This window comes from Ruditapes philippinarum, unplaced genomic scaffold (assembly GCF_026571515.1).
Source record: "Ruditapes philippinarum isolate M1 unplaced genomic scaffold, ASM2657151v2 ctg694_1_1_1_1, whole genome shotgun sequence".
Classification (NCBI taxonomy): Eukaryota; Metazoa; Mollusca; class Bivalvia; order Venerida; family Veneridae; genus Ruditapes; species Ruditapes philippinarum.
In genome coordinates, this window is record NW_026854267.1 from 59,764 (window position 1) to 203,942 (window position 144,179).

Consider the following 144,179-nt stretch of genomic DNA (forward strand, 5'->3'; position numbering starts at 1 on the left):
GCCAAAGTCGAGGTTAGTGGAATTTCGGATGCAACGTCATTTCCTCCGACGTAGATAACAATGTTGAGTAATTCCCTCATATCCAAGTTTTTCAACATGTACATATGTACGTAATTTAAATCTCTGATGTCAGTCTGTTGTTTTGGAATTTCATTTACACATTAAAAGAAATACTTTTCATTCATTCATTCATACATTCATTCATTCATTCATTCATTCATTCATTCATTCATTCATTCATTCATTCATTCATTCATTCATTCATTCATTTATTCGTTCATTTATTATTCAATTCAATTCATTCTTTCTTTCTTTCTTTCTTTCTTTCTTTCTTATTTTCTTTCTATCTGTCTTTCTTTCTTTCTGTCTTTCTTTCATTCATTCAATCCTTCCTTCCTTCCTTCCTTCCTTCATTCATTCATTCATTCATTCATTCATTCATTCATTCATTCATTGACCTGCCTGCCTGCCAACCATATATGTTTTTAGAATCACAACAGCTAACATGTTTTTGTTTTTGTTTTTTTTTTAAAAACATTTTTCGGAAATGCCATCTATAATGTCACATATTTATTCACGCGTTCTATATAATCTGGGTGACGGATCTTCTTCACCCATATATAATACAGTATTACAGGTTAATATTGTTTACTTCATGTCCCCTTTAAATGACCCTTTAAAAAAGATTTAAATTTTTTAAAAGCACCCCAAAATTTTGAATCCGGGAAATTGATAAAAATTAGGGAAAAAAAACCTTTCATTTCAAAAATAAAAAGGGCCCCCCCGTTAGCCCGAAAAAAAAATATACATGGGTATTAAAATTTTTTATTTTTTTTTTTAAAAAATATCCTGTTTAAATCCTCTCCTTGTCCGTTACTTTCATATCCGGATAATAAAGGGTTATACGTTTTAAAGTACAAATAAATTTTTTTGTAAACAAGGAATTTCCCGAGCATTCATTTATTTTTTTTTAAAGAAGAAAAATGTTTAAAAAACATATCTGAGGATAGAAGAAAGGGAACATTTATAAACTTTTTCTCAAACCGCTAGATTGTCCTATATGTTACGCATTGACCACATAGGTAGAACGAGAAACTTTATACGGGTAGGAATTTAAAAATAAAAATAACTAAAAAAGATAAGTTACTAAAAGAACAATTCCGGATGCATAACATGTATTAATATTTATTTAAAAATTACGGTTATTATTAAGATTTAAGTTCTTAATATTTTTTGCAAGTTTTACACTAATAAATATCAAATAATACAACAGGAACTGTGTGAGACGAATATTTCGTTTGGAGATCTTATATGGTATCAATATTAAAGAATATATATATAATTATTTCACACCTTATCAAATTAATCAATGACTTTTCAACGTTTAAATGTTCAAAACATTTAATACATATCATTTAGGATAAAATTTTATCAATTTAGCCTTTTTTCATTTCCAGAGTCCAAATAAGTCCATTTTTAATATCGTATCATTATAGCCTCGATTTCTCTTTCAGAATCCAAAATATCTATATAAATGACATATCTAACTCCAGTATAAAAAATCATATGAAATCCTTACTGTACTTAAAGTATCATAGTTCTAATAAATTGTCAAAATGATTGTGTGAAATAAAAAAATGTCATTATACATTGTCGAGAACAACACTGATTCTATTATATATCTATCTTTGAATACTTCCAACCCTTCTCGCGAGTGTTATAGGCAGGAAATGAGTGAGCGTCAGGTAATTTGTAAAAACGAAAGAAAAGTAGGTCCAGACATTGTAAACATGTCGGGAAAGGTGACATACTGGAAAAGTATTCTAGTTTTTGGTTAAAATGTTAAAATAGTGAAAGAAAAGAAAAAATCAAAAGATAGAATAGTTAAAAACCCCGGAAGCAATACTAATAATGCAGTCCTACTACTGCCCGCTTGAACTGACCTAAGTCTGGCAGGTTGGCAATGTTGCCAAGGAGTTTTTTTCATAGTACAATGCTATGGGGAAAGAATTCAAGAGTGTCGGAAGAAACCTGTATTTGATGTAGGGGTAATGGGTGCATATTTATGTGAAGCTTGAACATATGGTGAGGATTATGGTGACTAGATTATGGATAAGCATACTGTCTGAGATATTCAATGTTCAAGGGAACGCTATTGGACTAGTAAACAGCTGCAACCCCTATATCAGACTCGGCTGTATTTATAAATTTATTCTGTCAATATTATATCTGCTATGGATCAATAAATGTGAATATAACTATGAACTTATTTCTTTTACCATTCAAGTAGATGTAAGGTCTAAAGTATCTTCATAATTTGTACTTTTATCAATAGAAGCGTACATATAAAATTACTTTACATTTACCTCGGCCGCATCTTGTTACCTAGCTTAATTAAGACTAAGTGCAATAACTGGTTAACTCCTATTAATGATAATAATGACCAAAAGTCACCCATTATACTTCAGTGGGGCATATACAATAACTTAATTTTTAAATTATTCAGTATACAATGCGTCAGTCTATATTGATCTCTTTTTTCGCCATATCATAACATCATATTTATTTTGCCTAACTATTCTCAAAGTATTCAGTTAGATTAAAGTTTTTTCAATTATTCCCGCCCCATAGTTTCATTATATTTCATTGCTGTTTTATAATATACATTTAAATATATACAAAAAAACATATAATATATAAAAAGAAAATTACAAAAGCAAGAACAATTTACTGTTACATGTAATGGTCATAGCATAAAGGGTACTAATTTAGTCAAGTATCTTGGTCTTTATATCAATAGTGATTTATCTGGGGAAACTATTGTTAATAACGTTATTTTTAAAGTGAATGCCAAGCTCAAGTTTTTATATAGGCAGAGCAGACTTTTAGATACTAAAACAAAACAGCTTTTATGTTCAGCCCTGATTCAGTGTCATTTTGACTACTCTTGTTCCTCTTGGTATGAAGGTTTATCAAAACATTTAAAAAAGAAAGTTACAAATTACTCAGAATAAGGTATTAAGATTTGTCCAAAACTTACCGCCCAGAACTTCTGTAACAGTGTATGAGTTTGAAAAATTAAATTGGTTAAATGTAGAAAACAGAGTCAAACAGTTAAGACTAAATCATATGTATAAGATTTTTTACAAAAAGAGTCCATCATACCTTAGAGCCGACTTTAGATGTTGTGCTGATGCAAGATTTTACAATACTAGATCAAGCAATTTTAATTTTATTGTCCCCAGTGTAATTCTGTGATGAAACAGACCTTTTATTATAATGGAATTAAAGACTGGAATGATCTGCCAGAATATATAAAATCCATTAATAATTTTGTGCAATACAAAAAATCTGTTAAAAAGTACCTACTAGAAAGCTATAAAAGTCTTTCAGAAGATATATATGTGTACAACTAATGTGTTAGGCATTGTGATCAAATATTTCTGTGATAGTAATACTAGGCTTATTTTAAAAAGGGCATACTTTTATAAATATATTTCCTTTTTCAACCTAAATTTTGACCAAAGTTAGTTAGTTTATATTTTTATTTTTTTTATCTTGTTTGTTTTTTAGGGGGGAAAGGGTTAAAATTATGTTAGTTTTTTTTTTTTTTTTTTTTAGTTCTATGGACACCATTGGAAATAAGTTTTTAGCTTAATGGGCTATCCATAGGTGCCGTGCATAGTACATCTAATTATTTTTTTATGATAAAAGTGTGCTCTTTTATGCTATTTTATGATCTCATTTTATATATAGAGAGTTATATGTTTTTTCTTAACTGTATGATTTTATTATTGTATCATGTGCCATGTTTCTAAATGTATAAATAAAATAAAAAAAAAATAAAATAATAAAATGGGTAAAACTAGTATAGTTCTTTACAGTACTGTAACTATAGTACGCCTACACATTATTGATTTCGCATCATTTACTGCATTTCGCATTATTTTGCATCAGTTCGCGACATTGGAGATTTTTCGCGCATGCGCAATGTTAAATATTTATGTTGGACGAATTAGTAGCCATTAGCATTTTCGTCATGAAGATATGTCAGTAGTGGAAATTATATTATTATCAATCTCAATTGCAGCACTTGGAGGATGGTTACTGACATGGTTTATACACACTGTAGCTTTAATTTATGGGTGAGTTTTTCATTGACATATTTTTGAATGTCCGAAAGAGAACTGTAAAATTCCCGGCGAAAAAATAAGACTCTTGTTAAAATGTGGGCGGGGTACATGTCAATGTGTTTGTATCTCGTATTTATAAAGAAATAAAAATTAAACATACTTTAGACATTGAATCTTCTTGAATGGTGAAAAGTATACCGAATTGCATAAATATATTTGTAATTATTGATCTGTATATCAATAAAGGTTATGACAGATTTATCAATAATCAAAATTTTTGACATTTCATGTTCACATTCCATTATCATTTGTTCATCACAGTCTTCGACTTAACCCACTCGACCGACGACCGAGTCGAGTAAATTTGCGGGTGGTCGAGTGAAAATTTCAAGCTGGTAGCCCGTCTGGTCGAGGGCTTTTTTCATATCCAAATTAAGAAAATGTTGGAAATATGCATAGCTCCATATAGCATAGTCCAATAGATTAGACGTTACAGGCTTGTTATAGTTTTATGTTGGTCAAGCCTGACGTCTAATAGTTATTGGTCAAAAACGCGTAGCATTTTGAAAAATTAAAAAAATGTCTATTGACTTGCCTTTCAAGCTTTATTCAAAAGCTTATCTTCTGTTCTTTCAATTGCATGGTCTATCAGTAACAAAAAGTTTCCAACAATGTACTTATTAATTAAAAATAAAATATAAATATCAATCTATTTCGCTCATCGGCCATACTGGTTAAGGAAAGCGTTTTACAGATTGATTCCAATTTTTTGAACGGAAAAATATTTTCGAACACACTGACGGTGCATGGGCAATTAATTCGTTGAAAAAATATTCCGTTAGAAACTTCTGGAGTCATTTAAACGCTTGCATTTGAATTAGCCAATCAGATTTCGCGCACTGTATGGCGGCCATTTGTATATCTGCTGTACATGGAGTTTAATTAAATGAGAGGATTTAATCATGACTTTTCGGGTGTGACAGTTCAATTATTTTGTTGAACGGTATTTAATTTTTAGTTTTGTTCATAAATAGTTCAAAATTTATGTAAATACACGCTGTTTTAATTGTTAAAATGCATTAGATCTAAATCGATGTCTAATGTCAATTTTTTTGCTACACGATTTTGCAAAGATCTGTTAAGACCTAACGTAACATGGAAAATGAAAAATGTAAAATATCAGATTAATGAATGATAAATATGAAATAGGTTACGTATAGGTCTTATAATTAGGACTACATATAGCAATGTTTTGGCTTTATGAAAATACAATGTATTTCTGCTGAATTGGATGGGAAACTAAAAGTACTATTGTCAACACTGCTGTAAGTTGAAAACGAAAGTAGCAGGAAGTGACATCGAGTAAAAAGGGAAGGTAACTCTTGGGAGTTTCTGAAATGAAATTATTGATAAAGTTAAATTTGGTGTTATCATCGTAGGACTGAACCTAATATTCAATTTGTTTAGACATATATTATAATGTTTTTGCTACAAAATAAAGAAAAATGTCGTACTTGCCACTTTAGTTATTGGAAAACATATTTCTCCCTTCCCATCTGCAGTTTTGTACTCAATATTTTCGTACCAAGGTTACAGTTACGGACAATTTCCTCAAAGACTAATTCTTTGTGTATAAAAGTTTTAATTTAATTCTAATTTCAATTATAAATATTCAAAACCAAAGAACGGCACTAAAATGTAGTCTCACTCTGTAGAAATAGAGTATGAATAAAGCCTCATGCTGACCATGTAGCTGATTGTAAAAGAATGTGACTCATTCAAACAACAACATGTCAGCAAAAAAAATGAGTCTTGTCATAAATTTGCTGAGTAACCTAAACAAACCCTTGTCTAGGGAAGCCTGCCTTAACAGAGCAAGTTTTGTATTGTTTCACATTGAATCAATATTTTATTATATAAGTCAGTCTGATTTATGTAAAGAAAGGAACTTTTTAGAAGGCAATGAAATTTGATAACAAAACAATGCAAATTCTTTTTATAAATTTTACCCCAGAATTTTCATTTTACTCTAGATTTTGATGGGTAAACCACCTTGGCCCTAAAAATTATTTGCAGCTTTATTGAACTTAAAACGCTTATGAAATATTATTGATTGTTAGACATGTATTTAATAGGCGTCATCTCATGCTTCACAATATGTCTTTTCTCTTGTATTTTGAAGGCACTAAGCCAAAAGGGAACACACCAAAAAAAGTAAAAGTAATACGAAAAAGAATATAAATATGTTGTCAATGCATGTATCAGCCGACATGGTTACAGTAAACGAGGAGAAGAGTAGTTTCAGTTTTTAAACAATTTTTTTCAGTGTCTGTAGACAATGCCACGGAAATATCAAAATATCTTCTTTTCATATATGTAGTTTAAACTCTTCTTATTTAAATAATGAAAGGAAGAAAAGTTGATTAGTTGATATTTTAATAATGTTAAATGGTATATAAAACATATAGAAAGTGTTATTTTTGTACAAAAAATACCATTTTGGTTCGGGCTAGTTAAAATGTGTTCGGGCTAGTGAAATTTGTAAGCTGCTAGCCCGACTGGGCTAGTGCTGATAAAAAATTAAGTTGAAGACTGTCATCAGGTATGAGTTGTCATGTATATAGATCAACAAATGAACTGGCAATTTACATGTCTTCAACTGTAATTGTACAATTAAGTGTATCATTGTAATATGAAATTAGGCAAAGCCTATGAACGGGGAAGTCGTTAAAAAATCCTTTCATTCTTTCCGTTGTAAAGGTGTCATTCGGTATTACATGCACCGCTTCCGTTTTCACTCGGAACACTCGACAATTATTATTAATCCGAAAAGTTGAGATTTGTTCCGTTATCGGAATACCCCGCCTATTATCATTGAGTAACATTGTAAATGGCGACGCCTGACTAGAACTGACAGTCACACTGAAAATTTCTTTGATAGGTATAGAATTCTATATATTTTTTAATTGTTTTTTATTTGATTTTGTTTTAAATATACACATGTAGTCTATAGCCGGGCAAGCCAAAGCCCGGACCCGCTTCGCGGGCCCGGTCTTTGACTTCCCCGCAATATGTATCAATTTTTTGTTATGTATTTATAAATAGTGTTACCTTAAAATTATAACACTGGCTAAGGGGTTGTCCCTACTCAGAGATAGATAAATCAAATAATAAAATAGTATACTAATAATAGAGTTTGAGTAAGTATTGTGTGTACAATTGTAAAGGTGTCATTCATCAATTCCTCCTTAGAAGCATCTATGATATTTTAATTTTGGCATGAAAGGATTAAGTTTAAATCTTACTTTTATGTTGTTGGTGATTAAACCAAACTATTTTATGTCATTTACTGCCACTAGTTTTATGCACTGTCAATCTTTATTAGCATCGACAGTATTTCTCACCATGGGTAGTGCAAAAGATAACAGTGGGATTGAGCTGAGTGGATTTTTTTATAGCGGGGAATGAGGATATGTTTGCATCTGTCTGGCATTTGTATGTCGGCAAAAATGTTGTGCAATGAGAGAAAATTAAATTAACAGATAAAATCATGAGGGCTTACATGTTCAATCATTGCACACATTGCTAGACTGTTCAAAGGATAGGGAGACCTATTGTACTCACCCGGGCATTGGCATTGCTGTCACACATTAAATTGTGTTAAAATTGATATCTATAAAAGTATTTAAGGGAATTGGTTGAAACTACACACATTTCTTGGAGAGCATGATATGATGTTATCTCCCAAGGCCCATAACTCTCAAGCTAACATAGATTTTAACAGAATTGTTCAGAGAATGGTCAAGCATGCTGTCTTACTGACAGCTGTTATCAACTTATAAAGTTTCAGTGATTCAGGGTGCCATGTTGAAAAATTGCTTAATGCAGCATGACCTAATTAAAATACTGGTAATTTAAAAAAAACATTTCAAAGCTGGTTGCTATGTGAGAATATCTAATGACCTAATGCAAAATTACCAAATCATATTATATGTGTACATTGTATGTTATACTAGTGATAATATTAATATATAAGCTTTTTTGCATGCATTAACATCTGCAGAAGCTCTCAGGCTTAAATAAAATTTTGATCTCTTGTCGAAAAAGCCCAGGCTTTAAATGTGCTCTCATGCGAAAGTAATTGCAGGGAAAAGGTGTATTAACTTTCTTCTTAAAAATGACATACTGATCTATTTATAAATGCACAGAAAAAGCAACATACATTGCGCACAAGTATAAGAAATCCTTTACCCAATTAGGTGTGAATTAGACACTTCTTGTAGTTATTTTGTCAACTTCAATGATGACCTCTTCTCAGTATTTTATACAAAATATCGTTATATACTTGTACTGGTATATATTATAGACTATAGTTTCTCGTATAATTTAACTATAATCTTCGAATATATTAGTGTAGTACTTTTTAAATACATTTGTAGTCAAAGAAATCGTTTATATTAAGTTTATTTAATGTTTGTTACACACACACACACACCATTACAATTTAAATGCAAGCTTTGAATTGGAACGTTTATAATTGACTGCATTGATTGCCATGTTGACATAAGGTATTACCGGTATGTATTATCAATGTATAATTAAATCTGTCAACCATTTATCATATTAAGATAGAGTGGTAAAAATGGTCTAAAAAATGTTTGTACATTGAACTAATTTTATTATATTATGTTTACTATAAAAACTAATTTCCTCACAGTTACCTCTCTAAGGTGATCATTACTGATACATTATATGGTCTGCTTACTATAAGGATTAGTTATTTTTTGTAGTCTTTACTGAGTGCTGCAAGTGCTCTTGTTTTGTCAATGTTAAAGGTCAACACCATATACACAATTAAGTTCTCCTGCTCTTAACTCAACAGAGAGAGCTTTAGATTTAGTAATCTAGACGTTACTGGTCATCTGACAAGTGCAAATTGCTCCTTAACATTTGATCTTGAACATGGAATCTACATGTAATGGTCATTTGTTTCTCACTGCTGATACAGTGTGGGAATAGTAGTTGGTTACTTGTCGAGAAATTCAAGAAAAAGGTTTTGTAAATTTTAGTTATCCAAGAGCACATATAAGCTAGATCAACCCCCAAGATATGAGCAAAATGTTAATGTGATTGGCATAAAAACAGAAGAAGAAAAAATAAACAGAGCATAGTTAATACTAGCTCAGTTGATTTCTTTTTGAGAAGTTGGTGATTTCTATAGTACTTTAACAAGTTACCCAAATATTCTAGGAATTCTTGATACTTAAACTTAGCTGTCTGCTGTATGTGACTGAAATTATATTGCAGACTAACATAGGACCTAAATAAACATGTACATTATAATCATGTAATCATCATCATGTGTTATATTTTTGTGTATTTCAGAATACGGAAACTCCACAAGCCATCTCCACAAATTTCCCCGGAAGACCTCCAGGGTGTTTCCATCATCAAACCCCTTGTTGGAGTTGACTCTAATCTTTATTATAATTTAGAAACTTTCTTCAATATCAAATATCCAGCGGTAAGTAGTGGAGTACTGTATTTCATACATTTTCAATGAAATTTTAACACATCTTTCCTGGTTGATAATTACAGTGTAGATGGGTTTTTTTTGTGCACTCAACAGGATGAACATTTCTCCTTGAAGTCCTGTTTAAACTTGTTAATATTCATGATTGATACAAATTGAGATAAAGTGAAATATTTATCGGTCTAATTCGTTGAGATACGAGGTCATATAGAGAGTAAGCGAGGCTTATCAATGTATTAATTTGCAATATGTATTCCTAAGCTTATTGTGCACGGTTTATATTCCAGTGTTTTTCCATTGATATTAAAACAATTTATTAAACATAGTTTCGATTAAAAACTTTCTTTAGTGTTTAACAAGGTCACCCCGTCACTGCCACATTTTTCTGTATCTGTTACAACTGTATAGGGGTTGAAATAAAGGTTATCTATTAAAATGACAAAAAATCATTAAATGGGGAATTTTAAGTCTTACTTGCACAAGTTGCACATGATAAAAGAAGATCACATCTTACGATTCAGAAGTTCTGTTGTAACTTGTATAAATAATTTTTTTAAAAGTCTTCAATAACATAGTATTTATTGATAAAAGGAAAATTCCAACTTGTTGATCTTTACAAAAATTTCATTGTCATAACATTACAATATTATAGTCATAAATATGTTAAGTCTTAATTCTGTATTTAACAATATTTATCTCGAATATGTGCAAACAGTCGTTATTTTGGGTCTTGAATCTATCAATTATTTGGCTTTAATGAACTAGGGATGTTGACTTGTTAGGTCATCTTTGTCAATTCTTGGTCTTTAACCCATTACTTCATATACACGCCTTTTAACGCCTTTTTCACCCCCCCCCTTTTTGTTGTCTCAAATGATGAAAAAATGCCTTATTTAGGCCCCAAACACTTGTTTTTGTTTGAGAAATGTTGTTAAAAAAAGTGACCTCTTTTTCGGCGCGGCCCCCCAACCAAAAGATACATCAGGGGGTTGCCAGAAGGGGGATGTGCCCCCTTCTGTTTGGGGGGTTTGAAGGGGGGCGGAGTCCCCCTCATCGCCAAGAAAATTTTGGACTTGTGAGAGGCTGTAAATGACCCCAGATTGATCATAAGGTAACGTGTAACCAACACTGAAAAGCATTTGACTCTATCTCAATCCATTGAGAAGTTGCAGCACTTTGAAATCAATTTTGATGGAAAAAATCAACGCAAAATAGTGATTTTTGGCAATTTTGAGATGTCCCCTCGTTGCCATGGTAACAGAAAATTTAAGCCTGAGCATGTTGTTGCAAGGGCAATGGTCCAGTCAACATTTGTGCCAAGTTTGATTAGTGTTGAAGCAGTTTTAATAGTATTATAGCAATTTGAACTTGTAACGGGAGACTTTTCAATGAAAACAGCCATTTTTCACAAAATGCTCATGAAGCAATGGGTTAAGATTATTGTATTGGATAAAGCCGAGTTTTTAAGGCCAATCTTATCATTTAATATATGTGTAAACTATACTTTTGGCACATTTATGATTGCAATGAAATAAATTTCTGACTTAATCATTTCCCTATTTAAAAAAGGCTGTCACAGTATTTTGTATTTGGAATCGTCGACAATAATCCTGACCTGTATAGGGACCGGTTATGTCAGGTGATAGTTGCTGTAAATTAAGGTCTTTTCATGATTTCAAACTTCTTGATGATTATTAATAACAAAGCTTTTGCACATTTTACATTCTTCAGTTTGGGATATTAAGTCATTAAGTGCATGTTAGTTACAATTATAGTGCCAATAAGGAAGATAAATTTGGTGGTGATGGTTTCATGTTAATCAGATATGAAAATTGCTTCAATTTAAGTGGAAGCCTCAGATACAAATCATGAAAATAAAGAAGGATGTTTTAAAGATAAATACACTATCAATACCATATCCGCTTTATTGAGGTTCCCATATTTCTCTAATTGTTGGGTATTGAATGGAAGAAAAGGGATGAAATTACAGCTTTTATTGTAAAGTGTAAAACCGATTAAATAAATAACATAAGGGTTGTTTATTTCACAGGAAGGGGGAGTTCAAAAGAGGCCTCTTAAATTTTGGTAAAAATAACTTGTGTGTAAATAATTTTTCAAAAGGAAAAGAAATGGAGTCTTTGGGTAAAACTGTATGCTTTTAATTAGGGGAAATGCCCTTTATTGGCTTCAGTTTTAGCTAGAAACAAATAGTCCTAGAAAGATATAGTCCAGAACATGTGTATCTTAATATAAGTGTAAGTTTTGAAACAATGTTTTTCTAAAAATAAGAATGTTATTAATGTAGTTTTTTAACCACTTTTATCACGCTAAGGGTTTGACCCTTTCTGGTAAAATTAGGTTAATAAAGAAGAAAAAAGCAACAGTCACTTTGAGAAAAACTGTTTAAAGATAAATCATCATTATTCATATGTCTTGTTAACATGTTAACTGAGTGTTGAGAGTCCTTGACTATAATGTTAATTATATTTAATTTATTCAACTTGTTTAATAAAGTAATGAAAAACATATTTTTTGTGGCATAGAATAAATCAAAATTAGGTAAAAGTTAACACTTACTAAGCTAAATAATGTACATGTATCTAATTCTTAAATGGACTTGTCCATCTTTTAATCTGGACAAAACTTTTCATTATTTTTATAGGGAAATATTTCAAAATATGAAACCAGCTGATCTTTATCTACAAGTTGAAGAATTAAATTTGAAAGCTTGTCATGTTCATAAGAAAGATAAAAGAAAAATGTTTTACTTATTAGCATAGTCACATAGATTGTAATGAAGTGATGGTTTCTGAATTTTAGGTCCAATCTACACAATTACCGCAGCGGTGGCAAAATCAATTGTCTGTATTGCCAAGGTTGTTCCACAGCCTGTATGGACAAGTGGACATTTTCAAAAATTTACTTTATAAATATCATACAGACAAATTATAAAGAAAAAATGCTTTAGTTTAAAACTGACTAATAAGTTTAAATCAGATTTTGCAGGCCCTGATTATTAGTAGTACTAAGCTATCGCAATATATTGATACAAATGAAAATGGTTGTAAATACATATATCAATGGCTTATATGAAAGTGTCAGCCCTTAATTATCAGACAGCTGAAAAATATGAAGACACCTTTATAGACTCAGTCTGACAGCATAATTGAAAGTACATTGGTCATAAAATATGATAAACATTAGGAAAACATGTAAATGTGCACTTTGATAGGTGGTAATGTGTCAAACATTGTACTTCATTTGTCATAAATGAAATGTTTGAGCAGTTATTGACTTGTATTGCATTGTTGGTAAAAAACATCACTATCTACAAAACATAAATTTTGATTATAATTTAGGAAGTTTTGCTATGTATTGTTTTGAGGAGGGGGGATTTAGAAATACATGTAGGTGTTTAGTGTGAAATGAGTCATATATAAATTGGTATATTGTCCAATAAGGAAGAGTCGAACAAGATAAAAATAGTCATGTACAATATATGTACATTTGTACATGGTGTTATCACTGTACAGCTTGAGTTTCTGATATTATTCAGTCAAGTCAGTGTTTAAACCATACCTTGCTGTTACCATAACTGATAAGCCTTTTTCACCAGTGTAAACATTAGAGCTAGGCCAGTCTGTACAGTCTGACCAGGATCTATACTGTTGATAGTTCAATTTTTGTATTTTAATATGTTGAAATCCCATAAACTTTGCAAGAACTGTTCAAAAGTTTTTAAAGCAGCTCAAAGTGTTAAAAGAGATACAGTCATGTTCCTCATGTTAGTGAGATTAAAGCTTTTATTGTGTTTTTTTGTTTATAGAAACAACCATATTTATTCATATTAATATTAATTAACAAATAGGCAATTTATTGAGCATAGTTAAATACATAAAAATCATGATTTTTATAATCGAAAAAGCATCTTAATTCTAAATTTTTAAAAAGTCCTTTGCAACAAGTTTGATGGTATGAAATTGAATAGTTTTGAATAAGTGTTTGACATTCAGGCTTCTATGTAGAGACCTCATTTCATTTAAAACATGTCAGTGTGTGTTCTTGTATTTTCTTATTTAAGAATATGAAGAAAAACCAGAGTAATGCTTAAGAAAAACCGATCTACATTAAATCTATGTGAAATAAATGGTAATATTGCAAATAAACAGCCAATTAATATTAGTGTTACTAATAGACCAGTGTAACAATCACCAACATACTTAAAATAATATTAGAGTATTTATAATTTTGTACGAATAATTTTGTATGAATGATTTTGTATAAATTCGCAATAAAATAGATTGTAAATATTTTCAATATTAAGAATTAATCTGTTTAAATCGGCCATTGTGTGCTCGATTTAACTTCAAAAGGATTAGCGACTAAACAAGTACCTGTTTATTCTGTGTTTACCTTAAAGCCCTAAAAGCCTTTGATACAAACATGTACATGTTTAAATGAGCCGCGTCATGACAAAACCAACATAATGGGTTTGCGACCAGCATGGATCCAGACCAGCCTGCGCATCCGCGCAGTCTGATCAGGATCCATGCTGTTCGCTATCGTTTCACTACTTGTTATAGGGTTTTAAGCGAACAGCGTGGATCCTGATCAGACTGCGCGGATGCGCAGGCTGGTCTGAATCCATGCTGGTCGCAAACCCATTATGTTGGTTTTGTCATGACGCGGCTCAAATGTTAGAACTTTGAAAGGGAGTAGATATTCTAAATGAAAACTTTTGGTTATTAGTTATTACAAGTACTGGTACTGAGTATTGATGTATGATTTGTAGGAAATTTGAAGGGTCCGGAAGATACATGTAAATAATGGTTTAAAACTGATTTGATTGTGCATATCCAAACCCTTATCCTGCTCAATTTGTGTAATAGATTTGTCTTAAATATTTTAAAACAGTCAATTTAGATTTTAAAGGATTTTATTATTATAAATTTATTAAATGAAAAAATGGGCTACGAACACTATAGTGTTTGGTCTTATTGCCACCAGTATAGAACTCAAGCTGGCCAGCTTATCGATGCAGTCTGACCAGGTACTGCATGTTGCATTGGTATGCAAGTTTTGTTTTTTTGGGGTTCAAATCCATTATTAAACTTTGACTGAATAACTGTTCCAAATTCAGAGCAAGATTTATTGATTTCACAAATTCAGCAAATTCATAAGTTAAAAAGTTTTAAGTTTAATATAAATTATGTCATGGTTGATAGAACAATTGTATATTAAAATTTTTTTTTTTAGAAAAGTTATTGTACCTACACAAATACATATTCATTAATAATTATTGTCTACATATTTTTTACACTTTAATTTAAACATTCAAGATAAAAATCCATGTTAAAATGTAATACCTATTTTTATCAGGAATACATGTAAAGAACATGTTTAATATTTGATAAGGCACCTATTTTAAAATGTTTATATATAAATACATAGCAGATTTCCTCCCCGCCCTTCAATTGACAAATGACTTTGTCTATATGATTATTGCACTAAGTAAAGTAACCAAAGTATTTCAAGACTGTTAACACACAAATGTCATTACCCTTTTTTGCCTGGAACTGAAAGTATTTGTTAAGACTTTGCCTTCTTTTTGATCTGACCAGGCTATAATACTGTTGGCTTTTCATTTAATATCCCTAAAATTGATAATGGACTGTCCAAAAAATAGAAGCTGGATATTTTCATTTTTTTTAAAAGAAAACCCGAATGTTACAACTTAAATCATAATTTTGGACAGGACTAAAACATTTACTATTAACTTTTGGAGAGTGTAGCTTTAATGTCTGAGACAGAATATCTTTGATTAAGACTTAAAAGAAACAAAAGTTTGCCGAGGATCGTTTGAATAAATATGATAAAAGTGTTAAGTTGTTAGAACATGAAGTATTTGTGCTATTTTTATTTTAACGATGTATGACAAGTGATACTTTAGCGTAGTCAGTCAACAGGATTATTGACTTGCTACGTAAAGATAGCCCCCTTGAACTATGGTTTTTACGTTGGTTTTAAAATTTTGATATAACATCAGCCCATCAAACTGATACTTTATCTATCGTGGATGACTCATTAATGAAGTCATTATAAACAAAACAGTTTGGTCAATGACCAATTGGCTCATTGATAAAATATGAATAAAAGTGATTATGGAGAAAGGTCTTTTAACATGACAATCAGATAATATTATGTAATTAATAAAGTTTACTGTACATGTTGATGGCCAGTTGATGAATGTGATCATTTTACAATATTAACCATATATTGCCACAAATATGTCTAGCATAATTTGTAAATACTTAGACTCATTTAAAAACCATATTGATTGTTTTCTAATACAGTTAAGCCATTGCAAAGCAATTACAATATAATTTGGAGACAAAGATTTTGGGTGTTGTATAAATTTATGTAAACTTATGGGAAAAATTGTTGCTGTTGTTATATAAAGTGGTTGTTAAATTTATGCCGAGGTTGCACTAAACTTAAACAAGTTTGTTGTTTCCCATAAATATCGTGTTTCAAGTACATGTAAAGAGGTTGAGAGATACATGTAGGTGGCTGGTCACCAGGTGACCGGGTCACCATTTATAAACTAAAACCACTAAAAACTTGAATTTCAAGAATAATTTTTTTTTGCATTATCTTTACAAACATGTCATTCTAAAAAATGTATCTAATCTAATCTAATTTGTTCATTGTTGATTGTATTTTCAGTATGAATTGTTATTTTCGGTGCACGATGAACAAGATCCTGCCATTATGATTGTACAGAAACTTATAGAGAGATACCCTAAAGTAGACGCTAAACTTTTTATAGGTAAGCTTAAAGTATTCCTTGTTAATAATACCAAGTTTGTATTTGAGTGGCAAAGATCACTGGCCTCCAATGATAAATCACATTACCCCTTTGCCCAGTTCCCTTTGCCCAATTTTTTCTTGCCTATTAGACTGGTGTTTCCGTTAGATTTACCCATGCCGAGAATTTTCCCTCAGGATGGATATATCTATACAAACAGCAACGTAAGACATAAATCATTAATCCAATGGCTTGAAGGGTGTTGAAATTTTTCATGGTTGGAAAGTATCTTGTTAGCTCATTTGAAGGTCCAGGTTCTACCATTTCTGCATCAATGAAGCTGGAATGTCATCCTATGATATTTAAAAAAATAACAAAAGTTATTGTAACTTGAGCAAATCAACCAAAACAATAACAAGCAATAAAAAATAGATCAATATTATTATATTACTATTAGAATTGATGTATATTAGATCAGTAGTTTACAGTATGAACTGTTTTTAAGACATTATTTCTCAAGTGAAGTATTTATAACAGCTCTTAGGTCGCAATGATCTCGTCAAAAAAGTGCCTGCAAGTACATTCTAGACACACATCATTAAGTGACACAAGTATAACTGTAATCAAATACAGTGATACTGAGGTCCATCCCTGATGTCAGATAAACACAAATAAATAAAACATGATTAATTATGTTGTTTTTTTCCCCACTATGTAACGTAATAAGATTTGATGAACTATCTGATAGTTTCTACATTAATTTTTATGTTTTGAGGCTTCCATAAATATTAAAGCAAACTTCATAAATGTTTAAGGTGACAACGGAGTCAATTATCACTGAAAAAACCTAAAATGAGATTTTTTGCTTAGTAGATTTATCAACCATTTCTGAACACATTCATGATTTAATTTTGGAAGCAGTTAGTCCAAAAATGTGTTTTTAAACGTTTTTAAGCGGTACCTGTACCATTTTTATCTGCTATTCGCGTAACCTGTCAATTATCGATAACGCTCCGCCCCCTGTTGAGGCATCAATGAGGGAAATCGGTAGTTCCATATATCCGTGAATTACCGGTCCATACTGGTCCATACTACTCGTAATTCATGTATCGTACAAATACCGTACATCTTTTATGAATATCGTCTACCTTTTATTTAGCATTTTTTATAAAATAAGAAATTGTCGGCCAATGTACGTAACATAATGTATAAAACATAAACAATTAAGCATAGCGGAACATCGCACGACCACGGGGTTGTTTAAAAATATGGTTGCTAAAATATCCATAATGTGTGAAAATAATTTGTCTGTCCCGTTAATCTGATAGATATTACATTGAGTTTATGGACTTTTGAACGGATTCAATGGCTTGCTTTACATTCAACCTCGTTTTCTAACAATGTCAAGTAAAACAACAGACAACTTTTTTATGTGAACGCCTATATGACTGGCGGTACGGTGTCCCTGACAAATTTCTAAACCATTTTAGATTGTTTAAGGATGATTATTTCTCTATGAATCAATAAAAAAAATATTGATATATATTATCAGTGTATGCTTTGAATGAATTGTTCGCCAGTAAATCGAACACAGTACTAATAAACCTGGGACAAAGTATGGAATTATTGTATACCCAAGTAGAAACTGGATCTCTATGCCGTGCGTAAATGATTTTCATGATAATAGATGTCAAGAAGATCAGATCATAATTATCGAGTGATACCTTTTATTTCTATTAAAATATGTCAAGCATTTATATCAATTTGGAGGAAATAATATACAATATCCCGTTCTAATTTGTACAGCTATCATGGACTTTAAAAGACCGTCAGAAGCTAAGTTTTTTGTTATTTTAATTTATATTTTAACGGAAATTCATACACGAATACACAGACAGAGTGACACTGGTATAATATAATAATAATGCTGATGATAATAATAATAATAATCTTCAAACGTGAAACAATTAAATACCCCGCTAACGGTGTGCAAATACGTTCCATTTTCCCCCCACCGAGTGCCTCAAATTTTACCGAAAGTCACGTGACATGTGAGACCGATACCAGACGAAAAGTAAATCACGTTAAGATTTGAAGAAATTTCTGTTATAACCTGATATTAATCAGCAAATTTTTGATTGGTCAGATGACACTGGGTCATAAAATGTTGTTAGAGTATGTTACCGCAACTTGTGACCCTCTCTGGTACGATATTTGTGTATTATGCAATTATTTAGCGTGAAACGTAGGGGTCCGAGAGAGAACAGCCGATTTATGACACTTCGTTTGATGCGGGTCGGACTAACTTTGAATCGGCATAACGTTTTTAATAATCAAGCAATTAACATGCGGTTTAAAGCACATGAAAGGGAATTTATTTACGGAGGGAACCGTGTCAGGGATTTTTGTTTGCTCAATCAGCGACTTAATTATCTTTAATTACGTAATATGTATGGTGAAAAAAGTCGTATAAAATGTTTGACGTTACGTAATATTTTTTTGAGAAAAGATAGAAAAAATTTGAGACACGGTTCCCCAGATATTATAAGTATGTTTATTTTCCAAAGGTTTGATGACAAAAAAATAAAAAATGACTTTGATATGACGATTTAAAATTTTAGGATTTTTATTAAAAATCAATAATTTACAAAGGCATTTTTTTCAAATATGTTATTTTTTATGATGATCAACGACATTTAATGCACAAAGATTAAATAAATAATAATTATTACTAAAATAAGTTGGTTTAAATGACATTTATGTGAGTACCACGGAAAGTGTCTGTTGTCACCTTAAGCAAACTTGGTTACTAATTTCAATTTGGGCAATACTGCATGATTTTAAAGAATTTTCCTGGCAGGAAGCTGTCTTTAGATGGTATGTTCTGTGCTAGACAAGGGGGAAAATGTCCTGAAGCTCAAGATAATAGTTCTGCTTTAGACTTGATATCATAAAAATAAATTCTTCTTTTACTGAATACCTTGGCTGGTCTTCACAGACGGGTTTGACAGTAAAGTGGGTTTGACATCAAGATCTTTACAATTTCTAAAGACTGAGCTATGATTAAATGTTTTAATGTCCGCTTGATCCAAAGTTCTCTAGTTTAATTAAGAGGCAAGCATCAATAGGTTGCTCCCCTTTGTAATATACATGTAAAAGTTGTTAACCTAAGGTACGATGTAATATGTTTGAATAAAGATAATGTGTTCGATAGACATGCTTTTGTGTTAAGATGAAATGAACCTATATGTATCTATAAGCTATGTCAATGTTGATTGCTTTTAGATAAGAACTGACTTTTATCTTACACAGTTTGTAATTATGACTGGTATACATGTAATTAAGCATGATATTATAAATTTCATTTTAGTTTTAAATAATATTGAATTAGATTGCACAGATATCCTTTGTTAAGGTTTTTTTCTGTATTTAAAGTGTCAATCTGCTAATTTTAAACGTTCACTGTTATGTTATTTAATTTGCAAATTTGAAAACATCCGCTGCAGAATGGTCATGATCTATTGGTTTTGAATAACTGTAGTTAAAGTCACGGTATCTAGGTTGTTACAGTAATTATAATTTTAAATGCGATTTAATCACAATATCATGCCAGTTCAGCATGCATGCATACATTAGGACAGTCTGACCTGATTATATTTATTTGCTCGAGTTTATTCTTTTGATATTAAAATCGTTGTAAATTAATTTAACACAGGTTTTAAGTTCAATACAGGGCAAGCCAGTGTTACCCAAATTTAGTAACACAATTTTAGCAGTATGTCAGGGTTACAAGAAACTTAGGGTTATGCTGGGGGTCACAGTGTTATGTACTTGTCTGACAGTTGTAAAACCAGGGACACCCCCACCCACACTCAGGCCCCTCATACAAGGGCAGACCAGCCCTACAAATTAAACAATAGACCTAATGAAAAGGAAATTGATATTTATTATATAAGTAAAATCTAAAACTGGAAGAGTTTGTCAAGACTATCATAATGGTAATAAGCTCAATTCAACACAGCTATTTCTCTATAGATTAGAGATAAGAACTATAAGTAATTTGACAATGTTTGGACTTCGATAGTTACCATAGGTTAAAGAGAAATACTATATATGTTATTGATAATGGAATGTTGAAAGTACTCTAATTGAGCCGTGTCACGACAAAACCAACATAGTTTGTTTGCGACCAGCATGGATCCAGACCAGCCTGCGCATCCGCGCAGTCTGATCAGTATCCATGCTGTACGTTTACCAACTCTATTACAAGTAGAGAAACTGATAGCGAACAGCATGGATCCTGATCAGACTGCGCAGATGTGCAGGCTGGTCTGGATCCATGCTGGTCGCAAACGCACAAATAGTTTTGTCATGACACAGCTCAAATGTATATCACACTTGTACGTCAGCATAAGTTATCTACAGTGAACACCCACATCAGTTTTTACTGATGTACATGTATACCAAACATGTTTCTTTATACAACTTTTTTTTCCTGTGCCTTTTTGGTATCAGATGTACATAAAATATTTGATAATATCCAAAGTTATACTTCATGCCAAGCACTTAGGTCTTAGGTTTTATGAATATATTAGTCATATTAATTTTGAAAGAAATTTTTCTGTTGTGTACAAATTCACTTAATTAGGTGATGTGAAAAATGAATTTTCACCTAAATAACCTATACTCCACATAACTATTTGTCACATTTCAAGCTCAGGATTATAAGTCCCTAATCTGCCAAGGTTTTGTGAAACCACAAGAGGATTACTCTTCTTTTATTGTCCAATGTTTGGGCTTAAGACACAATATCAGTAGGGCTAGAGTGCTTTACTTTTAAAGAATTAAGAAGGATTTAAGTGTCCTGTCCACAAGGTCGTCTCTATATTTACATTGTAAATATTCATTCTGTGATTATTAGAAAATTTAAAGTGTTTTTTCTGTTTCACAAGTACTTAAAAAAAGTGTAATTCATTTAAGCATGTAATAGAATACCATATTTCCCCTTAAGATATTATACCGCCTCCGTGGTCGAGGGGTTAGTCGATGACTTCTAATCCAGTTACCTCTCTGGCGTGGGTTCGATCCCCGGGAGATGCTTTGGTAGTTTAGCGCGGAGGAAGGTAGTCTAGTACTGGTGTAACTCTCCAGGAACGATGGTAATGAAACTACACCCTTATATGACTGAAATACTGTTGGGAAAAGGTGTAAAATGAAACAAACAAACAAACCTTAAGATATCTTAATTTCTAGTGAACTTTTCTTCCTAATCTTTGATTGTGATAAAAGCTTGATGCTTATAATAAAAGTTTTTTGAACCATTCTAAGGTGCACTTCCTGGAACTGACCACAAATTTGACAACGAAATGTGTGGAAAGATCTGTCTGATACCTCACTCCGGAATGAATTCCAGAAAATTTGTCAGTTTTTATATCGGGAATTTGAGTTTGAGTGGGATTTTCCATTTAAAGATTTGCTATTAGGAATGGGTGTGTTAATCTTACATGTGGTGACACTGGGATGAGGGTTTTGGTAGAGGTCACAGTAGGCTCAAACCCATGACCTCTGGATTGAGAGGCAGACACCTGAATCACTAAAAAAAAACTATGTTCCCTTGGAACATTATTATTACATACATTTCAATATGCACTATCATCTACTTTGACTAGGGTCAATCTTTTTTCCAGGACTGAAATATTTTTTCAATAAAACTGTTCCACTTCTGTTCAATATTTAGGCAGGATTAAATTTAAGAAGATTTGCACAACATGAATAAACTGATACAAAGATGAATTTATGATAATTATAGTCCAATATACATGTACTCAGGATTTAACCCTTTACCTACTGGAATCAAAATGGATTGGCAATTACCAACAGTATAGAACCGGGCCAGCCGGCACATCCATGCAGTCTAAAGACTAAATAACTGTTGGTAGCTAAATTTATGTGCCGTGATATAAAATTTCCTTAAGCTTTATATCATAATTCCAAATTCAAAGCTGGACAAATACATTACACCAAAGGCTTAAAATATACAAAAAGTGTGCCAGTGTAAACTTCATTATAATGATATGAATACTCTTTTGTGATGAAGTTAAAGAAAGTCTTGTTAGAATACTCTTTTGGGATGAAGTTAAATAAAGTCTTGTTAGAATACTCATTTGGGATGAAGTTAGAATTTTAAAGTCCTGTTAGAATACTCTTCTGTGATGAAGTTAAAAAAGTCTTGTTATAAAGTCTTGTAAGAATACTCTCCTGTATTAAAGTTTAATAAAGTCTTGTTTCAATATTATGTATGATAATCCCAAATGTCTATAGATTTTTCTTAAGTATGTAAGTACTTGACTTGTTACAAAGAACTTCACTATGAAAAAGAAGGCATTTTGAAACAAAAAATTTACTCTGATGAAACAAACTCAAATGTCTATTAAAGGTAACCATTTCCAGAAAATTAATTTGTTGTAAAATTTTTTTTAAACAAAATGTTTAACAAAAAGTTGTCTGTTGTTTACTAATTACTTAATTTCCTGGTTTAGACGTCCCCAAAGTAGGACAAATCTGTTGTTTGTAAACAACTGAAGGCCGTGATGGCACAAATAATTGACTGTATTTGTCAGTAGTTTAAATGATGCATTAACATGGTTTCTCCTGTGTTGTGTATGTTTTCACAATATTTTTTGGCCATTTGTCAATACAGATACGAAAAAGTATTCTATGTGTCAGTTGTTTTTACTGTTAGTAATACTCACTGATAACAAAATGTTAATCACATCTATGTACATGTATCAGTTTTTGAAATAGTGCAAAAAATTGTGAAGGTCAAGGGGGAGGGGGACTTTTTGACTGAGATTTAAAAAAAAAATTAAAAGTTATTTCTTAACCAGACTTCCAAAAAAAAGTCTGGTTATTTGATTAGTTTATACAAATTTATTTTAGTTCGATTGTGTTGGACACTTGTTTTTGCAGGTTAGCAAATTGATTGGGGTTGGCAAAAGTTCATATGCACATATGTTTGAGTTTTTGTGATTTGATCAGTTTTAGAAGAATTATGGCCCTTTGTTGTTGGTGGTGTTGATGGTGTTGTTTTTCGCTTTTTTCTTTCAATTACACAATACTGGCCTAAAATCTGTTTATGTGATAATTTCCTGTCACTTATTTTCTATACTTTCTTCTTTTTATTTTAGTATTAAGGGGAGTGGTGGCCTAGTGGTTAAGGTGTCTGCCTCTCAACCCAGGGATCATGAGTTCAAGCCCTTCTTGGGTCAGAACCATGTTTCTTCATAGGACACTTGAGTGTTGATTGGTCCCAGGAAGCAGACTCAAAAGTGATATAATTTGCAACAACTTTTTTTGCTATTGAGCTTAAATAAATATGTTAAATTATTGATAATTAAGTATTTCTTATAATTGTAATTTCAGGAATGAAATATGTGGGACCAAATGGGAAAGTAAATAATATGATGAAACCTTTTGAAGCTTGCAAATATGACCTTGTAAATATATCAGACAGTTCAATAAAAGGTAAGTCTACCCTGGCTAGATTTATGTTAGTTTTCCCAACAAAACTTGGATTGCTATAATTATTACATGCATGTTTTGCAGTTGTCGGGTTACAGTCTGAAAATTGGCGACTGGACACTGTACTGTTTAATGTGATGTTGTTGATTTCTTACAAGTAACATGCTCCTTTTGGATAGTTGTTAAATTAAGCCTGTTAAGCTATATATTTCAGAACAGAGATAAAAAGTTCCACTTGTCCACTAGTAATTTAAGAGAACTTAATGCAGGACAAGTAGAAAAATTTTCACTGCACATTGGTTTTAGAAGCTATTCGTCCTGCAGGATGAGACTCTGAAAATATTTTTTGATTCCTGCAAAAGGTTGTCTATAATAATTGATTATTGACCAATAATTGATTATTGATAACTACTGATTATTGATTGGATAAAATATAGAAACTGTATTACATATAAAAAGACTTACCTACCTGACTTTAATAATCAACTGAATATTACCGATAAATTCCCATGGACATTTTATTGAAATTCACATGGGAAACATGGGTTATTGATTAATCATGCAAAGATAAATATAAAATTGAAAACAATTATGGCAGGTTGTAAAGATATTTTGACTTTTACTCTCATAAACTAAACATTTATACTTGGATGGGCATAATGTCTTTTTATGCCCCCACAGAGTGGGAGCATATAGCGTTGCACTTGTCCGTCCGAGTGTCCGTACGTCTGTCCGTCCGTCCGACTGTCCGTACGTCCCGAAATCTTGTGAACGCAACTCCTCTTAAACCAGATGGCAGATTTTGCTTAAACTTCCAGGGATGAACAACCTTATTGTGTAGATGGTAGTAAAGGAAGGAATTTTCGCTGCGACCAAATTTAACAGAATTATGGCTCTTTGTTGATTTTTTCACTATATACTATGTAGAAATTTTGTGAATGCAACTCCTCTTAAACCAGATGGCAGATTTTGCTTAAACTTCCAGGGATGAACAACCTTAATGTGTAGATGGCAGTAAAGGAAGGAATTTTTGCTGCAACCAAATTTAACAGAATTATGGCCCTTTGTTGATTTTTTCATTATATACTATGTAGAAATTATGTGAAAGCAACTCCTCTTAAACCGGATGGCAGATTTTACTTAAACTTCCAGGGATTAACAACCTTAATGTGTAGATGGTAGTAAAGGAAGGAATTTTTGCTGCGACCAAATTTAACAGAATTATGGCCCTTTGTTGATTTTTAGTTTTCAATTTGTGGCACATGTAGTCCAAAAAATATTTGACCTAGAGTCATAAGATTGACAGAACAGTGGCGTGTGGGGGCATCAGTGTCCTATGGACACATTTCTAGTTAACCTATGTATTTCAAAGGCGGTCATAACTTGTTATACAGTACAGACAGTGTAAAAATTGCTTTGGATAGCTCTGTCAGCTGTGAACTGTATATTTAATGACTTAATGAAAGTTAATTGCTTTCACTTTTACTGAATTGAAATCTCAAAATCATACTATTTTAATTGATCATAACCAAACTAGGAAGAAAATTATTTTAAGTGCAGAAATTTATTGAAAGCTTGGAAATTCTTACTTGATTGGTCTATTAATGAGTTTAGAAAGCAGAATGCATAAACTATATTTAAGTAGCTGAATTCCCTATTACTGGTCAAGTTATTTTGGTCCTTTCTTCAAAAGATTTTTAATGACACTATGATTGTATTCTTACTATGTTTAAGTAGTGTGTAGGGTTTTAAGCGTATTTCTTCTCTGTTTACTCAAAGGATGCTTATTTTATTTTACATTTTAAAAGAGACTGTATAGCAATTATTGGTATATAATTTCGGCATTATAATTATATCTTTCAAAATAATCTTCAACATTATTTTGTCACAACCGGAATCATGTTACCTGTTAACAAACTACAGTCAAACTTGTGTTAAAGATCACCTCTGACTAAGTATCAGACCATTTTTCAACAATTTTTCATTGATTTAAGAGTAACACTCCAAATAAAGACCTCTTGTCTAAAATGACCACTCTCCTTTAGGTGGCCTTTGTTAAGAGGTTTGACTTTATTATGTAATTCAGTTGAATGGAGCATTATAGTAAAATAGGGGATTGTTATGATAGTTTAATATAATGTCATTATCTCCTAAATACAAGGAAGTAGTTCTTTAATTATATTTGAATAAAAGATCTTATTTCTAAATAAAAACGTTACTAATGGTAACAGTAAGTTTTTATATCTGAAATAAGAAGTTTTTCCGTCAAAGAATTATAAAGAAAAAAGAATCAAATTCCTAGAATTAAGTTTGTTGTAAAAATCGATAAGATGCTGCAAATTTTCAAACAGCTTCAGTTTTTATTAAATAAAAAATACCAAAGATATGATGTAATAATGTTACTGGTTAAAACTGAGATAACCAAAAGCTTCCCAAAACTTGTATAATGAAATTGCTCTGCTTTGTACAGAATTGAAAAAGTTGATTGTAAAAGAGTCTGTGTTAAAAGAACATCAGTGAGGCAATATAGAAAGTGCTTGCCAGTAATAATTGATAAGATATTTGTTTAGAGCCAGTTTGCAATGATAATAAATTTTATTCTATAAATATATTTATAATGTCCATGAAGTCATGTGATATAGGCGTTCAGGACAGACATTTTCACACTGAACAAAGCTGTTTTATATGTCTGTTATTAATTTTACTTATCTTGCTTGAAACATCCATTAGAGATTTAGAGATTTTGACATCAAAAATACAAAATCGAGCGTCCTAGGTTTTAAGGTTTATTGGTTTATTAAATTTTGATGCTAATTTTAACACTTTTTTTTGGCCATATCTCACTGGTTGATCCACTTTATCAGCTTTCTTGGATAACTAACCAGAAATTACCGATTTCTCTAGGCAGGAAACTTACTTCTAATCTTATATAATGATTTCTAAATCTGCTATGAGAGACAAATCACCATGTGTCTTAATATCTAAGATCAATTATTGTCACAGAGAAATTACACCTCAACCATTAGGATCGCACCGGTGACCCCTGGCATTAGTAATCCAACGCTCTCTATATTGAGCTAAGTGTGCAGATTCCAAGAATATGATTGGCTGATTAGAATATATGGATACGCACTGAGGCTATTGTCACATTAGTTCTTAATTATTTATGGATGTTTTCAATAAGTTGAATAAAATGCTGTACTTGATTGATGTCTTAGTACATTATATTCTTGTACAAAATTGTAAATGAATGGCAATCCTCAATAGCTTCAACCTTAATGCTAGTCCCTATGGGAGAGGAACATAATTTCATGGTTATTGGAAGTGAAAGTAGATATACCTTTGACAGCAAGCAAACAAGAAAAATAATGAATTACCTTATGTACATGATTGTAGAACATGTTATATACAGATCAAAGCTATCATTCTAACAGAATATAAAATTTGTTTATAACCAATTCATTTTAAAATGATTACTATTGATAGACCCAGGACAAATTTAATGTTTCCTCTTGTGTAAACTATAATATAGAATAAATAGAATCCTTGAAAGTGCACCATACACAATGAATATTACTTTGCTTTCTTTTGAAAGTTACCATATGACCATAACCGCCCTGGTGTAAATGAAACTCATTTTTGGGGGGGGGGGGGGGGCTAATGTTTTCTTAGGTTACTCAATATTCCTGAACATTTATTTTATGCCATACTTTTTCTCTATTTTTAGCTTCACCAGAAGTTCTAATGGACATGGTGGGTCACATGACTGCTGATACAGGGCTTGTTTTACAGATGCCTTTTTGTTGCGATCGTAAAGGATTTGCCGCAATATATGAAAAGGTATGTATGTGTAATATGATTTAAAGACATTTGGTACATGTAAACAACAAAAGAATGGCGTTTTATCTGTGCAAAAAATTCAATTTGAAATATGAGTAAATTTTGTACTTTTGTTTTTAAGCAATTTAACCATTGCTGGTCTGATTAAATGAAAATCTGTTTTCATCATTTAATTCTATTTGGGTTCATACTTGATTCATGATGGGGTGTTGGGGGAGGGAAATCCCATTCTTTTGTTGCGATTATTCCCAACCTATTTTTTATGTGTGCATGATATTCCATACACATGTATTTACGGTTTTACCATTTTCCCCCAGTTGAAACGTTAAAGGGACTCCACTGAGTTATTTAAACATGTCGGTTCTGAAATAATTTTTTTGAGATTGATATTCAATTTGATATAGATGGGTCTGTACCAATAACTTTTGTGCAAAAGTCAGATCATTTGCTGACTGCATTTTCCAGAATGATTATTTTGATTGTGAAAAAACAAAACAAACAAAACAACTGGAAATTGAAAAGCATTTCTTTGCTTTTTACTCAATCTGTGTAAGAATGTCACAAAAGAAAATTTTCAATTTATTTCTTTAGATATTTTCTTCTTTTTTTCTTTACCATATCTTTCTGTTTTAAGTGGGACTGTGCCCCACCTGAATTATGTATGAAATTCAAATTTTATGTTTTAGGCCTTTGGACTTCAGTGGAGTTCTTTAAAGTTCAAGATATACACAGGGTTGTCATATTTGTATGTAACCTCAAGTACCATAAACACATGTTTGCCTTGATTCAGAGTTAAAAACTACATTTCATTACATAATCAATTTTAATTAAGCATGTCTTGCATGCTAAGCAAGAAACTGTTCCCTACAATATAGGTCCTTACGATTATTTTGTTAAATGAAAAAGTTTTTTTCCGCAGGGGAAAGTATCACACCAAACTGTGCTTTGCCAATTGTGCAAAAGCTGTCAATATTCATGCATGCTGATTAAGTTTATGAAAGTAAAGTGATACTTGAAATCTGACAAAAGAATCATTATCACTTTGATTTGCATCTTCTTTTCATTACTAAATTAAAGGATAAATTGCATATAGTACTGCCCGTCGTCTTTTACATTAGACTTTATGATCAAGTTGTAGAAATTTAAATTAGCAAAAATAGTATGTTCAGTTCAAGATTGCCATATTTGCATTCTATGATAAGTGCAATATGTAAAACTATGTTTCAATATGAATTAGTATGAACTAAGCAGAGATTGAAAATTTCACTTGTCCGCTCGTAATTACAAGTAGAATTTAAGAGAACTTGATGCAGGGAGAGTAGAAAAATGTTGCCTGCACATCAGGTTTAGTAGCTACTTGCTCTGCAGGACTAGTGACTCTGAAAATATTTTGATGCCTGACTAAGAACTATGTAAATATTTCATTAATAACTATTTTAAGATAATTTGACGCACATTCAAATAATCAGTCCAGTGACGCACATAATTTATAACTATATATAATTTCTATGTTCATGTGCATGAATTGTTGAATTGTTAAATAATAAAACTCTTTCGAGATATGTTTTAGTTAATTTGAAGCACATTCATATTTTCCGTCCAGTGACGCACATTATGTATAACCATTTATAATCATATGCATGACATGGTGAATTGTTGAACTATTGAACTATATCAAGATTTTTTCCCTGATAATTTGACGCACATTTCATCCCGCCAGTGACGCACACTGTACATTACTTACAAATATATATGAATGTTTATATTTTGTTTGGTTTTCAGAGTTTAAGAGCATATAGTAAGGATTAGCTGCACTAACGTTTCGTTTTTAATCCATCTGACTTGAAAGGTTTATTGACCACTCTTTTCATTTATGTATTTTATGAAATATATATACATTATATTTACTTGTAGTTGAACTGTTAGTCATAACAAATATCATATTAATAAGTAGAAGAAATCTTATCAGTCTATTTACTCTTTGACTATTTCTGTATTAACTCGAACATAAGCCTCTATTTTCGTACTTATTGACTGGCCCTTAAATTGATACTGCGTCTTAAAATTAAGTACTTTTGTAAAACATATGTTAACTTGAATAGATTTTTTGAAAAGGTCAGGGAATTCATAGAATTTGCACAGCAATAGCTAATGTTTTAGTAGGTTATAATTCGCACATTAAAATACCAGATTTTTAGCACTTTTTTCATAGTTTGTTTCTCAGCAAAATGATCTTAGAAAAGTTTAGCTTAATTTTCTGTAGCTGTGTCATGCACTTTCATGTGTCTGTTAATATTTGATAAAGAAATAGCAAAGGAAATATCTAACATTTTATAGTATAAAGTTTAAAGTAAGACAATGTTAACACCTGTTTAAATAATGTACATGTGACATTGATATGCACTGATGTTCAAAATTAGAGATAACACTTGACATTGACTAACATATGATAATTTTTCTGTGTGGTCAAAAACTTTTCATTTCAAATTTTTATCTTCAGCATGCATATACTTTGCCTGTGAAAGTCTTACATAGCACAAAACAACAACAAAAACAACACCATAAATGTTTACTTGGGTAGTAATCTTAACAAAAGTCATCTGAACAACTCACATATTTAATGGTTTTTAAAAAATATTTTTAGACTTTATATACAGTATAAAAAGTGAATACTCTGGACATTTAAGGCAAAGTTTTGTGTGCTGAAATTTTGAAGTATATATTGCTGTATTCAAATGCATATACTACATTGTAGAGTTATTTAGTCATAATTTTTAATATTTTGTATTTACAGGTTTTTCAATAATATGAACTTTTTATTATATGACTGGTGAGATTTTTACAGCATTGGCATTTTATTTTTTTTTTACAATTTCAGTCTTGAGAGGGTATATTTCATTCAAAAGTTGGATTTTTAAATTGCAAATTAGGACAAAAACCTTAAATAGAATTTAGTGAGGATGTGTCGTCTTAAACAGACTTCAATCAAACAAACTGAAATTGAATTTGTTACAGTTTGCTTTCCATACTTTGAACTGAAAATTTAGAATAAAATTATGGAATTTGACGTTTTATTTTGAGGTGATAGGATGTGTTTGTAGTAGGGGTATTATATTGTGTGAGACATTTGCATTTTCTGGTACTAACAGAGTGTTCTTTTAACATAATAGTGTAGTTGACATATTGTTTTCTCTCTGAGTGTTATAGTTATCATATTCCTTTAAAAGTTTTGTGTAAACAAAATATACTAAAATGATTCTGAATAATTGTGATAAAAGTTCTTGGAATTATATATGAAATAATGTATTAAAATTTATATTTATGTGGTCCCTTTGAATTTCACCTTTGACATTAAATTGGGTCATGTAAGGAAGATATCCAGCTGGCTGACGGAAGGTCAGTTGTTCTACTCCATTGCCTGATTCTGAAAATATAAGTACGTAGGAAGAGCGCCTTACGTCTTCTTTTTTAAGTGTTACATTTTTACTTGTTCTCAGAGATCATTTTACTAGTCCTTGGGATCATTGATTCTAATACATTAATGTGTTTAAATTTGATTACTGTTTAAATCAGTGCTAGAGGGGAGCGAGATGTGTTGCACTCACAAAGAGACCCAAATGAACCGAATATGCAATTTTCACTTGTAAACTTTGTTTTTATTGCTAACAAGGGATCCCCCATTTTACAGAATGTTTTATCCCCACCTTATAGACAGATTTATAGCTGCAATGTGAGTTTCTTTAGTCCTGGTCCATGTTATAGATGTTAAGTTTTGACAATTATTATGATACTGTGAATTAATTCGGTATTTTTTTTCCCCCTTCTGCCAGGTGTTTTTCGGTACAATGCAAGCGCGTAACATGCTGACAGCGATAGCTTTAGGTATAAACTGTTCCACCGGAATGTCTTCCATGATCCGGAAAGAAATTGTAGAACGGGCGGGAGGACTTCAACATTTTGCTCAATATCTTGCCGAGGATTTCTTTTTAGCTCATCAAACGGTCCAACAGTAAGTACAACGTCAAGGTCACAACACATCATACCAATCAGTGACATCAATGATAACCAAAAAAATAATTTGTACGCTAAAATTAATCTCATGTTACTTTATTTGCTAGGATTTGCTAACAGTTAAACATGTCAACAAATATACATGTATTAATGACTGCATATACGATATTAATGAAATGGTCAAAATAAATACTTATGTCAAAGGCTATGATATACTGATATGCTTCCACCAAGATGCCTGTTTGTACCTGACATAAATTATGGAAATGTGGTCGTACAAATTGAGTAGTCACCATGAGCTTTAACAGTTTTGATGTAATGTAAAACTTGAGATTATGTAAATGTACCGTCCAAGGTGGTCAGCTGCAGCTTAGCCCCTAACCTGCTGAATTTGTGTAATCAGTTAGCAGTGCTTTGAATTTATTACAGTCTGTTCAAAGTTTAAGGGGTTTCAATATGAAAATATGACAAAGTTCAGCTACCAATAATATAAAGCCAGGTCAGACTGCAGATATGATCATGCTGACCTGGTTTTACACTGGTGGAAAAGGGTAAGAGGTGTAAATGATTGTATTAGCTATGTTTCATGGTCATATCTGTGACAGTACATGAAAAGTTTGTGCAAGTCATTGCAGCGGTCAACTTCTGATTGGTTTGATTAATTTGTGGATAATTGATCATTTGCATCACAGTTTATCTTACTGTAAAGTCAGAATTTTTTTTGAGATATTAAATTTTGCTTATTTTTCTTATAGAAGATTTTAACGAAAAGCAAATGATCACTAAATATCTGAATATCCATATATCATATAAATTTTATAGAACTCAAAAGTAAATATTCACAGGGATTTAACATTGCTAAATACTCTGAAATGTTGATTATGCAAAATTTTGGCTTTGCAAGAATACCTTGATTTTATTGTACACCATTGTATTTGTGCTTTTGAATTTCAATAAACCTAATAAGTTGTGATTTATTTTTTCAGAGGATTTAAGGTGAAATTAAGTAACATGCTAGCCATGCAGAATTCCGGTGCGTACAGTGTTGATCATTTCCATCAAAGATTGACACGGTGGGGAAGGCTGCGCGTAGCAACTGTACCAACTCTTCTTGTTTTAGAGCCTCTTTCTGAATGTATTTTACAAGGTTTGTAGAATTTGGAATTGAATCTTAGAATGTTTAACAAGGAGAATTACTTATATGAGCCGTGTCATGACAAAACCAACATAGTGCGTTTGCGACCAGCATGGATCCAGACCAGCCTGCGCAGTCTGATCAGGATCCATGCTGTTTGCTATCAGTTTCTCTACTTGTAATAGGGTTGGTAAGCGAACAGCATGGATCCTGATCAGACTGCGAGGATGCGCAGGTTGGTCTGGATCCATGCTGGTCGCAAACCCATTTAATTTGGTTTTGTTGTGGCATGGCCCATATTATGAAATTATGCCACCAGTGTTAAACTTTGCTTGCCAATATGGTAATGTTTTCAGTGGCGAGGGTAAACAAACCTAAATACACAGTATATAGAACTTAAACATTCTGCTTACTTCTGTGCAGTCTAATCCGGCTAAGTTTTCTTATTTTAATGCCGACATTCCTGAGCATAACAATAGGCTGATCCATATTCAAAGCAGGGCAAATTCATTATTTAAATTGACGGGTGTCCGGATTGGAAAACTTGCTCATATTTTTTTAGATACTGGTAGTCATTGATATCAAATGTGAAGAAGCTAGCTTCTTCAAGCTTGTTTCTGGAAGATTGCTGGTTCTACTTGAGTGCTTCTTTTCTGTGACTTGATTGTAAAGGTCAGTGACCGAGGAAGTTATCAAAAAGTTGCAATTTTATCTACGGATGGTAAGTGGTTCTACCTCGGCTCCCTTGTACCTGAAAAAACAAACAGAATCACCCGTATATTCTTCCAATGCTATTATGCTAGAAATGATGAAGAAACTTTTAACATGTTAGTTTTGTATTTAGTTGAAGATCAAATGCATATATTTGATTGGACATCAAATATTTTTAAGGTGTTGGTTTTAATCAGGTGGTATTGCAGTAAAAAAGATGAGTTATTGTTACCGTAATTTGCTGTCACCCAAATTCATTTAATTTTTGTTTTATTTTCAGGTCTTCTTATATCATGGTGTGTAGAGTATTTATTCGGTTTATCATCAATGGCATTTTTCTTGATGCACGTGCTGGTGTGGTTTCTAGTAGACTATACGTTACTTAACATCTGTCAGAATGGTCCGCTGCCATTCAGCAAGTTCGAGTTCCTGTGTGCATGGTTATTTAGAGAGTGCACGTCATCGTATCTCTCCTTGAAAGGTCATTTCTCGTCGGCGATTGTTTGGCGGCACCGGAAATATCGGTTACGTTGGGGTGGCACAATTGAAGAGATTTGAATATCTTAAATATCTGTGATTTTTTCTTTCGTACATAAAAAAATGAGAACGCCAGTCTCCGCAAAACATTACCGATTATTACAGGACCAAATTTTGTTTATAGGGAGTGGATATGTGTGAAAAAGAACTAGATTTTTAGATGGAAGGAGTAGTATTCAAGAACATGATATTTTTGTTAAATGGTTTAAATCTTTTTGAGATCAATGAATAGTTTTCAAAGTATGTAGTAGTGGCTTCATTATATAAAAAAAGGCCCTATTTGGAACGTTAAAACAAGGTGCTATTTCATTGAAGAATTAAACTTGACAATGTCTCAATCTTAAATAGTACTTACATTTGTTAATCATGGATATGATTAGAACAATGAAGATTAATCTCGCGTTTGAAATATTTAGCTTTTTCTAGCTTACCTTTTTGACCTTTATATTTGCATACCTGTATATAACAGCATATATATAGATTATGCTAATTCAAAAGTCTTTACATAGAGTTTGTCACTCATTTTATAATTGTAGCACTGTAAGATTTTCTAGATCTAACAAATCTATAGAACAGATACATTCAACTTCAAATTTACTTTATAAGTGAATACTTTTGAAGGGTTTGTCTGGACAGTATGGCCTGTAAATAGTAAATCAGAAAAGAAAATTCAAACTTTTCGCAAGGCTTGTCGATCAGCCATGTTTTGATCGGAGACTGGTTCATGAGTAAATGATTGAATGAAATTTGCATGTGTATGTAGACTTAAAAGTTAAGCAAAAGGAATGATGCTTGATTAATAAGACTGGCAGATACACTCAAGCAAAAGGACATTAACAAATTAGGCAGAAAATAAAATGTATGATTTTTGGTTAAGTTACATACTTGGTAATCAAACTTTTTTTTCTTCCGACATAAATTGTAGATGAATCAAATTGTTTGTTTTTTTGGTCGAGTTACATACTGGATAATTAAACTTTTGTTGTTTTTTTGCTATGAAATTTAGATTAATCAATCAAACTGTTTGTTTTTTTGTCCTTCGATACAAAATTAAGAATAAATTGTTTTGTACAGCATTATGTAAATCACAGAATCTCTGCATTAAAACTGTATTTATATATTATATTTGTCTCTAAAATCAAGAGTAATATTAAATAGAACTTTAATTTAAAGTTAATTGTGTGTATATATGGAAATGCTATAAATGAAGGGTACAGAAATAAGTTGATTTTGTGATTTTGATTGTGAAATTCTTCATGATGTAAATGTATCGTAGACATGCCATAACAATGCAGTTTTTTCGTACAACATTAGCAAGATTTATTTATAATAGACGTGTGTTCCAGAAATCAAAAAATAATAGCCTATATTTTGATTATATTTCATTGTTTTGTTTTTAAAAGTTTTATCTGAAATTTAGGCGCTAGAAAATGAATATATATGTGTTACAAAAACTTCTTGATTAAAACAACAAGAAAGCTGCAGATTTTTATTAATGATTTTTTACTAGAAATTTATACATGTAAGAGAACTAAGTTAAAGTTAATCTATGGTTAAATTTTATATAAAAAAGTTTTTATATGAATTGTATTTCAGATTATGGAATTTTTTAAAGATTTTTTTTGTCAAATATATTTTTTTGCGGACAGAGTAAAACTATTATGTTGATTTTTTCATACCAGGTAACCATTTTACGTCTCATTACAGTAAAATTCTTTTATTAAGTGATTTAGGTGTTGTCTAGTGAAATTGGTATCTTTGAATATTGTAAATTTTTTTGAATAGAAAAAATAAACTACTTTTCATTTTGTAGTCAAGTGACATCTATTTTATATAAAAATTTATTAAATTGAATTTTATGCAGATCTATTCATTAAACTTTTTTTATAAATTGAAAATCATTTTTTTTTTTCACTGGAAGGATTTTGAAAGTTTTGTACCCCTTAAATAGTTTGTGTTAACTTTTCTTCCTTTATCCTTAATTTAACACTCTCTCAACTTACATACAAATCAAGGTTCATCAAAGAGCACTGTTTGAATTTTTTCATACCATTTATATCATTGTTATATTTGTGATACCCCATTTTAAATGTTCATTACATTGTTACCACCAGATTTGCATTTAGTTTGATATCTTTATCAATAAATTCCTTAAGTTAACATCTGGAAGCGTAAAATGAAGTCTAATAAAAAATCAACACTAACTTGAAGAATTAAAATATATTTGCTTTTGGTTAATTTTTATAAATTATAGAATTGATTATATTTCAGAACCCATTTTTACCTCAGGAACTTGATTATAAAAAAAGTGTGTACACTTGTGTTTTACTTCCATGTGAAATATGTCTCTCTCCGAATGTTAAATGAATAGATGAAACTTTTAAGATTCAAATGTGCGAGTTGAAATATTGAATGGTTACTTGATTGCTACCATTTTATTATAAGTTGTGAAGTAACTTGCAGTTTCCATGGTAACTGGATTAGAGATTGATGTACAACTAATACAATGCAAGTGTGATGGAGGAAATCTAAATAGAAAGGTTTTGTAACCAAGGAAACAGCATGTTGCTATAGGGAATGTTGCTATTGGCAACAACACACCTGTCCGATCCTGCAGGAAACTGCGGAGGCATGACGACAGAAAAATTTCTCTCGACAGAAATTTTATATCGACAGAATATGTCTGTTGTCTTTGACAGAATAGTTCTCTTGATAGAAAATTTCTTTCATTTAAAGAGAAAAATTAGGAAAAATGTAGATTTAAGCTGTTTTTTAGAAATAGTTTATCAAATTTGTAGAATTTTTATACTTACAATAGCAAAAAAGGCAATTTTAATTTTGATGGTTTATTCCTTTTTGTTTGAATTTAAAAAGCTAGCACTGGTAGATTGGAAGCAATATGTTGCTATGTTGACTTTATTTTACCTATGTGAAGGAAACCAGTAATTTTTAAACTAAGAAATAGTCTTGTTAAATATTGAAGAGAGAAAAAAAACCAAAAAAAAAGCAAACTCAAAAGGTGCTCATAGATTTAATAGAACTTGTACACATTCCAGTATAAATTTCCATGTAAATATATCTTTATTTAGTGCTGACTCATCGTGTTCTGAAGTTTTAAATTGATTTTGCCTTTGCTACCAAAGACATTTAATATTTCACTGTATGTTTTTTGAAACTTTTTGTGCAACACATTACTTTTGTGTGTATTTCTTTTTTTTCGAAATCACTCCTGTTTCTGCACTAAAGTCTATATGTAATTCTTATTTGTGTTAGCTAATAATGAAATAGTAAGGTAGATTTTGATAAGCACAATGCAATCAAACTTTATTTTTACAAAAGGCCAGAGTGAGGCAATTGAAAAATTGTAGCTTGTTTTTATATAGGAAATGTTCATTTATAGTTTTGATGAATCAAAAGTAATTGTAGTCCAAAGTTCAGCGACTAATAATTTTTAATATTTAAGTAGATTATTAAAAAAAAAAAAACATTGAAAACAGTTTTTTATTTGTGTATTGATGAGTCAAAAGTAATCATAGTTCAATGTTCAATGACTAGTAAATTGTAATTTTTACTATTTAAGTACATTATTTAAAAAAAAAAAACACCTTGAAAACAGCTTTTTATTTGTGTTTAAAGATATGAATGTGTTCCCCCACTCCCCCACCACCCTTTTCTTTTAAAGCAAAATTCAAATGCTATGTAGTGAAGTTTTGTAAAGACTGCTATGGCCAGATGTGTGTCTAGGCAGTAAAAATACATGTCAGTAAAAAGTCAATTTTATAACTTGTACACCAAGAAAAATTCTTTTTATTCTGTCGATAATTTTGTATTAAGCTTAGTAGTAAAAAAGAAAATTGTGTTTTGTATGATATTTTATATTAGAAAAACAACAATTGTTTTAATTGTGTTGTAAAAAGTTTTGACACGAAATAACTTACTTAAATGTTAACAGTGATTTGTTTTGTATATTGATGTAAAACAGTGAAATATTGAGCATGATGTGAAGGTATGACCCCAGTATGTTCTGAATTGTCTTACCTAAAAAGAAATTTCTTTTTTGAGTTTTTATTACCAGCATATTTTATACAGTCTAAATTTTTTTAGAAATGTTTCATATAAATTCCGAAGAGCAATGATTTAATACAAATATGGTATTTCAAATTTGGGTCTCAACTTTGTCAAAATAATGTTCATTCAGTTAAAAGTTGTGTTAATTTCCAAATTTAACTGATACCCGTCTTAATTTGTGTAATGGAATAATCCTGCTTTAAGTTGAGAACAGTTCATTTGCAATTGGAGGGATTTCAATAAGAAAATTTTGAGGTTGAGGAGATAGCCAAATAGTCTAGTCAGGGAGAACATAAATGTGTAGGCTTGCTCAGATGTATACACTAATAGCAGGGGTCCATTTTTGACACTGCTATTAAAATTTGATTAAATCCATAAATAATTTTAATGAAATATTAAGTGAGTTTTCTGAACTTGAATTGTACCAGTAAGTTTACCGAACTTTTACACTAGTAAGTTTCCCGAACTTTTAACATATGTCACTTACTGAGAATCCATTGCCCTGGCCTAACTCTCGGATATTAACAGCTGAGAAGTTATACGTCAGTAAAATTATCTATTTATCTCAGACATTACTTGGTTTGTTTATCCCCTAATTATTTTGTACATTGCTACATTTGTTTAGGACATTACTCCATCAGCTCTGATTACGCTCTAATTATCTCGGACATTACTCTATCTTCCTATATTGCGTCTGCCTCGAATGTTAATAGTTTCTGTAATCAGATGTTATTTTTATCGTTCATCAGCCCACGGCTGCTGTTATGATATCACTAGATGATAGAAAATAAGTTATCTCGTACCGTGAAACACGTAGACAGGTCAAACCATCATAGTTCAAACTGATGGCGTGAACTAGACAGTTCATTATCAACTGATAATGATAACCAATTTACAGCGACTGTCTAGTTAAACATGTACAATGATCTGTAATAGTGCAAGATTAGTTAATCAGATACCAGAACCGTCATTGAAAATAGTTTAAATATCAAGTGTTATCCTGATAAATACGATGTATGCTATCATCTTAAAAGCTTTTTGTCCGAAGTCTATATAGATTATTTAAAATAATTAACGTTTAGTCCACTGGTGGCAACAGATTCTAAACATGCTTCAAGCTCATCTGTGCCGTCTGATCATGGTCTGCACTGTTTGTTATTCAGTTCATAAATAATTTGAAAGTTATTCCTTAAAAAGGATGAGTGGTTTTGTCTAGATTGAAAATTGGACAAGTCCATTTAAGGTATTTAGAATGGTTAAGTGTCAGTGTACTAACATGACTGAATAAGTTAGTGTACTTTCATGAATGAATTTAGAGATGATATAAGTTAAAATCTGGAAATAGCAGCGAGTATATCGATTTTCATTATAATTTTTAAACCAGTAGAATGGTTATCTCCCCAATTAAACAGAATTATTGACAAGTTAATCAAGGCATTGATATTTATTATTAATGTTGAAGTAGGCTAACAATGATAATGACTTGACATTGTCACCACTTCACAGCCCGGTCTCTGTGTTTTGACTAGTCTATTCAATTCTGGTTGCTCAAATTTTGTTATTGAAATCCCAGGAAACTATGGATAGGTTCAAATTAAAATCGTGGAAAAGTCCATTTTTCAAATTTATAGGGGTAAGGGTATTGGTCAAAATTAAAATTTGGATAAGTCCATTGCACAGATTCATAGGGATGAGTTGTTTTTTTTACTTCAATTTATTATCCACACCATATTCAGTATGATAAATTTTTGAGAACTTGAAAAATAAAATTAATAGAAATTATTTAGATATTGTAGAAAAAGAAAGTTCTTATGACGGTAATGACTTAACAAAACATGAACAATGCTGTCCTAGCATTTTGTTTTTGTGGCATGATTACCTTCTACATGTGATATTTCCTGTGTAAGTTTTTTTTGTTAACTTCGTATTGTTACATAAAAAATATTTTTAATTATTTTTTTATCCTTTTTTTTTATTATTGAAGTGTACACACAGTAAAAAATCTAATTAAAATATGAAATAAAATTGATGCAGGTGTTTTAGTTGTTTTAGCCTAGCTGACATAAAGCTTGCTTTAGTTGAATTATTGTGATCATTCTGTGTGGCCGTCTGTATTTACATGTAACACCCTTGTGGCTGAGGGGTTGCCTTTTAGGATTGAGGCATCAGAATTGCAGCCATCCTGAGTGATGGTAAGAGTCGACTAAATGGGTTCCAATTACTGGAGTCTATGCATCTCTTAGCTCCAACAGGTGAGGTTTTGACCTCTGGTCTTGATTTAAGTTAGAAAGTTAGCCAAAGTCATCTTTCCTGCCTGTTTTGGTCCCATATGACCTAAATTGTTTTGGCAAAACAAAATATGAACACATTTTATGCTCCCCTAAGGGTGAGCATATAGTTGCGCTTTGTATGTTCATCCGAGCAAACATTTGATATTTATGAGCTTCATTCCGTAGTTAAATAAAGAACAAAAGCTCATAAAATTCAAATTAAGAGCTATTTTTTTTATTTTATGAGCTGATTTTGCTTATGGACTTTGGTCCAGGTGTAGTTTATGAGCTGACTTACCTCTTAAATATCAAAAGTTGGTACGTCCGTTTGTCTGTCCATCTGGGACATAACTTTGTAACAAGAGTTATCAACACGAAACTGTGTAGGTAGATAGATCTCATAGGGTAGATGTGTAGTGCACAAGAGCCGTAACTCTGCCTTGCCTAATTTTGGAGTTAATGCACTTTGAACTTTGTCTGGGACATAACTCTGAAACTACAAGAGGTATACTTTTCTGTATCCAAAAAATTTGGGGAGCATCACCTGATTCTCGTTATATTTTGCTTCTCAAATGCTCAAATATGTAATTGTCTTTAGATAGCAAGAAATTTTAAAAAATTTCATAAAAAGAACACTCTTCCCTAAAGTGCACCAATATCTAGCATTCATTAATTTGGTTTGGAATATTAATTCAGAAGGTTGTGTTGCTGTATTACAACTGCAGAGGGTCAAGGTTTTATATGATTACTGTTAATGGCTTGTAGGATATAGATGTTTGTTTTTGTGTTTAAGATGAAATTTCATTTCATGGAACGAGTGACATAAAAGTCATTAACAGGTCAAAGTGCTTTTCTTATCCAAAGGCCATAACTCAGCCAAAAATTATTCATCCTCAAAACCCATTAAATATGTACAGGTACATCTACTTGAGGTACCAATCAATCTTGTAGTTTCACTCAAATTGTATAGTAGTATAAGAGAGACAATATGGGCAACTTCACTTGGTACTGATCATTCCTGTAAAGTTTGGATGAAACTGCACCAGTGGTTTTTGAGGTGTATACAGATGAATGGCCGGACAAATAAATGATGGAGAACTGATCCCTATATGTTGGCTACTCTGTAGCAGGAATTACAAAAATAGTTAAGAAAACAAACAATGTTGTACTTTTTAAGTGTTTTATTAACAATTTGGCAGTCTTTGATGGTTTTACTTTTTCAGAATACGAGGCATAAATTACTATATTCTATATATTACAATCACATCAACTGCATAATTTATACATGTCATATATACACAAGTGTTGTCAATTCTGCGCTGTTGTCAGAGTAACATAAAAACATAAACGAAAAATAAATCGACCTTCAAGTTGGATTTCATAACCTGTGTTAATCGTGTCAGAATGCTGCCTTATGTATCAAAACACTGGAATAATACTAAAATAAAAAAAAATCTGACTCCAAAATAAGTAACACATTTTGGAACACCATAATCATATAAACGGTATAACAAACTATGTTACTATTTTTAGACATAGAAACTACAAATACAGGAATCAAACATGGCCTCCCATCGGAAGGTTCATCTGACCTCTGTATTTTTATATCATTTGAGCTCTAAGCCCTAAAAAATGGTACAACTAGTTGTGGAAAAAAAAACGACAAAATATACAACACCAAATTTTCATTCAATCAATTTCAACATTTTAACGGCATTCTTACACAAATTGTTTTTTTGCATAAATGTTTGTGAGAGGGCAGCCATTGGAGCTTTACTTACAGGGGGACAGACACATTTAACAAACAGGTACTTAATCTTGCATGTTCAGATACAATTCTTGTTATACAACTGGGAAGTCGCTTTCAAAAAAAAAAAAATCAATTTCACATTATATGATTTATCTGGGCAGCTCAAAAATAGAAATAAAATGCCTAGCTTTTGGAACTTTCTCCGCAATATAAAACCCAAATGTTCAATCAATGTAAATTTGCAGTCCATTTAAAAACGTTTTTTTGCTGTCACAGACTTAATTCTTTAAACCTTTTACAATAGCCTGAAGTGTTTCTTTTCAAAACATAGCAAAAAAATCATCTTTTATAAGCTTAAATATGGTTTTGGAATGTTAAGGTACCTTCTTCCAGACTGGTTAACTACAATGGTACAAAGAAAAACTAATCTTTCTTTTACATTGGATATTAAATTGTCTGAAATGAAGGGGGGACTTGCACTCATTAGGTCGAATTTAGAACTTCTGACAAAGCATGTCATCGCACATTTTTTTCTCGAAAATTATAGATAAAAAAAATTAAACCGCCTCAAGTTCACATATTGTTCATTCATCTGCTGCAATAAGGGCTTTGTCTATATTTATATTTACAAAGACAAAAAAAAAACGTTTCACATAAAAATAAAACTTCCCGACTTTTTAGGAATAAATAGTTTACACGATGCAATATGGTACAATACGTAATGGTTTTCATTTAAATACTCGAAATGAATATATTACAACTACGATTTCTTCGTCAACAATTCATAGCAATAGATAACGATGAATAATTGATAAATGATTACAAATTTACAAGGACCTGTCGTCATCATGTAGTTAAATGGGTAAAAAAAATTCTTGATATGAAATTTTATACACTAGAATCCGACAACTACTATTTTCTAACACCACACACACATGTAAAAACAATATGCTGAGCTAAATTCCTTTTTTAATTATATCACTCATAAATATAACAAAAATAACAAACAGGAAAAGGAAAAAAATATTAAAGGGAAGTAATACAATATAATATTATAATAAATTAAGACGGAAAAATTTTAATTTACCGTGTACTTTCTATAAAATACTAACACACTTTCAATACAGCGGTTTCTACATGAGGTAACAATTTCTTTTCAAATCAGGAAGGTTTTACTGGGTATTCTGCTCCACTATAAATGAAAGAATACACATTTTGTCTTCCATTAGCATGATGAATAAATAATTCTTTACAAGATTTTCTTAAATTTCAGAAATAGTCAAGTCAGGGCCAGATACATCACTGTAACGGTGTTCTTTATTTCAAAATACATAAAATGTTCTCTGTAACAATAATCCCGAGTCCCGCTGTACGATTTTTTTTATTTTAAATTCCGAAAAATGGTCATGGATATTATCAGTGTATACTGCAACAAGCATCTGGCACTACCTCAAGTACTTCTTCTCGTTTATGAACGTTGTAAATGAAACCAGTCATGACAAAAAGAAAATGGTGCAATATCTGAAATGTTCCGTGCGTAAATCAATCATCCGTAACTTCCGCAGGCAGTTTTTAAAGCAGGTGGTCTGAGGTATCTCACAGGTTTTTTTTTATATAAAACACATCGGCTTTAAAACACGAAAATAGTGATTCTAAAGCCTGGCAGCAGCATCAGCATTTTTCAAAAAGGCAACATTGCACCTGAAACACGTTTCGTTTCATATAAATGTTTCGTTTTCATCAACACATCTTTCATTAGATGTTCGAGAAATGTCTGTACAATAAATGTTTTTGGTGTCGATGTTTTTTAAGAAATAATGTAAAAAATGACGATATATCTGGGTTTTTTTTGCCGCTGGTTTTGTAATTGTAAATGTTTGGGTTTTCGTTTTTGAAGAAATTAATGGCATGGGGAAAGTGTCTATCGATATCTGCCAGAGTCTTTACTGTCTATCGGCACTGGAACACAAATAGGAATGAATATTTAATACAAAAATATTTGAAAAGGATTAGTTTCGTTAAAAAAAAATCAGAAAAAAAATCAAAAACGTGAAACAAATCAAATACACATGAAGTTAAAAATAAAGAACCCACAAAATACACTGAATTGAGTACTTCAGTTAATTACACAAAATTAATTTGAGTACATTATCAAGGTGCATAACACAATATACACAAAAAACATACATTTTTTTTTACTATCTTCATGCTATACATATGTTTTAACACAATAAGTTACACTAGTCACTAACATGTATATAATAAGGTGTCTGACGAATCAATGACAAAAAATAAAACCAAATACAAACTTCTAGTAACAAAACTTTCACTATGCAAGCACTAACTGACCACTTTATATTTGTATTAACAAAATTCTCTCTAAACTAAATTAGTTTGTAAAAAAAAGAATTAATCACACTGTAATTAATGTTTACGAAAATCAGTCTGCTGCCAACATGTAAGAAGCATTCCCATTGGGCTGTAAATATAGACGAAACATTCTCATTGGGCTGCCATTATGAAAGAAGCATACTGATTGGGCAGTCTATAGTATGTATAAAGCATTCCGATTGGTTGATTCTATATGTCTTTACTGAGATCATGCAGTCACAAAATATTTAAACACAATATTCAGATTTCATATGATTGTAGATTTATGTCATGTTTTTCTGCACGCCCTATGACGTAATAAACATTTGCAAAAGAAACAACACTTCGTTGCCAGGCAACCATTGATCAATCAGAAGAAGAGAATGGAATCTTGGGTAGTGTCTACAGAAGACTGGCATCTAACTACAGCTATCAAAATACGTTGCTTCCTCAAAAGAATCCGGGATAGTCTGAAAACCAAAATTGACCCAATTACAAAATAGTTGAACAAATATGCGAAAATTTCATACCTTCTTTTATATTTTGTAATATCTTCTGCAAATACTTCATGACCTCTTTATACTTGATATCGGAAAAGAAAACATATATATCAGAATTATTGTTAGTAAAAAATCATTTAATTTAATTCAATTTGTGAATATCTTTGTGAAAAATAATCTTCTTTGGTGTTCTTTTATGGTTAAAGAAGTTCCTGGAAAAAAAATGTATTTTTTACTCTCTACAATTGTTTTGAATTTACATGTAACCTAATTTAATCTTTATTTTTTCATTGTTTTAAAAAATATTGTGAAGAATCTCTTCACTTTAGTATTTGACTAAGCAATTCATAATCTTTTATTCAAATCAAATATGATGTTTGTTTCGACCAATAAAGGTCATATTAAGTTATGAATCTAAAATAAAAAGTCCTTTCATAACCAACATTTTTAAATGAGTTTATTTTTTAAATTCTAAATACATTATGTACCATTCAAGTATATATAAAGATAGAATAAAATTATTTCCTAGAAAATAATCAAGATCAATTGACATTAATTCAGAAATATTAATTTTTATTCTTTTGGTGCATTATATAGGAATTAAAGTCAAAATGTTATTTTTCATTCTTTAGGTTCATTGTAATAGGTTTTCCAGTCAAAAGCAGAATTTTGTTAATTTTCATTCGTTGGGTTCATTTTTGTGGAAATTAGGTAAAATAATCCTTTGGACAGACTGTGAAGTGAGGTTTGGTTTTCAATCAAAAGCAGAAAATTAATTTTCATTCTTTAGGTTCTTTGTTAGGTTAAAAACTTTCATTCAATAAGTCAGAAAAAAGAAAGAGGTAGGTTTTGTTACATAACAATAATAAATATTTTAATTATTCACTGTAAGGAAGCATTAGCAGAAGAAATCACAACCATGACCAAAATTGTGGAACAGGGACATTTTCAACAATGCGGAACATTTTTCAACATGGGGAACATTTATTTTTAGAAGTGGGGAACTTTTTTTTTTTGCAGTCAAGGTGAGAATGTTAGAAGATTTTGGGTGCCTGAGAGTGGGTAAAGCTGTTTTGAGGAAAATCTGAAAATTGTGTTATCAGTTTGACTTGTGTTAAAATAAAATCATGCTATATTCCATGCATATCTGTACAAAATGAACTCCTACATATAACAGAAGATAGATAAATGGCTAAAAAATTTCGGACACTTCACTGCACATTTTGGCTATTATCAGTTAAAACTCCATTCTTTATAATTAAAATCAAATCCTAATTAAATTTGAAAAAATACTTTAAGACAATTTAAACACATTCAAAAAAATGAAAATTTAAAAATGCAGCATTTTTTTTTCAAGCTTACAAATTACACTGAATATTTGGCGGAGAGATTCAGATGATCACACTTGCCAAGACTTAAAAATATACTTTGCCAAAAAAAAATCAAACAACTAAAATAAATCATTGATGTTCTTATCTCTTGTGGTTGTAGAAGTTCATTTAATACAAAGAATTTTAGTTTGTTTACAGATAAAAATAGTTTGTAGACTGAGATTTATTCTTTAAAAGTTGACAAAAAATGAGTTGTCTCCCTTCCCCCTCTCGGACTATTAGAGCCTAATGGTGATTTTACAACTTTGACTAATAAAGGATCACACCAGATGCCAATATGAGCATTATTTCTAACATGATTGCTGCGCATCTGAAGAAAATTTCACAACATACGATAAATAGCCCAATAAAATTCCAGTCTACATTTTTAAAGAGTAGAGACTTTAATCAGAAAGCATATAAATATGCATAGATAATAACATGCATGCATAAATAAATTTATTATTTAAAATAAAAATTTGATAGACCTGTACTTTTAGTTACAAGTTTTATAGCTATAAAGATATTTCAATGGAAGATTTATGATAGTTTTCGTATAGATGTAAAATAATACTGAAATTAAAATTTTGTATAAACTTGTATATTTTTCAAAGTAAAAATTTAGAAGCAAAAGTTGCTTTGGCAACACCATAAATCAGGAGGTATTCAAAGAAACTTTATTGGTATAATGTCACAAAAATTTGCACCTTTAATAAAAATTCACTCTTATTATAATGGAACCACGACAGAATAACTTCAGCCACCAATACAGAGCCAGGCCACTCTGCCAATAATTGCATTTTGACCAGGCTTTATACAGGTTGGCTGACCAATTTTCAAATTTTTAGAGATATCCCTAAAATTGATAATGGACTGTCCCAAAAATGGAAGTTGGGCAAGTCCATTCAGCAGTTTAAGGGGGTTATATTGACCTGATTCAGACAGTCATGCATTCTGCAACTTTCTTTACTTTAGCTACAAGATTATTATTTCTATAGTGGATCTGGGGGCTATAAGCTTTCAAGACAGAAACGCATGCCTTTCAGCAAATATATAGTTTATAATATGGTCAACTGAAAATTGAATATATTGTTTGAGTATATGTTTTTAACATACAAATAATACATGGTATATAGAATAGTTGGAAAAAATTAAAATTTCAGAGCATTAATTTTGTGCTTACGAAAGCTAAAATGAGCAATTTATGCTTACATATGCTAAAATGAGCATTTTGTGCTTACGTAGGCTAAGAAACAGAGAAAGACTGACAGAAGAGACCACATGCATACCAGTTATAAATATTTTGTGTTTTTATATACCTACCCTATATACCCTTCACTGATATACGTTTACATGTTTTTTGCTGAAAGACACAAAAGAAAAACAAGCAAATAAATGCAAGCTGCCTTGCAAATTCTAAGGGGAGTTAACTGCTTTTGAAATCAACTATAACCGTGAGCTGAACAATACTAGTGTGAGCACACTAAATTCTACACAATCAAAACTTTTCTTTCAAAGCTGCACTTCATAGATTAAAAGTCAAGTCTGTGTGAAAGCTGTAACAAAAATTCTTTTTTTTTTCCACCTCTTAACTTTATCACATAATAGACACAATTCCTGATACAAGTTTTCAAATATGAATTCCAATTTTCATCAATGCTGTTAGAAACTTCTGTGAAACTTTTAAAAGGAAAAAAAAATCTCAGGTTTCATGGATAATGCATTACTTATGGCTGGCTCAAATCCCCCCTATGGTAGTTGGTAACTTTTGCCAAGCTTACAGCAATTTAGTGGCAGAGTGGATCTGAGTGAGTTGCCTTAACCTCTCTAAACCATAGAATCCTTCCAAGGCCCCACCCCCTACCCAGCCTACGCCCCTTTCCATCCCTCTATATCTAGAAAGTTGACCACAGACTTGACTACTTCAACGTTTTTTTTAAAGCAGGTTTCAAACAGAGCCAAATTGTGCTAAAACAAAATTTTCACATTGTGTTTAGTTGCTGAATCACATACCATGCACAATGTTTGTTATATGTCATACAACATACTAGTAATATGTTCATATAATATTCAACTGAAGTACATGTACTTTTCTTTTGAAAAGATATAAGAATATAATAAAGTTATATCTTATTTAATCATAGAAAATTGTACTATTACATGCGTTTATGTTTATCAGCATTGTATAATCTATTATAAAGTGAAAATTCATAAAAGCTGAAAAAGAAATCACATATAATACAAGTGCAGAATTATATAGGGGAAATGTGCAATTTATATTAAAATCAATATAAAAGATGTCCTGAAAAATAAACACTTTGAAAATGATCAAATGAATGATATATACAAATATAAAACTGAAATATATATTCAAATTTTAAATAATCAAATTGAAGATTTTGAATATTAATAGACTGAGTGAAATCTGGAAAAGAACTGAAACTTCTCTTTACTTATGATAATATTTTAACACTTACGTTATATGATTAGTTTCATGCATTTAATTAGTTGTAAGATATTTATATATTGATTTCCCGAAAAAGTTACGATAAAACATTTACATTTCACGTAAAATAAATAAACAACATATTAAGAACTGAAAATTTCACTCTTAAAGATGGTCAATCACAGATAATATTTTTTTCCAATCAATACTCAAGTGTCAAAAAAACCCAAATTGGTTCAAAATAAACCTTACGGTCAAAAATAAAACCCATGACTTAAAAGAAACCCTGTGGTACTAGACAAATTCAATATGATAATTATGGTCCCAAAAAATATTCCATGTTCCTTAATTACCTCAACAGTATCAAATAAAACCAAATGATCCAAAATAAACCAAATGGTCTTAAATTAACCAAAAGGTCATATAGTACAACAAAGGGTGTTAGAACATATATATGCAAAGGGAGAGGAAACATGGTCCAGTAAATGCATGAAAGAATACAGAGGGATAGACAAGAAGGAAAATATCCAGTTGGCATCACTTGGTCAAACAGCTTAAAAAGATGATTTAACATTTGTGAAAACATTTACCACCGCAGTGAACTTTCTTTTGCCTTTTAGTATTTCACCAAACAAAATACATTTCTTTTCAATTGCTCATTAATTTGGAAAGAAAACCTATGTATCAAAAGCAGTTATTGGGAATTCAAAAATAAATGAAGTTTGAAGAACTTAAAACATTTCAATATTTCTATGACCCATTCTCCTAATTAAAATCTACTCTTATATTAAACATCATTTCTTACTATAATATTAAACATGCATATTTTTCTATACAGATTGACCAGCTTTAACATCTATAACTTTGTAGCATTAAAAAAGGAACAGATCATAGTTATTTTTCATAAAGAAAGAGCTATATACTACTTTTAAAGGTTAAAAACCACTAAATTCAAAGTACAACAAACAAGCTAGTGGAAGCTACCCTAAATCTGTGTTCTAAAAATAGAATTTATCTACCCCATAACCAGTGCTTTCTATGTATATAAATAAATACAACATAATAAAACAAAAGATTTTCTTTAAATAATAGAATAATTCTGTTTTCTATAAAGAAGTCAAAAGAGAGCCATAACAGACTTTTCCGCTCACTCATTTAAAATTGCTTTGAAAAGAGCCTATTCTTGATAAGTAAGTTACATTCAAGTTCATTTATGGAGCCTATCCCAATAAAAATTCTGTAGCTCTAAAAATAGAAATTTATCATACAGTAACCGTGCTTTCAGTTATAAATAACATTGACTATTAATAAAAACAAACAGATTTAAATCATTTTAAAAAATAGAAAATTCTGATTTTGGCAATTGAGAGTCCAAAAATGCCATGAAACAGACTTTAGCTAGCATTTAATTGCACTGAAAGGACCATTCTTGATAAGTTAAGTTAAGAGAAGCCATTAAGATTATTGCATTTAACTTTAGCTAATAAGAGCCCCAAAAGTATAATTTGGTTAAGGGCCTGAACACTAATACGACACATTTGAGATGTTTTTTTTACCATGTTTTTAGATTTATATATCATGCACTTAATAAAAACAATATCCACAATAAAGTATGTTGAAAACTTGAAATTCTAATTTTGACAAGAGACCAGCCAAACTTTAAAATATTCTTTTACAAAAATTCATGTACCTAATTTTCTAACTCTCTAAGGAAAATTAGGGTTTTTTTTAAAATAGACATAGTGCATTCATGAATACTATGAACAACGGACATCTAACGACCCAAAAAGCTCAACATGAACACTTCATGCTCATGTAAGTCACTGGGTAAAAAACAGGGGGTAGGTTTGACAAAATACAAAAGCTGTGAAGGTAACGCATAAAATATCTTACAAATTTTCCACGCTGACACGATATAACAGACAAGCCACAGGTTAATATATAGGATTCCAAAATATTACATACTAGTACATCACAATAGTCAGTTTTTCATGCAATCATAAATTCGGAGGGTTCACCCAGAGGCTATTCTTTCTGAGGGTTCACTCCGAGGCTATTCTTTCTGAGGGTTCACTCAGTGGCTATTCTTTCTGAGGGTTCACTCTGAGGCTATTCTTTCTGAGGGTTGTTCACTTAGAGGCTATTCTTTCTGAGGGTTCATTCAGAGGCTATTCTCTCTGAGGGTTCACTCAGAAGCTATTCTTTCTGAGGATTCCCTCAGAGGCTATTCCTTATGATGCACATAGAATAGTTTTGTGTTTGAGCCCAACATATTGTTGCCATGTTTGATCTTCTTTGAGAAATAAAATGTAATCAAAATGTCTGTAACTAATTTGAAAGCAGATGGAAAACTGACTTATGAACATTTTGAGTCAAGCAAGTTTTTTTGCATTTTGCTTTTGTTTCATTGCTCCTTAAATTTATAAACATTTTTTTTGGGGGTATATTAACATACAATTTACAATTAGTAAAATGTGAATCTTCCCAGAAATCTTTTACCATTACTACTTGCGTATTAAACTAAATAATAATATACTAATTCAAAATTAACTTTGCAAGGTATCAATTAGAGTTCAGTGACCATCCAAATATCATGAGTTTTGAGCAATGATGAGGCAATACTGGCTAGTCCAAAAATCAGACTTGATCATCTATTAAAGTGGAAAAAAAAAAAGCAATTATGTAAACTTGCCTGAAAAAAGATGTTACCCAATATTAAACTATCATCCATGTGGTATAAATATATATTTATAAAGTAAGTCTATATAAAGTAACCATCATATGGTCATTAAATTCTAAGATTTATCGCTATGGAAAAAAATATGATGATCGCAATAAAAATCAGTCTGTCATCGTAGTTGTATACATGTACTTAATTTGTCAATTTTTTCACTCCTGCTTATTTGGAAAAAAACACACACAAAAAAAACCTGCTGCATTGCTTAGCAACCAATAGTCCAGTTGCATTAAAAATGCTGCTGTAGTTCTTATGTTAAAGAAAAAGTTTCTTAATAAAATAAAGTAAAAAAAAATTTTTAGTAAACTCTGTAAATCTCAACATAAATGCTCCCATTACTTTAGTTGCACTCCCAAATTTCGACATCTATTACCGTAAACCTCAACTTAAATGCTCCTATTATACACGACTCTAATCCTAGCTTGAAAAAAATCAATTTTATTACATCCCTAAAATTTTTTGACTGAAAGGAAACTGTCACCTTTATATAATACATATATATAGCACATGAATGTAAGCTACAGTAACAGTTCGGTGCCAAAAATATTGTACCTACATTTATATAAATGAAAAATACAACAGTTTTTATCACCAAACCCACAAACGGCATCATGCATTTAGTAACACTGTCACAATAATGCTTACAACATTAATATCCAACAAAAGGTAACTTTTTTCTGATTACCTATTATTTTCTTGGTCTGCTATAAGTGTGTAAGTATGGATTAAAGTTAATATATATACAAACAAACATGGTACAAAATCAAAATCACATCTAAGTGTCATGTTCATAGAACATCCAAGAATTTTTACAAGAATTCCACCATAAACAGCATACTTGAGCAAATATATTGTCAAACAATTTTTTTTCTTCCCAATTTTTGCATTTCATACAGATTATTTCCTAAAGTAAACCACATAATATTTTTAAATCATGATTTTTGTCGTTATTCAAACAACAGATTGTAATCAAAGCTTTTTTTCAGCCCATATGACATTGTCTACCTATGCCAATGACTACTTTGTCTTGATTGGTTGAAATTTCAATTGTAAAACTGAACTCTGCAATAACAACAGAAAAACTTATTAAAATGATGAGAAATGAAACTATTCTTGGATGTTCATCATTAATGTTAACCATCAAGTGTACTGCCAGATAACACGTTTTAAGTTTATGAATTATATTTTCTACCATCCCACTAAAAGAAAAATCCTTTTAACTGTAAACCATTACCTTTGTCAAATACAAAAGCTACAGTTCATACTAAAGTGACACAAATTTTTTGTGATATACAATATCTGGTGATATTGATGTTTAAACAACATTTTGAGGTTTGTCATTCTAAATTTCCACATGGCAGTTCACTCGAGGTTATCTAGCAAGAAAACCAAACCTTTTTTTTTATTATAGCAACAATTCACACAGCTATAAAAGATACAGTCAAAACAGACAGTAAATCTTTGTATTCTGGTTAAATAACATCCACTGTTATCCTCTTCAGATTTCAGAGCCCCAAATCTCGCATGCATAATGATTTTTTCCTCTTTGAGGTCTGTCCACAATGTGAAACACTTTCCTGTGTTGTGTGCGATCTCAAACATTGTAGAGAAACAGTGGTCATCTATTTCAATTATTTTAACTGTTCTTCTTATTTCCTAACGGAAAACCCTTTAACAATGACTATTCCTTGACTGCTTTTTCAGTCATTGCTAAGCAACGGAACGATGAGATTATGACCATTTCGGGATATATTCATTATCTAAAGACCTTATTACACATTCTTTCAATTACTGTTCAAATTAAGATTATCTTTTATATAAACACAATATTATGCAACACATTCCAAGTTTTGCATAGTTTATGTTCGACTGAAATTATACAGGAGAACTAAATGGTCTTAAACATATCATCTTTAAATGTAAAGAACACTGCCTTACACGGGATTCTTGTGTTCATTTTAATCTATTACTGTGGACAATTTTAAATAAGCAGGCATCTTCAATATTTGTGATCATAAATAATTAAACAGAACATAATGAATCCTAAGCATACTGCCTGTGAATGGATCAACCCAAGTGACCAATGCAGACCAAGATCAGCCTGCACTTATGTGCAATGTGATCACGGCCTGCACTGATTTATTTTGAAAATTTCCTAAAAATGATGAATGGTTAAAACCATATTAAACGATGGACAAGTCTATTTTGTAAATTTAGTCGGTTTGGGTTTAATATGTCATATTTTGCAGGAGAAAATTTGGCAATACGATACTGATTAGATATCGGGCCTCGAGGAATTTTTTGATGTGATTTGAACAAGCTCCTTCTGCACTGCACTCGAGGGAAAATTTTATAATGCCACACATATTAGAATAAACATTGAAAGGTATGTTAAACAAAGGTAGTCCAAGCCAAATTTAAACACGATGGTCAAACAGGGGTTATAATTACGTAGGTCATACACAAGTCAAGATTGGGTCATGTTAAGCTTTTCGTTCGCAAAACTAAATCATGCATGCTTTCTGTTTTCTTTTACATAATATATATATTTTTTTTTTTGCGACCTTTTTTTTTCACGAAAACAACTCAATTCAATGACGAAACAATATTGATAAGATAGTGTATGTGGCAGTTATGCAAAACATGTGTTGCTTTTTTAAACGAGTTCATACAGTAACTTCTATACTATGCACTTCTGTTAAGAAATCTCAAAGTAACATAATAATATGCATATATTGTGTGAACAGAACAAGTTGCTTATTACCTCGGTATTTTAGAACACGTCGTCAAGTCTTTCTGTAATTACAACCAAAACTTTTCAATCAAGCAAGCCAAATACATTCGGAAAAAAAAATTTTATTAACTAAGAATACAAATTCATCCAAAATGATGTAATTCTTATAACTTATATAAAGGAGATATATTTGGTAATACCAAAACAATACGAATTCAAACAAGAAAACTGTTCAGTGAATTTCGCATACCTTTACACGCAGTAATCATACATGTACATTCAATAGCATTGTGAAATATACACAAGTAACATTTGCATCAAATCTTTAACGAATAATTACTCCCTAAAACAGGCCCATTGCTTTACACAGCATAAAAGCAGCTTTTCAAACAAAGTTAAAAAAAATATTGGACCAATTCAAATGAGACCGGTTTCTTATTTGTCCCATTTAGATGAAAACCCACACTGTATATAATCATCAATTTCGCTTCACGTTTTTAAGTACACAATTCCTTACAGCCTTCGACACATTGCGACAATTTCGTTTCAATCTGTTGTCCGAGACATGCATGTTTGCAACTTAATATTTAAAGCTACATTCTTCTGCCTCACATATTTTTCTTTTTTAATTTCTTTTTTTTCACCAAGCCACTGAATAATCACACTAACACAGATAAATATTGTGAATGTCCTTTTAATATAAAATTTTGTATTTTTGTTGTTCTTATTTTCTACACAAGGATGTTACAGACACATAATTTAATCAAAGATTGGCACTACATGTCATTTTTTAACAGTGATAAAGTATGTATACAAACTTTGCAACAATCCAATGGATTTGTTAATATCCATAAAAAATAATGAAATCTCGCACCACTCATTCACAAAATGTACAATTATATTTTATGTGTTATACTAATATACTTCCAATCTTTTTAAGCATTTCTGAATTCACTATCAAATCTGTTATATTATATCTAATTTTATTTTTTCAATTCATAAGATATTTTTTCCCAAATATTTTTTTGGCATATTTTTACTTAAAGAAACACTGATGCTGAAAATAGATACAAAAGTGAAAACAGTTTTCTTTTAATGATTTGAAACCCCCTTTTTCATTTTCATTTCCAAAAAAAAGAAGCTATAAGAAATTCTGAAAAGCTTAAAAAAGTTGAGAGTTTAAAATGACTTTACAAGATGATGACTCTGACATTATATCTATGTACAATTTATGTCTGTTATGTTATGTCTGTTTATGTCTGTTTATGTCTGTTATGTTATGTCTGTTTATATCTGTTTATGTCTCTTACATGTTCATCACTAAAACCAAAACATTCAACTTTCAAAAATCATTCTTGGTTGCCAACAGCCATAGTTGTTACTAAAATGTGTTTTTTTTTGTTTTTTTTTTCATTGTAGTTTTTTTTTATTGATACATTACACTTTGAAAAAAATACTGTTTCTTTACTTAAACAGAACAAATAGTTAACTAAATCAGAATATATCAAGCAAATAAAATGTTGTCAACTTTAAAACACAGACAAAAAATGTGAACTATGTGAAATGCATGTGAAACGAATGACATGTGTTTTGGAATGTGCTACCCTATATCATTTTTTTTTTCAAGTATTTTAACATGCCTTATTTGAAATCACACCAAGTTGATTATCATAATGTGCAGTTCTTATGTCACCGACCTTGTGTTGCTTGACCCTGCATGCTGCATTTGGTTTATAGTGTAAACATGAATACATAAGACAGTCCTGTATTACATATAAATGGAAATAAAAAAGTAATTTTTAAAAATATTTTTTTTTGGTTTAGTTTTATGTTGCACCAACACAGTATAGGTCATATGGCGATGTTCAAGCTTTACTGGTCGAGGAAGACCTCGGGTGCCCTTCGTGCATTACCATATTTCAGGCACAAACAGATAAAAGTTATTTAATTAATTTTTTGCTTTAAATACATCTTACTTAAATCCATTTTTGCACATTTCGTATTATTCTTTTATCAATTTTTTTATCACTTGACTTCCTTCTATCTTAACATTTCTCTTTTTTATATAGCCTGGTCAAAAGTCTGCATCGTATTTCATTGGTAAAAAAGTTTGAACTTATTCTTGACAAATTTTACAATCAAGCCGGCTGTGTTTGATTAATTTATTTAATTCTTCAATTATTCTTTTAATTTTCCCAATCAAAAATCTCCCTTTGCCCCCCAATTTTCTTTCTCTGCCACATAATTCCAAAACAGGAAATAAAGAGAGTAACTGTAAGAAAGCCACTACAACTAGAATTGAGCTGTTGCCATGCCTACCAAGGTTACAATACATGCAGGTCAAGGTCACACAAGGGTAATTCATTCAAGGTCAAATATTCATGTTTTGTAATGCATCATTTATGCACACAATTCTCAACTTGGTTATAATTTCTAACAAAGTAATAATATATTATATCTACATATCAAAACAATTCTCTTCACTAAAGTACGAGACCTATGTATGAAATGCTGTGAAAATCACAAAATGAAAAACACATATAAAGACAATAAAATAAGTACATTTATAGTTATTATCAAATACACATGTGGCATGTCTTCAAATGTATTAGCTACCGAAAAAAAAAAATATATATATATACAAAGTCATTCCACTATGGAGTAGTGTATGCATAAAAATATTGCAACATTGCTATATCAGTAATGTGGAATGTCACTCTAGCAAAAAAAACAAATCTTGTTGCTTTAGTTTTTAAAAGAAAGTTTAAAATAATTGTTTCGGAAAAAAAATGCATGGCAAATTAACAAAACTTACATAATTGAGTTAAAACCTTTTCGGCAATTTTTAAAGTTCAATGCTGCAATTTCTAATTAATCTTTCAATCGCAAAAATACTTTTGATTCTACATTAATATTATATACAATTTACCATGCAGGGAAAAAAATACATGTAGCATCTATGCGTACACAAAATATACATAAATCTGCTTAAAAATAATTTCAGCTAAGTCTCGACTATAATGAACTCATGTACTGTTTTGTGTTACCAATTTAAAACATGATTAGAAGAAAAAAAAATCTTACAAAATTTATTAATCAACAATTCTACAAATAATTATGAAAAATGAAAAAAAGAAATGAAAACTAACTGCCACAATTAAAGCCTAGCGGGTTTAACCCGCCATTTTGAAATAAATAACATGTACAGGACTTCATTCATTTACACATACCTAAAGAAATCGTTTATATCCCTATTCACAAACAACTTGACAGGTATTCTAAGAAAAACAATGGAACAAAATACAACATGACATTGGAAATAAAATGTTTTAAAAATATGTCATACTGTTCATAAATACATGTATAGTCTATCGCACAAAATATCAAGAAAAACATAATAAAACTGAAAGTAGAAAACCCCTGAATCCAATTGTCACTTAACAAGCGTGCTTTTTTTTACCGATTTTTAAGGAAACAAAGAATGGGAGCTTCAAATTTAAGTGGTAGGCTTACTACAAGACGAAACTCCCACATTACCTTGCATTACTGCGTAAACTTGAAACTCCCGTTTTACAAATGTTAAAAGGTGTTCCCGTCGCCCAAGAAATCATAATATACCATCCCTTTACTGATTAATGTATGTCAACTAAACTATCATCTTAATTTCGCTTGACTGGTATGTATTACTTACATTTAATAAAAGTTTTCATAAATTTTAATTACAAATTTTAATAAGCCAATACAACAGTTTTATCGGAATTGATCTATTAAAAAAATTTCATATAGATATATCTGCCACTTATCTTATAAGGCTGTTTTAAAAGAAGTTATAGGTATTAATTCACGAATCTGAAAAAAACTCAAAAGTTTTGTTGACATCTATTGAATACATGTGTTTGCCAAACAAAGGGCTTCAACAAACAACCACAAACGTGTGATGAAACTAACAAACGATAACTAAGAATAATAATTAAAATAACTTTGAAACATTGGTTAGCGGAAAAATAGATCACATTGAAGCATACAAGGTTGAGGGAATTATTTGGTAAAAATTGGGGTAAAGGGAGGTAACACAGCAATAATAGGGGAAAAAACAAGGGAGGTAATTCAAATTTCAAAATTTCAATGCGTGAACAAAATACAAGTAGGAGGGACTTATTTGTTGTGGTTTTTTTTTTATTTCAAAGGGGGGAGAAAATGTTTCAATATAATTTTTTTTTCGATTACAACCAAGTCCAACCCCAGAGAAATCACAAAATTACAAAAGAAAATAAGACATAAAGTATAAATAAATATTTCACCACACAGTAATTTGGGGGGTAGTGCAGAACAAACAAAAACATATTTTTATGGAAAAACTCTGCCCGATGGACCAATCTTTTATCACAATTTAAAATTTTCAACGAAAGAAAAACCACATCTGACAAATTTGAACACAACACTAAATAGACAAATATGATTGAGCATATAATATGCCTTTCAACCATCTTTCTGAAATAATTGACGTCAGTATCTTAACACCTATATATCTTACAAAGGGCACTTTTTTCATCCTTTCAAAACTGACAATGTCTATCTTTACACGTTGGAGGTACAATTTTTCACGTTTTTTTTTTATATCTTTTAGATTTGTCACCAAAAATTACACCCCAAAAACAAGACTTTAAGTCTTAAAGAGTGGATAAGTTACCGTCGCCATGTGTTTCCCAAAAGTTCAATTTTTTTTTTTTACATTAAAACATAAAAAATCGTGAAATTTTTGTTTAACGTAAAGAGTGATTCTCCCTCAGTTATTAACCTGGTTGTAACAATCAATGTCCTTCAGACAACAAAACCATGAAATGCTAGGGGTATATACAATGCCCAGACTATCATTATGATGGCCAACTCAAAATAGGAGGTCTCACCATCAGTGAACTTTCTCGCGATGAACTTGAGAGTCTCATCAAGTATGATCACTGGTAACGAGAGTTTTAGTACTGCCATCCATTCTGTTAGTCCTAGAGGTGTGATCTGGAAAATCGTCTGAAACAAACAAAGAAAAAACAATGTTCACAACTGAAGTCAAGTAAAACTTGATAAAACCCTATTTCATGAGTTTTAAATATACATGTACACCTAAAAGGTAAGGACCGAGTTTGTACATCAGTGGTTAAGTGAATCTTCTTTTTTTTTTGCTGTATGTGAGTATTAAGTAACACTGATATTGTCATTGTAATATGACAATGTTAAGGTCACATGACACCACTGCTAATGTCGTATTACACTGTTTAATCAGTGTTATGGTCACATGACACCATTAATGTCACATGACACTGTTTAAGTCACATGACAGTATTAAGGTCATTTGATGTAATTACAGATTTAATGAAAGAAGATCACGAATGTCATATCACTATCATTTCAGGCTTGTGCGTATACTAGGAGAGAACCATCGCTTTTCTGCAAGAAATTTTATCGAATAATATATGGGATGATAAAAACTAATATTCTGCATGAACATTTTGATTCGTAACAGAAAACAGGTATTGAATTTAAAATAATTTTACTTCCTTGTCATTCAAATATTCATGCAAAAAATCATTTTATTAATGATGTCCCAAGAATTAATCTCAATTTTCTGTCAACCAAGCATTCAAGCTATGGGTCATCAAGCATCAAGTAAATATGCCTCTACTAATTAATAAATAGGGGGCAGAGGGGGAGCAAAAAAGAGTTTCAAGACTTAAATGTTTTCTACTTTTGATTAAATAGGGGGCACAGGGGAGAGCAATAATAAGAGTGTATAAGGTATTGTAGGAAAATTTTCATCACAAGTCATTCTAGACCATTCAGATCAAATTCATGGATACAAGTCAGAAATTTAAAAATCTTAATTTTTTTCTGATGAAGAAACCAGATAGGTTCGAAACCGGTAGATCTTTTATTAAAATTTTGTTAACATTTATCCGGTGTTGACGTGTGGTTTCTTTGAATTCTTCCTTTTTATCCAGTTAATTTCTTTTAGATAAACACTATTTATTAGTTTAGAAAGAAAACTGGGCTTTATAAAGTATATACAAGTAATGTAAAGTAAATACATGTTATAAAGAAACAGTCCTAAATATTCACCCATGCATATTAAGGAACTATACTTACCGACATGACCTTGGTGTACAGGATAAAGAAATGAAGTCCCATGGAGAGAAGGATAGCTCCAACCAACCACTTGTTTGTCCATGGTGGCATTACCAGTAGGGACTGGTTCTCACTCAAGCTGTAAAAATAGTGTAATCAAAACTTTACAAACATTGAACCAGTCATAAAATAAAACATGTTCATAGATAATGTTATTTTTAATAAATTTAGTTGTGTTTTAAGTCACAACCATGAATATAAATTCATAGATCAGCTTTCTTGCTTTGCTACTGGAGAAAGATCCCAGGTGCCTGTCCTTGCATTATTTAATGCAAAAGTATTAATTCATGCTAATGAAAGCACCTTATCTTCAGTACATTATTTAATGCACAAGTAAGAACCTAATCTCCAGTAAGCAAGCTGGCAAGCTCTCTAAAATGAAAAACAAAATCCTCCATTTACAGTAAATCAAGTCCATAATGTCAAATTCATACAATAAATTCCTGTCATTTCAGCTTCTTTAATTAAAGTGTCTCTTAAAAATCTTATAAATCGCGTCAAAACTCTCAAAGTTCCATCAATTAATTCCCTAAACTGTCATTTACAGGAAACACGATGACAATTTCAACATTATTAACAAAATTACTTTAAAACACAACGCTCTTTTAAGACAGCTCCTACCAATAAAGCTCCATTTTAAAGCAATTAACTCAATTCATCTTGAAAAATAACGCTAGCAATCAATGCATGCAGAATATGTCAATTGCAGTTATTTTCAATCAATTGAAACTTCAATTAAGAGCACGCCTTAAATGGTGAGAACAAAAACAAGCATAATTATTGTTGTATTATAATCCTAAATTTCAAAACAAGAGTTGTTACAATAAACAAACGGCATTACCAAAGATAAACAATCTACATGTACAATTAATACTAGATCTTCTAAGTGAATGTTTTCACAACAGATGAGTGAACAAAAAATCGACTATCTAAATAAATCGAGCAAAAGACGCAAACCAAACAACTGCAGAGCCACTAAATACATGTAGCGTAAGTTTTGAAATTAAAATACTTCAATATTTTATGGAAATACCAGTAATTAACCTCATTTTAAAATGTTTTCCTTTTTTTTTTTGCTTGCTTTGTTTCTGCTTTTCTTTTACGAAAACTGTGACCCAATGACTATACTGCATATAGCCAAGCATATAAACTGTCTTCTATCCATTAAAATAAAACAAGCAAATCATAATTATTATTAACAATAAATGAAATCACTGGAAGCAGCAAATGAAAAAATAAAAACTTAAAATCATATTAGAAGTAATAAGCCAAAATAAATAGTCAATATCTTTAGTTGCATTGTTACTGACCAAGCATGAAATATTATATTTGAATCAATTAAGCGCTTTAAATTAACAGCCGCAGTTTCAATATATAACTAATGAAACACTGTCACATATTCTTTAAATGTTAACATTACAAAATTTTTAGTTACATTACATTCAAACATATACATTTACTTGTACAGTATCATAGGCTTTTAAGCATTCTATTGAAATCAGGTTAAAATGACAACGGTAAATTCACAGTCAGATAAAGTCAAAATCAGTTTTTCCTAACCATTTCCTAGCTGGAACTGAAACTATTGTGCCTTTTACAACAGTATTGAGCTACGCCAGCCTGCACAACCAGACTCTATACTGGTGACTGAGTAACTTTAAATTTTCATCTTGATTTCTCCAAAAATGATAATGGACAGGCCCAAAAATGGAAGCTGGACAAGTCCATTTAAGAAATTCAGCAGATTCAGGATTAAGCCACAGAGACTATGCAGTATGAATAAATTGCAAAATCTAACATTTTACCACAAAAACATATACATATTAACATAGAAAACATCTTAAACGTCCATCAATAAAATGCTTAAAATGCCTGACATGTACCCACAGTGTTGAGAGAAAAGTGTGAAGGGTGCAACAGAAAGGATATAAGCAACCAGGAAGTCACGACACGGTAGCAGTCCAGCATACATAGCTTCCAAATCAACAAGGGGGTATAATCCTGGACTGACACTGTATTCTCCAAAAATGTTGTTTGCTATTTTTTTTAAATAAGTTTTTACATTAAAATTTAATAAAAATCAATAAATTATTTTCTGAAAAGAAGTCCAGCTGTTATCCCCCCTTGCTGACCAAACATGCAACAAGGCTGAAGAGTCCTACAGATATATATATTTTATTTTCTTTTTGAACAAATTTGTCTGTCCGGAACTTTTGAAACCCCCTGTGCTGTATTGGTCAACCATGCAAACCAGTCTAGCTACAACACGTCACATGATCTTGAGATAGTCACATGACCTAAGCAACCAATCAGAGGCACTGTTTCAAACCTCTACAGGTCATGTGACCAACAAGACCAACTTCCTGCATGCTAACTGAGGTGTCCAAGCAGTTTTACTCTGCTTTAATAATATCACCAAAAAAAGTACAATTACCAGTGCTTACATATTGATTTCTTTTGTGATAAATAATTTTTTTATACAAAATAGTGCTGAACAAAACAGTGCCATAATAAAAAAAAAGCGATTTGAGAATACAACAAAAACATAAAAATTGTTTGTCCAAAAGTGAGAAAATCTTTTTTTTCTAAAATTCTGATCAAGTTTTGTACGCAAATTATTAGCCCACTTCAAAATAATGGAGTAGAGATGTTCTTGTAAAATATTCCCTACTCCTTAAAGAATTTTGCTGTCTTTTTTTTTTTTTTTTAATTTTTTTCTTTTTTTATTTATACAAAAAGTACAAAATATTTTTGTTTTATCATTATGCTGGACACAACAGCTCCTCTGTTCTACCCTTACCTGTTTAGAGCGTTAAGCATTTCTATGACAACAAGGACCGAGAGGGCCATCGTCATAGGTGCCGGGTGATCAAAAATTGAGCAGTCTACACCATAGAAGCGTTCGTCTTGGGCGAGACATTGGGAGTGATGGGTCTAGGAGAGAGTTTTATAATTCGGATAATTTTAAATATCATGATTGTGGTATTAACTGATTAACAAGTAGAGGTTTCAACAACATTTTCTATTCCTTTATTATGCAGTTATCCGACAGAAAACTTTCCGTTCCCAACCCACCCTAAAATACATTTTTTTTTTTAAGACTCCAACTTAACTGGCCCTCTTGCTAATATTTCCCATCTCCTTTAACTTCTATTCCCCACCATTTGAAGTCTATTTTCCCATTATTTTTTTTAAAATATTTTTTCGCATTGACAAATTTTCTTGAAACACTCTAATTGCTAAGTTATTGTAAAATGTTTGAACTTAGTTAATGGGTATAAAGAAGAATACTTTCTAGACATATTAGAGAAAATATTCTTCTTTAACTGTGCCAAAAAAGTTTGCCATTTAATCATACTTTCACAAATTGTCCACATTTCATAGTTTCTCAAGTTTTCATGATTGTTCTTAATAAAATTAGCATTCAAAATTATTTAAAGAGCTAAAAGCTGGAATATCTAGGCAAACTTACAAGCACAGTTCTTTGTTTAATAACATTCCAAATATTTCCCTTCACCAATGTGACCAATAAGGGCAGAATGAATTTCATTTATGCACAGCTTCTGCCCTTCCTGTCTCACATTTTGTTTATGCACTAGGTTTACCTGTTGAGGGCATTCAGCATCTCTATGGTGACGAGGACAGACAAAGCCATTGTCATTGGTTCAGGAGCATTAAATATGCGACAATCTATGTCAGGGAAATTCTTAGGCTCGGCCGGGCATTGCATATGATGTGTCTAACAATAAAATTTATGGATTAAACATCTAATAATAAAATTTATGGATTGAAAATCTAATAATAAAATTTATGCACAATGTCTAGGAATATAATTTATGAAATTCATGTTTAAACAATAATTTCATTCATCAATGTCTATATGTCTATAAGTTCATGAATTAGTAACTAAAAATGATTAAACTTAAGGAATAATCTTTAAAATAATGAATTATATAGATTTATGTTCAAATATATGTTTAAAAGTCTTATAAAAGTGAAAACAAAACAAATATTCCATTGTTCATGGACACTTCATCACTCTGCTGAAAATGAAATCTTTTTAAACATGTAGAAAGAATTAAATGATAACATGAATTAAACATGTGCAGATTTAATAGAAAAGTAATTGTTCAGTTGAAACTATTTCACTTTTTAAATACGGCATATACTTGTAGACAAGGATAAAGATATAAATTAGATTTATAATAGGAAAAAATCAAACGGAATCTGATCCATAAAGTCTGTTTCACAGTTTTGATCTAATATTCCGAATGGCAATTCCAAAACTCGGACTATATGACCCTATGAAAGTTGTGTTACTCTAAGTTTTCAGTTACCTCTCTTATGAACTGAGGCACAAGTAGCCTATTTAAGCTAGCAAGACTGTTGTTTCTCAAAAGTGTAGTGCAGGCTGAGTAATAAAATAATCACCAATGTAACACCAGTCATATACCAAAACTATCCAGTTACACTAAATACAATAACTTTTTAAATAAGATCTTTTTTTATCAACTGATTTGCTTGACCTTATAGCAGATAATAAAACCAGATAAAGAATATAAATATTTACCAGCTGGTAGTAGTTCAGTTTGGGTCCTTCTTCATATACCATAAACCACCAGGCTGCTGCTCCCACAGTGGCACATCCAACATACACTAGTAACAGAGGACAAATTTTTAATATTGCGTTGAATGATACAAAATATTCTGTAAAACACTTTAAAATGACTTCTCTATAACAAAATGAAAACTTAAACTGTAGACTAAAACAATTTTTTACAAATACAGGCAATATTGTATGTTTACAGAAACCAACACAATATAAATAAAGATTATTTCTTTTTTCCGGATAGGTTTTCAGTCAAATAAACACTTGACATAGAGCGGCTTTCTATTTTATTTTTTTTGCAAAGGGACATATTAGGTGCCCCTCTGTGCAATTATTTAGGGCACAAGGGTCCCCAAAGTAGAACCACTGACCTCCTTAAGCTAGCTGGATAGACATATTTCTTTTAAAATAGCAATGCGTTCAACATACTTCCAATAGCCATATATCTGAAGAAGAGCCATCCTGTGATAAGACCTTCCTTGGGGTTACGTGGTGGTTTTCTCATGATGTCCAAGTCTGGTGGGTTAAATCCAAGAGCTGTTGCTGGGAAACCATCAGTTACAAGGTTCACCCAGAGCAGTTGTACAGGGATCAGAGCTTCTGGGATACCCAAAGCAGCAGTCAAAAAGATACTGAAAACAAAATATAAACACTAGACAATTTCAATTTTGTAAAGAATTCAACTTATATCTTGAAATAAACAATAGAAAACTGAAAACCAAAAAAAGGTAAAAAGGATCATGCATCATAAATGCTAATTTTCATGAAGTTTCAGTCACCTTAGAGGAACCAATAAACAGTTAAAAAAAACCTGGAAAGGATTCAAACCGAAATAGTATGTGATCAAGGGTTACCAAAACTCACTGAATTCACAACACTCAAAACCCTGCTTATGATAAGAAATGTTAATATTCAACAAGAGCTGCCGGTAGGACAGCAACGCTCGACTATTCTTAGTGCTTGATAGTAAAAAAAATGCTTGATACAGTTACCTCCTCCTGTTTACAGGTTGGGGTCATGATGGTGAACAAGTGTGCAAAGTTTCAAAGCCATACGTCAATGGACTTTGAAAATATTTGAGGTATTACAAAAACTTAACATAAATTCTAAGTCGAAAAAGGGGCATAATTCTGTCACAATGCTTGATAGAGTTACCTCCTCCTGTCTACAGGTTGAGGTCATGATGGTGAACAAGTGTGCAAAGTTTCAAAGCCATATGTCAATGGACTCTGAAAATATTTGAACTAATACAAAAACTTAAACATAAGTGGTTACGCCGACGCGGACGCCAACGCCGGCGCTCGGGTGACTACAATAGCTCTACTTATTCTTATCGAATAGTCGAGCTAAAAAGACAGAATACTTGAGCTATAACAGCTGTTGGCTGAACAACCTAAAATCCCAAATTTGAAAACATACAGTTCCAAAAATAGGAGCCTGAAAAGTTGATTTTAGAAACTTTCCATGATAAGGTAGTCTAGGTTATTCTTTTATTAACAGATAATGGTTAAAGAAAACCTTACCATACAACTTCACCAATGTTAGAGGAGATGAGGTATCTGATGAACTGTTTCATATTGTTGTAGATGGCACGACCCTCCTCTACAGCCGCCACAATGGTGGAGAAGTTGTCATCAGCCAAAACCATCTCTGAGGCAGATTTAGCTACAGCTGTACCGGAGCCCATAGCAATACCAATCTCGGCTTTCTTCAAGGCAGGGGCGTCGTTTACACCATCACCAGTCTGTTAATAATATTGTAAATTCGTATCATAAATTTAACAAATATATATCGCCATAAAGATTCCTTTGAGTTAACAATAAAATGAATATCATTATATTATATTAATAACAGACTTGTTTGGATATAAAATTTGAACTATTAGATTATCGTCACCTTTTCTCAATTTATCCAAAATATTAAATAATGGTGAATGAAAAAGTTAACCATTTGTGACAAACAGCCACAAAGACATACAAAGCTACAACTGATAAGTATGGGCTTGTTCTAAGGTCGCAACTCAAAAATTTAATGGTAATTTTTCGTAAAGTTATCTCTGTTGCTGGACTAAAATCAGACAGGCCACAGCAAAAATATCATACTCAGAACACCATGTGTGTGGTTATTTTTTTCACTTACCATAGCAGAAATTTCTCCCTCTCCTTGCAAGTATTCTACGATTTTACTCTTGTGGGTAGGTTCCACGCGAGCGAACAGTCTCGAACGCATTACCGCAGCCCTCTGGTCCTCAGGCGTTAGTTCATCAAACTCACGACCGGTGTATGACATACCCTCAGTTGATTCAGTCTCTGAGAAGATACCAATACGTCTGCAGATAGCTTCAGCAGTGGCCTATAAATAGAAATTATAATGATTGTTTGTTTGTTTCATTTAACGCCTTTTCCCAACAGTATTTCAGTCATATAGACGGGTAGTTTCCTAACCATCGTTCCTGGAGAGTAACAACAGTACTAGACTACCTTCCTCCGTGCTAAACTACCAAAGCATCTCCCGGGGATCGAACCCACACCAGAGAGGTAACTGGATTAGAAGTCATTGACTCTTACCCCTCGACCACGGAGGCAGTAAATTATAATGATTATAAGTCAATATAGTAAATATTCGTTACTGTAGTAAATATCAGCCAATGTAGTAATTTCTCCGTCTATGTAGTAAATATCAGTAAATGTAGAAAATATCAGTCAATAGTCAATGTATTTATCAGTCCATGTACTAAATATCAGTAAATGAAGTAAATATCGGCAAAAGCAGTAAATATCAGTCTATGAAGTAAATATCAGCAAAAGCAGTAAATATCAGTCTATGTAGTAAATTAAATATAATTCTATGTAGTAAATATCAACTGATGTAGTAAATATCAACTGATGTAGTAAATTTCAGTAAATGCTTCGTTACCTTGTTATCACCAGTGATTACAATGACACGGATTCCGGACAGACGGCAGTTCTTAATGGCATCAACGACTTCTTCACGTGGGGGATCCAACATACCAACAATACCAACAAAGGTCATGTTTGTCTGGAAAAAAATATTTAATGACCATTCATTAAAAATAAATAAACTGAAAACTGTTATTTTATGCTCAATACATAAATACTTTAGATTTTTCGCACCACAAATCAAAAGATGACTTTGAAAAGTTAAAGTCAATGAGGAACGTTAGTAGGTGTAACTAATCGTACTGTTTTAACTTCAATTTCCAAGATTTATTCCGATGTTCATAGTTAATTTATTGTTAAAAGACAAGCATAAATATACAAGAAATTCTAATTCTTTGTGGCTGGGTTTTAAATCAAATCAACACTGAGAAAGACATAATTATAGAAACTTTCAATTTAGTCAATTTTAGGTACCTCGTATTCGATGAATTTTCTGGAGTCTTCAAGATCCATGTCTTCACGGCGTGGTGGGGCATCAATGGTTGCCAAAGCCAAACATCTCAAAGTGTCACGACCTAAATGTAAAAGAGATAATTTTCCTAAAAGCTTGAAAATATCCTTACAAAGGTTTTCCTTCTTCGATTTGTGCATGAAATATTAGTCAGCTTTATGATTTGAGGTCACCGTGCCTTTTTTTTCACAGTAAGAGGAGGGCCCTTAGCTTAATTTGGTGAAAAACACATTCAATATTTGCAAAAGCGGATGTAAATTGAATTGAATGAGAATTGAAGGGAAAAACTGCAGAACTTTGAAGAAATTTCTTGAATGGAAGCAGTTCTTAGACCGCTCATATTATAAAAGGAAAAACAACTATAGGAAGTAACTTTTTCCCAATGGAAAAACAGCTTCAGGATAAAAAAAACTTTTTTCCAATTAAGTTTTCAGCACTCAATGCATAATAATAAAATTCAAGAAAAATATGAAAAATGACCAGATTTTGTACAAGATGCATTAGAAACAGTGCAATGCCCCATGTGTTGCTTGTCTGATATTTTCCCTTATTACTCCAATTTAACAAGTAGTTTTACAGAATTTAACACATGAAAACAAATTGAAATTATTTGACTTACCAGTTCCGTAGGCTTTTACATGCTTCATGATTTCATTCTTGATAGTTGGTGACATTGGTACCTTGTTACCGCCAACACGTGCATGAGTGCATCTGTCCAAAAGACCTTCTGGGGCACCCTGTAATATATAAATCCAGAATAAGGTTTTAAACAAATTTATAAAACTGTATCCTTGTGGTGATAAAAAAAAAACAAGCACCACCAGTGCAGAGTTGGGTTAACTTGTAAATATATAATTATGTACTATGCACAAATGGACTGTTCAAATTCAAAGCACATCAAGGTCATTATACAATTTCAACAATGTAATTGTTATGTTATACATAAATCATTTTCCTCAATGCCACAGTATTGCAACTGCATATGAATAAAAGAGACACAAAAATCTCTTTCCCAGACCACATCAATTATTCTTCTCCTCAAACATGTTTAGAGTGCCTCACAATTAAACTGCTCAGAAAAAAAAATATCTCAAACACTGCTAAATTTGCAAGGCACTTATTTAACACAATTTTGTTAAATCTCCTAATTTTTATGAATAGAAAGATAAATTTCAATCTTTAAAAAAATATTGATACACCAATCAATCAATCAATCAAATCAATCACACAGGTGTTGTTTACCTTGCAGAACATACGAGCGCCACCTGGTGTGCGGGTTGGTTTGTTTGGAGAGCAGTACACGCTCATGGATTTCCTGTCACGAGAGAACTCGAGGGTGAATTCTTTCTTCCACATTTGTTGGATGACATGGTTACAGGCCACACCCTTTTCACGTTTGTTGAGACCAGTTTTGTCGGTATTGAAGTAGTTGACTTTCTCTACAAGGACGGAGAGGGCAGTCTCGGTGGCTTCACCGACCTTCTCATATATTCCCTTAGCCTACAAATACATATAGAACATGGCATCATCTTATGGTTTAAGAAGATAACAAGACTGTTTAAAAAATTCTTATTTTGACAAGGATGTCAAACACCTGAAGTGGTAAATCATGTATCAGTACACAGAATTCACTATGATGATAAGTGAATAAACACTACCATTGTTTTACCCAAAGAATAAATTGTTTGGCAAGTATAGTTGTAAAAGTTGTTAGAGTGTATCGTTAAATATGTTTATTGGTAAAAACATTGGGTTTTTTTTTTGTTTTTTTTGTTGTTTTTTTTATTTTTGAAAATCTGGGGATTTCGAATCCACAGCAAGAGACTGAAAGACACGGTCAAAAATCAAGGATTTTTGTCCCCCATCAGGTGATATGGCATGTATGGTTTTGGGCCTCAGATGTATAGTTGTTCAATAAAAAACTCAAGACAACAAAAGTATGTTAACAATTTGATGGTTTAAATTTTACTGTAACAAGCAAGAATAACAGACTCATCTCACAAGAATAGAATCGGGATATTTATCATATTATATGAAATCTGCCCAAGCTTTATATTGTTAGCTAATTATTTGTTTTTTTTTGAAAACTGATACCCCTTATAAACTATTAATGGACAGTTTTCAAAATTCAAAACAAGGAAATTTCCATAATACATAATAAATTCAATAGGTAAAGAGTTAAATTATGTACAACATGCTTTATATGTAAATGAAATGACTAATTATCCAGTATTTCATTGATCTAAACAGCAGATGATACTACAAATGACGAGTAATTATATATATGTCAGTTTACCTTCATTTAATGTGAACTTGTAATCCAGACTATTTTTTTACCAAGGAAAACTAAAATATATCTATATTCTTAACCCTTAACTTGCTGGAACCTGCCAGACCTGGCTCTATATACTGTTGGTAGCTCAATCTTTGTATTTTGATATTGATAGGTCATATTTTGAAATTTTCCCTAAAAATAATGAATGGTTTGGTCCAGATTCTAAGGTGGACCAGTCCATTTACAATATAAAGCGTGGTTAGGGCTTCAAACAATTACCACTTACATCATTGTAATCAACACTGGAATCGTTACACATAGAGCAGATGGTCATAAGTTCCTCAAGTCCATCAATATCTTTTCCTATCACCTTCTTACCATTCAAGTACCTGTAATCATGTATATATAAACATAGGAGCATGATCTTTTTTTTTAAAATTTGAACAAAAAAACATAAATTCATTACATATCTCATAATTATACAGGAATAATTACAAAATAACAGAAAAAATATATGTATGTCCGTTGATACAAAATCTATTTGTAGGCTGATTGTCTAAGAAGCCTTTAGCTTATTGACGCACTTTCAAAATCATTCCTTGAACCAACCAGTACTGAGCAATGAATTTAGTTTCTTGCAAGCGGAAACAACTGCTTGTCCCAGGCAGGGTTTGAACCTACACAGTTAGTGATCATTAGATTAATAGTTTGCCACATTAACCATTCAGCCATGTTGCCATCGTAGTATGTTGCATTTGCTATCTCTTGTATGTTGTTTTTGGTGTGATTACATATATACAATGTGCAAGGACATACATGGACAGGTTTATGGTATCAGTGTTATTAAATGAGTATTTAGATCTTGAACTTTGGTTAACTCACACTCAGCACTCCTGCATTTTGTGCTATCACAGCCAAGTAAAAGCCACTCAAGCCAAATACAAGTCCCAGATCAGTATGTTCTTATAATAACCCTACCTCATCAATTCATTAATGTAATGTTACAGCATAATTTACAACAATTTAAATGGACTTTATTCTAGGTATATAAAATTAAACTAACAACCACATTGTACTTACAAATCGCCTTCAGGTGCGTAGGTAGATCCAGTGATTTCAAACTGTTGTGTCTCACAGGTGTTGCCTTCAATTTTGTTGAAGAAAAACGCCTGAAAATGCAAAATATAATGTTGTAAATGGTTTGTTACTTTACATAATATTATCGTAAAGTTTTCAGTAAAACACAGAATGATTAAGATGGTAAGCTATATAACTGGCCTTAGGCACTGATGCTGGTTGGTTTTAATTTTAAGTCTCATTGACACTCGTGGCGAAAGAAAGACCTGAGCAGAAGCATCAACCTTCCGTGAGCTTAGCTGGATAATCCACAGCTGTTGGGGGCAAGTGGTTCAAAACCAGCTACCCATAACCACTCGGTAAAGGAGGCCCCTTCATTTGAAACAGGGACAGTTTATTATTTAGGTCAATAACTATATATTTCTACAAAATGTCCCAAAATAGTGCCTTACAATCAGAGAATGGCATTTACAGTGCTTAAGCTCACAGGGCTCAGACCTGTACACCAAAGCAGTTTTCCTACGAAGCTGATTGGCAGAAATCAACAACTAAATTTAATTGAATTTGTTTATAAAAGTGCAACATTTCTCATGCCCGTTAGAATGGATTTAGGCAGTATTTGTTCATCAACACTCAAGTATTGGAATGCATTACTTCAAAACAGGCCACAAAACTTAGATTCTAAGTATACGGCAACATTTAACAGCTGCCTCTTGGCAATTAATACTGAGTGTCCGAAATAAAAAAATTCTGAAAAAAAAGGGAGAAAAATCCCTTATTCAACTCATAGAGTGTTTATGCGTTATTATTATTAACTTACTCTACAGACTGACATCTGATTGGTTGTCAGGGTACCAGTCTTATCTGAGCAGATAACGGATGTACAACCCAGGGTTTCTACAGACGGTAAACTTCTCACAATAGCGTTCTTCTTGGCCATTCTCCTTGTACCTGAAGGTGAAAAATTTCAAATTTAAGCTTAGTATAAAAACAACCTAAAAATGGGTTTTTTTGGACAGAATAACCAGACCATGGAATGCGAGTTGGGTTCCTTTGTTGTTAAAACCCCTCATAAAAGTTAAAAAACTGATACAAACGCATAATGTTTTCAGCTCATTATTTTTTTTTCCCCTTGAACGACAACATGTCATTTGTTTTAAAAAAAAAATTTTTTTTAAAGGGAAGTTAACCTAGCACCTTGTAAATAAACCTTGGACACTCTTCGGTTTTTTATGTTCTCAAAAAATTTTAAACCCATTAAAATAATTTTTCCCAAGGAGAGGTTTATGAGAGGAAACCATTTTTAAAGAAAGCTACAGCCAAAGCTACGGCAATCTTGAAGTAGTAGATAGCTCCCTGAAAAACATAACAATCAAAATTCTAAATAACTTTTTGCATGTAAACAATGCTCCTTTACTTTTAACCATATTAAATTACAATCAAAACTGTGGTAAAGACTGTCTGTTATTAAAATCCATGTGTAAAGAACGGTTAAGAACCTTGTAACTTAAGGGCCGCATTCCCTTTTTCTATTTGAACAATCATTGCATAAGCTGCATGCATTGTGTGATGTCCTCGATATAACACTTCCAAAGACTATGTTTTCTAAAATCTCAAAGAATGGGTTAGTGATATGTGAGTGTTTTTGTTGCGAATGCCTCTTGGAACAAATGGCACTACTTCACAGGCCTGTACTTCTGACATAATTTTTCTCTTAAGACAATATTCATCATACAATATCATAAATGTCACAGAGTTGGCCTTGATGAAAAATTCATACTATAATAAAGAACCTTCCAATGTGATTTAAAGGTAACCAGAGGTACTCAACGTGCTTTATGTGTTAAATCATTTATTTTAAAGTGGTCACATGATAGTTCTAGGTATTAATCACATTATCACATAAGGTGGTTAGGTCAGAACATGGGGGGAATTGGTCAGTATGTCACAATCAGCTATTGCAATTAATTTCATCCGTCATTTGGTACTGAAGTGTTAATCCCATTATAACAAATTTATGGTAGATATGGTCAGTATGTCACACTTGTTTTCAAAAGGTTGATCTTTATTCTAGAGCAACATCTGTTACAATAAAATCATTAGATTTTCACCCATACAAAAACATTTGAGCCGGGTCATGAAAAACCAACATAATGGGTTTGCAACCAGCATGGATCCAGACCAGCCTGCGCATCCGCACAGTCTTATCAGGATCCATGCTGTTCGCTATCAGTTTCTCTATTTAATATATGTTTCGTATGCGCAGGCTGGTCTGGATCCATGCTGGTCGCAAACCCATTATATTGGTTTTGTCATGACGCGGCTCATTTTATGTCTCATGGAAATTAACGATGGTGAAAGTTCAATATTTTAATATCTAAAAACAAAAATTCTGAAAATCTTGTATTGAGCAATTAATGTGTTAAATTTTTGTGTAGAAAAACATGGTTTTAGGCAGCCTGGAAACTTTGAATTCTGGAATTATTTTGAAAACATTCACCCATGTTAATCAATCAACGCTGGGTGGAAATAGAAATTTGATGGATCTTAAATCTTAACACCTGTTAGCATAAATCACCAGCCAATAAATTATGTCTGCTGATATATTTTACCTTTGTCGATTAATGCAATCAATTTTCTGAACAAAAATAACAAAATATCATAGATTTTACATTTTAAAACATGAATCAACAGCCACACTGTCATGCATTATAGATAATTCTTATTTAATAAAAGTGAGGGCAAATTCAAAATGGGGTTTATTTGCCATCTCTTGTATGACACAAAATATTGAATTTTTAATCCTTTGGTGAGGCAGTAAAAAGGGGTTTGAAAATAAAGGGGTTTCATTTTCAGTAGCATCAAATTTGTAATGACTAGGTCATACAGAACCTTTCCAGATTTTGTATGAGAGGAAAACCCAAAAAATGCCCCCTCATGCATTATTTCAGTTATAGCTGGCTAGCTTCTTCATATGAAAGAATTCCGATCCCAGCAAGATCAAATCCCCATGTGGCATTGGAACTCATGGCATTGAGTGGCAGGTAATTCATGACGAAATAATGAATCAATATATATATAAAAGCCTGCAACATATATAAAATTAATGTAGTTTGGTCTGGAAATAAGTACAAAATATCATTTATTTATTTCGGTCTTAATTCAGATTAATGGCAGAATATCGTGAAAACTGCATATAACAAGGCACCAACGTCATCGGACATGATTTGTTGTATTACTTTATACCGCTGTCTACAAAAACCTAGACATTATGTCTGTCTATTAACTGTAAGACCAAGGAATAAAGTCTATTTATATCTACAAGACTGACATTAAAATATATATACTGTAGACATTCATGGGATCGAAATTGGAAATTTATTTTTCGAAACATAAGACATCAAAGTGAAAACTTGTCTTCAGGAAATGCAATTTTCCTGATCATATTCTTGTTGGGTTTTTAGGCGGCAAAACTTTTGAGAAGAACATAATTTTCGTGTAATTTTCAAAATGGTAACAGGAGCCTACATTTGGCGTAATTTTGACAACAATGCGAATCATAGCAGCTTACTGCAAATGCTGGGATATTTTGTCTAGAAGTTAATTCTCATGAAAATATGCCAATTCAATATGATTGAGTCAATTTAAAGCCCCTATAACTTTTGTCCTAGTTAACACCTATGTCTTTTGACTGGTTATGCTAATATTTTAAAGTCAATTTCAAGTTCCCTCCCTTGACTAAGTGCTGATGCCATATACATGTATAGAAACAAGCTTGTGACAATTACTAGGCTTAAATTTATGAGAGCCTGATATGTTTGTCAACAGGCCTCTCTTCCCCTTAGAGTACCAGAATTCCTTCCTTCAAAATTTTGTATTAATTTTGACCAATTTTGTACCTTTCTGTGTAATATTTATATGTTAAGCAGTTGGACAACTCTGATTTTTTTTGTTGCTCTGAGTCAGTAAAATGCTTGCCTGATCTTCATATAACACACAGACTGAGTGGCTAAATATGATGAAATTTTTCACAAATATAATGGCTTTAGAGCCTTGAATTTTGTCAACACCATACCTTAATCCATGATCCACCATGAGCAGGGTCATTGAAATGTCCGATGTTGATGGCCCACACGGCGATACAGATGACGGTGATCACCTTGGAAAGTTGTTGGGAGAACTCGTCAAGTTTCTGTTGAAGTGGAGTCTTCTCAGTCTCGGTGTCCATCATCTCATTACGAATCTTACCTGAAAATATATAAAATATTATCTACATGTAAGAAACAACACAGAAATAAATTATGTAACACAAGAAGTCAACACGTGTTCACATTAACAAAAATACTGGGTATGGTATGTCATACAGGACTTTATGAAGTCAACATGTGTGAAACAACACAGAAATATCTAATGCAACACAAGAAGTCAACACTTGTAACTGAGTGTTCACATAACTGAAATATTGTATGTCACAAAATACCTTAAGCAGACGACATGTGCGAAACAAAACAGAAATATCTTATATAACACAATATCAAGTCAACATGTGTTCACAAAAGTTAAATTTACGAAACACAGGAAGTCAACATGTGTGATTCAAACAGAAATACATATATTACTAAACATATGAAATCAACATATGTTCACAAAATAACAATTTTGTTTAAAGCAAACGAACAAACAAGATATGTTAGTAACACAATATAAAATACGAAAGATAAGAACTTCAGAATTCAACATGTGTGTGACAACCCAAACATGTCTTAATATATAACACCTAAGAACTCAACATATGTGAAACAGCAGCAAAATTTAAGAAAAATGCAAGAAGACAATTTATTTGTTGAAAATTTTCTAATTTTCTTCAAACAAATCATCATTTCAAAGCCTGAAACACAAGAATTCAACACCTGTGAACTAACACCAAAAAAATCAAATTATCTATCTTGCCTGAAACAAGTTATCATCAAAACCTATAACTTGAAACAAGAGAAATTGAAGAATTCCAGACTCGTATGAAAATATACAGCAATATTTCGGTCTTGGATACATTGCAAAAAATAACTTCACATCAAATCAAAATACTGTCAGAAACATAACAATTCAACATCTGTGTGTGTAAAAAACATTACTTCATAAAAGCTATATACTGCTTGAAATGCAAAAACTTTTAATCTTAAAATAGCCCAAGTTCTGAATTTCTCAGAAATACGATATTACCACACAATTCTTGCCATAATTACATAAAAAAAACTCTATTTAAAACAGAGTTTACTTACTTGCAGGAGCAATAAAATCTTTCAATTTCTTAATGGATGCAAGACAATAAACATCAAAATTGTTTGGCAAGTTTCGGTATAAATCTTCCCATTGCCAAATCAGCTTTTACAAAATATTTGTTGATGAAAATCTTATCAAATTTATCAATATAGTTACTTTTGTTGTGTTTTCTTTCATGCTGAATACTTATTAGAATCTCAAATCTCATTGCATCAAATCTGGCAATGTTGGCTATTATTAATTCTTTGCATGCAAGCTGCAGAAATTACAGTAATAAACAAGTGATTTATTTTTTTTGTTCTTTTTCCTTATACCCCGGTCACATATTCACGGAATACGCCCACGGAAGAGCCACGGATTAATTCCGGCATCGTCCGTAGCTACCCGTACTGGTCAGTAGCTCTCCGTATTGTAACCGTAATCAATCGTAGTAGTCCTTGTATATCCGTAGCGATCCTTGACAATTTTTGAACATGCACAAAAATTTGCTACGGAAAAATCAACCGTAGCGTGTCCCTGCTAGTCCGTATTAAACCGTACTAATACGTACTGGTCCGTGCAAAAACCGTACTAGTCCGTACTCATCCGTAGTCCACCAACTTGTCAAGGATTTCCACGGTTTGGTACGGAGAACTACGTATTTGTACGGTTACCCTACGTATAAGCTACGGTTTTAATACGGATAAATACGGCATTGTCACGGAAAGCTACGATCGTAATACGTTGTACTACGGAGAGGCAAGGATTAGCACGGTCTTATACGGTTTATTGCGTTGCAACACGAAACGGTACGGAATGGTACGGTCCACCACTGTTTAGTACGGACGAATTAAGTATCATGTACTTTTTCAAGGGTATGAATACTACCTTCTTGTTAAAAACAGACATATTTGCGGGAACATAAAATAAATGATATTTGCCATTTACTGGCCGCAACTTTATATTGAAATGGCTAAGAATGCGGAGGCAGTGGTCGATCTGCTTGATGGCATGCATAGAAGTAAATTTATATTTATACCGTACTACAATTCATAAGTAATAGAATAACATTAAATGTTATATATTTTACAAACATTGGATCGTGAAATTGGAGTAAATATGTACATAAAGTGCTCATAAGCCTCGGACGCTGGCCCTTGATCGAGCGATAATAAGATTGATTAACGAGCTTTTTACATATTTGTAAAACAAAAACATTCACGATTATTAATGTAATTGTTAAATGAACAGCAAATCTTATAATTAAAAGAGAAGCAGTATTGATTGACATTTTTCATTATTGATTACTAGTCCATATCTAATCAAGAAAGAGAAGACAGACGAGTTGGTGGACTAGAGATGGACTTTTACGAAGACAGCTTCATGTTTAGTATGAGGCTCTCATGGCCGAACTTGTTGAGGATCAAGCGTCCTTCAAGAAATTCACTTTAATCGGACCTGATGTGTCTCGGGGGTCGGACGCGATTAGGCCGTATCCTCTTCGCCAAAACCATTGAACTCTGCAATTCGTTTTCTAGGTGTTCTTTTCTTGTGAGACATTTTGAAAATGAGCAAGCAAGAGGTTGTGGACGGATATATAAGATCCGTTTAGATCCGTGGCAATTCGTTCTTCTCCGTATCAATTCGTTCTTCTCCGTATCAGACCGTACTTATTCGTACTAACCCGTGCTTATACCGTAGCAGACCGTAGTGTATCCGTAGCGCGTCCGTCCTGATTCGTGTCGCTCCGTATCAAACCGTGTCGGTCCGTAACAATCCGTGTCTCTCAGTGGACTTTTGGTGGTAAATCCGTCGGACTCCGTGCTCATACCGTTGTGTGTACGTACTGGAACCGTAGCGGACTACGGAATTTCACATTTCCGTAGTAATCCGTAAACGATCAGACCGTAGCTCTTCCGTGGCATTATCCGTGAATATGTGACCGGGGCTTTATTTAGATTATGATCATTAATTAGTTGTTTGCTTGTCTAGTTTTTTAGCCAATTATAAAACAAATATTTGATTAAATCTCACGGTCATTCAACCTTACTAGCTTTCCTGGATAACTACTGACTACTAATCCAATATTATGTCTGATATAGTAGATAGCCAAATGACCATTAAACCCAATGTCTGATATCAATTGTCATGGAGTAATTTTACCTCCTAGGTGCTGGAGGATCGAACCACCAACCCCTGGATTACAAAACCTATTGGACACCCTATTGAGCTAAGAAGCTGTTAGGGAGCCACCGCATATTCTGGTAACCATAGTCAGGCCAGTAAGTAGATTTGAATACCTTATTCAGGTTATTAATTGAAGTAAAGATAAATTACCATCAATATTTTGATATCTAAAACAGCTAACCACTTATATATTAGACTACCAATAAACCCTGATATGTGAAGAGCTATTATGTTTTATGAGCCAAAACTTAATCAATGAAACAACAATAAAATAACAAACATTTATGTGATCAACTTGTCAAATTCCACAATATCTATGAAGTGCCAATTGAAAAACAAACATCGAAAATACTCATCCCCCAAGTTTTATTACTAGAATAGAAATTGCCGTCTTGCAGCATGCTTATGATATTTACATTTTATTACCTAAATACCTTTTATCAGGGCCTGGTAACAAAATAGCATAAGGAAAATTAATATTCTTACAGAACGGCACAGAAAACACATTCTTATTGAATCCTGCCAAATTACTTTGAAAAATGAACAATTAAAAACAGGCAAAACATTGAAAAGCTCAGGTATCTACTATCGGCAAGCATCGAGCAGAGTCAATATATATTTTTAAACCATAAGGTGATTACAGAAGTCAGTGGAATTAGCAGAATTCACATGGTTAGGAAATCTTGGCACCGGGAACCAGTATTTACAGATTTATATTTGGGAAGATCTCTCCGTGCAACTGTATCTGCCAATCATGCGAAAAAAGATATTTCATGTATTCCAGCAAGATTACTCTGCGTGAAACACTCGGTAAATAAATCCTCTGGCAAAATGAATTTTCTATCTTGATTTGAAGAAATAAATTGGAATCGAAAAAGTACTGTTTTCAATCTCGGTATTTATTGCTTACAGGAATTTCTTAATTTAAATTAGCAATGCATTCATTGCAGTAACTGTTAAGGTGGGGATTTCTATTATATGACGAAAGATATGAGTATGATAATATTATATAATCAAATGAGGATTATGTCATAAACAGATCTTTCCCTCAATCAATTCTTCACACAAAATGCACATCTGACAGGATCGGATATAAAGGAGATTGGTTTTAAATATTGAACCAAAGAAACATCCATAAAACTGATAGAAATATTGTAAGCAATCTGAATTCCATCACAGTGAGGGTGGAACAAAACAAAGATACACTTTCTTTGCTTAATGAGCAATGCCCGGCAAAGTTGTAGGTGGGGAAGGAGGGGCTTGGACAAGATCTTGTAAGTATGGTCCATAGTATGGCAACAAATTCTCAACAATAGGCAGCAAAGCAACAAAGTCTGTTTAAAAGTAAAACAAAATCTCAACAGTATGGCAACAACATCTCTAAAGATAAACAAACAAACAAACAAAAAGTCCTACTATCTGGCAAAAAAATCTCTTTAGTATGACAACAATTAGTCTCCACAGTACAACCACAAAGCCTCACCAAGTTTGCAACAACTTCTTAAACGAATGACAAATCTTTAGAGTACTGCAAGAAAGTCTTTAACTGTATGGAAACAATAAAAACAGTTAAAGAAACAAAGTTTTAACATAACTGTAACAAAATCTCAAACAGAACTGCAACCAAAATCTCAATGAATCATGAATGCTAAATAAAAACTTAATAAAAGTACTGATTTATGCTCTTTTTTCCCCTCCTCTGAATAAATGGGAGGAAAAATAAACCGAGACAATCTAGCTGTTTTATCAGTCACCCTTGGAAAATGACCTGGGGTAACCTTGCTGTTTCCTCCTACACCTCTACTACCACTAATCACGGTAATAAATCAAAGGGGTTATTCTAGAATTCTCACCTGCCAACTTTCCCATCAGCGGCTGGTAATATATTTTACTATCTCAATGAGCTACTGAAAATTCTCGGCTGTTTTCAAGAAATTAAGGTATTAAACATCAGGCCAATTACACAATTTCTGCTAAAGCACACCTTTTTTTTTTTAGAAGTGTGACAAATCGGTAAATAATGAGTTGTTAGTAAAATAGAAATATTCAGCATACAAATCTTCATGCTTTCAGTTTTGTTTTGATTTTGGTTTTATTGGGGTTTTTTTTGAGGTTTTGTTGTTGTTGTTTACCAGTATTTTAACTATTCCAGTCTGTTTTATTAAAGTGAAGTGGAAACTTTTCAGTTTTCCTGATGAACAACAGCCCTAGGTGCTCTTCCCTGAATTATTTTAGCCTCCCTACGCTAAAACAAAAGTTCCTCAAATTAAAGTAACTGAATGTTCCTGGCAAGAGAATGGCAAGTGATTTTAATAAAGTCAGCAAACCATTCTGCCTATTAGGGCCTCTTTTGAAATTTAGTGGTATGCAATGGCAAAATTAGAATATTAAATGTAAAACATGCGGACAGGCAAAAAATTACATTTCAGTGGAAACAACTACAAGTTATCTGTCAGTTAACCTTTCTATAAATTATACAATTAAAGGCAATTTTCAAGCGGGCATTTTTTGCAGGCTAAATCAAAGGTCTAGCTTTAAATTAATGAGACAAATATAATATACTTTAGAAAACAAAACCATTAAAATTTACCTAAGTCATCGAAATCATGACAAAAATCTGCTTTGTTTAAAGGCTTATTTTGTTTTTATGAAATTTGAAGTAAGTATCTTAAATACTGTATCGGTATTTGTGCAATTATTTCTTTTGATCATTCTCCTAATTACACAAAAACTGGCATAAACCTTTTACCTAAAATTAATGATTAAACTTTATGTACTTATTAACCCATAACATTGATGATTTGATTTACAGTCTTGTTTTGCCTCTAAATTGGAAACGTCCATTGTTTTAGTTAGAGGGAATTCAACATCAAAATATTCAAATTGAGCTGTCAACAACATAATGAAGCATGAAAATAAACAACAGCACAGACTGGCCAGTAGTGACTCTCAATCATTTCTTATGGTATAACACTGCCAAATAAAACCACTAGGTATTATCCAAAGAGTTATAAAAGCAATGTACCATTAGTACTTTATTCAGAAGATTATAGATTGTAACTGCATTTAATACTAACAGTCTATAGCTTTTTTAGCTTTCTTTATTCACATGTCAGCAAATTTTTCATTTCCTTCTTTTCCCCACTACTTGCTCATTTATCAAGTTCTTCTCCAAAAAAACAAGGCCTTTTAAGGTGCCAAAATTCCTCGTTCATACATGTTTATTATGTGAGCTTTGAGGCCAAAAAAAATTCCACCTTGATCCTGTGTGTCAGCCCATGTTATCATTGCATTAATATGACTGACAGCTTTTCATAACATATAAAGGTAGTGTAAGTATTAAACATATGTTACATACGGCAATCATTTGCGTTGTACATTTTGTATTCATATGAAATTTATAGGCGGGCCAAGTTTAACCCAGGTGTTGCCATGCCAATTTGTGTAGGATATTCTAATATATATTGAGTTTTGTCATTAATATTAAGGGTGACAGGTGATATTACATCCTACTGTAAAATCTAGATTTTATTTTCTAATTATGCAAAATGTAATTGTAAAATTTATACGTTAAAGTCGCAAAATTGCTGATTATTTATACCAATTTAAATTTATAATTATGGAACTGTCTATCATTGCTTTAAGAGATTTTAGAATGAAATTATATTATGGAACTAACAATGTTTTAGACTCCATTTTCTATTGCACAGATATGCATACACCTGCTGTAGTCACCATCATACATTCAACCAATTCAGTCCTACAGGCAAAGAATTAGTCCATTATATTAGAATAACAACAATTAAACATATTTTGCATAAAAAAATATTAACATTAGAATTACAAAGATCAGAATATCTTTTGCATCACAATCAACTTAAAGACCAGAATTACAAAGATTAAATATCTTTTGCAGATTTAAAGGAACATTTTCACTCAATCATATTTCTACACATTCCTCAGAAAGTCTGTGACCAACAGAGGGCTAAATGGTAGTAAGTAAGCAGCATTAACTGCATTTATGACCAAGGTTAACCATATCTTAGAGTATTATACTATCAGACACCCACACAAATTAGAATAATTCAAGCCAATAATTATAATTAAAAATAGAATAACTGTCTTCCATCTCTTGCAATGAAAGAATGACTGATCGACAGGCATTGTAGGAAACTTACTGACAAATTGTAAATGAACATCATTGATCTGTATGCATGTGAAAACAGACTTGCTTAAAAGAAGCCATCTTTATCAACAAAAGATTTTGATGTTAGAGGTGGTCTGTTAATATAGGTACAAATGCATTTTCAATTCCAATGAGAAAAATATGAGACATTTAAAGTGTTTGTTTGAGCAAAAAAGAAAAAGGCACAAAAATGTATACTTCTAAAATATTGGACACGATGACATTTGAGCAATTGCACTGTGGATTGTAAAAAAACACCTAATTACCGGTCTTTAGAAAAAGGTTTCATTTTTTTATGTTTTGAAGGTGGTCTTAGCAAGGGTTATATGTTTTACCTAGTGGTATTCTATATCAAAGGAGAAGATTTTATATCCATTGTGTCAAACAAAAGCCACACATAAAAATTATCAATTTTATTATGATGTTTTTTTCTTCTTTCCTGCACCTGTCTTTTAGTAATGGATTACCACTAGAATCAAGTGCTACTGTATTAACTATTTTTACTATAGTAGATGCTTAATGATCAACTGATTCTTAACGTATTTTTTATCCCCTCAATTTCCGATAATAAACCTCGATAATAAACCTTGCTTTACCATCAATTACTGGAGTAGGGTTTGGGGAAATAAGTATTAACAATACTGATCTGATCTATAATATAAATGCTTTTTTTAAATTTATTTCAGAACGTATTTTTTTATCCCCTTAACTTGCAATGATAAACCCCCCCTTTACAATCAATTGCTGTAATAGCGTATGTGGAAATAAGTATTAACAATATTGATCCAATCTCTAATATAAATTCTCATTTTTTCATTTCATTAAAAAAATAAGCTTGGAACAGGGCTCCAACACTAAAAGAACTTGATTGAACAGGAACAAACCGTCTTTGATTTGTTTCGTTCTGAAACAGAATGGTTTTCTAAAACAGAACAATATAATTGCACTAGGCTACATCGAAAAATGTAAAACATTTGGCATGTTCTGCTAAATACCTGATAATTATGAAATTAATTACTCCCCAATTCCTGTCTATTTTTGGGGAGGCCAATATTTTCAGTTTTTAGTTCTCCGGGCATATTGAAATGTTGCCTGCTATAGATAGATTGTATAAATATATATAAGCTACGTACATTTGTATATATATAATATATATATATACAGGTAAGAAGTAGCTGGAGCCAAAGCAACCAAGAGAACATGGTAGGTACAGATACATAATCCTGCAGTGAAATAATGAAAACATTAATAATGGCATTTGCAGACGTGTATTCATACCTAAGGCATCGGAAAAAGAATCTTACACATCTGGTAAATGCTGATCATTGTCTTAAGCTAATTGATTATGAACTTTCGAAACTTTTTTTACGCGCACACACCAGCGAGCACTCACTGGTCACAGCTCTGTGAAGTGTCAGGCCCTGGGATCATAACAGTGTGAGGGAAAAAAATGGAGAGCAAAAAAATCCTGTGCAAGGAATATAAACCAGGATGCATAGGAAAACAAGATTATCTTGCTATTTTCTACCATTATCAATGTACAAGCATGTTACCTAGGCAACACCGAAAATATTGCTGACGTCAAAGAAACTAGCAAATGTCATAAATTAAGATGAAAAAAATAACTTGTGAGTATATGCGGGTATGTACCATCACATAAAAATGATCAGAAGAATAGGTGTTTATTTGAATCAAAGGTAATTTTTTATGACGGATCAACAGACAGAAACATGTGAACCTTACATAGGTGTATTAAAGGTAGTATAAAGTTATAAGATAAATATAAGATATAGAATGCTAATTGGAATAATGAACTGAGAGCGAAAAATTGTTCCGAACCAATGACAAAGGGAGATAATCATATATTTAAAATGACTTTTATTTATTTCATTTTTTTTTTTTTGAAATCTTTTAATTTTTTTTTTCAATTAGGCAACATAGGGATTTGAAAATAAATGTATGATAGAGCTATACTTGTTTCATATTAAGATAAAAGATAAACTGAAGACAAAAAAGAAGAAAATAACAGACTGAAAAAAAGTTTTACGAGCTAAAAACAATGAAACATCTCAATTCCCGAAGATACAAAGAAAAACACAATGACTCTGCAAAATTCAAAATAAAGAAATATAGGGAATGGAGGGGATTCTTTTTCTTATTATACCATTTAATAAAGGTGGATTAAAGGAAAGAATACCCAACAATTACATTAAACTCTACTTTCATTTCCCATTAATTGAAATGTTTTAAATCTTCAGGGAGAGATATAAAATGACTTGCTCATGCCACCGGTATAACTCAGCTAGGCTAGCTAATGCACTGCACATTGTCCTGTGCAGTCTAAACCTGGCTATATACTGTTCCCTGGTAAATTCAATTATTTTGATATATAAATCCCTCAAACCTAAAATGGACTGTTCTGAATTCAAAGCAGGGCAAGTCCATTACAGTTCATTCAGCACGGTCAGGGTGAAAAAGCAGACGCAACAAATCACTTTATTTCTCAACGGAATTTGCATGTGTCCATTTTTTTCTCTCTTTTATTTCGACACCACTAAATGAATTATAGCAATCACATGACCTTAGACATAAAATATCAATCTCGGAAAAACAATGGCTCAAATATTTCATAAATATTTTATGTTGTCGGCTTTTTAAAACAGCAGCATTTAATCCAATTGTCTGTCGACAGATTTTCTGTTCTGTTCTTGAGAAAATTGAATTCAAACGCAAACCTAATGAGCAAATTGAATTCTAACACAATTTTACATGTCTGATTAATAGACTACCATCCGGTCTGAATCTGTATGGGTTTTTTGTTGGGTTTTTTTAGGGGTTTTTTTTGGTGTTGTTGTGTTGTTTTGTTTTTTTTTTGGGGGGGGGGAATTGGGGGAGGGGGGGTTTACAGGTGCATTTTTTTAATGAAGTAACTGTTCTGTATTATAAATGGGGGGATGAAACTAATCATTCCAGCAAATAAGAGGTCTTGAACTTATAGGTGTTTATTTGCAAAAGTTTGCAAATTTAATGGTTTGCATACCTTAATCATCATCAAGCAATCTCAAGGTTTCTACATTGTTACCATATGTTTTACCTCAGAACATATCACCTCTGCCTAATATTTACTTCTATTATTTCAATCAAAGCAATGCACTTGAGCCACAATAACTTTCTTCTTTTTTTCTTCAAAAAATCAAGTTGAACCTAAATTGTTTATTTTGGCTTTTTCTACTTTATGACAACAGTTTCAGTGAACTCGGCAAAACAGTTGGCAAATCCTTGTCAGGAAAAGTAATCAAAAGCTCTAAATAACTAGAACCTCAATCTTGATGAACAAACAATGTGCCAAATTACATCACAAGGAGAGAGATAGAAAAAAAAGTAAGACATGATCTGATGGAAAAGTAGTTCCTAAGATTCCCAAAAACTTTTCGCTATATATCGAAACAATATATGTTTCTGGTCCACCCTAAAAGAAAATTGCTTTATCATTCTCAATTTAACTGTGAAGATGCAATCTTTTTATTTATCAGATATTTTAACTAACCTTTTTATTTAAAATCAGTAAGAAAGTTCAAAGTTGTCAGAAATAACACAAGGTTCAATTACAAATCTGGAGAAACAAACAATTCTTTTATTTGGCCTTACACAATATATTTTCTGGAAAGGAACCAAACCTATGTAGTTGAATGTTGCAGTTTCATAAAACCTTTATTACCTCACAAACATTTGTTACTAACAGTTGCATTACATCTAAGTGCTTATACTGAGGATATAAGTGCCCTACCGAAGGTGAACGAAATATTTATGTTATAACAGAACCTCTCTAGCGATTTCCTACAAAGCTTTAAGATCATCAAAAGATTATAGACATCTTGTGCTTTTTTTTTACCTCCTAATAAAATCAAAATGTCTTCTAGGTGTTTTTGTATGTAAATCAAATGAAATTACAAGTTCTAAGATAAAAGACGGATACATACAAATTGGAGATAATTTAAGTTGTCATTCTTAATTTTTGTGCCACCCACTTGTCTGCTTAGAAGACATATGCAAATAGACTCATTACTGGGGAACTAAATTCAGTTTTATTTTAAGGTACCCTTGACTTGTCTGATCGAAAAAAATGTTATACAATTCGATGCCAATTATTTGTTTCTCTTTCTTATCTAATACAATACAATCTGATTGAGAGTTGGTATGCAATGATGGAAAAAATAGCAGACCTAGGATCTGTAGACCTAATTTGGTCTTCTGCCATGATAACAGTACAGTGACACTTAGTTAATTAGCAAACTGTAGGGACTAAGGGATTTTGTACACTACAAGGATTTTGTACACTTTATCCGAGGTTTCTTATAACCAATATAAGGAGTTATCATCTTATAAACAACACTACATTTTCTTCTATGAACTTCTGGGTTCCATTTTTTGTTGTTGGAATCTTCCATTATCAATTTCAGGATTACCAGGATGGAAATTTGAAAATGGTCACTCAACAGTATAGAGCCTAGTCAGACTGCGCAGACTAGCCTAGTGCTTTACTAGTGGGAAAGGCTAGTCACTTCCCGCTCCAGTCGATTAGCTTAAGGGTTTAGGAAATTTGTCAATGTTCCATCTTTAGTGTACAGGATGACCTAAAATGCCCCACTCAGCATCACATAGGCACATGTATCTTTTAATTACTATGATCATTTTCACAGAAGAATAAAAGGGAAAAAAATATATCATGATGAAAAAATATGGTGCTGGAAGGATATAAAATGAGGGGAAATGGTTACACCTAGCAAGCTTCATGGGGTCCAAATTATATTGACACTGCAAGTGGAAATGTTGTCAATTTGAGATAGTGTTGTTTTTTTTTTCAGTCTGTAGTTATAAACAGCAACCAGTAATTTTTTAACTCATCAATCACTTTGATGTTGTTGTTCTTTTATCATCTTTGGCCCAGACAGACGAAGAAAAGTGTATAGCAGGAAAAAGTGTATTACGTAAATCTCTGGCAAATCATGGAAAATTATCTTAAAACGCCTTAATGGAACCCATACATCATCCGGTATCGGTGCAAACTTTCACTTATAGACTGGTACACAAGATTTCTAATCTGACTGACATGTCATCTTATCATATTGAAAATAATAATCCCTTCGAGATGGCAACCAGTCACATAATTTCCTACACACCTTATCAAACGTCAGCAAGTTCTTGTATAATTTGACACCTAGTGTTTTCCAGAGTCTCTAGATTTATTTTTTTCCAACGTATCTCTCTGTGCGCGTCTTTAAAGCACACAGAGGACGTCAACAGATTACCAAGACTGAATAAATCGTAGAGACTTAAGATAGAATCTAGGAAATAAGATTACTTTATAAAGCTATTTCTCCGCTATTATTGCCTCCGAGACAATATTACCTAAAGTAATCTATTGCCATTTGAAAATGGCCAATGAGAAGTTCAGGGCTAAACTGTTTTTGTAATAAAGAGAATGAAATCGAGACCAATTACATTTTAGCTGTTTTTAATAATTCTATCGATCCCCGAGAAATAAGTAGTATGTATCAGCTCGTAAATACCTAGGTAAAATTACAGAAAAAATGTATTTTTTGTGCCTATTCCAATCTTTTTACGCTTATTTTCGCAAGTGAAAGAGAACATTTCTCTTTTCCATCTGCTAATTTTTGCAAAGGTAACAGTGATATTATTCCAGAGTTTGATACTGGTACATTCATCTCACAGATACAGCAGCATTTCCAAGCCAAAGTTATGACCCTTATCAGATTTTGAAGGAAAGCATGAGAAATATTCACAGGTGTTTTATTTGTAAAAAGTATTGCGCCAATTCAGTAATATCTATTTGGCATTTTGTTAAGTCAGCTTTTTCTATAGAAATGAATTTGTTAATGATCACAATTATCTCCCCTGAAAGATTAAATTCCCTCCTAAGGGATGAAAATAACCCCTGCGCTTAAGGAAAAGAAAAGTCTCCATAGAAGATAAAATTACTATCCCTGAAGGTTCAAAACTACCTCTGCTTAGCAGTGAAATACCTTCCAGTAAACCCTCCAGTTAAGATTGAAATAACCTGCCTTTAAGGATGGAAATCATTCCCACATTTCAAAGAAATATATATCAAATGGACTTACAAATACTAACTTTGGATAGGTACAAACGGGCTTCAAACTGCCATTCACAACCAGAGTCATTTGCTTCTATTTTAGGAAAGTCACTCAAATGAAAATTTATCAACTATTTATGTAGGATCAATACATCTCTATTTTCTATTTTCACCCTTTTAAAGAGTGCTCAAGAAAATTTTCAGCCATTGTGTCCCCTAAAACCAGGAAGACTTTGCACTTCAGACCTGTAACTTTCATTCCAAAGTCTATTTCAGAAATCTCTAAAGAAATCTTCCATGAATATATTCTAAAATATGTTTTTTCTAACAAAATTTGCATAACTCTCCTTTATTACATTAATTTCCCTTTACAATTACATAGCTGTATGTACAGTGTAAAATTACGCCATTCATTTTCTCTCCTTTAAAATGGATGATGTTTCCACATCAATAGAAAAGTTAACCGATTTTACAAATCAATGACACCAAGAAAAACCGTTTATGCCCGCCAGCAGTTTCTAAGAATCTACAAAGATTTTCCTGCTGTTGCTATCTATCTATTACCTAGAGAAAATAATTTTCCAAGTATGTGTAATAAAGAGCTCATGTTGCAGAATATGAGAGGTACTTATATTCACTACACAGAATAATATCCAAGGCTTTCATGAACCATAAGCTTTTGTAATTAATGGGTCTAAAAAATCAAAATTAAATCAAGATTTACCTGATGTCAGCTAAATATCATTACCATGTATATTTTCTGGTAAAAAACAATAATTTAAACATAGTTAAACAAAACATTATTAAAGTTACATAACTGAAATGGCTGTGTTTCACACATTTTTGTGTTTTTGCCGTTTTTGACAAGCCCCAGTACAAGAAAATCAATATTAAAAGCAAACCTGACAAGTACCGATTCTGATTTATCTTCAGGAGTTTTGCATTTTAAATTTATTTGTTTAAAACTCTATTTGCACACAAAAACCTAACAGATTTAACTGGAACTGACCAGAACTGGTGACTTAAATTCAACATGACAAATTAAATTTGCATTCCTACCAAGAAATGGACTTCTTTTAATATTTAATATAATTATACATATGAGTTTTGAACATGCTGATCCATCTGAGATCAGAAGGGAAACTAGGTACAATCATTATATAACTTGAAAGTTAATAACAAGGTATTTGTTTAGTTCACATCAAAGAAAACTTACCAATTTCAGTGTTGAGTCCGGTTCCAATGACAATACCTCTAGCTTTACCAGCAGAAATATTAGTTCCCTGAAAATTTTAAAACAAAATCTTCAATTTACATACGTTATACTTAACAAGTATTCTAAAACTAACATTATGTATTATATAATCATTTACAGTCAAACCTAAACTTACAGGCCAGTCTTCACAGAAATGGAGTGGTCTTTAAAGACAGGTGGCTTTCTGTGAGACCCTTTATCAACAAGTGGTCTTTCTAAAAAGTTTTTCTGTATATTTATCATGGAAACATTTTATTCATAACAAATCCAGAATATGAAATCATTAGTCTGTGGTCATGTTACATCTAAATCTTCGTATTGAAATGCAAAAGTTCAATCTTCCACAACACCATGCTAAATAAGGTCAACAGGATGTATAACGATCATCAATGCTGCATTGGGTCAACAGGATGTATGTTTCATAGAAAAAGTTACATCCGGGTGGTAAAATTAAAAATTTCTATAATGCATCCATATACCCTCATTCATAAACTGTAACAAAAAACCTATCTTTACAAATTGAGAGAGACAGCTTCATTCATTTATTATTAACATATTGAGGTAAATTATCTTCTATAGGCTGAATCTAGTTTAATGATGACTTTTTTAGATATTCAAGGATTTATTCAAAAACTTTTGCACATCTATTCTCATAAAATTCTTGAGTTTATTAATGTTCACAGTGTTCTGTATGCAATAAACATCTTGCATCTCCTTTTTGTAGCTTATTTAATTTTTATAAGTGGGTTCTAAAGTTAAAAGAACCATTGTCTCAGCTGTAAGGCCAGCTTGCTAAAATGAAAGAATTCATCGTACCTATCAAACCTCAAATCAGGTATCAATATCATACCATATAATAAGCCTTAACCTGCTAAATATGAGTACTACTGAATTTGTTCAGCTATGAATTTTAAACTGTCCATTCAAAGTTTAAAGGATTTCAGAATTGATTTCAGTATCGAAACACAAAAGTTGAACGACCAACAGTATAGAGCCTGGTCAGACTGCACGAATATGCAGGCTGGCCTGGCTCTATACTGGCGGCAAAGCCAATCACTTCCAGTTAAAGCAGTTAAAGGCTAAAGCATAATCTTACAGAGAAGAGGATGTTTTTCTTGTCCTGGTTGACCGCACGTGGATCGGGGATCGGATCGGCATGCTTGAGTACACTGACACTCTCTCCAGTAAGAATAGACTGATCTATGCGAAGTGTAGTGGAATGCACTGCAGATACACGTATATCAGCAGGGATTTTGTCACCAACTGAAACATCAAAGACGCATGTTAGTATAAATGTAAATACACAAAAGATTTGTCATTGAATCAAACATCATTTATATAATGTACTGCCAGTGACATAGGCCCATCACAGCAAGACTTTAAAATCTAGCTTTCAACTTTACTATCTTTAGACAAACCAGGATTTGTTTTTTTCAGTTGGGTTATTAAATAAATATGACCTATGATACAAATATCACCTGCTTTTTTCCTAAGGGAAATTGAAATCTCCACTAAATACATTGCCCAATACCTGCTGGTTATCTTATATGGGTATGATACCTAGCTTTCTGGTTCCATTCAACTCTTTCATAACTTATTGAGTACAAGTTACAAAAATGCTGTAACAAACTCAACAAAAAAAGGTTGTATAGTTAAATCAGAAACCTTTAAACAAAGCATGTACTTCATCACCTGTCAATGACTTAATACACTTCTAAAGAATATACCTGATATTTCAACCAGATCTCCAGGAACAAGTAGACTTGCTCTAATTCGCTGGACACCTCGTCCACTCTTTCTGACAACTTTAGCAATCTCAGGCTCGTACTCCTTTAATGCTTCAATAGCGCTTTCAGCATTTCGTTCCTATAAAAAAAAAACAATAATAAATTCATATTAGTAACACATTAAAAAAAAAAAAATTCTTCTCCAAATCTGAAATATTTATATTGAACTTTTCCAAGCAAAGAGCGGATGCTAGTTTAAAATGGCATGGTTTACATTATTAATAACAGTACACACATTCACAATGTATATCATTTGAACTGCCTTTCATAATTAGGGGAACTTGTTTGTCACTCAACAGCAGATTAACTACCATTTTCACTGCACGAAAATTACGTAATACTTTATTATATAAATATAAAATGACTTTTCAGACTTCTATGAATTACCTGTCATTAACATCAAAAACCCACATTGTAACGAAGTAATCTGCACACCATCTTAACATATTATCACAATATTTGAACACAGTTTTCAATTTGCTTTTCGTAAATTACATTCTTACAGCAGATTTCTTGTTCCATTAAAAAAGTCTAAAAAAAACTTTGACAAGCAATCATGGAGCACGTTAGACAGAATGATAAGGCACAAATAATGGCACTAATAGGACATTTTGATCGTCTTATTCTGCTTTTTTTTTCTCTTTCTCTTTGCAATGCATTTTCGGCTTTGTTTTTTTTTTTAAGTGATCTTTCATTACTATGACAGGATGATAGAGTAAGACAAGTTGTTTTTGTTGGATTTTTTTTAATATTACTACATTTTTGAGAAGAGTTCTTAAACAGTAAACTAGGGAAAAAAGGCTCGCTATTCAAGAGGTAAAATAGAATCTTTATAAATTAAATGTAAAAGTTAAAAAAAGTAGAAAAACATGAAAACTTTTCTTGAAATTATAATACTATGAAATATCATCCAAGATTTTTCACTTTCCCTGGTATGATATCACAGACAATTTAATATGACTATTGATGTACACTCCTTATATCTATAGATTAAATTGCCCAGCAACAAATGGTGTTTATACAAATGCCATAAAGCTTTATATGCATTGTATTTATTATTTATTAAAAAAAAAATGGACACTGAGAAACAACAACCTCCCTCATGAAAAGCTTAATTGTCAAAAAATATCTTTCTTGATATTAAATCACTATTTCCCCCCATCACCAATACCTGTCCCCCCCCCACCCCATTCCGCTGCTTTCACAATTTAAATTTAATTTTCATGATAATGAGATCACACAAGTATGCCACTTTCATGGGAAATCACAATTTGCACTATATATATTATGTACATGTATAACCTGAGGAATAAATCACCCAGCAAATACTATTACTGCTCCTTTATTGATTGCCTGTTTATAGCTCTACGATTTACCTAGCAACCATTTATACAACAACCATTTTGTCTGCTAGATGTAACAAAAAACTCAAACATACGGTAATGTTATTGATGATATTGCAAATATTGTTAAAATCATTTGTTAAGAAAGTAGTGCACGGCATTCTATTCTTAAACCTTAAGAATTACAGAAGCTATTGGAACCCGACAAAAATAGCCCTTGCCAACAGTATATTAGTTATTAGAACCAGGTCAGTCTACAAATCTGTGATGACTGACCAGGCAGGTTCTATACTGCTGGCTATTCAGCTTTTAGTTTTGGACACCCTGATACCCCTTAAATTTATAATGGACAATTCTATAAATGGAAGTTGGACAAGTTCATTTAAGAAATACAGCAGGTTATAGGTAATGGTTTAATTTAAAATCATGACCAAGCAGAGTAAGTGTTAGAGAACGGCAATCAAGCTTGGAACCCCCCCCCCGGTCTGAGTCGTAACAGTCAGAGTGTTACGAAAGGGCCATGTGTTACGATTGGAACCATGTGTTCCCTCTAAAAGACATAAACCAGCGGCTTTATTAAAGAGCTCTCGTTTTGTTCGATACATTAACAATATCGGCATTTTCAACTATTAATATGCTAAGAGGCTTTTAATTTGTTTCTAATTAGAAGCGCACCTTATAACATGACAGTTAATCACAACTCTGCTGCAGCTTATTCTACAAAATGATTAAGTTACAACCGTTTTGCATTAAAACCCGCCGACAGATCAATGCCACTATGTTTGTAACGTTGTCAGGAAATTTGCTCATCCTGCGAAAGCGATTTTTAAAAGCAAATATCACTATAGTTGGTTTCCATCTAATAATTGTTGCAGAAATCAATACCTTCTTCAGCCAGGTAAAAATTTTAACAGATTTAATCTGACGAAAGAGAAAAGTGCTTTAATATCACTTTGTAACTAAGCACAGATTTTTTATGTCATTTGGTAAGGCAGCAGAGATATTTATGTCAGTTGATTAGAAAACAAAGATTTTAATGTCAACAGTTTTCTGCTAAGAAATCAAAGATTCTAAAGAAACTTCCAATTGGTTTATAAGGAAGCAAAGATTTTCAATGTAAATTGTTCACTTTAGAAAGATTTTAATAGCATCATTCTTAAAGCCATGTCAATTGTAAAGCAAAGATTTAAATGTCATTTTGTAATTTTGGCAGCAAAAAAGAATTTAATGTCAATTGGTTTAGAAGCAACAATTTTAATGCTGATTATTAACTTAAGAAAGATTTCAGTGTCATTTGATAAGAAGTCAAAGATTTTAGAAGCAATGTCTATTGGTAATTTAGAAAGCAAAGATTTTAATGTTAATTGGTTAAGAAGCAACAATTTTAATGTGAAGCAACAATTTTAATGTCATTTAGTAAGTAAGTTATTGAACTTGATTGCAATAGTGATGAGCGATGAATGCTTTATTAATGATATTACCAATTAGCAGTAAAGGTAAATCAAAGGTTCATTTGAATACTGCCTGATCTAAATAAAGAATAAAGCTGTATTATTTACATCACTTGTCATAACTGAATATGGTAACTCACCTACTCCCACAGACAATTTGACCATACATTAACACTGAATCATGCAATAAATACATTGTTTTGACAATATTTTTTTAGGGCATTCAATTACCCCCACAAAATTATCTCCCTCCATAAAATGATAATGTGATAATTTGCTTAAAGTTTGTCACTCTGAGACCAACCATTTACAACAAGCAGTGTAAAATATTTAAGGACAATCAACTAAATATTCAGTAAAAATTGGTCAGATGAGTGAAAATTGGTCATCGTTAAGCTTTATAATCTGTGGTATATACAAGTATAGAAGATTCATTAATTTTTTATAGGTAATGGTGAAAATAAGTCAATGTCAATGCATTCATTAGCATTGCATATATCTTTTGGACTATCAAAAGCTAAAATAACAATTTATTATATACATTAACAAACAGTTTAAGGTTGATTAAAATTGTTAACCTAATCCAAAATTTAAGTGAGATCCATTGTTATTATAGTTCCGTTTATCAAAATATATTATATTTATAAAGTAACACCTGCATTATTATATACCTATAACTAGTCTATGCAAATATTAAAACTGCCGACTATACTGTATATTAAATATACTAAACACAGAATTTGAAAGATTCAAATTTTTAAAAGGAGGTTTAATACATCTTTATGAGCTGATGAAAGCTAGTATTTACTTAATTCCAATGCAGGTTTAATTTGCCACTACCACCCACTCTTTCACTTGTAAAAACACAGTTTACCTTTTCAATTACGTACTTTAGAAAGTACCAGGTATGTTTGATTTGGAATATTTTTAACAAATTTATTTCATTTCTTTTTACAAATAAGGGCATATCTGGAGTATAAATCTGTAGGAGATGAAGATTGAACAAAATTATCAAAAATATCCAAAAGTCAATATTCATCAAGTATTTTGGACGGTTATTAACCAGATTCCGGACCGTTTTTGTAATTTAACCAAAACTACATATATTTTAGCATTTATATTTTTAGCATGCTCCAGTACTATTAACTTCATGCTATCAGGTATTTAATTAAAACTTTACATTTAATCAAAAATTTATACATAAAAGCACGTTTGGGTTCTATGAACTTAAGGCGATCAGGTTTTTACGATCACTTTATCGTGTCTATTGACGTCATGTCCTCGCGTAAGTATTCTATCTTTCTTACCATCATCGTTTACAGGTTTGCGACCCTGTTCATCTAAATATAATTCAATACTGTATATAACTATTTCAATGCAAAATTGTCACAACTCAATGGACTGCAATAACATGTTACCATAATGTTACCAAGGGCCTCTCTATTTAAAACAATACGTATATATTTATCTTTTTAACTGTTATTGGATATTTTTTAAGAAAATATTTTCAAGTTTAGACCCAATATTTGAGATTTATTCATCCTTTACATCTAACAGAATACTAGCAATCTACTTTAAATCAGCAATTTAACATTTGTATATTAAAATCTTTAAATAAATAAACACCTGCACAGTGCTAGAGGTAATATAAAAGAAAAGCTAGCCCAGTCTAAAACAAGAGCTCCCCTACTGGTCAATTTCAAAATTCTACAGTCAGAATCAACCAATCAGATTCTTGATTACAGACTGGTTCTCTATATGTTTTTAAAAATTCAGAAAATCCTTCTAATCCTTCAGATTTGTAAGAAATATCAATCTGACACCAATTCTTCCTTGTTGCTGTTAAAAATCAATTATAACTAAGGAAAGAAGAACTTTATTAACAAGAAAGATCAAAAGGCCTTATATAAAGTGAATTATTGAATAAAATCATGATTTATTGCATACTTTCTTTATTTGTTATCTTGTTATCTTCATGATAACTTACATTTTGAAATACTTCACATTTTATCAACTTTTCGCAATACGATAACAAATCTGATAAAGCCCTTCAAAGCTGATTTAGATGAGACAAAGGTTTTGAACACTTGATAAAATACTTTCGAATGACATGCTGTCCACCACGTCATGTAGGTTTATATAATCATTATTCATGGGTTATTAACGTAACTCTATAATGATTTTTTCCTACCTTTGCTTTAACATAGCCTACCTACTTTGCAAGGTTTGTCAGACTTGAACTGATCATTTTTTCTTGTATTCACCATTCGAATTTTGTCAGCAATTTCTTTTAGATTTTATATTTATTTTTGGCAAAATTTGAGTCATATGGCAAACTTTTAAACTTAGCTGGCTGAGAAGGACTGGTCACTGATATCTGCTGTATGTATTATTTCAGACACTTTGGGGCAACTCTGGGGTAAAACCATCAAAAACCTTGAGAAAACAGCTATATTAGCCTCAAACATCAAGATCAAGACTAACCTTAATGGTCCAATGTCTTCACTCTTATCAGTATATTAAAGAAATAGTTTGATGAATTATTGACAAACTATCTGGATTATTTGATCAAATTATTTAATCTACTGTATTAAATTGTGACTTTCAAATTCTCCTATACTGTGAGTTCATATTTTTTCCTTCTGATTATAATAATAAGACGAGATGATGGCAAAAAAAAATAACGAAAACAAGTGCATTATTTTATGATGCCAAAAGCTAAATTTAAGTCTACATTTTGCTTTTTGTGAACATCTTTTGTTTAGAATCATTATAGATAATTGATTCTATTTTCAGAATCATGACTGATTCTAAAGTTTCTATTTATAGCATAATTCCATTTCAAGTTATTGTATCAGTTGGTTTGGAAATTGTATTTATAGTAATAAAAATTTTATTTTTAGTAACAAAAATTCTACTTTTAGTAACGTTTCTATGCTTAATTTGCTAAAAAATATCACTGGGGTCAACTTACCTGCCATACTCCTACTACAGCATTGCATATTAAAATAACTAATATCACAAATGGTTCCACAAAGGCTGTTACTTGATCTTCATCTTCTTCAAACCAAGCTAATACCTGCAATAACAAAATCATTGTATAATCAGTGCATGTTATATCAAAACTTATAGCATAGCTAAAAATTGCCATTCCAAAAGCTATTGTAATGGGCTGCAATGGCAAGTTATTGTATACCTAGTGAATGCAATATTCAAAATTATAGTATAGCTAAAGATTGGCATACCAACAAGAGCTGTCACAGGAGACAGCGAAGCTCGACTAATAAAATACTGGACGCAGTAAGGAGGACAAATTTATGAAAGATTAAATCAATTATGTATAATTATGTATTAAGTTATAGTAAAAAAATAACATTTGTTAAAATAAATTCCAAGATCAAGGGAAATAATTCTAGAAATAGTCATGCTAGAGTTATGGACCTTGTCACACAAAATTTGTGTAATGATAAGAAATATATATTTGAAGTTTGAAGTAGATACCTTAAAAAGTAAAGAAGTTATTATATTTCTTAAAGAAAATCCTAAGTTCAAAGAGAGATAAATCTGTAAATATTGCTTCAAGAGTTATGAACATTGTCACATTAAATGTAATTGATGATAAGGAATAAGTATTTGAAGTTTGAGGTAGATACCTTTAAAAATAAAAAAATATTATAAAAAATAACATTTTTCTAGTAAAAAAATCTAAGTTTATGGGGAGATAATTCTTGCAATATTGGTGCTAGAGTTATGAACCTTGTCACATAAGATGTGGATGATGATAACATAAATATATTTGAAGTATGAAGTTGATCCCTTTAGAAATAAATAAGTAACAGTAAAAAATAATATTTTTTATGGAAAATTCTAAGTTCAAAGGGAGATAAATCTGAAAATATTGGTGCTAGAGTTATAAACCTTGTCACATAAGATGGGGATGATGATAACGTAAATATATTTGAAGTATGAGGTTGATTCCTTAAGAAATTAAGAAGAAACAGTAAGAAATAGTATTTTTTGAGGAAAATTCTAAGTTCAAGGGGAGATAAATCTGAAAATATTGGTGCTAGAGTTATGAACCTTGTCACATAAGATGGGGATGATGATATGGTACATATATTTGAAGTATGAGGTTGATCCCTTAAGAAATAATGAAGTAACAGTAAAAAGTAGTATTTTTTAAGGAAAATTCTAAGTTCAAGGGGAGATAAATCTGAAAATATTGGTGCTAGAGTTATGAACCTTGTCACATAAGATGTGGTTGATGATAAGGAACATATATTTGAAGTTTGAAGTTGATACCTTAAGAAATGACAAAGTTATAATGAAAAATATTTTACTGCACCAAAACTTTAATCTAAAATCTGGACGCGGACGCGGACGCAGACGCCGACGCCGGGGCGAGTAGGACAGCTCTCCATATACTTCGTATAGTCGAGCTAAAAACTATTGTATGGCTGCAATGGTAAGTAACTGTATACCTAGTGAATGTACCCACACTTATTGCATTTTTAGTGCATGTGACATCTTAGATATTTTTGTATTGTTTTAAGGTCTTTGGTTATACCTTGTGACATTTTTGTTGACAACCCTTACACAGCATTAATACAAGAATGCCATATACAAGCATACCAAATTTCCTGTTTCTGTTATGATTTATCAAAAAGATATACCACAGTGAGAGATGCATTATCAAAAGTTACAAACCATGAGAAATGTATGCATCATGGGAATGTCTCATAAATAAAATCTGATATATTAAACCATGAGGGGAAATTTAAAACACCATGAGGAATATTCACTACTCAGAATAATAAACTTAAATCATGAGGATGTGTTGTTCTTAAAGAGAAAAAAATTTATTTGATCTACCTTGATCTCTGTTCTCTTGTATTATAATAAGTTGTGAACATTACAGAAAATCCTTTCAATGACTCAGGGAAACAAGATACCAATAATAAATCTATAACTGCCTACTTTAAAGTCACAAATGCATCATAAATATAGGATACACAACTCAAAATCTATTTGAAGCCAAGAGGTCAAAAGATCTTGTGAATTAAGAACATAGATCAATGTTTTATGTTATCTGAAGGATGCATCTCTAAGACAACAAGAAATCCCCAGTATAAACACAGAATCTAGTATTGTAAGCATGATCTCTTCACATTGATTATTTCTTCTAGGAAATGAAATATATAAAATTATGCATATTAGTAAAGTTTGTTGATTTGGGTGGGTTTATTAAGGGACAATTTTGTACTATACTTCAGTGTTAACAAGCAATTATCATAGTATTGCAAGCAATCCATAAGTCCCCTACCGGATAGAACCCCATCAGCATTCTGAAGGGCCATTGGCCATTCACTAATGTGTAAATTTTTCTCTATTTTAAGTAAATTTGTTGGAAATGTTCTTTAAAAGTGATCACAGGAAAAAGTTTTTATGAACAGACAGACAGACGAACTGAAGGACACTCTAAAGTTAATATTTGAAACATCCCTGTTACCAAAATATAACATTTTAAAAAGCAAAATTCTTAAAGAGGAGATAACTCTGGAATTAAAGATGCAATTTCATAAAAAGTTTCAGCTCTTTTTGACTAATCACAAATATTGTTATATTTGCCATGTTTTAAGCCTGTTTGTTGCCAAGGTAACCAATATTTTTTCAAAATAGGAAGAACAGATAAGACATGCATAATCTCAAGACTGCCATCTACCCATATGTCAAGTTTCATAAAAATATTTCCAGTACTTTTTGAGTTATCACTGGATTCAGTTTATGTGTAAAATTTGCCATATTTTCAGTCTATGTGTTGCCATAGCAACCAGAATTTTCAACATAGGAAGAAAAGAAAAAGACCTGTATAATCTCCAGACTGCCATCTACACATATTACAAGTTTCATAAAAATATTTCTATTACTTTTTGCGTTAACACTGGATCCAGTTTATGTGTAAAAATTGCCATATTTTCAGTCTATTTGTTGCCATAGCAACCAGAATTTTCAACATAGGAAGAAAAGAAAAAGACGTGCATAATCTCCATACTGCCATCTATCCATATATCAAGTTTCATAAAAATATTTCCAGTACTTTTTGCGTTATCACTGGATCCAGTTTATGTGTAAAATTTGCCATATTTTCAGCCTATTTGTTGCCATAGCAACCAGAATTTTCAACATAGGAAGAAAAGAAAAAGACGTGCATAATCTCCATACTGCCATCTATCCATATATCAAGTTTCATAAAAATATTTTCAGTACTTTTCAAGTTATCGCGGGATCCAGTTTTGTGGACGGACGGACTGACGGACTGACAGACAGACGGACGGACGGACAGACGGACGGAGGGTAAACCTAAAGTCCCCTCCGGTAAACCGGTAGGGGACTAATTAGGCAATTTCCTTAACCCTTATCATGCTAAATATCTAAAATAGTTTTGTTCCTTTTCAATCATCCATCATTTTTAATGAAAAATTCAAACAACTACTGACAAAGGAACTCTTTTTTTTGAAACATCATTCTTCATTAATAGTTTTTTGCCTTTAATTATCATTATCCATTTATAGTAATTAACATTATCCTTGAATAATCATTCTTCATTAATAGTATTTTGCCATTTTCCAGGAGAAATAGCAAACCAGTTATTACCAGTTTCTCCACAAGTGAAGAAAGTCTACTTACTATTCTCATACAATTTCTGAATCAGTAGTAACAGACAAAATTAATGACCATTTGACTCAAGGTCTCAGATCATTTGTAAAGAAGTGATTTATGCATTGCTCGCCCAAGGATTCAACAAGCCATCCACCAATGATATAAAAATAACCCATTGTAACTGGACTCAAATAACAAAACACGCAAGCTTTACTTAAAGTCTGTAGTTTTATATTTACTTACATCCAAATGTTGTAATATTTACATCAGAAATTGGAAAAATATCATGTACATTTTTAGCAAACAGGGATTTTTCTGATTTATTATGTATCCCAACAGAAGTCAGCAAATTATTATGAATATTTTCACCCACAAAACTTTTTAAAACTGAACATTCAAGTATGTATAATGTTACCATACCAGTTTTTCTACTTTAATATAACATTATGCTGAATCAAATGGTATTCAAATTTCTCTTTATTTCAATGATTCTGAAATATTCATTACATCATCATTGTCATGTGTTTTCAAAACTGGTTTATCTCCCTTTATACTGTCTATAGGACATACCTTTAATCTCAGCCTCAGTTATAAACTATTCAGGACTGTTTTTTTAAATATTTCACAATTCACACTAAAGTCATTCTTCAATACATAATTATTCTTAATAGCAATGAAAACAACCCAAAACTGAGGCTGGTAAAGTATCCTTTGGACAGTGAGTTCCATACTTCAAAACTTGACAAGTTCATTACAAACAAAAAATCTTAACCAGTAGAGATAAAACACAAAAGGTTTGCCCTGCATTCTCCTTCAACCCCTTAATTAATGTCAATCACTGTCTTAGCAAGTTTGAGATTATTTTCAGGGAAAACAAACAGTCTGTGAGTATACTCTGATGATTTCATCTAAAGCTTGACAAAGCTATGAAATTAGTTTATGTCGAGGAAAAATTTCATTAATAATCAATTCCATCGTTTCCTTAGAGGGACAGTAATGACAGACAGGGTGTCTCAAGAAACTTCTAGTCTAAAGACTGATTTAACCAATGAAATTCAATGTGACAAACTGGTATATACCTGAAATAATATAAGAATGACTCTGATTGGATAAGACAGTGCTGGTAAGAAGGACATTGAAAATCCTGTCTTAATAGGTCCAGTTGCCACAAGTATAATTTAAGAGCTAGGTCAGCCTGCATGCCCTTGTAGTCTGTCAAGGTTTTGTACTGTTGGAAGACCAACTTCCAATTTTTATCTTGCTATCACCAAAATTAATAGTGGAGGGTTCCAAAAATGAAAGCTGGACCAGTCCATTTAAGTAATTCAGTTGGATAAAGTTAATAAACTGACACAGTCAGGAATCTTTAAGACTTAAATATCATCAAACTATGATTAAATTACTTGATCTCAATTTTATTACATCCCAACTTCAGATGACTCTGTTTCCCTTGACTTTCTACTTTAATAGTCTAGAAACTGGACTCAGCTTTTAATAGAGTTACATTAAGTGATATACCCAGCCATGAAAATTGCATTTTGAAAGTGGAAAGCAATAAAACTGGGAGAGGCTCTTAAAATCATATAGATTAAACAAAGATTTATGTATCAAATTAGAACACTTCTAACCTTAACCTGACATCTTAATTTGCAGAACTGTTACTCCGAGCAAAATTTGCTTTATATGGCTCGTTCTTAACACGACTGATGATCAAACTAAATTTAGGATAAAAATGTACCCACCACCATTTGTCCTGTTGTGCAACATTTGAGCTGACACCACTAATATGTTTTTCATCTGATCAAAGATGGTATTTGATAATCAGGCCTTCCATTAAGTTCCAAAATTTGGAAGTCCAAGAGTGCAAAAATGTCTGACATTGGAAGTCACATTATATAATAAGTAAAGAAGGAAAAGCATAGATTAATATTTTGGATGTCACAGCCAAACTCAAGGAGAAAATGACTCCCAAACTTCCACTAATGGAAGCCCTGGAAAACACAGCAAAGGACAGGGAATGAGGGATAAGAGGTTGCCAGCATTCCCCTTTCTGCAAAAGTTTCTTACTTATTCATCTATGGAATAATATTAAAGACTTGATATCAGATAATGGCAGTCAACTGTTCTGTACAAGGCTTGGTTTAATGATGTCAATGAAGAAAAAGCTTTGCCGATCCCAACCTTATAATGATATGTTCTATTTTTATAACATTGATTTTTTCTATAATATCAAAAAATATCATATGCAGATGTTACGAGTATGACTGAACCTGAGAACCTTAGACCATCTAAAGATGCATAATATAACAATTATGTTATTGTTATTAACAAATCAGAAGTAGTATATAACTTGTATTCTATTGAAGAGGCCTGATTATAATTACTATACATAAATATATATCTACTAATTTGAACACACTTCACATGTTTCCCTTATCAAACAGATAGGATGTGATCAAGTGCATTACGCACAGCATATAAAATGCATGCTTACATGCCTTATGATGTCATATATATGGTGTCAATAAACCAAATGCATGCTTGAATGGAAATAGATATATAGGTTGTTTTGAAAATTGCAAAAAAAAATCACTGGAATATTCCACACAAAGGAACATTACCATCCCGGATATTCAGTGAAATATAATATGTATTTTCACTTCAAGATGATGAATATTCCAGGTACATTTTGTATTTCTTAAAATTCCCTCAACTACACTTTCTATTTGATGCTAATTATATTAATGGGAAATGCTAATTAATGGCAAAATCCAGTATTAATGAAGAATGATAATTCAAGGATAATGCTAATTAATGGATAATGCTTATTAATGGAAAATTATAATACTTAATGGAAAAAATCGTTAACAGTAACTGTTCACAGTGAATGATAATCATACAATGAACGATATAGATTTTTATCTCACTGATAATAAATAACAACCAGTACATCAATGCATGACTAGCCTAAATTAATAGTTCAACATCTTCACATTACCAGGAGAGATCAATGTAGCAATATATGATACAGTAATATGTAACGACCAATAACAATACATTATTCAATTTCTATTTATCAGATATCCCCGTGATATAAAGATATAATATCATATCACAACTATAACTGATAAAACATGATGGGGGGAAAAAACAACAACATGTGTAATATCAAAAGATATTGTGCCACAGGAAATTAACAAAGTCTATTGAAGGCACATGTTGAGTTATTACCACCAATTGATATATAGATGAGATTAATTATGAACTTCGGACACATGTTCTGGCTGACCAGATAAAGGGATAATGATTATGTAAACACGACAAATTGCTGTATATCATTGGATATTATGTGATAAAAATAGATTAGATTTTCAACAAAAAGGACATCTTATCTTATCAATGTTTTTTGAAATTTTTATCCTTTAATCACATTTGTCTTGAATATCTGATTCTCGAAAACATTTGCCTATACATGTAATTTCCATTAACCAGTACAAAAAGGCTTATTAGCAACTGTGCTCAGTGACCTTCAAATGGGCTCTCAAAAAAGTGTCTGAAGTTTCAATCTATTCCTTTCAGTAGTTTTGGAAACCAACTTGCACTCAAAAACTTTACTTAAGTGTGACGCCGACGCCTTGGTTGGAGCACTAGCTCTCCCTATTCTTCAATTAGTTGACCTGAAAAGTAGCTTAATCTCATATTTTACTAAAAGGTGGGAAAAAAACGGGCATACCTAAATTATTACCATTCTTTCAACCAATGAATTACAACATATTTATACAACACTCCAACAGGGTAATAATTCTCTATCTTTTGTTTACTACGACCTGCTTTCATATTCAGTCGGCCTGTAAAAATCTAAATATGGACTTGAACTATTTACAATTTGTATCGTTTGACGTCAGAGCATCTGAGCCATAACAAATCACGTAAATTGTTACAGATTTCTTTATTAGCATTTCTAAATGAAGACTTCCGAAGTAAAAAAGAATACGAATATTAGCCTCTAGGCACACTTTAAAAGTCCCCCAATCAATAGTTTTAAATACTTTACTAACAACGTTATGATGTTAAAATATTTAATTGTAAAGCTATGAAATTGTTGCATTCTCTGTTATTCTGAAGTGAAACAAAACTTTTTTATTTTGAAAACGATAAATTACATTGTATCAACAGAGTTTCTTCAAAATATTTCTTTGAAACTTTCAAGTGTTACAGTCAATGGTGTCAAAAGAAGAAACATGGTCAATGACCTAAGCGGGGCTCGAATCCACATTATCACAGTGTCGGGAAGTGGACACTTAACCTACCTGACTGTAAAGGCCACTGCACCCCATTAGAAATTCTGACAAAAGGATTTGTTACCACAAAGAAACTCGGAGGATAACAAAAATCATAGACATTGTTTGCACCAGCAATATAGCAACACCAAGATGTTGATCAAGTGGACACACAGTTCAAACATCATGATATATGTCTGATGTCTTCTTCATAATAACAAGCATTAAATGGCAAGAAAACCATTCTTCTGAAAGTCGTATTTCGGACATTTGATTAAGGCTACATTGTATATGACCTGCTTTCTTACAGAGACACTTAGTAAGACAGAAATATGAATAATTCATTAGATTTATTAATTCCATTCGGTCAATTAGACTGACCTAGATAACAGAAAGAGGGTTACAGAAATCACATGACAAAAGAAATTAGCAAGTTTCCGAAATCTATTCTTGAAGAAGGCAATACAGTGTTTTAATGTCAGTCAATACTTATTCAATTTTAAAATATTTTTTTTCCCTGCACTCTTACATCTTTGGTTGTATTTTAAATCACACTGATACAGTATCGGTCAAATGGCGACTTTTCAGCGAAGACCTCAGGTGACCTTCTGTGCATTATTTTAGGCACCAATGGGAACCTGTGTTAAATAGCTTCCTCACATGAAATAATCCAAATGGTTAACATGTAAGACAAGCAATCTATGAATCGCTGAATGTGTGGGCAGGGGCCAGCCATAGTCATCTTGAGCAAGGGTTAAGACACAGCTGACTGAATCAACAGGTCTGCAAATAATGTACATCTGAACATTACAGGTAAAGTCTGCTTTGAGGTGATCTCTTTACACAGGCAAGGTAAAACAGGCTAAAAATGGAATATCTTATAAACCATCAGATATTTAAATAAGATGACCACAACCCACAAAGGAAAGATAATAGGTGAAGATTTTGACCATAAACAATACTTTGGTCTCAAAGTAAATATGTTATCTTTGGTGACAATAACAAGAAGAACTTCTTGTTGTCACACTTAATAAAAGTTATCTAAATTAAGGCTATAAAATGACTGATAAATAAGTAAAATTGTACTCAGTCAAAAGTTCAAAATGACATTTTAACAATAATTATCTTTAAAACTGAACTACAGTGGATATTTTTATTATTCCATACAAAATTTAATATTTATTATCTTTTTCTTGTTTCTTACAGGCCAATTTGCAAGCAATTTTTCTGTGTAAATATAAATACTTTTCCAGAGCCTAATTTGTAGTGGAAAAAAAATAATCTAAATTTCTTTTCCAGCTGAGCTTTGTTTAGCGCTCTGTGAGAAAAAAACATTGCAGCCCGAAAATAAAATTAGCCAAAGCGAATATAGATTACAACGGCTTGGAATAGTTTTGCACACCGAGTTCTTGATTAACACAAGCTTTTGGAGGAAAGATGTGTATATACCAGCAATAAAAGAAATTAATTTGTATTTCCATCTATAAATGAATATGGCAATCATTATGCCAGTAGACTACTCTCTTCTGGGGATTGATAAATCATTGTAGAACTGAAGAAGAAAAAAACTTCAAACAGTAAGTAAGTTTCCTTACTTGCCAAGGACTTCAGTTTTTTAATAGAAAATATCTTGACAAACTCAAATTCAGATCAATGAAAAGAATAAGAATGGCAAGAGAGTAATAGCCGTATTTTGAGCAACAAAATTATTTCAATTTAAACCCATTCAGTACTAGGGACAATTACAGCAAGCTCTCTGGTATTTGATTGGTCAGAAACTAGCATAGAATTATATTGACCAATGAAAATCCTGAAATTCGAGAGAGAACTCAAAAAAACTTTTATAACCTTAAGTCTTTACAGACAACTCTGTTTAATTTAAAACTAGAATGGTCTTACTCTTTTATACAAATTCAACTGGAACTTAAAATTCATTCCGGACTTGATACAACTAAAAATAGAAACATTTCCTGGAAAATAATTATGTAACAGCTATTGTTTAAACTACAGTCAACATTCCATTTCCTACACTGCTAAATGTTTTGTGCAAGAATAATTCAAGTGCAATAATTTTGTTGTCAGAACGGTTTTGAACAATCTCCAAAACTACTCAAGGCACACTAATTTTAATCATTACTTCATTATTATAATAACATGGCAGTGGTAAAAAGATGACACTTGTATGTTGCATAAAGTTATCAAGACGATATTTCTTAACTGTCTTACATAATACAAATGTAGCTTATGTCATACCAAAAAACATGGCATAATTATTCATATACATTGTTTATGACACTAGCAGTTATACAGTACATCTCATAACTTACTAAGTCATAAACAATTATTAAATCATACTAGGCACCTGGCTTTTAAGCTTATGAAGTTTTTTCAGGAATTACTTTCAGATTACTAAACTGCAAGAAAATAAATCATGTTATGGATAATTTATCTCTGCTTTGTTTTTTTCTTTTACTAATTGCTCTTTAACTTAATAACTGGCCCACTTTTTCAAATTCATGCACAAATACTATCAAGTGCTTTAAGCAGTCATCAAAATAGCCTCTTGACTGAACTATATTTGTATCATGGACTCTTCCTGCTTTGAAGTTAGAACTGTCCATTGTTATTTTACAGGGGTTTCATTATCAAAATGATAATCCTGAAGAGTTAATGCACCAATCAATGATTCAATATTTGTAACTTGTGACAGCCTATCAAACCTCTATAACATAAAGAAATGTGAAAATGAGTCTGGTTTTGTTTTGGCACCAAAAAGAAATGGCAAGGAAATTAGGAATATGTTAGAATCGTAGTTCCATGGGCTTCTGAAGAGGTTTTTGCCAACCAACTGTCTCCGTCAGGCAGGGCCTTTACCAGGGTTTTGAAGGTCTAATTTCGGACCCTTAAAGTCCCTGCTTTTGAAGGACTGTGGTTGCAACTGACAAGTTTTTAACAAAATACGAGTCAGAAAACGTAGATATATGCAAGATGGCCAGAATGGGTTACCTTAGCCAGACTGAGGCATAAATTGTACATGCAGATAGATTCAAGACAGAATTTCTTTTCCTAACTTCATGTACAAACCTAATATAAACGACATTAAATCTAAATCTTTCCTAAACATTAAACAATCAATATGCTGGCCTGCATCAAGATTGATTTGTATCTATTCTATTCAAGAAAACGAAGATTGGAGGTCTGATGGAAAAAGCTATCTATAACCGATCAAAGGCGCTGCAGACAAAAACAGAAATCGCCCCAGTAAGTCTTAGACATAAAGTTATTTTAGACTTCTTAAAGACAAGAGAGAAGTAGACATTTGGGAATTTTTATACTTTCTTATTTTATTGGAGTCACTGACACATATCAAAAAGAAAACTCAATTATGTGTAGTATACATTTGTTACTAGATATATAGTCTTGTCATTTTTCTAAAGATTATGATATTCTTTCTTTACAAGTTCTTCATGTATTCTATGCATCTCAGAGAATCGGCATAAATCTTCTTGTTTTGTTTTTTTAATTCATTTTAACCATTCATTCTGATGGCAACAACTAATGACTCTAGTCACTCTACCCATGTGACCAGTGCAGACCAAAGATCTGCTGGCACAACACAATCATGGTCTGCACTATTCGCTTTTCAGTCAGCGTTCATTTTGAAATTTTCCCTAAAAATGACGCATGGTTTTGCCCAGATTGAAGACGGGCTAGTCCATTTAAGATATTTAGGTTAAATATTATCCCTCTACATACTGTGATATTTATAAGTTTTAATTTACTTTAATATTTACAGTAAAACTTATAACAACGTGCTAGTAAAAAACCAGACTTTCTTCATCTGGGGAAAGCACCACCCTATACCCTATACCAGAAACCTTATTGTTCCAGAGTCAAAGTAAAAACAATAAATCATACAGAATTATAGAAAATTGTTCATATGGTCTGACAAAACGAGAATTTCCAGACAATTTTCTCATTAATCATTTGATTATAACCTTGTATTTTTAATTAATAGCCACCCTGGGCCACCTTTATATCATTTACCGGGCAAATCTGAAGCCAGACCAGCTCTTCTTTTCCTCGTTAACCACAATACTGAACGGGTCTAATAACATCAATATATCCCAGTATGCTTAATGGCTTAATTCCTTGACGGAGATTAGAAAATCACTTAGTGACTTAGCACTAAGTACAAATGTAAGCATTTAAACAGATATTTTCCTGAATGTAATATAAATTTGGATCCAGATTTGTGACAAGAAAGCTCTATCCCTCTATTACATCCATGTAAGTTTCCTTTCCCACATTGATGATATTCAGGGTTCTTAGAGAAACCTGGTGGTTTAGGCTGAAAACTCAACCACTAACGAAGAACAAGAAGTGAGTGTTCATTCGGTGTGAGATGTATGATGAAAAGTTAACAGATGTATGATGAAAAGTTAACAACAACGACTTGGGTACATGTTACTGAGTGATATGGGTTTTTGTGTGACCAAGTACAATTTAAGACAAAATTCTCCGGGGATACCAAAATTAATACATCTATCACTTAAACTAATATTCAGCTAATATTATTGATTTGATTATTAAACTCATTCCCTCAACAAGAATCTATTCAATTTCAGAGAAATACAAATTACAATTAACATTTATTTGAATCCACCTCTCTTCCCCATTAAAAAAAAATTCCTACAAAGATTTTCTAGTTAGGTACATTGTAATTTAGATTAATCTGGATTTCAGATCAATCAATTCAGCTTTTCCATCTTTTGATACTACTTATCCATCTGTCTAAGCATTTAAGTTTCTTTAGACATGACATTTTAACAAGCTATTCTCAATAAATAACATGCATTTAGTCTTCCCCCAAGTGAGCAATTCCACTTAAATCTTACTCTGCAACCATTGCATTGAACATATTGCCATATTGCCTGCAAAACAAGTAATGTTTCCACCGTGAATGTATGCAGTACAGCATATTATATCACTGATCAAGGTTTTCTGAAGGTGAAAAACACAAAGCACGTACTTTGCACGCTTTGCTGTTATATTTTCCACTAGAAACCAGGTATGTAGCTGTATAAATACTACTAGTATCTGATTCAGCTGTATTTCCTTCAAGTAGACATGTACGTACCTCTCTGACTTGCGTTATGTTTTTTTGGCAAAAGCTTGTGAAAGGTAACGAGGGAAAACGGCAAAGAGATGTAACGAGTGCTAAACCGCAGGCACAACTTACACTGTTTTTAGCAGCAGTTGAATCGTTGCTGTTTCAATTTGACAGAACATTGTCTGTTATGATAAAGCCACAAGCAGCTGTTATTAATTACTCCTGTTTTTTATGTTCCATTTGGAATCTTCCATGTAGAAGACAATGGCATTTAGGAAGAGGTGTAATGAATATTAAGATATATATACTGTATATTAATGTCGGCATTTTACCAGGTATTTCCAACACCTAGGCTCTGGGAATTATCCTCTGATAGGTGAGACTGGAATGGTAGTAATTACTTATTTTTAGTGTCCGTTAACTGTACAATATTAGACACATGTACGTTTTTGTATTGATGCACTATTATAAACCTCTAGTGTTATTATTTCTTATTCTATTAACTTAATCAATCTTAATAACCATACATCATAAATCATGCATTATTTCACAAATGTCAAATTACATAAATGGTATATAATTTACATGTATACATTTAGACCAGTCCTATAAATGGTTCAATATAACTTTTCTGAATTTCACAGAATAAATGGAAATAACTCATAGAAAGTACATGTAATGGCAGTCAGTATTGCCACTTAGTATTTGCATGAAATATTTTATATGATTAGAATATCACATAAGAACAGACGGGGGCAAAACAAACAAAAACTTGAGGGTCCCAAGCAAAATGCCTCCAAATAACATCCCTACATCATAACTAGTATGTATCCTTAAAAAGAATTAAATGTTACATGTATCTATATTGTAGTACAAAGACAAATAGATATACATGTACCTAATCAGCAAAAAAAATTGACTGGAAGATCATCTTACACTATATAAATTTTGATTAAAAATTAGTCAAACTAGACCCTCTTATCCAAAAATCCTCCACTAAGAATACCCAGCTGGATAAATTTCTGAATCTGACGAAGAATTTTAAGTTAAAATCCCCAGCATTTAGGGTCAAACCTCCTACCAGCGAGGGAATCACTACAATGCGATTAGAGTAAAAAAAAGAACTAGATTTTACAAGTACTGTACATTGTCTTTGAATTTTATATATGCCTCAATGGCAAGGTTAATAATTTTAGTCCTACAAATTATCCCATTAAATTTTTCGACACAATGTTGATTGACATTATGTAATAATTTAAATTATGCAACAAATAGCTTTTGGCAAGTGTCATTAGATATATTGTATAAACAAAATGATGTTTTAACAACATACATTTGTTCATAACACCTTGAGGCCCTTTAAGTTCCCAGGTAATAAATACTTAAATACGGGTAGTAAATACCAAACATAGAAAGAAGGCTGTGTTATAACAAAAGCCACCCCTATCTTATTTACAAATTTATATCTTAGGCATAAATATAACTTCAATCTTGTCTGAAGAAATCTACCAGAAACAGTATCAGTTCCAACACAAATAAAAGTGAAATTACATAGAAGAAGCAGCTTTCATGTAAAATAATGTAGAATGAAACTTTCATCATTTTTGCACCTAATTACAATGTACTGATAACTAAAGTATCTTCCAGTTGACAGGAACCAAATTAATCAACTTAAAACATACCTTGTGCAGCTTTTAATCAACACGTTATTTCCTTTCTTAATTAACTCGGCTACTTATTTCCTGATTTTATCTGTATTTAACCTACTTTCATTGTAATCTTCTATCTTTCTTCTATGATAAATGAGAAAAAAGCTTATTACACTGCCATACAGTTTATCTCCTGTCACTTACACAATAAACTCATCGTTTTATGCTCGGTTTATTCCTGAAAATTTCTAAGAATTGTACTATTTATCTTAATATCATTTATATATCTAGGACATTTCTAAACTTCCTATTCAATACAATGATAATTTTATAAGAACGTTAAGGAGATTTCTTCTAGGTTGAAGATAAAATTGAATGAATGCAAGGCTGACAGGAGTAAAACTCAAGATTCAAAAAGCAATTCTTTTTCCAAGTAGAACCTAAATTTGAAAATCGATAGAAACAAACTGAAAAATATGGAAATGCAAAGTTTATGATGGTCTTATTTCCAAACTGTTTTCATTATTGTAATATAAGCGTGATCAATCATTTTTGTGACAATATAGGAAGATTTGTTCATATTTCTTGTTGTAGTATCATATTTCTCGTTATATCATATTTACACTAGCTACTGCTATACATGTAAGTATAACCTTGACTTGTCTCCATGAAGATTTCGAATATTACTTCATGCTAAAGACAGCACTTAACTGAAGAGTCTGAAGGTCTGACCTTAAGGCTTAAGTTGATGGGTGAAAAGCTCAAGTGCTATTTAAAGAATAAAACTATATAAAGCTTACATATATAAATTGATTTATTTCTCAGTCTTACTCTTACGCAGCAAGACAGTTGATCACAAAATATGTTACCAATTATATGATGCTAGAAATTGGACAAGACAGGACAATACAAAAATCTTTGCCAACTATGTCACAAGGTAAAGATATACATGACTCAGGTATATAATTATTTGTACCTATACAAATGTTAACTCTTAACTGTGGTTCTATTATCATATCTTCAGGGCTCTCAGTAGGGTCAGAATTTCACGAGTCAAAGACTCTTTGGCTAAAATTTTCATGAGTCAAATAATTTTTTTCTAGTGTCATTTGACTACATGAATCAATTTTATGTTACAAAAATAACTGTATTGGAGGTCATTTTTGGAGATTCCAAAGTCTAAATTGACAGAAAAAAATGCCTAATTATAAATGTCTATACCCCCTCCACCTAAAAAACAAAACAAAAAACAAATAAAACAAAAACATGAATTTCTGTGAAAGAATAAAATAAGCAGCAGCTTTTCTGATTAAATGTATAAAATATAAAAAAATATCTTTACTGGTATGCTATATCATATTAATTTTAAATACCAAAATGTACCAGGTAGCACAGGTACTCCAAGTAAATCAAAGACGTATTATAAACCTTTAAAAGCAATCAATAATTGACACCTCAAGTATGTAATTCTTATCAGTTGTGTAGAGCTATTTTTAGCGCTGTCAAATTGCAGCCACTGAATTGTCGCGCTTCAGTGCACAGGGTATAAACAATTGCCGTGTGTAAAACATTTATACATGGCTTATACTGCCTGTTGACATTTTTTATGAGTGTGATTTGAACACATGTAGGATTTGATAATTAGGGGTGGATTTAAGGTAATTATTATTGCATAGCTGAAAATCCCATGTGGCAAATTGACTCTTGAGCAGATTTTATCACGTGTCAAATATGTGCATTTCCCAATTTTCACGAGTCAAAACCCGGATCCCCGTGTCAATCGAGAGCTCTGATATCTTTCTATGAATATTGTTCTACTGGCCAGTTTGCTTAGAACCCTTTAACAAAAATTTGTTCACATCTCACCAGAATGGAATTTTATATTAACACCAGGTTATCACTCGAATATTATATGGAGGATAAATATTCTCAAATGCAAAGTTTTCAGTCATATTTTCTAAGAGAAAAAAAACAACCAAAAACACATGATACATAATACATTGTAACATGACATTCATGTACATATACCCAGCTATACAGATAGTAGTGTTGTGTGTAATTGCAAGTCAATTGTAAAGAATGTCCCAATTGCCTTCTGAGTTCATGGGATAGTGCAGAAAATGAGCTATGATTTAACCTTCTGTCCCAAAACTGCCAAGGTCAATGCTGTGGCCAGAATTGTGTGGGATATTTTCAACTTATAGTGGTGCGAGTCTTTTACCATCCGTACCATCTGGTATAGTTTGACATTGCTTGGATGATATCATAAAATCCAAAACTTACCTTAGATGCAAATTCCTGTTATTTAATAAAGTGAGACTGAACTGACAGGTTGTGTTTCATGTAAAGTTTTAGTCAAAATATATTGACATGCCAAAGCTTGATTCAATGAAATTTTCATTCTGGGGCAGAATCTCGCTTTAAGAGGCGAGATATTATAGAGGTGAGATATTGCCAGCACAATATCCTGTTGTGCAGTACAATAAGTTGGACTATTAAAGTTTAACAAATATTATACTTTATAAGAAAACATTGTAAAATACTTACAAATGAGATACATGCTGCTAATAATAAAATCTTCACTAACAAATCATCAAACTGTTCTAAAATAAGTTCCCATAGAGGTTTACCTGCAAGAAAATAGGAAAATGAAAGTAGATTATAAAACAGAAATGACAACCGGAAGTCACATTTCGACCATTTCAAAATAAAATTAGATCGCGAAAACTAGTAAAATTTAACAGACTTACCCTCTTCTGCCGGCAATTCTGAAACGAAAGGAAAAGAAAATATCAATTATTAATTTTTCAATAAAATTGACATAAATTTACATAGAAATCAAAAGAAACATCACACATTGGTAAAATATCCACTCGTGAGATATGTTTATGTGGCACGTTAAAATCCAATTCACGCATGAACTTCTAGTAAGTTCTTTCAACACAATAATGAGGTAAAAGTTAAATGAAAGAACTTACCATTAGGTCCATATTTTTCTCTATTCTTTTTAATTTGTTCGTCATTCAAACCAGCCTCCTCATCAACACCAAAATAAGCACAAACTTCTTCCACAGATTTTATATGTGCTTGCTCCATTTTTAATGGAGATCAAAATTTAATCCAAAAATATCACAATTGAATCATAAACACATGAAATTGGACCCTAATACACAACCTATACCCTGGGTTTATAATCCTTGCCAATACGAAAGAATATTAATAGAGGGGTTAGGCTAGAAGGCCTCGATCTTGTACACCCTCTCGAACGCAGAGAAAGATAATCAACACTGCCGTTTACCGTGTATGGATGGGCTAGTCCAATATTTCTTCAGGGGGTGAATCTATATTTATCCGCGGTGATACCGTAGCCAATTTTTTTGCAACAAAAAAATTCCTATCTCATGCTTTTTTCTGCGGATTATCTACGTAATTAGTCTTCATAAAAATGTAGTGAAATAAATTCGCTTGAAATTTAACTACTGATGAAATGTTTGTAAGAAATGTATAGCGTGTTAATTTGGGAATGTGTTGCGCTGCGATTGGTTTAGTGTTTTGACGTCACTATTGGAAAAACGCCGTACTATTTTTAGATTGTATTGCTGTAAATCAGTATAGCTTCGCGCATTTAGTATTTGAACGTTAATAACTATACTACTGCGAGCATTTTTGAGGTTAAGAAAAAAAAATTGTAAATTAGACTGAGCAGTTAGCCCTATCTAATATTACAACGCTAGCTTAGATCAATTGAAGTTTTACGAACCGCAACAAACAGTTCTCTAATTTCCTTATCTCAAAAGGTAAGTTATTTAATCAGCATAAAATGACATTTCAAGATATCATTAGCGCTATTTAAAGTCTAAAGTGCTACTGTAGATCTACTGATCGAATCCTTAAAACGCTTTAACAAATTAGGCCTAAACCTAAATTTGGTCTGGGACCAAATCACAGATATATTATTAAGCTCCGACCGTGACCAAATTTATAAATTATGTCCTAGATGTGATTGTGACAGGAGAAGAAAAGTAGACTTCTCTTGATTATTAAAGAGAAAAGGATTTACGTAAGGTCTATTAGATCTAAAAGATAAAATAAATTTTGAAAATTGTAAAGAAAATATTATCGTAAGAATAAGAAATGCGCAAAAAATATGAAATAGAATCTAAATTTGTAAAGAAATAAAACAAAAATAGTAATCTTAGTGGGCTTTATCATTGAATGAGTCTAAAAGTTGCCAAATATCTGGATAACAAAAAGAGAATTAGGTATCATTCCATACGTCTGCACAGTATATCATGTATATCGCCGAAGAATGGAAATATGTTTTGCTTGACATGACCCGACATAAGAATATGTTTACTGTGTTGGTGCGACGCAAAACCCAGTAATTAAAATGATAATTACAATAAAAAGAATATGCTTGTAATGAATGACTGAAAAAAAGCACTGTTCTTGTAGGCATGTTCTTATTTAGGCTTTCATTAATTTTAGCGTAACGTAGGCCCAAGTCCTACCTCACTTCCACTAAACACCTCCCCAAACATTCAGTTACCTTGAAAATTGCATACCAACGTAAGAAATTATTTAAATACTATCAAAATTTATAAGCAAACTTGACGCTCCCCTAGATTATTATATGATTAAGGAAGAAGAATAAGAAATTTTTGTAAACGATTTTGGTATCAAATTGAATTTTGAGACTTGTAAAAAAATAGTGTTAAACAAACAAGGGATAAAGGGAAAGGGATAAAAATATGTACACTTATATTAAAATAAAATAAGATTTAAAAAAAGCAAAAACAATCAAACAAAGAAAAAAAAAAAGCTAAAAAAACCTGGCAAACGTTATTTATCTGCATGACTTTTGTTAAATAGATGCTTTTAGATTTTTTTGTGTGCTTCTGAAAATAAAGATTCAATAGTTTTGTGAGAAACAAGATAGCATGCAAAAGAACTTGAAACGTGTTGGATTGTTTAATCAACGAATAAAGCTTTCTGAAGGAATAATTCGGAGTTCTTTATCTGACGTTGCGTTCGGACTCAAAGGCGCTACTTCCGGCCACTAAAATGCGAGTTCGTTTGGCAAGTGATATGCAATGTAACAATAATGAAAGAGATAGATTATGTCGCAAAAGAAGTATACCCATGAGAAAATCAGACATTTTCATTGATTTTGGTTTTTGTTTGCTTGTTTTGTTGTTGTTGTTTTTGTTTTTTTGTTGTTTTTTGATTATTTTTTATTTTTCTTTTTTCTCGTTGTTATTGATTTTTTGTTCTGTTTTTTTTTTTTTGGGGGGGGGGGGGGAGGGTATTTTGGCGCGGCAAGGGGAAGGGGTGTGTTAAAAAGGCTTGCGAACAGATTGTTTTCTTGTTCGTCTGCGAATGCTGCTTTACGCCAGGTTAAAGTTGAGGCTCCGCATTGTGACGGGACGAACTGTAATGGCTTTTGTAATTGTTTCAGTATGAGTTTTCGTTAAAGAGCGATTAATTCTTAGATAATGGCAAAACAAACAAACAAATGCTTAATTTATGACATAACACTTACGTGGCCCGGAAATACATGATTTAATGCAAATAAACCAAAAAAACCCTCCAGACAACAGTCGGAATGGATTCAAAGGGGGCACACACATGATCAAAATGATAAAGAATTAAAGAAACCATATGATAGGAACAACGCAGATGTGCATTGTATTTACAGAATATACAAGGTATAGTTCAGTGTAATAAGTCATGAGATGAGCATCAGATCAGATAAGTTCTAGCAGACGACAACATGCACATAGTGGCTCTCTGTGGGATCTTGAAGTGCGTTATTTACGATTTATAAGTATATTATTTGAAACAATATATCATATATATTAAATGAATATTATTCATTATGATCTTGAAGTTGGTTATTTACGATTTATCAGTATATTATTTGAAACAATATATCATAATTATATATATTATTATTCATTCAAAGATTTTCTACTTCTTCTAATCATTATTATTATCAATATAATTAATATTAATCATCATCATCATCATCATCATCATCATCATCATCATCATCAGCAGCAGCAGCAGCAGCAGCAGCAGCATCAGCATCACCTCCATCATTATCATCATCATAATCATCATCATCATCATCAGCATCATCATCTTTCGTAAATATATTCAGAAAATTGTACCGCGTCGCTAATATCGACGAAGAACACATTTTCTCTCTTTCTGAGTATTTTATTAATCAGAATGTTAAGAAATGACTACATTCTAAAAAAAACAAAAAAAAAACAAAAAAAACATTATTAAACTCAAATTGAATGACATGTTTTTGTACAATTAATACATCTCGTACTCTTTTTTTTTTAAAGAATTCAATTTTGAAGAATACTTAGATGTACAACCAACTAGCCTCATAAGATATTTTTGTAAATTTGGAACTATATATACAAATAACCAGTTCCCTATAGAAAAAGATTGTCATCTTGTCTTACATTCTGTACACTCTGTAATAAAAAGTAAATTGGGGATGAATTTCATTATTTGCTTGAATGTGATACTGTACTATAACTGTCAACCAAATGCTTACAAACTGGATGAATTATTTAACTATAAAGACCAAGCTTAATGGATAAATCTAGCTTTATATTGTAAGAATATTTTGTCAGTTGTCAAATAAAGTTTGTTCTTATTTGTCATTCTGTCATATTTGGTTTTTTTTTCAAAAAATAAGATAAATAAAATAAAAAAATAAAACATTGTTATTCAGTATTAAAGTTTGTGTCAGTATTTTATGCATTTGAATTAGTAATTGGTTGTTAGGTCTACATATCTTTCATGAGTTCTTGTTGTTTTGTTATTTGTTTATGTATATGTTAATATGAAAATACATGTATACTATCAAATAGATAAAGAACTGAAATGTTTTCATGGCAAAGACTTTATTTTGCTTTAGAAATAAAATGCCCTTTCACAAACAATTATTGCACAAAAGAACACTATGAAACAACTTATGGTGTTATTCTAAACATATTTAATGGCGAATCAGCTTTCAATTCCATTCTTTGATAATTATTATTAAATTATTACTAATTTACCAGTTTCTATTCTTGCAACGGTCCATTATTAGTTTTGGGAATTTTATTATGATGGATTCGCATTGCAAGTGTTGACCTGCTTTTAAAGGCAACACTTCGATTGATTGAACCCCCTTTCCTGAAGAAATTTCTAGTCTCGGTTACGACACAGAGATGCCTATGAAAAATTTGCTCACCACAATATATTATATTTTATGTTTTCAACTACATAGCCTCTAAAATCCTTTTAATAATATTTTGAAAACAGTTTATTTCTACGTATGCTACTCTAAACTTTTCGAATTTTAAACAGACTAGTTTTCTCTTCTTTTTTCACAAGTTTATCTACATAATCATATTCAATTTGGAATAAATCATTCATCGCTTCATGGAAATTGTCATTTACAGTGTATTTTTGGAAAGGAGGTACAAAAAATAATGTACGATATATTGACAAATGTCCGTGGAGACATTACAACATTACGAACAACATTGTTGGTATTTCATGCTGAACTACATTACCACGAATCTACTGGCACTGAGCTAACTACAATAATTGAAATAATTGCATGGTAATTTATATGGTAATAAGCTAAATTCAGCTTTGAGTCAGTAAAACAGTTACCAGGCTCCACTGCCGGGTTTTTCAAGAATTTTTATTCTAATATCCCTTAATAACAAATGAAAAGCAAAAATTAAAAAAAAACAAAAAAAAAAAAAACATGATAATTTGATTCTAAATTACCTTACAAAATATAATTATGAAAAATAAAAATTAAAAGAAGACCAAGTTCATAGCATTGATTCAGATAGATATGAGTTTAAATATATCAAATCAAAATATTCATATAAAATATATGTCGCTTTACAAAACAATAAAGACATTGAGTTTCTACATATATTTTTTTAAAGTACATTGTATCAAATAAATTTCATTCATATCTCTCAGAATCTGGTTCGGGGTGTCTCCTATATGCGATGGCCGGAAGCGCCCAACGATCTACAGGTCTCAAAATGTCTCTAAATCGAGTCTGGAGTGTCCCAGTTTCCTTTCACGCATATTATGACAATTGATTTGTACTTCAGACCAGTTTAATACTTTCACATAACATTACATTTTTAGGAATAGAATCTCGATCTATTAACATTTAAACGTTTGTTTGATTTGTGGGGAGTTTATATTAGGAAAATATATAATTCAATATAAGATGATGTAAACTATATTAATGGGGAACATATGTGATAGAGAGATTCATTCACAGCTGAGATGAACGTATTAGATTATACATAAAGTAATATGATTTAAGTGTTTTGAGATTACTTAAACGTTCTACAACAATTTTACGCAATACTCATGCTTCAGTAAAACACTTAAATGGTAGACATATCCCAGATTAAAGGGACTCCACTGATGTTTTTTTTTTGACGTAAGGGAACCAAAAAATTTTTTTCTTCAATATTTTTAGATGTATGTCTAGATCAATAACTCGTGTATACATTTGCAGATCATTCGCTGACTCCATTTCCCAGAAATAATCAATTTGATTGTGCAAAATGGCCCAAAAATTGAAAACCGTTGCAACGCTTTTCACCCAAATCGGCCAATAAATAGTATAAAAATCGATTTTCAATTTAATATCGTGTATATTTATATATCATCTATTGCTTAGTTTCAAATTTAAGTGTACCAGTTGATTTAAGAAAGAATTTCAAAATTTATTATTTTAGGCTATTGGACCTCAGTGGAGTTCCTTTAAGACAACTGAAGTGAAAAGGGGAGTTGGATAAATAAAGTAAACAAATGTATGCCTTGAAACAAAATAGAAATTATTTTTTGCGTATAAGTAAGTTATTTGAATTCTTTTGATAAAAAATCGACATACTTTGAGGAAGAACGATGTAACCGTCCGTAAAAAATCAGAGCTTATAGAACCTTCATATATTCTTTTTTAAGCCGATGAACTGCATTAACTGATTTAGAAAATTTAGTTTAGTTGTAAAGTTCTTGTACGGATTCTTTTGCAAACTTGATATTTACGGCTAGAAAGATAAGTTATATACGTGTATGAATTCAACAATATAAATACTAAATAGAACAAATTAACATCGTCAGTACTACAAATGTATAGATCTACATAGTCTTTGAATACTTATAGTAAATGAAAATATTCCCATTTTATATTTGTACGTTTTTTCCTCGGTGCTTTACAATTCTATAGCAATAAAATGCAAGTGCGTTCTATTTTAGTGATGTTTTTTATGAGATAAAAAGTAGAAGCCATCGGGTATAATTAGTGCAGTTTTTCTTTCATTTACAGTTAAAGTTTATCTGTGGCGTGTTATCCATGTTGGTTCGGATCCCAGTACTGGTACAGACTTTGCGTTACAATTTAACTTATTTCAAAAAGCAATATAACCAATTAATAGTCTTGCGTCTTCGTGTTCCATTAAAGTTAGGATATTTTCATTATGTACGGCGATCTTAAAATATTTTCTACAACTTGAGCATAAGTTTATTAAATTTGGTGTTTATTAAATTAGTGTGCTAAATGCATGTTTCTTGTAATATAAAAAACATGATAAGTTAACTCGCATCCGGCACAGCGCATCGATCAAGTTTTGGAAGCTAAGTTTCACTTCTAGTTTATTAAAAATTAATTGTCTATTTTTCCATATATTCCACTAACATCTATGTTAAGTAACTTACAACGAATTTAGTACTGAAACAAAAACTTGAGGACTCATTTTGAATTTTTATTCAAACGTAATTCATAAGGCACATAAATACTATATTTCGAATGTGAACTGATTAAAGTTGTACACAGTAATACAATATAGCAAATATTTGTGTTGTTGTTTTTTTTTTCAAAAGCATGTTCGTGGTTTAGTTCGTGTTCATTTAATGTTCTGATGAATTAAATACGTATGAATTTAATAAATGTTGAATGTTTCATTCATGCCAAAACATACTCATACAAAGCTGAATTGGTAGCCCATTGTAAAAAAATGAAGCCATTTAAAAGAAGGAACCATTTATAGCAAAGAAAACAAAACATGGATGTAGATAAAATAGATCACCACTGCTTTGAACTAATAACCAGTCGCTAAAATATTGTATGCAGTATTATGCATGCTTCTGAAATATTCTTGTGATAGCAATACATTTAATACCAGACCTTAACCTGCGATATTTTCTTCTATTATCTTGTCCAGTTTTCATTTTTTGAATTGTTTATTGCCAACGTGTGGGACATAAAAATAAAGATTTAACGTTGGTCAGCCGACAATATTTTGTTATTGGCTTGCTATACACTCGTTTCATACGTTTTCATTGATAAAAGAGCTATTCATAAAAAGAATGTACTTCTGGTATACAATTTCCATTTCGGAAATGCCACCCAGAGAATCTTTTCAAAAATCTAACTTCAGGCGTTCTATTGTTTGACATTACTAGTATAAGGCTAGAGGTCTTAATTAGGGAGTGTTTTCATATTTGATTTCTTATATTTCTTAAAGCATTTTCTGCTGCATATAAATTTCAAATAGATTCTCAATAACAGGTAAATAGTGATAGTATACTAATCATATAACTGTTCCATTTTTTTCTGTTTACCTTCGCACTTCCAGATCAATGATTATTATATATTAAGTACTTGCTATTTCAGAGAAAAAGTTGGGTTCAACTGGTGCAATTTTTTTACTTACAATGAAATGTTTATCCAGTATGTATAGCTCAAAAGATATTCTTTTTTCGTCCACGACCCCGGAGTTCAAATCCTGGTTGTCATACAGGGTGTTTATTACAACTTGATTGATAACGCTATATACAATATATATTGTCCCCTTCAATACTGCATGCGATATAATATTTCACAAATTCACAAAATTTTATGCTTTTCAGAAAAAGTAAGTACCTTTTGATGCACCTGCAAATCATGGGACATGATGGAAATTGTTGTTTTGATATCAAAACATATTAAAATACGTATTCATTGTATCCTTAAATGTATAAAATGAAACCGTAGACAATTTGTAGATTTATAATATTTTGTTAATCTATGTCGCAGATTCCATTGTAAGTTGTTTCCTTAAATGTAGATAATCTGTTAAATGACATAATGACATTCGCGGAAGATAGCTTAGCTCAATCTGTATTACATTTGCTTGTCTTAAAAAAAGAAGATGAAGAAGAAGAAGAAGAAGAAGAAGAAGAAGATTAAAAATTACGTTTGGGGAACTCAAGTATATTAGGCATGTTCAATCTCTTATGTATAAAAAGGTCAACCAACTGATAAACAGCCCTTGCCTTCGCCAGTAAACGTAGTTTCTTGTTTCCCATTAAATATTTTGGCTTGAAGCTATAAAATATTTTATGTGTAATTCATCAACATGTAGATCTATGTTTATTGACTGTTATCTTTTAATATATTTTAAATGGTTAAGTGGTTAAAGCCCAACCAATAACACATGCATACACATATTTACATTCTGATAAATAAACTTATATAGGCCTACCTTTTAAGGGGAAATAATATAAAGAAATAGAATCGATCACATTCATTCTTTTACTATAAAGAGATGTCATCTTTTGTATTATTATTATTTATCATTATTATTATTTCTATTAGCATTATTATTTATTATTATTTTTATATCATTATTATTTTAAAATGTCCAGCCTTACTTTTTTAACCGTGCCTTCCTAACTCAAAATACCTTATTGTCAAACACTGCCTAACAAATTTAGATAGATCTCTAGGTGATTTTAAAACAGTGCATTGCAAATGTTGATTATTACTGTAGTAATGGTTTCACGATGCCTGGTAAATTATAATTGAATCTTGAAACAAGATCCTACTTCTATATTAGTGCCAACTAGTTTCATAATTGTTAATCATTGATGATAAAACATTGCAGTGCAACCGACGCGTTCTGAGAAGAGGCCATTTTCCAGGAAATCATCTATTATAACAGATCTGTGACGTAAATGCGTCTTTTACGTCGGTGTAAATTGATAACAGCGATTTATTTCCTTTTGCTCTGAAGTGCAACGCGCTATTTAGTTTTGCCTTGTGCCACGCGCTATTTAATTTTGTCTTGGAAAAACATTCCTGCATTCCAACCATTGTATAAAAGTACACAGTACATCAGCTTCTTGATGTTGTATCAAAATATAATAAAATGAATCTTTTACAGCAAACAGGTGATATCAAATCAGCTTTCTACTTCATTTTTTGAGCTTTCATTACTAAAAATACATTTTCTTTGTATTTAACTGAACAGAGAAAATTGAAGATTCTTTTATATTAAATTTAAATCGAATTTTAAGTGTCTTTGATGTGAATCATATAAATCTATTTATCTTTGTCGGCAAGTTGACGTCAATGTTCAGTGAAAGATTTGATTATCATTACGCACTTAAAACATGACGTAAGTATTGGTACTGATCAATTAAAACCACTATGCAAGTCCTGTCCTTTGGTGTAAGAATATCTTACAATGATAAACAGCAGTGCTGTATAGGCAAGGCATCAAATACCTTACATGCTATATTTGTCAAAACCATCAGAGTTATTTGCTTTCTGTCTATCGCAGGTACAAGAATACATTTGACGTAATTTGTCTTCATTAACTTTTAATGTGCAACATCTAAAATCTTGATAATTTATCGTTTAGGTTTTTAATCATGCAGTAATTCCATACCTGAGGAATTGTGATTTTCAGACGAGATTACACAATTTTCAAATTGTTAACACATTATTTTAGAAATCAATTAAAGCGTTAAGGGATTTTATCGCAACATCAACACGGTTTAGTTCAATAGAAAACAATTTCTAAAATGAGAAATGAGAAACTGAGAAATTAGGAGAAATGTATTATGTATGAAAATATATAATATAAATAGCAATCAAAACAAAATAAATAACCTCGGTTAGATTGAACAGGTTTATGAAATGTGCCAAATCAATGCATCATCATCTTTTCGCGTAGCTGTTGAGACTGAGCTTTTTCAGATCTGTCTGATGATAGTTAAATGTCTACATTTAAAATTAGCTAAGAAACAGAATGATATTAAACATTTTGATTCAGTTAGAATCTGTCAATGTATTCATAGTGATATTGCATAATATATTTGTACTTTATTTCCTTTTTTCCCAATTAAGCATGGCTTGTACATGTAAATCTTCTGAATTTGTATAATGAATTTAGAACAAACCATTTGAAAATTCAGGGGGATTTCAACATAGAAATTCGAAAATTGAGCTACCGACAGTATAGAGCCGGATGGCAGCGCTGAAACTACACTGGTGGCAAAGGGCAATTACTTTCGATTTTACAGATATTATTGATTTCTTTATATTGATTGAACTGAAAAGTGCGTGTTACTTGAAAATTATTACGTATATGATGATGTTCTTTGTACAAATCAGAAATAAGGTTCTGTTCTGTTCTGTCAAAAGTAAAACTATTTTTATGGTCACTGATTAATGCCATGTCGAATTTTCGCTCAACGGGGCGCCTGGAGCCCTTCTCCTGGAGCCCTCGGAGCGAAAGTATGACAAAATTGTCACATTGTCGTATTTTTGTGTTTCGTCTGGCGTCCTGCGGAGCGAAAATACAACATGGCACAAAACAACCATCATAATATTTTGTGTGAATTGTCATAATTATTTTAAAATTTACTATAAGTAACTTTGAGATGAATTATGCTACTGTAGCTATAGTCTGTAATAACTCTTGTGGAATATTTATATGATTTTTCCGAAAGTAAAGTCTATGTCAGCCATTTAAAGACAGTTTGATAACCTTAAGTAGAATTCTTTAAATATTTCTGTAAGCGAACGAACCAGTTTGATTATTTCTTTCAGTTTTGAAAGTAAATCATGCTTAAACGGAAATTATCATTGGTTCGCATTGAATAGATGTCATAAACACAAAATTATTCTACGACAAAATAACAAATAAGAAATGAGCCGATGGAAACTAAACTACGTTTTATCTACCGTATAGCATATTTGTTGGCAAATACTTATATTAACAATAATCAATATAATCGGATGCTAATTTACTCAGTAATATTTTTATTATGTTACTTATCAGTCGAACAGTCAAGTATTAAGTAATTATTAGAAAGAATTACCGAAATGTAAATATAGGAATGACTGAAATAAATACGTGACAGTGAAATAATGTAATAATTAGATGAAATAATAACAAAATTTTAGAAATAGATAATAAAACCCAACGACTTCTTTTTTAACTTTTCACATTTTTTCGTTAGAACGGATAAAGATCCTAGACCTTAAGTATTCTTTTTTTATTTTGTTGAAAATATGTTCATTATTTCAAGTTTGTTGTTAAGATGTGATTACAAGATCAAATTTTGCAAAATCTAATTTTGCATTGATCTCCAGAACAAAAAGTAAAAGAAGTAAAGTACTGTTTTCCTTCAAAACATCTTCAAAACAATTATCATTTTCACGAGGCATGCGATAAAGTTACGTCACAAACCAGTTGGGTATGTTAAATAGATTATTTCCTGGAAAATGGTCTCTTCTCAGAACTTATCCGTAATAATACTTAACTGTATGAATCAATAATAAACAATAACAAGGCATTGATTATAAAGAATAAATGGTAAACAATAGCATGTCAACGTTTCTGAAATCCGTGATTCAAATTGGTTAGACACTACATTAAAATTGCAAGGCATCACAGATATTTAGATTGGCAAGGTATTGGGTTTAAAGGACACTTGTTTCTATTTAAAATGTACTGTTTAAAAATCAATCAATTTATGTTGCAAAGTATAGTTGCTACAATATATGGGCTCTGTTTTAAAATAGAAGACTTCAATGTGAAAGGCACTGTTTAAAATCAAATATCAACACTCGCTATGAACTTTCTTTTACAATAATAATAAACAGAGATCAATGATAAAAAGTAGCATTTTCCTTCTATTAACTCAGAAATCTATATTTAAATTCTTTAGAAATGTGAAACATGATTTTTAAATATTTAGATAATGGAGTAAGAGCATGTTAGATGTTTTACAATTAACAAAAGCAGCACTGAACATGAAGTTATGTATCTTAAAGATAGCAAAACGTCAACAAAGTAGTACTTTGACTTCCATACAAAATACTTATAAATTCACTATAATTTTACCAATTGCCAACAGAACTAAAGATGCAAAAGATAGTTCATGTATATAACAAATGTTAATGTCTTGGAAACTGCAACAAGATACAAAAAAATACAAAAAAACAACAGTTTTTGAGAAATAAACATGATAGCATTTTTAGGCATAATGTTCCTTTAAATTAATGATAAACACTTGCAAGGGATTGGTTTTTTTTAAATTAATGATTAATCGTTGCAATGAACTTTTTAAAGCAAATGATTAACAATAATTGCAAAAGACCTTTTAATCCAATGTTTTACAATTTTTACATTTTTATAAAATTAATTATCAACAATTGCAAGACACAGATTTTAAAATCAAGGACTTAAAAATTGCAAGGGCCTGTTTCCTTAATAAAAAATCTAAATTTACAATGGACTGTTATATAAAATTGTAATTTACACTTGCGAGGCTTTGAATTAAATTTGCAAGACACTACTGCAGTTACAATCAATTATTTAGATTTGACGGGCATTAGTTTACGAGAATTATCTACATTTGCAAGGCACTGTTACAAATAAAATCAAACTTTTAGATTTGAAGGGTATCATACATGTATTTAAAGCAAGGCACTGTCACAATTAAAATCAATCTTTTAGATTTGGAGGGCGTCATATTTATTAATTATTTAAATTTGCAAAGCACCGTTACAATTAACTTTTTAGATTTGGAAAGCACAGTTATAAACTCATGCAAGCATCATATGCTTGGAGTAGAAATAATAGTTAAAGTTGTAATCTTATATTTGGCTAAAGCGGATTTCAGTAATTTGCAAGAATTTTTATTTGCACAAAAACTCTATTTCTTTTTAAAGTATAAAGTATGATTTTATAAGAAAAATTATCTGAGATGATTTTCTTATTTATTCGAACTTAGAACATTGTGCCATTTAGGCAAAGCTACATTGCCACGTTTGTAAAATCCATTAAATCAGTAGAAGTGCTTAGGAGACTGATTTATGTCAGAAGAAACAAAATATAATTTGGAATACGATATGAACGAATATACTTAACACAATCATGCAATATTTGTCAAAGGATAGTGCGGTGATTGATGTAAAAATGCTAGACGATACATAAGTTACAACTGAATATATCAATGCAATTTCAATATTGTAAACATTTACTTAAATATAAATTCTGTATAGTAAACATTAAAAGCGGGACAGGTATATAATGTTTTTCTGGTTCTTATTACCCTTTAATGGTATGGTAAAACTAAAACAAAAAACGCACTGGGAGATTAATTAGAATATATACATGTACAATTATGTGGTCTTAGTTGGCCTCACTTGTTGCTGTTGCTTTATAACCAATTAAAGGCCCATTATGACCCAGAAATGTTTTTATTTCTCAAAACTTTTTTGTCCTGTTAAAGTTTCAAAATGTCACTGGCCAATTACCTGATCAATCTTTTGCTTCTGTTGCTTTTTAGCAGAAAGTACGTTTATAGCTATTCAGTATTATTTTGTATGGAAGTCAAAATACTACTTTGTATACATTTTGCTAATTTTATGATAAATATTTCATTTTTAGCGCTGCATTCCCCGGTTTTAAGCTTGCTTACATGCTCTTAAACCAGTATGTACACGCTCACGTTTTAAACAACTTTATATATTTTTATTACTTCAAACCAAAATATTAATAATAACAAGAAACTACGTTTACTCGCGTAGGATTTCTAATCACTTGGCTTGAAGTTTGGTTGATTGCGTATGTCGTTCGTTATTTACTTAGAAAATAAATTTAGATAAAACAGAGTGCGTTGGTAAGCGTTATTTTTACATGACATTAAGTTTGTGAGTTTAAATGTTATCATAAAAATGTTTCATTATCAACTGAACATTTTTTTCTCATCTATGAGGAATTAGATTCGATGAAAAAGTATCATAAAATGCTAGGCCAAGCAGATCGCTAAGATACTATATTGATTTCTTTTTAAATTCAATGCACCTGGGAAATAACATATAAAACTTTAAAAAAGAAAAATAAGATAGATCGAAAACAGATTCACTTTCTGATTATATTTGAAACTAATGGAAATAAAATAATGGAAAAAGCTTGTCGCAAAAATCATTCAAAATATGTATATTTGTACTGAAAATCATATTTCTTTTGAAAATGCAAGTATTCGAATGAAAGTCGTAGAGAAAATATTAATTATTATTTAAAATCTTTTTTTCTGGTTATTAGCTTTTTCTTCAATGCTAAACATATAATGTCATGTTATTTTCCTTTTTATTTGCTTTAATTATTTCCTAATCTAAAATGTCCAGTGTTACAATGTAAAAACCATTCACTTTTCTTTTTTAGGGGCATATATTTAGCATTTATCATTGTAACAGTCAAAATATTTAAAATTTCTACGTCTTTATTTAAAGCTGTATTGCTAAAGATGAGCCAAAATACAAAAAAAAAAACTTCGGAAGATTCTAAGGAAAACAAAGAGATTCAAGATTCAAGTAGTAATTAATGTATTATGTGAGATTGTTGACTGATTTTGCATTATTCATCGCCATATTTTTACTACGTGACTTACGCAGTTATGGGTATTTTGCCTATTTTAACCTCTTTTTGAAAATTAAAAAGGACTGTAAGTTAAATACTTTCTATGTTATTTCACAATATTCTGTTTTTAATTTACATTTTCAATATATTCAGTTTGAATGTTGCTCCATGGTATTTTCACAACAAAATATTTTGTTGAAGTACATTTTGGTTAGCATTTGTCAACAAAATTATCTTCAAATAAAGTTGATGGAAAGCCAGGAAAACCCATGTAGTTGACCAAAGTGAAATCTCCTTTTTGGCCATGCCTGCAAAAACTAAAACCTTGTACTTATTGTACTGACGCACATTTTTTATACTAAAATAGCAATAACTTAAAGTTTTGTTCATTTTAAATCGAAAAGCACCGAAAAACAATAAAAAGGAACAGTTATATCTTGATATACTAAAATTAATTACTCTAAAGATTAAATTCTTTTTTTATAATGTCAATAGCAGACGATAGTTATACCTGTAACTGTGGGAAGTTTTTCGATTTCCCAGCAAACAGAAACTGTGTAAGAAATCTAATGTAAAACAAATTCCGCTAAATTACTTAGTGAATGAAGACCATCCGTTTACCTTATATTGTGGAGCATTAGATTGTTTGAACTCCTATTATTGACAGATCCTCTGGAAGTTGCAGCCCTAACTTTATATATTGAATGTCTTTACTCTCTTCTCAAATATGATGAGGATACATTACAATAATTATGTTGATATTTTATCAAAAGAGAGTATTCTTCGTCCCTTCTGACAAGATATGTATTCAAAGGGACTCCACTGAGGTCCAAAAGAATAAAACACAGAACTTCAAATTCTAACTTAGGTCCACTGGTGTACTTAAAATAAAAACATACTGCATATAAAGTAGAAATATACTGAGAATCAAATCGAAAATCAATTTCGTGTGCAATTCTGAGGCCGATTTGAGTAAAACGCTTTTAAAAGCCTTTTTTCATTTTTTTTGCCATTTTGCACAATAAAAATCATTTATCTGGAAAACCAGAATGTGCCAATGATTGGAAAGTTTGCACACCCGTTATTGGTTCTGACCGACATCATATGGCACATATTAAATATCTGGAAAAAAAAACAACATTCCAGTCCCTTCGTGAAAAAACACATGGAAAGGAGTGCCTTTATCATTGATTATGTTTCGTTATATATTGTTAAACCTTAATCACCTATCTCCCCTTTGCAATATATATCATATTCTGTGCTATTTTCTTCGTCTTATACCTCTCAGTAATTTTCAATCTCTTTGGAACATCTCTAACATTTTCATGCTATATCTAGGCACGAACACGGCAGGATATTGTTTCAAACTTTGAATCAATCTCAAAACGCTTAAATCATATTTACTAATGTGTTATCTTATAGTCCCATCTAAGCTGTAAATCTCTTCATATTTTTCCTCACTGATATAGTTTACTTCATCTAATTTTGAAATATCTTCACTGTATCTATCCTCCCCCGAATCGAACAAAATCTAAAATTCGGCTTATTCACAAGTCATACTGACAAGTCAATTTTCCCATAAAAATAAACTTGTAGAATAAACAAACTGAGATTTTAAATGCGAAAGATTAACTGGTATATTTGTGTAGTTGATTTCGTTGTTAATTTATTAATTGAAAAAAAAAAACAACAACAAAAAACTTTTCTCCCTTTTTACACATTACGTCTTTTTTGTCTTATGTGATAATACTGTTATTGGACGTACAGATTAACATTGTTTCCAAACCGGTTAATAACAATACAGTTATCTCGAAATTTGCAAGAAAATCATGGCCAGCAGACAGACTGAATAATTTGCTAGAAGTAAGTGAATTTGCAGAGTCGACAGTGTAAGACGTATAATGTCTGTTTCCGTTTTCCCCTTTCCTTACAAACAGATAGCATCTTCCGTTATTCTATGTGTTATTTACGCCAAACATGTAGAGTTTGTTAACTGATGATGTAGTCATGTAAAAGTCATGTAAATCTTACAATTTTGCTCTATATCTATTTTAACATTGGACATACTTTAGAAACCACTCTGGACAGAATTAAGGAATAATTATCTTTTGCAAAAAGTTTACCAATCTCCAACATTTCGAAGGGTTAACCCCATCTTTATCAAGAAGTTTTCTGTTTATTTTCTAAAACATATATTTATCAACTTTTTTTAGCCAAAAATGTTTTAAAATTGGCTTAAAAACAAATAAACAAACAAACGAAAAATATTTACTTATAGTTTCTTTTCTGGCCATAAGTAAAAGTATTACTATTAGATTATCAGGAATAGACCAGAAGGTATTAACCAACACATATTATGTTATGATTGTTGTTCAGTTAGCAGGAAATATCATGAATGAATTCATTAAGGTGGTATATCTTATTTCGTATGATTTCATTAAGTTATTCTCATAACTTATGTACATTAACTTCATGAAAAATATATTAAGATACGTTCTCAGATATATAAAATATATAGCTTATCAATAAATATCGCCTTATCATCAGTAGACTCAATGGTGACTTAGTTTCCTATAATATAAACACAATGTAGTATTTCTAAAAAACTTATACTCGATTTTGAATGTTGAATTCTGTTCTTATTTAAATAGTAAAATTATAAAGATAAACGTTATAGCGTCTGGAAGCGTTTCATTCATTCTTTAAGTGTCTTTTTTCAAGTGATATCACACAATACTATGAGATAAACTGAAAAAGTCCTCACCTATAAGTACAAAGCTTTCATGAAAAAGGTCTTAAATAAATGTAATGTTAGACTAGATGGATAATTTAATGGCCATTTAGATTTGATCTTAAATTCAAATGCACCTGGGAATACGGTTGAAAGTTGGAAAAGCAAATCAAGATTTATCTGAATAGAAGATAGCTATATGAATATTGATAGCTAGTGAATTAGAAAAAAGAGAAAAGAGAAAAAATAAAGGCTACTGTTGTCATAAAAATATTTCAATGTATGTACTCGCTTACTTACGATTATAAATAAATCTGTTTTTAATGCATCGGAAAAAGTGATAGATTCATTTATTTCCACCAATTTGAAGAGCAGAACATACCCTATTACATTTTTAAGGGCAGGCCAATCGTGGATCTAATAGTATTTAGAGTGTGCCTTTGTATATAAGCTATAAGACATTTAGTTTTTTTTTTACATATATAGCATTTTTCCTGTATTGTATCCATGTAACCACTCGAAAACACCATTTATCAGCTACCTCATCCAACGATCAACTTTTATACCTCAAAATAAGATTGGTTGGTTTGAAAAACAGTGAACGTTAAACGTTAAATTCTAATTAAAGAAATCATAAGTTGTAGATTAATCGGGAACCTTGCCACCAAATGGTCTACGTCGATGAAGTAACAAAATATTTTAACACCTTTCTGCGGTTGACGGTTATCGCAAAAGCCTCTTATGCTAGCTAGAATATTCACTTGAAGTGTATTCAGATTATTCAGAACATTAACGTATTCATATAAACGATGTATAAATGAATGATGGATAGAACGATCGATCAAACGGACGCACGATATCCCAATAAAGAGGACAATGTTAGCAAATTTGTTCAGACGAAACCTGATTATGGTAGGACAATGGTACCATAAAGCTCCGACCTGCTTCTTTCTACTTTTTAGTTCAACCAACCGCCCCTTGTACACTTCATTGGCAGGACAATTTCATAATAGCATCTTTCATTGCTATCTTATCAAGTCTGTTTTCTTTTCAAAAATAATATTTCAATCTTAAGAAATACTTTCGATATATCTGGAAACTGACAACTGTCTCACAGTTTTCTGCACTTTGTTATTCTATGAGAATCACAAAAATTCAATTTGTTACTAGAATGATTTAAACCAGTGTTTAACTTTTGAGAATTTTATACAAGAATGTATTCAAATAAAAATGATTTAGATTTAGCTACATTTTTTTATATTCTGTTAGCAAAGAGTTTCTAGTTATTTTCACTGAAAGTTCAAATGAAGGGTTCTCATTTTACATGTTATTGAAAAATAATGTACTGATTTGGGAAAATACTGAATAATATTTTGCGGGTAAGAATCATTAAAATGCAGATAAGTGATTAAAAACAAGACCAATTATAGCATATTGCGAAATGGCCAATCAGCACAGTAAAGTGCATTCCTTTATCTTAAAAAAGACACCAATAAAATAAATTTTATTTTAGATACATGTATGTAATATTGTATTTTATCATCTAGATTGCGTGAAAAAAACATGTACCTCAATGATAACTGCCATATGATCACATCTGCCGATGTTAATAAATTCAAAATTTTACCATTTCATGTTTAAATGTTGAATTCTGCTTAAGCCGGTGCTAGGGGGCGTTGACGATAGTTTGCACTTGACAGTCATGCCCATGAACAGATTCAATCGAACCAAGCCTGCAACATTTCCAGTCTTGCCGTTTTGGGCATTCTTTAGGAATTCATATTTTCTCAATTTCATAGTGTTTACTTTCCATAGACTTTACGTTTGTGTAAATCAAATTTAAAAATTGTTTGAATAAGGGAAGAATATTAGAAATTTATTACCCTTCCAGATATTTTCCGCCTTTTTGATTGGATATTGATCACCCGAAAGAAATTGATATTACCGAGCCAGACGGGTAATATACACACTAAATTTCCCCGTTGGGTACCCCACGTTGTAAACAACATGCGCTGTAGCGATGCGCGTACGGTTTGATTTTACGCGATGTAAATTCCGATTTACAAGCACTTTTTAACTGTCAAATGATAAATATTTACCAAAATAGAGTAATGATATATATTCTCATCAGTATTGAAAACAAATATGACCTTGTGAAAGCTTGATATTAATTCCAAAAAAGTGCTTTCAACAGACTACTCCTTTTCTCTTGTTTACATTCGTTAGGTTCGAAAGAAAATACGTCATGTATTTATGTGACGTCATGTTGTGGTGAAGGGGTACCCTAAAGGGAATCTTATTTCGACGTTTCTTTAAAAGTAGCAATGATTTGTTTTAAAATTGTCTTAACTTGGCAGGGGAAGGGTAATAAAATTATTATTTTGGTTTTGGAGTGATATATGTGGATATATTACCTGCCAAGATAAAATATCACCCTCGCCTGACGGCTCGGGTGATATAAAATCTTGACAGGTAATATATCCACATATATCACTCCAAAACCAAAATAACATATAATATGTCGATATTTGATGATAAACCTATATCAGAGAGATAAAAATGAAGAAGTCTGTTATCAAAGGTGACAATTTCAAAGTTTAGTCGTCTTGAGATAACATTTTCAAGTCGTGCTGGTGCCTGAGTAAAGCAGGACAATGGCAATGGAGTTCTACAGTGGCTGAATACTATAGTGTGGTATTAAATTCGAATGTGTAATAACAATTAAAGTAAAAACTATATATGCTTTGCTACAAAATATATTGAAACAATATACATTGTATTAGAACTTGGTCATGGAGAATGTAAGAAGAAATGTTCACACATTTCTTTGTAAGACCAATGCATTTGAAAAGAAGAGTTTCCAACGAAAATGATCTGTAAAAATGTATGGACAATTTAAGTTCAGTCAATCCTATGACCTACATGTTTAGCTAAGCAGGAGGGTTTCTATAACTGCTTCAGCGGATTTTGCTTCATATTAGATTTCTTAAACAATGTTAATGGCATGTGGGTGTTAAAACATTTTTAATAACTTACCAACAGCTTAATAGTAAGTACAAAAATGTGTAAATTTAATGCTACAAAAAACAGAAGAAGAAGGCGATGTCGTAGAGGGGAAAGAAGAATTATTGCATGTTAAGATCATTTTAAAACTATCAAATCCTTTGGATTATTATCGACTGTTTTCTCATCTGAAAAGTGTCAGTTCTAAGCTTTCTTGCTTCTCTGCAATCAAACATCAATATAAACTAAGTATTTCATATTGCACTGATGGTTTTATGAGGACAAAGTTTCGATAAGTAGACAAAGTCATTGGGTACAATTGATAAAACGTATTTAATATTTTTTCTTGTTTAGCGTGTAAATTTAAACGAGAGAGCTTTTTCGCCTACCATTTATAAGGAAAATTAGTTCGAATCATGGTGCCTGGCTGTCCACGAGATATAATTTTATGAAATACAATCAAATGTGATATTATACTAGCAATATCAAAACGAAATTAAGAAAAAATAAAAGTTTGTCTCTCTAATGTTGTATATAATATAATGATAAAATAATCAGGCATGTGGCAAAACTAAAATGAATCATTTCTTAAATAATTAAATGGAAAAAAGATGTTCTAATATCCTAGATATAAATCTAAAGTGTTTTGATAGAACAGTATTATAACTAACATAGGAACTAATTCTGAACTCATCATTTTCGCAAAAACAAAACAAAATAAAATATAATATGCAAATAATAATAATAACTAAAAAACTGTGTTTGGAGATAAAATAATTTACTTAACAGGAGTATATTTCGAGTCAAAGGTTTGTAGGTGAACCAGTTGAAAGATTGCATATGTTTCCTTGGAAACGATTCTGCCAAAAAATGCAGAACGTGCAAATCAGACCAAACTACTTGCAGACTGCAGTTCGCAAACACCTACTGATAAAATGCTATAATGTTATATTTTGATATTCATTATCAACACTCAGAAAGATCCTTTTTCCTAATGTGTTCGCATTGTGTAGAGAAATTTACATATTAAGACAACAGAAAAAAACTCTACTTTTAGCACACCTCCAATTTTAGGTTAATTTTATGATACAATTTCTAAATTTTTAAATGTTATCAAATGTACAATTGAAATGTTTAAACTAGCCAGAGTCACTGACTATCTACCGATATTGCATATAACCTGTAAAAAATGCAGAGAAAAAACTCTCTTGATTCTTTTTGTAATGAGCTAGAATACTGATAGTAAAGTAAGTTATTTTCCATATTTTCCGACACAATTATTTATATTATGTACATAAATAAAAAGGTTTTTAACTTTTGCATCTGCATAAAAGTTTGCATTTTTAAGATATTAGTGCAGAATTTTTATTTTCTTTCCGAGCCATTGGGAGACATAATCATCTCCCTTGTTGCAAAATATTTTTAGATCTTAATTAAACATATTTTATCAAGTGTATATCTATCCATCCGTCAATCAAAAAGTATTAAAAGAAAAAAGAAAACAAAATCAACACGAAATTGAAGTTGAGACGTGATTTTATTGTGTTTTATTAATGCTTAATGTTGTCAAATTGACATTAAGTTTTAAGGTAAGGTTTGGAAATCATTACGCACTTACATTGTATCCAACTACGCCATATTTCTCCTTTGATGTATAAAATTTTGCCCAGAAGTGTCTTAATAATGATAATGGTATTAAACAACGATGCTGATTTTACAAGGCATAAAATATCTTACACGCTATATTAATCAAAGCCACAGGAACTATTTGTTTTTGTATAGCGCAGGAAAAAGAACACAAACGTAATTAGTTTTCCTGAAGTTTTGATGCACATCATATTTTATCTTGAAATTTAATGTGAATTTAGGTTTGAAACGAGGCTTATTATTTTGTGAAGAACAATAAATATGGCTTTAAGTAGTTCAATTTTTATTCTTCTTTTGTTATATCATTTAGTTTCAACGAGGAATGTCAATTATTTCTGAAAGAGGGCGATGTCTCAGTTTAACTAAGTATGTTCAAAGACATTGGACAAAAACGCACCCATGTCTTCAACCATATGTAAATTTCTGATAATGAAGCATTGATAATATTTAATAAATAAATAAATAAATAAATAAATAAATAAATAAATAAATAAATAAATAAACAAATAAATAAATTTGGAGAGTCCACTGTTTGCAGAGAAGAGAGAAGGTATGAAAAATACCATGTGTTTCTTTTCAGAATTGACATATGCAAAAGTTCAAATGCAAAACTGCACTAAACTTAGCCTGCAGTTCAATATTTCTTCTTGGCAATGTTTTAATAGAACTATTCAAGATAACTACATGATAATTTGCATAATAATATTGACAATTATGTTATTTGTCATTAAAGCATTTTCTGCATTTCATAGTTAATAACTTTCAACTGAATATTAGATCAAAGTTTGCAGGAAATGTAATGTTAGTAAAACCTTTTAAGTTATTCATTTAGGGCTTAATGAGCTTTATTAAACATCGTAAATCTGTAATCAAAATGATAAATTGGTATTTCTAGACAAGAAATTATCAAATATTTATTCCGAAAAGTACACCCATTTCCATGAAATATAACGAATATAAATGATGGTTCTATGAATACCACCCTATTACCACATCTGTGAATGCTCCAATATCATTCATAATTCCATTGACCATTTTGAATGTTAAGTTATTGGGTGTATAGACGACAGCTTGCATTATATATTATTGCCACCTATGATCAGATTTACTCACTTAAAAATCACGACTGTATCACGACTGGCTGTGTTTGAAAATTAAATATACTTCACAGTTACTCAAATAATAAAAAATGACGCCTCTGTACAGTAAAAAGTAAGGGTACGGAGTTTTTTAGTATTGTTTTAGATCTTATAACAGAAAACGATAAACATGCACTGGGGCGGCAAAAATCCGAATGTATACACCTATGTGACATTAGTTGGTCTTACTTGTTGCTTTTTCGCCACTTAAAAAACAGTAAAAATAACTGTAGCCAATAAAAAATATATGATTTCTCATAAAACAATTATTAACAAAAAAACAAAACAAAACAAACAAAAAACAAATCTAAAATATTTAATGAAGACAAAAAATACGTTAACTCGCGGATTTTTTTTTATCATTTTGTTGAATGACTTGTTGGTTGGTAGTTTGGTTATTTTTTTATTTATTTATTTACTGAAAAGATGTATGAGAAAGAGTCAGAAAGCATTTCTAACATAAATGACATTCAGTTTGTGTTTGTGAATTTAATGTTATCATTAAATGTTTCTATATAAACTAAAGAAAATATTGCTAATATATGAGCACTTAGAAAAAAGAAAGCTGTAAAGACTTGATTTTAAAATCCAATCATCTCGGAAAGAAGGTATAAAACTTAAAAAAGAAATAATTGCAGATAGATCGAAAATAGATTCACTTTCTGATTATATTTTAAATTAACGGCAGTAAAATGATGGAATGGGTAGTCGCAAAAATTATTTAAAATTTGTACATTTATATTTTTTGAATAAAAGAAATTATTTATAAAGTTCATTTTTCACGTAGAATCAAATTTCAAATCATTTTTAGGGCGATTTTTAGCCCGAAATCTAAGAAAATATTTATAGTCTCTACATATCAAAGAACTTTAGTGGGATCTCTTAAATATTCCATTATGCTTTGTTTTAAGACATAATTTTTTTTACCATATTCATCCATCCACCCTTTGCAATTCATTGCATGGCATGTTCTGTGTTTGTATTTTCTGTACTAATACCACTCAGTAGTTTTCAATTTCTTCGGAACATCTTTACTATTTTCATGCTTTATCTAGCCATCTCGACGGGCTATTATTTTAATATTTCGAATCAATCTCAATCAGGCTTAAATCATATTTACTTATGCGTTATCTATCAGTCTCATCTAAGCTGTTAATCTCTTCATATGTGTCCTTAGTAATATACTTTATATCATCTAATATTGAAGTATCTTCACCTTATCTATTCTCTTATAATTTAACAAAATTTAAAAAATCATCTTATTCACAAGTCACACTGTTAATTCATTCTCATCAAATTCTATGTATCGACAGCAATAATTGCACAGCTTTCATGAAAAAAAAGTCTTGAATAAACGTTAAGCTAGATGGATAAATAAATAAATTACTATTTAGAGTTGATCTTAAATTCAAATGCACCTGGAAAATAAAGAAGAAAATGGGAAAAGTAAATCTAATGTTTATAGATATAAATAGATTAAGTTCTTTCTTGTAAAATGGTTATACTTATTTATTGCTAGAGTATCTTATGTTGTCAGAAATATTTTTCATATTAATTTAGAAGAACAATTTGTTCTCCATATTTAAGCAAGCAGTCTTGATGAAAGAGAAAATTATAAAGACTATGATTAAAATCGTTCGAATTATGTATACTTAAAATGAGAAATAAATTTCTTTTCATTAGCAAGGCAAACTTGATAGATTCTTTTGTTAGAGTTGAAGATAAACTATATACATACAAGAATCAATCTGATTTGGAAAGTAGCGGCATGATATACTACATTCCAACTTTTAATACAATTCAGCATAAACTTATTAATTTGTGATAAAGAAATCAGTAATATATAGCGAAAAAAGGTCCAGAAGGACAGTAAAATGGCTTCCTTATTTACAAAAAGATACAGATAAAATAATTCTCCTTTCTTTTAAAAGTTGTGCATAAGGAAATATCAATATTTGATGATCTAACCTGATTTAGTGAGAAAAACAAGGAAAACAAAGACTTATAGCAATTAGCAATTAGACTTATTAGCAATTGTAATCCCAATTCATGCGTTTTGAGACAATATTTAAAAGTCATGTTTATGCCTCAGTCAAGCATAACAATGGCAATGTTTTTCTACAGTGGTTGAATACTATAGAGTGGTATTACATACGAATGGAATATGACAAGTGTGATAATGATTTAAATAAAAGAAATTATTGCTCGCAACAAAATATATTGAAGCAATATATAAGTGCCTAGTCATGGAAAATGTAAGAATAATACTTTACACAAAGAAGAGCAACACATTGTGATGTTAGTCCAATATTTTTGAAAAAGAATAGAGACTTTCCGTAAACAAATCTAATAAGGAGATGCCACCCTATAGGATCTATAAAAATCTATGAAAATCTGAGTTCAGTTTATCTTATGATCTACAAGATAAGCTTACTAGGTGGTCTTCCTAAACTGTTTTAGCGGCTTAATTTCATATAAGATTTCTTAAACGGATCGTCTGGCACGTGGATGTTAATACGTTTTTAATAACTTACCAACAACAGCTTAACAGTACAAAAACTGTAAAGGCGATGAAGTAGAGGAAAAGAAATAAGATCTCATGAACATTTCAAAACTATTAATAATCATTAGGATTATTAACGACTGTTTTTTCGTCTTAATGGTGTTGATTTTCTGCTGACCTTACATCGCTAAAACCTGAAGTCGTTGCAATTGACTATGCAATATTTATATAATATTTATATATTTTTCTTGCATTCCGAATTAAACGGAATAGCGTTTTGGCTTAGCCCCTAATGCTTCAGTCACACTACACCGTATAGCGTTAACGGACGTCCAACGCATAACAAGATTTTCAATCCGCCCATGTCCGTTCGCATGCGTTTCTTTTCCGTTTATCATGCGGCGTTTGCGCTTCTTGTCCGGCGGTGTCCGGCGGTGTTCGTTCCGTTCGGTGGAAAGTTTTGAACATGTTCAAAATTTGGAACGTACACCACCGGATAAAGTTGTCCGTCAGATGTACGGTAACCATGCGCTGGTATGCGTTTTGTTCGTTACTCGTACGTTCCTTATTCTGTACTTGTCCGGTTCGAGTCCGTTCTTGTCCGGTGGACCTGATTCACAGCCGGACTACTAACGGACATGCAGCGGATGTAATGTATGTTAAACGGACGATAACGAACAAGGGACGTATTAGAACTGATAAATAACAGACATGAATCGATGGTCCAACGCACAAAAGTGATGATGAATAAAACGAGGTTTCCCTGGTTATGACTGTCATATATTTTCCTGCATTTCAATTGTAATGACCTTCTAAAACTTTGATAGTTTGAGTTAATGATCCACATTTCATGGAGTGTCGCGTTAAACCCGCCTGCAGTATCAAGCGGCCGTGATCCAGGCACGTATTGACCTGTTGGATGCGAATGTAGATATTGTCGCTTATGAAAATAGGAGTAGAAGGAGGCGACTGCGGAGGTGGTGGTCAAAGGCTTGGCTGGGTCCTGAGAGACGTCGAATGTTTGGTCTCTACGATCAACTCATGATGGAGCTGCGATGAGAAGACCAGCGGTCATTAACGAACTTCATGAGGAGGCCTCCTGAGATGTTTGATGAGATTCTGGAACGAGTGGGTCCCAGAATAACAAAACAATATACCACATACAGAACCCCTCTTGACCCTGGAATGAAGTTAGCCGTTACACTCAGACATCTTGCGTCAGGGTCAAAGTATTCCAACATGCGGTTTGCCTGGAGGATACCTCACAACACCATCTGTGTCATCATGCGAGAAGTAAATATTTTTATTTTCCCATGATTCTGAATGATAACTCGAACAATTACATGTATATAATTTCTGGTCTTTTAAAATATCAATAATTTGCTTACATGATTATTTCTACTTTTAAAATCGCATTTTTATTTACATTTTCATGTGTGCAGAGCAATTATAGACGAGTATGTGGACGAGGTCATGCCTTTGCCAACAACAACTGCTGACTGGAAACGCATTTCAGATGGCTTCTTGGACAAATGGAACTTTCCTCACACTTAGGGTGCGTTGGATGGCAAGCATATTGCCTGTAAGTGTCCACCTAGTTCCGGGTCCACATATTTCAAGAAGTACTACTCCATTGTCCTGCTGGCCCTCGTTGACTACGACTACAAGTTCATTTGGGCCGACATCGGAGGCCGCGGTGCTGCATCTGATGCTCAGTTGTGGAACGAGTCCGACCTTATAGCTGCAACTGAGGACGGGGAAATTGACCTGCCGGACCCCGAACGCCTGCCACACGACACGCAGGATGTGCCATTTTTTCTATATTGGTAAGAAAAAAAATGCGAGGAAATAAAATGAATGAACATACTGTAATAGACTGATTTCTTTTAAATGTGTATGCATGTAATATATTACTTGTCTATTTTCAGGCGACGATGCCTTTGGCCTGAAGACATATATGCAGAAGCCAAACAGTCTCAGAGCCTTGTCCACGATGAAAGGATTTTTAACTACAGGCTGTCAAGGGCTCGAAGAGTGGTGAGCATGGAAACTATTATGACGAAACGAAAAAAAATAGCGGACTATTTATACCAGTTTT

General features: G+C 31.5%; 2 protein-coding genes across 2 annotated transcripts; one reads left to right on the plus strand and one right to left on the minus strand.

Moving 5' to 3' along the window:
• The first annotated feature begins 3,985 nt into the window (after positions 1-3,985).
• On the plus strand, positions 3,986-35,588 carry LOC132739590 (ceramide glucosyltransferase-B-like). The gene is made up of 8 exons (XM_060727324.1): positions 3,986-4,145; positions 9,519-9,657; positions 16,393-16,495; positions 23,897-23,998; positions 27,723-27,835; positions 31,666-31,844; positions 32,833-32,993; positions 33,973-35,588. Exons 1-8 carry the CDS (start codon positions 4,048-4,050, stop codon positions 34,248-34,250), a joined length of 1,173 nt encoding a protein of 390 aa, XP_060583307.1. The 5' UTR covers positions 3,986-4,047; the 3' UTR covers positions 34,251-35,588.
• Positions 35,589-41,730: 6,142 nt separating this feature from the next.
• LOC132739591 (calcium-transporting ATPase sarcoplasmic/endoplasmic reticulum type-like) lies at positions 41,731-116,766 on the minus strand. The gene is given in 24 exon segments (XM_060727326.1): positions 41,731-44,276; positions 59,382-59,499; positions 60,613-60,730; positions 64,257-64,390; positions 65,222-65,307; positions 65,690-65,892; positions 66,784-67,004; positions 67,400-67,612; positions 68,177-68,299; positions 68,635-68,735; positions 69,291-69,408; positions 69,914-70,171; positions 71,233-71,335; positions 72,027-72,115; positions 72,844-72,985; positions 73,297-73,379; positions 76,099-76,271; positions 90,984-91,050; positions 92,119-92,285; positions 92,750-92,888; positions 98,578-98,682; positions 115,853-115,935; positions 116,056-116,073; positions 116,284-116,766. Coding segments are annotated over 24 exon segments (3,018 nt in total). The 5' UTR covers positions 116,402-116,766; the 3' UTR covers positions 41,731-44,238.
• Between the last annotated feature and the right edge of the window lie 27,413 nt (positions 116,767-144,179).

Coding starts and splice junctions, on each gene's coding strand:
- LOC132739590 (XM_060727324.1), top strand. CDS start 4,048: ATGTCAGTAGTGGAAATTATATTATTATCAATCTCAATTGCAGCACTT. Junction 27,836..31,665: donor TTGCCGCAATATATGAAAAG/GTATGTATGTGT, acceptor CCCTTCTGCCAG/GTGTTTTTCGGTACAATGCA. Junction 32,994..33,972: donor TTCTGAATGTATTTTACAAG/GTTTGTAGAATT, acceptor TTTTATTTTCAG/GTCTTCTTATATCATGGTGT.